This window comes from Pelobates fuscus, chromosome 5 (genome assembly GCF_036172605.1).
Source record: "Pelobates fuscus isolate aPelFus1 chromosome 5, aPelFus1.pri, whole genome shotgun sequence".
Taxonomy (NCBI): domain Eukaryota; kingdom Metazoa; phylum Chordata; class Amphibia; order Anura; family Pelobatidae; genus Pelobates; species Pelobates fuscus.
The window spans coordinates 129,896,183-130,018,078 of record NC_086321.1 but is presented as its reverse complement, the minus strand read 5'-3'; the positions used below and the strand labels follow the sequence as shown (position 1 = coordinate 130,018,078).

At 42.2% G+C, this 121,896-nt stretch overlaps 2 protein-coding genes across 2 annotated transcripts; both read right to left on the bottom strand.

Moving 5' to 3' along the window:
• Nucleotides 1-450: 450 nt before the first annotated feature.
• On the bottom strand, nucleotides 451-36,217 carry CCDC62 (coiled-coil domain containing 62). The gene is made up of 13 exons (XM_063454291.1): nucleotides 36,160-36,217; nucleotides 32,956-33,032; nucleotides 31,554-31,746; nucleotides 30,122-30,279; nucleotides 22,740-22,841; nucleotides 17,925-18,096; nucleotides 16,690-16,791; nucleotides 15,920-16,008; nucleotides 11,721-11,818; nucleotides 6,286-6,442; nucleotides 4,792-4,917; nucleotides 1,708-1,791; nucleotides 451-728 (listed from the first exon to the last, which is right to left on the bottom strand). Exons 2-12 carry the CDS (start codon nucleotides 32,989-32,991, stop codon nucleotides 1,717-1,719), a joined length of 1,308 nt encoding a protein of 435 aa, XP_063310361.1. The 5' UTR covers nucleotides 32,992-33,032; nucleotides 36,160-36,217; the 3' UTR covers nucleotides 451-728; nucleotides 1,708-1,716.
• A 21,894-nt stretch (nucleotides 36,218-58,111) lies between these two features.
• Nucleotides 58,112-75,638, bottom strand: DENR (density regulated re-initiation and release factor). Its single transcript, XM_063457000.1, has 8 exons — nucleotides 75,503-75,638; nucleotides 73,990-74,111; nucleotides 73,287-73,306; nucleotides 68,511-68,595; nucleotides 66,315-66,398; nucleotides 59,465-59,581; nucleotides 58,768-58,907; nucleotides 58,112-58,391 (listed from the first exon to the last, which is right to left on the bottom strand). Exons 2-8 carry the CDS (start codon nucleotides 74,102-74,104, stop codon nucleotides 58,347-58,349), a joined length of 606 nt encoding a protein of 201 aa, XP_063313070.1. The 5' UTR covers nucleotides 74,105-74,111; nucleotides 75,503-75,638; the 3' UTR covers nucleotides 58,112-58,346.
• Between the last annotated feature and the right edge of the window lie 46,258 nt (nucleotides 75,639-121,896).

Below are 121,896 nucleotides of genomic sequence, written 5' to 3'. Positions count from 1 at the left end.
AGCATTGAAAGGCAATATTTAAAGATATAGAACTCGCACTCTCATCATGCTTTACCAAAAATTAGTCATGCGTTATTTTGTGTATTTTAGTGTATGACTATTTATATATGTGATTCTTTATACACTAACTTACAATAACACCCGTTACTCTCACTGTAATAATATAGGATATGATAGATCTGAGGTTGGTGATGTGTGTCCTAGTAAAATGTAATGTCAATTTTGCGATTAGTTATCAATGACAAGTGGGGTTTATTTATTATACTAAGAGTAAAAGCAATTTGAAATCCAGTTGGAAAGATTGCAGACCAACAGAGCTGATCTTGAGAATAATTTTTAAAGTGGCTTAGTCCATCTATTAAATTTCAATTATATATATATATATATATATATATATATATATATATATATATATATATATATATAAAAAAGCATTTCTGTGACAACGCTATTTTAAAACAGCAGTCTCTTGTAAATTTAGTGTGGTAGGGTGTTTGAAAGTTAAAAATAACAAACAACAACAAAAACTAAATCAGAATTGTTAAACTTTAAAAAGTATATCTGGAGTGCAACACATAGTAAAGTTAGTCTATCTGCTGGAACAAGTCCGTCTGTTAGAACAAGCCTTGTACTAAGTCCTGCAGAATTGGATTCCTCAAAATATCTGTCTGCAAGTGGACAGCCCAGCGCCCAGTGCCACAATATCATCACATATAAATGTAGCAGCCCTGTGAAAAGAGTAGCAAAACACATCAAATAGTATGTTCCAGGTATTATTATTATTATAAATTTGAAAAGCTTTATTGTTCCTGATAACATAAGCTTTAACACTTTATGATCAGGAAGGATTTTCAAGTCCTCCAAAGAACAGTCTGCAAACTGATTTCAGTTATGGGAACACTTGTTTATTTATATTACCTTAAAAGAGAGAAACGTTATGATAAGTAATTGTTTTAGCTATCACAGTGTTTAGACGGTTTATTTATACACCGTTAAAGGGATACTGTAAGCACCAAAACAACTTTAGCTTAATTAAACAATTGTGGTGTATAGATCATTCTCCTGAAGTCTCACTGTCTGATGCTCTGCTATTTAGAAGTTAAATCACTTTGTTTTTGCAGCCCTAGCCGCACCTCACCTGGCTGTGACTCTCACGGCCTCCATGAAAAAAAACAAAACATTTCACTTATACACCACAGTGTGTTTACTTTAGAAGCTTGTAGCCCCTGTTCTGTTAATTGAACTTTAATCACATACAGGAGGCTACTGTATGCTCTAGCTAACACCATGATCACAGCAAATCTTTCTATATCTGTTTTTATCACTAGTGAGGCCTTACAGTAATTGCTGAATGGAGATTTCACAAGGCATTGAGAGGTCACAAGGAGGTCATTGTTTTATTTTTTTTGCTTTTTAATATATTTGAAGCTTTTACAACTAATTCTGTTATTTTTCACTAGGCTAAGTGGGGTAATATTTATTTTCACTTGCTACAAAAGATACTTTCTGATAAATGCAGAAATTACTTCCTTAACAGGGAAAACTAATTTTGTACAGTATGTAATCATTTAAGAATATTTACTGAATGCATTTACAATTATTGACTGTTACTTTTAATTTTTTTTTTTTTTACTTTTGTTAAGGTTTCAATAAGATGAACCTCCCATATCAATGTATATAAGTAAATGACATATCAAAAAATCTTACCACAATCTGTCAAGAAAATCCACTTGTATTTTCATTTCTGTTTAGTTTTAGCTGATGCGTTTCCTGTGAAGTCTCTATTGTGGGCTATAAAAAATGAAAAATGATGATATATGGTGTCGGAAAAAATTACTTTTATTTCAATATCCTTGTTTAGTACATGTTTACCTCAGAAATCCACACCACATGAAATTTTTTTTATAGAAAATAACATAGAAAAAACAGTCCTATTTTTAAGCGGCGCTGTCACCTGTCAAAGAAATAAAATCTTTATAAAATACTCATATTGATTGTGTTGGAATTGCACTGAAAATCAAACACAATGGAGAGATTTACTAAGACAGGGGTAGGCAACCTACGGCACTAGTGCCATGCACGGCACTCGAGGTGTCTTTGCACGGCACTCAAGGCTGCTAGAGCCAAACAGGCTCTGACCTATCAGGAGTCCCAGTAAAATTTCAGATATCTGCTAATCTGAAAAGGTAGTGAAGGACAATCCTCAATTTATGCATTGCAGCACGTAGAGGAAGTAATCTCAGATCACTTCCTCCCAGCACTTCTGAATAGGAATCCACACTGTAGTAGAGCAGCTCGCAGTTGCTGTTGCAGCTCCTATCCTTGACATTACCGTGGCCGGCCTAGTCCCCACTGGAAGCCACCCACACTGCTAGATATACACAGAAATGTAGAATAACCCTCCCCTCATACAAATAATACGGACAGCCCACACACAAACATGCACACAATCCGCACAAACGAAACACCACTAACAATCCATATACATGCACACAACCCCACATGCAATACCCCAAACAGCCCCCACACACTACCAAACACACACTGTGACATATCCATCCACACACATACACAATTCCACAAGCAGCCCCCATACACAGCCCACATTCATATGTATCATACACAATACCATAAACTACTCATGAACATATACAATATAATAGCTCGTATACGCAGGGCCGTCTTTAACGCAGGGCAAACTGGCCAGCTGCACCGTCAGCCCTGCTGGCCTCAACTATTTCTTACCCTCTGGCCGGTAATCCGCACACTAAGGAGGCCCACCGCGTTGCCCATGCGCAAAGGACCACCCGGTGGTCTTCTGTCAGCAGGGGCCCCGTCGCAGGCTGAGGCGCTTTAACAGCGCGAGCCGCCCCCTTGCTTTTTCGGCAGCAGGCCAGGAGGAAGTGACGACCGCGCATCATTTCCTCCCACAAAGAGAGGAGCGCGCAGGAAAAAAGAGTAGGCTGATTGGAGGGGGGCTGGCCGAGAGCTCTAGACTCCAACTCCCAACACCTTCAGCCACCAGCAGGAAAGGTAGGAAACTGGAGGGTGGGTTTTAAAGTGTATGTCTGTGTCAGTATGTCTGTTAGTATGTCTGTGTGTGTGTGTGTCATCTGTGTGTGTCAGTATGTCTTTGTGTGTGTCAGTATATCTGTGTGTGTCAGCATGTCTGTGTGTCAGTATGTGTCAGTATGTCTTTGTGTGTGTCAGTATGTCTGTGTGTGTCAGTATATCTGTGTGTGTCAGTATGTTTGTATGTCAGCATGTCTGTGTCTGTGTGTCAGTATGTCTGTGTGTGTGCGCATTTCAGTGTGTGTGTGTGTGTGTATATGTGCATACATCTCAGCATTCACACACTAACACTACACACAAATACACCCCTGCATTCAAATTTCAACACTACGTACAAACACGTGTCTGTGTTACACACCAAAATTATATGTAAATACACCCCTGCATTCAAAAACCAACACTACACAAATACATGCTTGCAATCACGCCAACACCACATACAAACATATTCCATACAAAAACCTGTTTACATTCAAACACACAAAAACTGCTTAGTGCTAAATACAGACCTGCAAACATGGTTAAATGGTAGAGCCCCAGCTGTCAATGCATTTCTGGAGTTGCACGACAGATGGGGATCTACCTTTTAATCACCCGTGCAACAGGGAGACCCCCAAAAATTCTTGCACCTCTCTACTTTAGGTCCGCCACTGTGTTGGGTTCAGGGGGCCCCAAGCAAATGCTTTGCCCAGGGTCCAGTCACTATTAAAGACGGCCCTGCTTATACGCACAAATACAACGATACAAAGCAATTACAGTAAAAATAACACAAGCAGAATACGGCAGCATACACCCCTCGATTAAAAAAAAAAAAAATAGGACCGGCACGCTACGGGACATCACAATCCTGTATCGGCACAGTGCTGCTAAAAGGTTGCCTTCCCCTGTACTAAGACATAGTAGGGACTTTTTTTTCTCAGTATATTTCCTACACCTGACACTTCTTGACACTGGGCGGAGCTACCACCGTCAAGACGAGTCAATACCCCAGCCTTCACCAGTGGCTGCAGGGAAATTGGCTATATCCATCTAAAGACTGGCTATATCTATCAATGCTGTACTCTTGCGCATGCGAGAAGCGCCAGGAGCAGACGAGAATCAGTCGGAAGAGGATGGAGGGAAAGGTTCAGGTAAGTAAAGCTCTGCTATGCCTGCAACCCTCTCTTCTCATGCCACCGGACCTCAGCGACAATGTCACCGTCAAAGGTCTTTATAAATTATGCAAAGTCCCTAAAGGGTGACAGTTCTGCTAAAATAGGGAGTGTGAACCTGTTGTTATATTTTATCCGTCTAGGTGTCACTTGGGAAGAGAAATACATAGCTTTACTAAACAATGTACTTTCTTCTTGCCCATTGGTTAATGAAACCGATTCATAAAAACACATGGGGTCATTGCAATGTAGTCCCATTACATTTACTCCCTACTGTTGTATAAAACAAAAATGTGTGAACCACAAAATGAGAACAGTAACTGTAAAATATAGTGACTAAATGTAGCTGGTAAAAAAAATAGAAGAAAAGCCTGCATTTTGGACGAAAATCTCAAACACGAATGGATAAACTGTGATGGGAAACATATTTAGGTCAGTTGGGCATATGCATAATTGAAGTGATAAAAATTTGAAAAACTTGCGTCTATATTTGTGACTCTGCCTTAAATTTAAAACAATAACAACCCACTGGGTTTTGGAATGTTCCCGTAAGTTATGTGTTACCTACCTGGACCTGCTCATTGTGATTTCTGGGGCTGTTATAAGGGGCTGGCAGCACCATGCTAAGCTCAAGATCAGCAACCATCTGACGAGATTCTGCTAGTAAACGGTGTAGTGTCGGGGAAGAGGACTTCTGCAACAGACAAGAAACAAGCAGTGTGAAATAGCCAATCAAACCACTGCAAAACAGAGCTTCATTCTCAGTTTACCTACTATAAAGCCAAACTCACTCATAATGCTAAAGAAAAAAAAAGAAAAAAAAAACACCTGCAGGGAGTACATGTAAAATTAATTACACGCAATTGTTTAGCATTTACATGCATGAATATGCAATGTATTAAAATTACAATAAATGATTTTTTTTTAGCTGTGTGACAGTCAATCTATAGGTATAACAAAATTAACTGAATGATTTATTTCTTATAATTTTTCCTTTTAAGCTGATGTAACAATCCAATACCACACAATATTATCAATACAAAATGTATTAAAGGGACACTATAGTCACCAGAACAACTACAGCTTATTGAATTTGTTCTGGTGAGTAGAATCATACCCTTCAGGCTTTTTGCTGTAAACACCGTCTTTTCAGAGACAATGCAGTGTTTACATTACAGCCTAGTGATAACTTCACTGGCCACTCCTCAGATGACTGCTACAGCTGCTTCCTATCTCAGTCTTACCTAGTGTGTATCACAACATATCAGTATCTCCTCCCTGTGCATGCAGACACTGAACTTTCCTTACAGAGATTTAATGATTCAAATCATCTCTATGATGCTGATTGGCCAGGGCTGTGTTTGACTTCTGCTGGCTCTGCCACTGATCTGCCTCCTTCACAGTCTCAGCCAATCCTATGGGGAAGCATTGTGATTGGCTCAGAACAACACTTCTGATGATGTCAGCAGACAGCTTGCTATTCTAAGACAGACAGGGGCAGAGCCAGCAGCTTTAGGCTTGAATACAAGTAAGATTTTACTATATGTAAGGAAGCACGAGAGGGCAAGGGGGGCTAGATGGTGGTTTTAACACTCTAGGGTCAGAAATATATGTTTGTGTTCCTGACCCTATAATGCTCCTTTAAGTAAGTGAGAAAAGCAAGGCTGCTGCATGGACGAACGTAAATAAATCCAATGTGTCAATTCCGTATTACAGCTTACAGCACCTTATAACCAAATGTCGTATCAGCAATTCTGATGATGTCATCAAGGAGGCGGGGCAGGGGTGGGGCCGGCGCTGGAAATAAGGTGAGTTTTAATTCCTTTAAAGGGGCCTGAGGGGGGACAAGCCACCTAAATGGTGGGTTTAACACTATAGGGTCAGGAATACATGTTTGTGTTCCTGACCCTATAGTGTTCCTTTAAAACAAAAATGTAATGGTAAATTCACAAATGCCCAGGGCTATTTACAAAGCAGTTGATATGAACACACAAAGAATCATGGGCAAGACGTGTATGCAAAAGACACCCATAAGTAAATATTTGATTATGCATTTACTTACTTGGCTTCTGTGAAATACTGAGTCTTTGAGTGTTGATTGCGTTAATGGAAGCTTCAGTTCGGAAAGAAGATTGTCGTGAAGGTTCTGAGCATTTAATACGTTCCCATCTACCTCAGGAGTCCTCAGAGACGAGGAATTGAGATCTAATGAGCCATCACTAGAACAATAAGGCAAAGAAAAGTATCTATTAGGTTCACTGTTGAAAAAATAGCTATCAAGGATCTATATTATCATTATGAATTTGTCCTGTGATAGATTTCCACCTTTGATTAAAAAGGAAAAATACATTTTTATTTTTATTTACATATTGAACTATATGGCCCTGGAAAAGTGGAAGGTAGATTATGTAGCAGAAGGTAGATTATGTAGCAGAAGGTAGATTATGTAGCAGATAAATTGGTTTTCCTTGAGGCTTCAATTTTATATAAGCTCTATCAAGGGTAGAATGTACTCACAATAAAATAGTATTAAAGAAAATATGTAAAAAGCCAAACTACTCTTCTCCCTCAATTTCTGAGTAGCTACTTGTGGCAGTACCTGCCTTGTGTCACTAACACATTCATAAAGGAATAGATCACTCACCCTGGCTTCCCCTACCTTCCCTCCCTGAACTACACCAAGAGCGCTCTTCCCCATCATGCCTGCCAGCAGTTGCAGTGAGTCGGAGTATACCATCAGATCTTCAGCAGGACCTAGCTATAATTGTCCGGGAACTCCGGCTCGGTGGCGATAAGCATCACCTCCCGGGCAAGTTCCATTCTTGTTCTTTCATACTTCTACTCTGTCCAGCAGAGCGGTAATTGGAGAGAAAGTACAATGGACACTGTTGACCCATCGCTCCCTAAAAGCCAGGGGGAGCTTCCTTTTTTCCACTGCACTAGAGCTCCTGTAAAATGGCTTTTAATCCGGTGGCGTTTCCCCAAATCCTTATGGATCCAAATGCGCTTTTGAAGGAATGGGCGCTTGGACCAGACCTTTCACAATGGTGTATGACTTGTGGGCGTTCGGGGTTGTTTTGTCAATGTATCCGGGAGATAAATATTTTATCGAGAGTTCACTAAATAATCTCCCATACACAGAGACACCAGGGAGGGACTACCTATGTTCACAATGGAAACCCCCTGTCTGTGTATAAAAGATCTCCTTGTCCCAAAAAAGATTGTCGTTGTCCCAACATCAGGTGTCGTCTGATGTGTGGGGAAAACCCTTATCAGCTCTTTCTTCCAGCTTGAGGGATACTCCAGCAGAGATACCCAGCCAGGGTATAGTAGCTCCGCTACACTACTGATCCTTAAATTGTTATCTCTGTCTAGTCATCTATATCCTCTTTATATTTTTGGAAATATTACATTTGAAAGGAGAGTTCGGCAGGGATTCTAATGCTGCTATTTGAATATAAGTTTGTTCCCTGTATTCCTTCGAAGTCTTGAACACAGGCACCAATATGGTGGATGCCTGTGCGGAGATCCGCAAAATTTGCCTGAAAGGAAACAGCTAATTAAGTCAACACAATATCTAGATCTGATGCAGTTCTCTGACATTGGTGGAGCAGAATGAAGGAGAAGGATTTGCTGATGAAACTGTATTCAAGTAGGCAGCTGGCAAAATCCATCCCGAAAATAGTTGGTAAGAGTTGTTGATTATGGTCTGGAATAGTTTTTTGGGTTCTGTTTTCTGTTAGCCATTTGTATGGGAAATCTTGGAAAGTGTAAGGATACATACCCTTGCTCTACTGCACTCACCTGGTACCCTTACCTCCCCAAGTAGGTACCACATCAATTTAAGACCATCATATACCTTTTCCAGCATATCTGAAGCCAGTCACAGTATTTCCACCCATTTTGTGTAATTAAGCCCGACTCACTTCATGACATCATCATCACATCTGTCTGCACTCACATTTTGAGGGCATGGCTATCAAAGACACACCCCCAGGCTTATAAATACTTGAGCTTTACATCAGTTCAGTGCCCTGTTTTGATTTCTAGTTTGGTTATCCCTGACTGCATGTGTTCTGTACTCTGATTCCGAACTATTGATCTTGGCTTGTCTCGACCACCCTGTTCTCGGTATCCCTGAACTTGGCTTGTCTATCGATTTAGTCTCCTGTTATTTGACATTTATACCTCTTGTTGCATGTTAAGCTTGTCCACTCCTAGGTCTGGTAACAAATACTGCTATATACTATTTTTCCTTATTCTGTGTGTTGAGTTACCTATCCTGACAGATAGTTAAAGCGGCACTGTCATGGCCTAATTCCGTTTTTTTAACCCCCCCCCTCCTGACTCCACTACATCCAATTGTCCCCCTAGTCATCCCCAAATGCCCCTAAGCCCCCCATCTTAACTATTTTTGCATCTTTATTATGTGCCCGGTCCCAGGTCCTGGGCACCGCTTTCTTTGTGTAAGTAGATGAAGTCCCTGTGGGACACGTCATCTGCCCACACCAGATAGCGCTGTAAAAATTACCGCTCATGCCCAGTTAAACACCTGGGCATGCGAACAGGAATTTCATCTATTCATTAATACACCTAAAATGGGGGGAGGGGACCTACTGTGTCCCCCACCCATAAGCGGCGGATGGGGCCCTAAATGAAAATGGGGGAGACACGACCTATTGTCCTACCAACCGGCCCCCACCCATGAGCGGTGGGTGAGGGCCCTAAATGAAAATGGGGGGGGCGACCTATTGTCCCTCCCCCGGCACCCACCCATCAAATTCAAAGCAACCAATCACAGTGTTATGAGTCAAATTACACAGCATGGGAAAATTCCAAAGAACTTTCCCACGCTGGGTAAAATGACACAGAGCACTCTGATTGGTTGGATTTCAAGCCAACCAATCAGAGTGCTGTGACAGGTAAATAAAGAGACTTACCTGTCAGTCTCTTTATTTACCTGTCAGAGCACTCTGATTGGTTGGCTTGGAATCAACTAATAAGCGTGCTCCAAGTCAAATTGCAGGGCGTGGGTAGGCCTTTCCCGCCCTGCAGAGCTCAGTCTGTGCAGTGCCCTCGCTGGGTGAAGATGGATTACTTTTCTAGCGTCATGTTTTTTTTTCATTGAAACAGTTGCGATGGGTATTATGGATTTTTATTTGCCTTTTTTTGAGGCTGTAAAAAGAAGATTTTAGAAAAAAGAAGACATCAAATGGTAAGTTATTTTTTATTTACATGTATTTAGTTTTCTTGTCGTCCCCCCCTCACTATTTTTAGGTTGAGGGGGGTAGGTAGGTCTTTATTAAAAGAAATGTGGGTGGGAGAAGTGATTAGGGGCTTGGGGACCCCTAGTCACCTGGGGGATGGGGGGATTACATTTAGCCCCCACCCGTCGCCTATGGGTGGGGCTGGGTGGGGGAGGACAATAGGTACCCCCCCATAGTCATTAAGGGTCCCCATCCACCGCACATGGGTGGGGGCAGGGGGGAGGACAATAGCCCCCACTCGCGCAGGCTCTGGAAGGTGGACACTAGGGGGGCTTTTATAGCGATATATAGCGATATAGCGAGTAGGGGCAAATTAATTACTAATACTAAGTCATCTTTACTGATACCGTGGGAATTAGGGAGTTATCTACTAAACGGCTGTAAGATAAAGTCGTGTCTCAAATCGGATCGGAATTTAATTCATTCTAATGAAATTCTGATCCGAACAAAGTGCCGAATTGCCTCCTAACACAAATGGAGAAACTGTTCTCATTCTGTTAGGACAAAATTTGGTAGTTTCGCTGGCGTTCTGTCTAAATGACAGGACATTCGGGAATAATGACAGGAGGCATCGCGAGATCACGGAGGAAAGGTAAGAATTGTGGGAAAATTTCAGTGACAATAGGAAACGGAGCACACTTTGCTCCACCGCTGGTCATTGATGGTCAGGCGTAGGAAACCTCCATAAGACAAACAGCCCCTACAGGAAGAAATGAAGAACAGATTCTGACAGAGGGAGAGAAGAGGAATCCATTGGGAAAAGGTAAGTTCGGCATGACAGTGCTGCTTTAATTCTTTTGCTTGCCAAAGGAGTTTCATAATCATATCTTCTGCTGATGTAGGCTTTATTTTGCTCTCTATCTTACTATTCTGTATATTCTTGAAGACTGTGACGCAAGTCACCATCACTGGGAGCATAAGATGGACACTTCAGTTAGATTCCTGGATGACTCCTATGTTTAAGTCACCCTGTGCCCTTTGTAGGTGCAGGGTGTGTGTAATATAATTGTTTAGTGTTAAATGTTTGTGTGCTCTCCTCTCTTGTTAATGATTGGAATTAACTAGGTGGATTTGGCTGTGGAGGCTGTACAGTGCCACCTGTTGGTTGCAAGTATCTAGCAACAGTTGTATGCACTACCTGAATGGCAAGGAATGACAATTTGCATATTCAGGTAGATTTGCATATTGCTGTTTCTGCAGGCAGGAGAGATGATTTGTGTTTATTATTGTCTTCCCCACCCCTTTATAAATATGTTATTAGGTTATTATAATTGTATGTTTTCTGACATAGGTTGGTTATTTGTATTCTATTAAATTTGTCACAGCAAAGTTGATGTAATGAACATATGGGCCAGTCCCGATGTAAAAGTATTGCATGCTAGTTCCATTTGGAACTGTGTGTCCTGTGTGGATTTTTAGGGATTCCAGTGACAGAGTCTTCCGACCTCTTTGCTGGCTGCAGGATCCCTCTAGCCCTGGGATAAATCAAGAGACGCAGGTGCCTTTGTAAAGGCTATAGTTGAAATCACATTATAGGCAGTCCTCCGTATACCTGCCTGGAAGAAGAGCTGCAGCGGAATAGGCAGAGGGGGCGATACCTGCCTTGGAAAGAAAGACCTGCAGCCTAGACGGGTGAAAGAGCTCCTGAGAAACCCCAGTCAAGCTTCGGCGACTGGGGCAGAAACGTTCCAGGGTCCCTGCAAGCGGCTAGGAAGCGGACTGGGCAGTGGTACTCAGTCGGAGTATAGTAGCTCTGTCACAAAGACGTTCACTTAATCATTGGTCAGAAGGACTACATCTGATAACTACCCATGATGACTACAACTTATTGTAAGAAATTCAAATTGAATGAAAGAAGAGGACAATTGTTGCCAAAGATGACTTTTGAAAAAATGGTAAAAATATTTATCCTTTAAAAAAAATATTTCCAAGTTTCAGATCTGACCAGTCACTTGGCAGCACACAATGCAAGACTGTTAGACTGTCTAATTGTTGCCAACCAGAAACATTTATTAAAATAATAATAATAATAATAATAATAATAAAACCATCTGCAAACATATGAAAGATGTATGCTACAGATTTATTACGTACGTTTCACATTTGACTATGCTGTTACATCTTTAAATACCAGATATAAACACCATAAAATATATTATCTGTGAATGAAAGCTGAAAAGAATGAAATAGTGAATAACTGTATATTAAGAATTCTTCAGAAAGTGATTACCTTGTATCAGCTTTCTGTCCTAGATTCTGCATTAAATTCTGGGAGCTCTCCAAAGTCAGGTGGAGAAACTGTAGGTCATTGTGCTGTTTCATATAAACCTGAAGAACGAGCATAAGACACATTATGTCAGACAAAAATAGCAAACTATAAAGGTTACACTCAAATTAATTTGTAAGCTTATAAGAAGAGTTAATATGTTGGCAAAATAAAACGTTATTTAAAAGTGGTACCAACTACTAATATTATAATGTTTGCTTCTTTAACAGAAGGAAATAAGACTCAAAACAGGTAGTAACCACTATTTTTAATGTGTCATATAGCTAATGCATAAACGCAATGAAAAAAAGTATTAAAAAAAGTTGATTAACCCCTTAAGGACACATGACATGTCATGATTCCCTTTTATTCCAGAAGTTTGGTCCTTAAGGGGTTAAGCAGCTCTTTCACAGGCAAGCGGCAGAAGCAGACAGCAGACATCCCTTCCAGAATAGGAAGATCACTAACCACCTATTCTGGTCTATGGGGTCTGACCTTATATATTGCAAAATCCCTTTCCAGCAAATATCGGTAGTTATAAGTCACCGTGTGCAAGGACCTCATTGTATCATTACCTATACCATGAGGTAGGTTGCTATGGTGTTTAGAGTGTGAAAAGTTAAGCTGTTAGTTCTCTGCTAGTGACGTTTATTCTTTTCATTCCATTAATAAACTCTACTGAAGAAATTAGTGGAGTGGAGGTAAGTACATAATACACTACAGGCTTACCTCCACAACACTTCCATGTGCTGGTGCTGCCATCTTCCCAAGATCCCTATGCATCTTTTTCTAAAATGCTATACATGCATGCATGGGCAGTTGTTTCATGGTAACATATTTGTGCATTCACCCGTACAGGCCAGCAGACATGACATCATGGGGGTCGCAGTGATTTATATCATGTGCCAAGTTATGCCTGGAAAGCCACTCATATCATGTAGTTTAAGAAATCCCTGCCATTGTTCCTTCTTTCTTTCCTCCCTCTCCTTTCTTTTCTTCTCTTGTTCCTTCTCCGTCTTCTAACATGCCTCTTCTATTTTTGAGGTGTGGTTCTTATGTTCACACCTCCTGGACATGAATATCTGGGCTGAAATATGCTCTGTTTCAAATAGTTTCATGGCACGTAGGTAAATGTGACTAATTACTTATTTTTTTCTTGCTTAACATTGCTGTATTAAAAACTATTCAATAAATACTTTAATTACAAATAAACAAATAAATCATCGCACTGCAAGCATCATATATTCAAAGTGGTCCCTGTCAAGAAAGATTAGCTTTCATTCACAGATAATATATTTTCTGGTGTTAATATATTTATTGTACATTATTTAAAGGGACACTATAATCACCAAAACAACTTTAGCTTAATTAAGCACTTTCGGTGTATAGATCATACCCCTTCAGTCCCACTATTCAATTCTCTGCGATTTTGGAGTTAAAGCACTGTGTTTATGCAGCTTGCACACCTCCCTGCATGTGACGTACACTCCTTTCCTAAACACTTCATGTAAAGAAACATCTAATGTTTAAATTTCCTTTATTGCAAATTCTGGTTTCTTATTCTTAGGTCCTGCTATGTTAATAGCTTGCTAGACCCTGCAGGAACCTCCTGTATGTAATTAAAGTTCAATTTAAATAGCAGGAGATAAAAACTTTTGAAGTGAGTTACATCTGATTGAAAACCTATTTTGTTTTCATGCAGGCTGTGTCAGTTATGGCCAGGGGAGGTGCGGCTAAGGCTTCATAAACAGAAACAAAAGCGATTTAACTCCTAAAGAGAATTGAGCAGCGTAACTTCAGAGGCATGATCTATACACAAACATTGCTTCATTAAGCCAAAGTTGTTTTGGTGACTATAGTGTCCCTTTAAGAATCTCTGGTATACCCATGCTTTTACAAAAATTACTCCATGCTCCAAAGAACCTAAATACGACTATACAAATTAATGTTGTCTGATAAATCTGAACTAAAACCTGCTATAAAACCTCTAAACCAACTACCAACAAGGACTGGATGAAGCTTTTGGGGCAAATTCAATATTAGTCTGTGGATGCTTGAGCTTTTCAGTTTGGCTCATAATACTGGCCTAGATGTTTGAGGGCACGTGTCATGTTTTTGTTTTGTGGTTAATTTTGCAGCTATAATGATACACTTATAGACATGACATTTAGAAGCAATAAGTGGTAAACTCTGTTCTTTCTAGGGCAAATACATATTCCAGCATACTCTACATTGCCATGATATCTACATTAGTGATCAAAGTTACCTTTTTATGGCTACATGAGTAATCATGGTACTTTAGTGTAAGATCTCTAAATGGTCTCCCAGTAAACTTTCACATGGAATTCAAACAATATGACGTGCACAGACGTGGCCCAGTGGCATTGATGATGCTGTTAACTAAGGCCTGTTCTCAAACATGGTGTTTCTGAATGAATTGCACCTAAGCTGCATGCTACCAGAATGGTTTCAAACAGTAAAGTTCTCTTATTAACATACTTACAAATCATAGTGAATAAGGTAACAAGAAGGCCTCCCCTTGTGAACGAAAAATGTATTTGTGCAACATTAAGAAAACTGCTCGAGGGGTGCGGGGCCGGACCGCCGACGGGATCAGACACGCTCTGTCTGAGCTCCCGCTTAGGGGCCGGGAAAACGGCGCAAACTGGAGGCAGAATCCCCCCATCCACCCTCAACGGCACTCACAACGATCCCCAGATCCTGGGGTACGAGGGGATACCCGTCAAGATGCCAACAGTAACCCGATGAAGGCCGAGGCGTGAGGAGCTTGAGCCGGGACGAGACGGCCGCTCTCCCGGGTCTCCGGCCGGTGTCTGGCTCCCCCCCCCCCTTCTGGGGGGGTCATCCCGGTCTGCACACACGCAGCAACTCCTGTCATGGCATGACAAGCGGGGCCAGAAACTACCACCCTGCTCACTACCACTCCTCGGCGGTATTCCATAAAATGGCCGCCGCACGACAGCCACATGGGCGCCTACCGCAGGAGAAACCACGCGATACCACCGGATCAAAGCAGCAACCTGTGCACCTCAGGTACCAACATGCCCTTACTCCATCGGCTGATTTGCACCAACCCTGGCATAAACCGCTGATTACCCTTACAACCCTGCAAGTACCAAGTGACCATGGCACCCTGCCCAAGTTGAACCGCATTATTTTTAAAAAAAATTTAAGCATTATTCTCAAGGCTGGACTTGGACTATAACCCCCATAACTACCATCCGTGGACCAATACACATGGAACCTGTTTATTCTCCAGTTTCCCTCAGGGGCATCTCCTGCAGAAGTAATCCGTGATTATATATGTCATGTCACTATATATGTCTCTACATGTTCCTAGCCTAATAATTGCTGGCACTCTAACAGCCTCCCTTCCTAGCTGGTTTACCTAACACTAACTGACCCTGGGCCCTAGTGCAAATCTTGTGATGTCTCATGCATTGTTGTCATAGCTATACGTGTACCTCACAAGAGCTAAAAAGGAGAAAATACTTCAAAAGCGACATTAATGTATATATATGTATGTATTAACCAAGCTTAACAGAACCTGGAATGCTGGCAAGCAGCTAGATATAATGTGAATATTACCCAAGTCCTAGTGAATATATGTTCAACCAGTTTTCAGTTAACTTAGTTTAATTTTGTTACTAATAGTGCAACTCTTGATCACTTAACAAAATGTGTGCAATTATACTACTATGTCTAATGTGTAAACCTTCACTAGTCAGGCAATGTTTATTTGTCCCTAATCACCACTGAGCATGATGGAATCATAGTCAGATTATCGACCCACTCGTGCCCAACACAATAGACGTGCAAAGCAAGCATGTATTTACTAAGTTTAAAAGCTCAACACTGTTTCTAGCAAGTCTTATCTATCTACAAAAAATGTGCAGTTTCTCTTTGCCATGACCATGTATGCCGTTGAAATGCCTGTAACCGCTGTCGTGGCGCTACAGACTACTCTGTAATGTAATCTCATGAACAAGAAAAATAAAGAATTTAAAAAAACAAACAAAAAAAAAAAAAACTGCTCGAGCAAGATCATTGCTCACCATGATTAGTATATATTTGCACCAAAGTTATCTCTCACTGTATCCTGGGAACTTTAGGTGTTTTCACAGGTGTATAAACAATCCTACCTGTCGCAGGTTTTGAAGTTCAGCATCTGATCTATCTTGTTTTGATTTTGCCAACAGAATGAGTTGATCTTTCCGCTTCTCCCTCTCAGCTATAGCAAACACACAAGCAGAACATAAACTAAGATAGATATTAAAATAATATTCAAAGGTAACATATCTAATTCTCCATCACACGACGTGCTAATATGCAGATTACATATTGTAATGTCCTATGTACCAACCAAAGAGTTTTCAGTGCTAGAGTAACATAGGCAGTTCTATTCCAGAATTTTACCAAGATTATGTATTTACTAGTTAATCTTTGCTGGTGTTAATACAAACTTCTTCACAGACCAGTCTTTAGTTACTGTGAAATATATAATGTCTGGCTATGATCCCTGGAGTCAGGTTGCTATGCCAGCACAGAAATGGAACCTACCTCACAAAATGTGTCTCTCTACTAACGGTTTGGAAGATCTACCTGTATTGCTCTATGTGATCTGGTGCTAGACATCTTTTCCAAGTGCCTCTCACGCCCATGCTGCATCCTGAAACAGTGCTAAGAGGGAGTGATTTGATGAGGCATCTTCCAGTCTATTGCCTGAATACAGAACTCAGAGAGCAAGGGCTAAAGCTGTCTCTGCCACCACAGCACACAGAGGTGTCCTGCTCTCCCATTGGACACCAGATACAGTGCTCAATACCTCTCATTCTCTAAAATAAATCTCAATAGCAAAACTGAATCTGAAATAATGGATTTGGAAAAACTCTCATAGAATGACTTTACTCACCTGTAAAAGCCTGCTCGGCTTGCCAGTAGGTGATCTCCTGCTTAAGTCGAATGATTACCTCCCTCTGTTCATTATTTTCTACAGTCCTTTGGCTCAGAATATCTTAAACGACACAAATTATAGAAGGAAAACTATTAAATGTACAGTTTTAAAGCAACAATATAGTCTGCAGTGCTGTGAAAAGAAATAGTTGGTAGAATACATTTAGTGACACAGGAACGGCCTTTAAGAAGGATGGCACTCAATACATTTAAGAGACAATTAAAATTACTGGTATACTCCCATGTTCCAGCAACTGGGGCTAGATGTCTGTAGGCTTAACCCATGCTGTTTTTAAATAAATCTGAGCAAAAGAAAAAAGTTAGTTTATTATTGTATCAAACACTTTGTAATTGCAAACATTAACCAATTAAATACTGTATATTTCATAATATAATCTGTAAGTTTTCATGCTAATAATATAACTGAATAAAACATGCATGGTCATTTGGGAAAATAAGCAATTGTTAGTGTGCACCTAGAATGGAAGATGTTCATAACTGTCCAGTGCATGTAGTTGCATTATATATAGCAAAATGCAAAAATAGCTATGCAGAATTCCGTACTTTTATACTTTGCATGAAACATTGCAAACCTTTCCCATATTCATAATATTGAGGAGTTTAAACCTATTTTAATCAAGAGGATCAAATGGTAGTAGCATATTACCGGACCTTAAAGTGGCAGAGCTTTAAGCAATGCCTTGAGCAGGCGAAATATCAGCGTTAAGGAAACCAAGCCGAGGACAGGGATTCCAGAAAACACAGTATAGATAAGCCAAGCCAGGTCAAGAAGTACCAGAGATCAGAGTAGTCAGACAAGCCATGATAGATAACCAGGAAATCAGATACTCAGGAAAACTATTGAAATCATAAGAAAACCACAACAGGGCATTGAACAGATGAAAAGTATTTATAGGCATGAGGTCATGTCCTTAGAAAGCCACGCCCCCAAAAGGGGAGTGGTATTAGCAATGACATGATGATGACATGCAGTGGGTGTGGCTTCATGTCATAAAAGGGTGCTACAACATCTGGTGTCAGAAACACTGGTAAAGTTCTCTGAGGGTGAGTAGCTGCTTGGATGCTCACTTGGGCAGGCAGTGGCACCAGGTGAGTGGTGTAGTGCAAGGGTATGTATCTTTACAATGTCAAGAGCTCAAAAATGGTTTTACATTTTGGGGATGAAAGTCCTACCCTTCAATTTGTCAATTTCTCTCTTCAGTCCTTTCAACCTAGGCTTTAGCTCTTCCGCTTCCTTGATAGCAGATGCTTCCCCATTCCTGGTCTCTCGCAGTGATGCTTCCAAATCTTTAAACCGTGATGTAAACTCTTTAATGTGATTGGTAGCTTCAATAATGTCCTTATCCTAAAGGAAATATGATTTACTTAAAATGCATTAAACCCTGACAAAACTGAAATCCATTAAAGAATTGTACCCACCTATACCAATTTCAGTCTCTTCAGTGTCAGCCTCTTTGGTCAGTAAATTTAATATTTACTGAAATACCTTCATCACTGAACATACGTAACCAGATAACTTGCCACAAATCATTACCAGAGAAGCACAACTTGACAAAACACACACTATACAAATAATAATGTTAAATATTTACACATTACAACTTAGTAAAAGCAAATAACACTATTAATAACACGTAATCTAGTTGGATATGAAAGTATTAACATCATAGAACTAATGTCACCTTATGGATATTATTTTTCTAGATTAAAAATACATATTTTGTCCAATTTGTCCTCATAGCATATCATTTCTAATGCTTACAATGAACCTGTCATGGGTACAGTTAGTTGTGCTCTACTGAAAGAGCATAAAAACCTGCTTAAATGATGTTAACAAAAATGCTAGCAAATACATAGAGTTTGAGATATTTTTTTTTTTTTTTAATTCTTTATTTTATTGTGCATGAAGTGACAGTAGGCCTGCAGGGCCACAACAGCAACTGCAAGCTTTAATATAACAGTTTAGCATTTGAAAATGTGGCAGAATAAACAGCACTATATTTTTTTTTCCCAGAAAAGCATAGAAAAAAAAAACTGAATACGAACAGTGGTACATTAGTTTAAACAGGTTACGGCAATCTCAAAATTTGTTGGTCTCGTGTAAGAACAGTAAAAATGTGTTGTATCGATTCGCAGAACTATCTGTCGTTAAGACATTGCGCTATAAAGCCGAGGTTGGCAATACAAGAAGATAATATACAAGTAGGCATGTTAGGCACACTTCCAACTATAGGCTAACCTGTAGATTAACGCGGTGTTTGTGAGAGGCATAGCTTTGTCGATAGTGATGTAGGACAATTCATTTGCATAGTGTAGATTAGGTTTAAGTGTAGGGTTGTGCCATGCGCCCTTCTGTTTCTATGCACCGTGAGAGGCGTGTATCTTGCACCTATGAGGTGGGTGCGGGATTTCGCTTTGTGTGTATTTTGTCGCCTGAGTAGTGTATGGGAAGGCCTTGCGCCAATAGAAAGTGGGAGCATACTGACTCCGAGCTGTAATGCCCGCCAATAATGCCGCTGAAGCTCAAATTGAAGGAACAAGAGAGTATGGAAAATAAAAAATAAAGATAAAGGAAAATAACTGAAAAATAAAAGAAAAGAACATGCACATAAAACATTTTGAGTCATAGTACCCCTACAATAGTCTGTGTAATGTTGCGTTGTTGGGTACCTAGAGACGCTAGCCAGTTAGGTAGACAAGGGTAATGTCACTGCCACTGTTCTGGGCTGTGGGTTGCGTTCAATGGTGACAATGTCCCGGCTGGTGCACAATGCGTGGGCAGGAGCCCTGCGCTGTGTATTTGTCTCGTCGGCTCTAGCAGCTTCTGCCCATCAGGCGGGGAGGCCCAACCAGCGTAGGGGTAAGCTTTGTCGATGTGGTTAGAGAAAGTCCCGGTCTGGAACAGTGTGGGGGCGAAGTGGGCTTCGTGGGTGGGGGGCGGTGTGTCAATGGATGAGCTGGAAGAAGCAACTCAGGCGGCTCATTCAGGGGTCCCCTGTGCCTCCGGCTGTTCCAAGCAATCTTCTGGGGATAAATTCCGCTGCGCTGGCTGTGTCCCAGTTCGGTGGGTTGCCGGTAGCTTGTGATGTTCCTTGCTGTGTGAACGAGGTCGTGGGGAGACCTAGCTTTCCTAGTATCTCCGGTGCCTCTTGCATGTGTCGCGCTGTAATCGTGGTGTCGCCTTTAGTGATTAGCAAGGTATGAGCAGAGGCCCAGCGGTACTGGATGTGTTGAGCCCGCAGGAGGGATGTTAATGGGTGCAGGGAGCGTCTCCATGCTAGTGTCGCCCCAGAGAGGTCTGCATAGAATGAGATAGACATCTCCTCAAAGAGATAATTCTGGTGGTTTCTAGCCGCCGCTAGGACCGCTGATCTGTCCCTTAGGGTCTGGAATTGTATAATCACATCCCTTGTAGCTGCGATAGGGGCTTTGAGGGGCTTTGGTACCCGGAAAATGCTGTCTAGGGTCATGGCTTTGGCTGTCTTGGGAGTCAAGAGGGCCGTGAGGAGCCGCCTTGCGAGATGCGGTAGCTCAGTGTCAGGCAGATCGTCTTTAATGCCTCTTACCTTGAGGTGTGTGAGGCGGCGTTTGTCTTCAAAGTCAGCCATTTTTAGGTCGCTTTGAAGGAGTCGCTGTTTTACCTCTTGGATCTCAGTTTGCAGTCTTTGGATTTGGCTGGTATTTGTGTTGGAGGTTACTTCCACCACTCCCAGACGCCCTGTTAGGCCCTGCAGCGTGTCTTTAATTGAAGCCACCTCAGCCGAAATCTTATTGTGGTGTTCCGCCATGAGTTCTCTGATGGCCTCCATGCTCACCGGCGTGGGGGCTGCAGGCGGCGGTGGCTGTTGGGATTGTGCTGGCGGTGGATTATGTCTTGCCGGGTAAGGGCATTCCTCCTCTTCGTCCGACGTCTCGGCATAGAAGTCCGAGCACCCTCCGTGTAAAGACGCCATGTTGGTGCTCGAGGCTCCTCGGGCCTGCCACCACATTTCGTCGATGTTCATGCCCATCGAGGGCTTTTCGGGTCGGAGCTTTTTGCTTTTTCTCCCCATTGGGCTTACGGTACTGTGGTAGTCCCCCACGGGTGATGGTAACCCTGGAGAGGGGGTAATTAGCGGGTTTTCTCGATGTTTTGCTCGGAGCTCAGCCGGCATGCGACCGTTCTCCTCCGTAGCTAAGCGCCGCCCGAGTTTGAGATATTTCTATTTAAGAATATAGTTGCTCTTCTAGCTAATAATCATTTAAATTCTATGCTGAAGACTAAGTGATAAGGAAATCAGAAGAACTCTCTAAGAGGTTGTTCAGCTGCTTATTCTCAAAATATTTCCCCACCAGTAGTGAAAAACTCCAATAATGTCAGCTCTCAACCTAGAAAAATGTTTTGTGTATTCCTAGCCTCTATAGAACCTCCCTCACTCACGTCCCTCCCCACCTCCAGCGCCCCCGCATTTTGTCACCTACCTGAATCCACTTTTGCTCCCCCCCCCCCAATGTCGGAGCCTAATGCACAGGTGCAATGAGCCCCGCGATCGCATTAGGACAACCCCCTGGAACGCCCTGAATCAATGCTTTCCTATTGGGTTTTAGTGGATGCTGCATGTCCTCATGCATAGCGTGAGGACGTCCAGAATCAATTAGGCAACTGAAAGTCGCCTAATGACCGGGAAGAGCCTCTAGTGGCTGTCTGGTGCGGCATGATAAAATTCATTACAAATCATTTCTGAGAAGTCAAATATATGACCCCGCCCCCGAGACGATTTTAGCCAATCCAATGCTTTTACCCATTTTGATGATGTCGGACCCGCGCGGCGCTGGAAATAAGGTACGTTTTAAATAGGAGGGGGGGAGGGAAGACACCTATATGGTGGGATTAGCAACATAGGGTCAGAAATAAATTTTTGTGTTCCTGACCCTTTATTGATCCTTTAATTAAGAAGAACAAAAAAAACTAAACAAAAAAAAAACAGTTTGTGGGTACCTAACTAGATATAAAAATAAACATTTTATTAGTATCAAAAGCGGAGTCTAGATAAAGATATAGTAAGTATAATATAAAAACAAGAAGCATACTAAATAATTGCCCTTGTGATAATAAATGGCAACGTAAAGTAGAAACAATGTATCGAGCTCACAACTATTAGTGTGACAAAATAAAAATTATGTATTTAAAGCTGTTAAAGGGGCACTGTAGGCACCTGACCACTTCAGCCCATTGAAGTGATCTGGGTGCCAACTCCCATCACCCTTAACCCTGCAAGTGTAATTATTGCAGTTTTTATAAAGTGCAATAATTACTTTACAGGGTTAAGTCCTACTCTAGTGGCTGTCTACCAGACAGCCACTAGAGGGACTTCTGGCTTCTTAGATGACTATGCATGAGCACCTCCAGCGTCGCCGGAATCCCCATAGGAAAGCATTTAATAATGATTTCCAATTAGGAGGGACATCGGCACTGGATTCAGGTAAGTGTCTGAAGGGGTTTTAACCCCTTCAGCGACGTGGGATGGGGGCACTCCAAGATCCAGGAAAATGGGTTTGTTTTCCTGGCACTTGTGAATCCCTTTACGGTAGGCAACTGGTGTGTAGAAATTGGTGGTAAAGGGGGAGATTTCCTATGATTTCTCCTTTGATAAGGTAGATAAAGGGAGAACAGTAGAACAGTACTAAACCTAATGTGCCTTCGAGGGCACCTCTTAAAAAGGCTAAATCTAAACCCCCCAATATATACACACAGCATATCAGTCAAACGGTAACAATGAAGAATAAAGGAGCTCTAGTAAGCATTAAGATGAAGAGAGAGGGGAATAGGTAAATTGCACTGCCCATGTCAAAGTAGGCCAGCCAACCGATCAATAGGATGACTTTAAGTATAATCTATCCACGGGTTACAAATGTTGCAAAAGTTTTCAAAAACATCTAGATTTTACATTTTAGATGAAGAAAGAAAGGATATTAGTTTTTTGTTTGTTCTCACACAATACACATTACCTTGAGTTTTAGAAGAGTAGTTAGCTCCTCTTCTCTGGCCTGTAATCGTCCAATGCGAGATGAAAGTTCCACAACAGAATCATTCAGACACTGATTTTTTTCCTACGAGAAACATAGAAAGGATTATTAACAGGATTATTTTAAGATCCAAATAGCGAAACTGATATACTTTCTGTTTGGCTATTCTAGAGTTAAATTTGAAATTCACTTTGAATACTCCCTTTAGTAAATAACCCTGTTAGTGAATAAAATCATTAGTATGCGAATCAATCAACAGATCAATCAAAAAGATCACGTAAGCGATATTAAAGGACCACTATAGTGCCAGGAAAACATTTTTCCTGTCATCGGCTGAATGCCAAGAGCCGCGCGCGCATTCAGCCAGTCTCATAGGAAAGCATTCTCAATGCTTTCGTATGGACGCTGGCATCTTCTCACTGTGAAAATCACAGTGAGAAGTGTGGAAGCGCCTCTAGCGGCTGTCAATAAGACAGCCACTAGAGGCTGGATTAACCCATTTGTAAACATAGAATTTTCTCTGAAACTGCTATGTTTACAGCAGAAAGGGTTAATCCTAGATGGTCCTGGCACCCAGACCACTTTGTTCAGCTGAAGTGGTCTGGGTGCCTATAGTGGTCCTTTCATGTTTCACCGCATACAGCAGTGACACTTCTTGCAAGTCCCACTTCTACATAACAAATCACTTATCTTACATTTTGATTTGGTTGCTGTGTCAGCAAAATAAAGAACTTCAGAAATGATGCTGCTCTTTACCATAAAACATCTAAAAAACTTGCCTCACTACAGGAGATGTACTACACCAGATTGAAGAAGCCATTCCAGCTAACCGTGTCTCTGAGACTATTTATATTACTATTTGATATTTTAATTGTAAGTTCTAATGAAGTATATACTTTTTAAAGTTTATACTTTTATTTATTTTATATTTTTTTAACCATTAATGTTCCTGCATTCTACAACTAAGGGTGGTATGGTCCCTAACCATACTCTGCTGTTCAACTGAGCCAATTACTAGGCTCCAGGCTTGTGAATATTTTACCTATTTATATGAAAATATTTGTTACAAACGGTATCACACTCTATATACATCTCTTTCCTTGAGATACTGCATACTACTGCTGAATACACAAGAAAACTCCTAAACTACTCTCCATAAAGAAAAAGGGGCAGGTCGCCTAAACTGAACTATAGGCAAATAACTCCCAGAGCTAGGTCATAGCTCTGGATTATGTGAGTGTTTCAATTTATGTGTATATCATAGTTGTGCAAATAAGGGATTTGTTTTATGGCCAATAGTGCAAGGAGGCTTAAATACAATGCCCACATTTAAAACTACAAAAGAAAATGGCAGCAGAATGATGACGTGATCTGAGGAAGCCGTCCTAGGCGAAACGCGTCATCACGTCCGACGTCATCACACTACACATGTGACGGAATGTAGCCCCGCCTCCCGGAAGTACTCTCTGCACTACCGATCCTGGTGGAAGACCGTCTGTGCTAGCCAGCGGTCTGTGAAGTTGTATGCAGTAAGAAGGGTATCATTTTCTGTAGACTCAAGGGGACGTTGTTTATATGGTTTTGAATCTTTTAATTATGTTGGAATAAAGGCGTTTTTCATCATTCAAGCTGCCATCCTCCGATCTTTATCCACATTGAGTCCCAGTGGTGGACACAAGCCAGATAAGTGAGAGCAGACTTTATACTGCTCTCCTCTTGTGAGTCTGTTTCCTATTATTTTCTTCTGGTCATTTTTATATTTTGTATTATACAGTATTATGCTATGTTTATTTTTCTGTTTTTGCATGTCCTCATATACCTGTGGAAGAAATAGTGTGAGATTCCTATTTCTTTAGTAAGTGTTTGTAATATATTTTTATTTAAAACACTATTGCAATTTTTGCACACTATAATATTATATTGGTAATTTTTGGTTGCACAGTGCACTGTCACTTTCACTTGTAGCACTTATAATTATTAAAGTAATAGCGCACCTTTTATTTTTTTTATTTTTATTGGGTGTTTTTTTGAGCTGTTGCACTGAAAAAGTTGCTGCTTTATTGTTGTACATATATATTTTTAGTCACCATATTATAAGCGCCTGGTTTGCTTGATCCTCTTTTTTTATATATATATTATGTGTATATCACACTTGTGTACATAAGGGTACTGCACTATTTCTGTTTTTTTTTTTTTTTTCTATGAGTCTATGGGAGGGTAATAGAAGGAAGGTATCTAGGACCCAGAATCCTCCATAGTCTATACTCATTCACCTGCCCAATTAGCAACTGCTGAGGCTTTAATTAGCAGGTCTCAGAGCAGAAAGGAGTCAGATACAATCTGACCTGCAGAGAGAGCAGGTCTGGGCAGAACAGCATCAAACAAAGTGCTAAAGGTTGGTGAAACCAATGTTTATTTTTGATTTGTGTAGTTTATTACCCTGGTTAGTAAGGGACATTTCTTTATGTTTAGTTAGTGCTCAAATTTGAGCTAGGATTTTTTTGTAGATTTTCCTTTCTGTTGTGCTGCAGTTTTTGAACAAACTGATTCTCAGATGGCTACTAGAGGTGCTTCCTGGGCCAGTGCTGCACAGTGTGCTTGTGGAGACTGAACTTACCTCACAGAGATGCATTTATTGAATGCATCTCTAGGAGATGCATTCAATAAATGACTTGTGCTGGCTGTGCCCTTTATCTGCCTCCTTGACAGTCTCAGACAATCCTATGGTAAAGCATTGTGACTGGCTCAGAGAATCACTTCTGATGATGTCAGCCAAGGAGGTGGATTAGGGGCAGTGCTAGCAGCTGCAGACTTGAATACAAGTAAGATTTTACTAAATTTAAGGAGGCAAGGGAAGGGGGCTAGATGATGGTTTTAACACTATTGGTTCAGGAATACATGTTTAGGTTTCTGACCCTATAGTGTTCCTTTAACTTTTTACAAACTTTTTACAAACAATCTGCTACTATAGTGGCACAAAAATGTAAAAAGGGGGCATTCTTACAACTGTTTTTTGTTTTTTTTTATTATAAATCGGGAGCAACATATTTGCAAACTGAAAATGAAAAAAGAAACAAAATAGATAAGAAAATTAAGGTCACTAGCAGAAGAAAATTACTAAGTCACACCTGATGTCCACTCCTTGTCTTATGGTTTTTAAACTTAATTTCTGACTTATGATCATTAGGCTCATACAAAATAATGTCAATAAAATTCACAGAGAAAGGGTAAAAAAAAAAAAAAAAACTTATAGAGGTTTATTCACCAAACTGTAGTTTTTTGAAAACCAAATAGCAAAATTTAGGATAAAGTTCTTCTGTAGCTTAGTTAGATATTTTTTTCCAAATCAACCATTTTTGCCTAATTTCTGCAATTCGGTTTTCAATCCAATGGAACTAAAAAAAAGTAAATAGTCGGGTTACAAAATTAGAAAGAGGAAAGGAGATTTCACCCATGGCAAAGAAAAGTCAACAGAATAAAGATGTAGAATACCCTGTCTAAAGAGGTTGCTTCTGTACATATTTTTAACAGTCTAGATTTTCTTTTGCAAAAACAGATTTTTAGGGACATAATAGTTAAAGGGAAACTCCAATTTTCAATGCTTTCCTATGGGTAGCTCTAATGTGCATGCGCGGCAATGCCGCGCATGCGCATTAGGTCTCCCCGACCGGTGGGCGGGATCAGTCTCGCCTACCGGCCGATGTAATGCAGAGGAGGAGCGGCGGCGGTGGGAGTCCCACGTCGCTGCTACTCCCTCCGCCGCCGCTCCTCCTCCTCTGCATTACGTCGGCCGGTGGCCGAGAATGATCCCGCCCACCGGCCAGGTAGACCTAATGCACATGCGCGGCATTGCCACGCATGCACATTAGAGCTCCCCATAGGAAAGCATTGAAAATGCTCTTCAATGCTTTCTAGTAGACAGCCACTAGATGTGGAGTTAACCCTGCAAGGTAATTATTGCAGTTAATAAAAAAACTGCAATAATTACACTTGCAGGGTTAAGAGTAGCGGGAGTTGGCACCCAGACCACTCCAATGGGCAGAAGTGGTCTGGGTGCCTGGAGTTTCCCTTTAATATATGGGGTGATCTTTTATGGATCCAGGGAGAAATGTGACTGCCTTTTTAAGTCAAGAAGGCTTCCTCCTCCCCCCCCCCCCCCCCAATATGTGGTAAATTAGTTTTTCTTCCCTTCTTTTGGATCAACAGCAGCAAAACATGTGTGTGGGTGTGCGTATGTCTGAACATGTTGGAGTTCAGTACTAATTAATGAGTGTGAATTAAATTTGGAAGAATATATAATTTTTGTGATATCTGAGAACAATTAAGGGAAAGCTGGCATTTAATTAGTGCTATAATGTAAAGGCTTAATATTAATGTAAATATAATGTTTCCAATTATTTACAGTGAGGGAAAAAAGTATTTGATCCCCTGCTGATTTTGAATGTGTGCCCACTGCCAAAGAAATGATCAGTCTATAATTTTAATGGTAGGTGTATTTTAACAGTGAGAGACAGAATAACCCCACAAAAATCCAGAAAAATGGATGTCAAAAAGTTATAAATTGATTTGCATGTCAATGAGTGAAATAAGTATTTGATCCCCTATCAATCAGCAAGATTTCTGTCTCCTAGGTGTCTTTTATACGGGGAGTGTTCCAAATCTCTGCTCGTTACCTGTATAAAAGTTACCTGTCCACAGAAGCAATCAATCAGATTCCAAAATCTCCACCAGGGCCAAGACCAAAGAGCTGTCTAAGGATGTCAGGGACAAGATTGTAGACCTACACAAGGCTGGAATGGGGTACAAAACCATCACCAAGCAGCTTGGTGAGAAGGTGACAACAGTTGGTGCGATTATTTGCAAATGGAAGAAACACAAAATAACTGGCAGTCTCTCTCAGTCTGGTGCTTCATGCAAGATCTCACCTCGTGGAGTTTCATTGATCATGAGAATGGTGATGAATCAGCCCAGAACTACACAGGAGGATCTTGTTAATGATCTCAAGGCAGCTGGGACCATAGTCACCAAGAAAACAATTGTAACACAGTACGCCGTGAAGGACTGAAATCCTGCAGCGCCTGCAAGGTCCCCCTGCTCAAGAAAGCACATGTACAGGCCTGTCTGAGGAATGCCAATGCACATCTGAATGATTCAGAGGAGAACTGGGTAAAGGAGTTGTGGTCAGATGAGAGTCAGGCTCTTTGGCATCAACTCAACTCGCCATGTTTGGAAGAGGAGGAATGCTGCCTATGACCACAAGAACACCATCCTCATTGTCAAACATGGAGGTGGAAACATTATGCTTTGGGGGTGTTTCTCTTCTAAGGGGACAGGAGAACTGCACCGCATCAAAGGGATGATGGACGAGGCCATGTAACGTCAAACCTTAGGTGAGAACCTCCTTCCCTCAGCCAGGGAATTGAAAATGGGTTGTGGATGGGTATTCCAGCATGACAATGACCCAAAACACATAGCCAAGGCAACAAAGGAGTGTCTCAAGAAGAAGCACATTAAGGTCCTGGAGTGGCCTAGCCAGTCTCCAGACCTAAATTCCATAGAAAATTTGTCAAGGGAACTGAAGGTTTGAGTTGTCAAACACCAGCCTTGAAACCTTAATGACTTGGAGAGGATCTGCAAAGAGGAGTGGGACAAAATCCCTCCTGAGATGTGTGCAAACATCTGACCTCTATGATTGCCATCAAGGGTTTTGCCACCAAGTTGATGGGGTAAAATATTTTTTTTACTCATTGACATGCAAATCAATTTATAACTCACTATACTCTATACACTATATTAATTGTATTTATTTCCTTTTTTCCCCCCAATGAGTTGTGTTGGTAAAGTTAATTTAAGGTAAGCTTGTTTAAATATATCTCATCCCTCTGTTGGGTGTGTATTTAAATGAAAGAAACACTCGAACGTTCAAAATATATATAATAAATATACTTAATTTTTGTCAGTCCGTTTTTATTGAGGCATTGCTACATCGCCGGTCAAACGTGTGAAAGAATCATTGTGTGAGAAAAATATGGAGGCAGAATGTTATCTCATGGTCAAGTGCAAATAAAATGAAAGATACATGCTAATGCAAAACACCAAAACATAAATGTGATCTAAAAGAGAACTGCCTGGTGGCCATATTCTATTTCCATATTTCGATTTACATTTTAGAAAAGATACTTAATAATTCAGCTGACGATGGCCACAAAATCATTAATATCAAGACACTAGCTACAGCAAGGGGTCCCCATATGGACCCAGGTCTTAAACCAGCCTAATTATCAATATATTATGGAAAGGGGCATTTCATTTTCGTATGGAAATAATGTTCTTTACGAAAACATATGGATGCCTTGGAAAGGATCACTATTATGGTATGATCATAATTTAATTTAATGTTTCTCTCTATGCGATTACACTATAGTCAAGTTGATTACACTCTTTGGCACATCTTAATAATGAATCTCCAGTTGGCCTCTCGCAGCAACCCCCCATCATTGTTGTTGTTTTTGTAATGTCTAATGCTTTGTCCTTTTCTTTCTTTCATTTTGCCTTTCTACTATTTTCTCCCCCCCCCCTTCTTTCTTGTTAATTAGACAATATATTATGTTCTCAAGAAAAATCAAAGACTATTCTTTGTGATATGTATGTTTTTATTATATTAAAATTTATGTTAAATAAAAAATAAAAAAAAACTACAAAAAAACATGGATGCAGACTGGTATTTCATGCTCAGTCACACATGGAGCAATTAACCTCATTTTAAAAGTACAGTAAAGAAGTCAAGAATGCACTCGCATAACAAGTATAAGACATCAATTTGCAATCTAGTATAGTAGGAGCTAAATTAGAGTGACATATACTCTTTGTTTGAGGGAAAAACCAGGTAAGGTAAAAGGCCTAAGTTGGGTAACAAGGAGGTCCTAGATAAGACATTAAATATACTTATATTTAATGCTTAAGTGTTTCTTTAATTTTTATAGTACTGCTTCTTTCACCTTTTTTAAAATATGCAAAACGCATGTAAAATTCATCCTAACGGGTTATCTTGGACCCATCCAATACTTTTCCTTGATAAGCGTAGGAGCCATACTGCAGCACTGAATCCAATTCTCTATGAGAAGCACACAAACCATTCTTTATAAGGAAGAAACCTCTAGTGGCTGCTATTACTTACAAACGGAAACAGTGTTCTAACTCGCAAGCGGCAATGTTAATATTGGCAGCACTGCAGGGATAGGGGCCTCACACCATAACCACTACATTAAGATGTAGTGATTTTGCTGTGTAGAGTGCGCTCGAAGAAGCTTATTCTAAACCTCTCAGGTTTATTGGGTGGTTTGTACCATCCTGGGCACCTTTACCTCTAAATCCTGGCACTCACTGGCAGCTTTGAAAGACAGTTCCTGGAGTTGCTGTTGAGTACTCTCCAGATTCGTCCTCCGGTCCTGCTGTTGATTTTCCATCAGCTTTATCCGTTTGGTGAGGGATCTGATAATTTCATTCCTTTTCTGAAGCTCATCTAATGAAAATATATCAGTCAACGTTAAGACCTGACACTTTCAGATTCTCTTATCTATTTTGTTACAATTGATTTATTAAATTTATTTAATTTATTTAAATTTTCAGAACATGAGAATATTTTTTATAGTTCATACAACAATACACAAAGTGAAGAACATGTAAATTAGCATAAAGCACACATAAAAAATAAACTATAACTAAACAAAGTAACTAAAATTGATTGAACAGTCACAGATGAGAGAGACTGGGAAATGTGCCTATAGCAGCTCTGTTACCCAACCCCAACTTAGTATAAATAAATAAATAAAACACATTTCCTAGAGAGAAAATATTTAGGAGTTTTGGCTAAAATGTGGTTATTGGGCCTAAACTTTCAAATTCTCAATTTTCCACAATTCCTGGTTTAATGAGTAACCCTCTTAGAAATTTAATTATTTAAAGAATTTAAAGAATTATTTAAAGAATTTAAAGTTACATTCCAACCACCATAACCACTACCCTCTACAGCCTGTTTTTTGGCTATGGTGCCAAGAGTGCCTTGGTGCCATCCCAGAGTTAGTCATTAAATTGTTTTTGAGAATGGTTTCACAACTTACCTAGGGTAAGCTGGGTACCCACCACCTTCTCTGGTGATCAAAGTCCTTTGCACTGAGCTCCTTACAAGCGCTTCTGGGCGCCAAATGAGGAAGCAAACAGTGCCCAGTGGACCCCGGGTAAGTTGTCAAACTAGCTTAATACACTTGGGTGGCACCAGGGCATTCCTAGCACCACAAGCACTACAGCTTTCTTTAGTGATTATGGTGTGTTTCTTTAATAATTATTGTAACATATATTGGCAGAAAAGCATGGTAAATAAATTGGTGGAGAGAAATGAAAAACATTGAATGAGAGAGAAAAATTGGATGGACTGAGAAAAAAAAAAAGAAAAAATAATGACTGGGGATGAAAAATAAGCTGAATGGGCTTTGTATAGAAAGAGAAAAATGAAAAGCAGGGCACAAACATGACATGAGGAATGAAGGAATGAAAATGTTTGGTGGAAAATAAATATTGTCCCCACAGCTAGAATACAGAAAACTTTAGGAAAAGATACAATCGTTCACTGACTCTCCTGATGGCCATGTGACACTATTTTTGCATACAAATAATTTTCAAGTTTACTTGCCATCCACAGAGTTCCCAAAAGTCTAAGAAACGTGGAAGAATTGTGGTCCAAGTTTGTCATTTTCTCTGTACATACAGTGTGACATTTGCACTTTGTAGTAACCTTACTTTCAAGCCTGCTACATTTTTGTTCCAATTTGAGAATGTTCTGACGGTCATTTTCCCAAGCAAGTAGCTGACTCCGATGCACTGATACCATATCATTGAGCTCTTTGTCTCTGTCCTTCAGCTCTGCAATTAATAACTGCAATTCGTTCCTTTGCTTCTGAATTGTGGCGTTTTCCAGGTCTGTGCAGAGAAGCTGTAACAATCCATCATAAGTGAATGATGACTTTACTTGAAGAGGCTGTGCCATGTTTTTGTGCTTAGTGAAATTCATTATTCAACTATGTCTATATTTTTGTTTCTTCTGCTAAATGCGTGTAAACAATTTGAAAGCACAAAATAAAAATATAATTTGCATAATTACCATACAGGACTTTGTATTGCTTCTCAACACAGTCAAAGTTATTCACTAAACTAGGACTATGTGGGGAATAGCAACAAAATCATAATTTTATGCCAAATATATGAATTAGACACATTATCCAACTCTACAATTCTCCAATTTGCAAATTTCTACAATTGCACAGTTTATTTAACAGAATGAGTAGGTAATTTCATTATGGAATATGCCACTTAAAGAACAGATTTTTGTGATGGCATTGATTATCACTTCTTACTGCTTGTAATGCATGATTCGCACATGCCTCATATGAAAAATGATTAACCAAAAAAACAAAACAATATCTGATCTAAGTATAAATGAATATAGATCGAGACCTTTTGACTCATAATTTTGTCAAAATCTGGCATAAGGCATTAAAGAGTATTTTTATTAAAGGAGTTCTTCAAGCACCATAAACACTACAACATGTTGTGGAGGTTATGGCACCAGGAGTGCCCTTGCGCCCTCTCAGGGTATGCAGACAAATTGTTTGCAAACAGTTTGACACGTTACCTGGGATTTACTGGGTACCGGTCCATAGCCTACAGGAGAGTTGGAAGCCCCTGTACAGAGCTTCCATTAGCTCATCTGAGCTAAATCTTGCAAAAAAGAGGGGTTTCCTGGAGCTGGTAAACAGCACCAAGGGATGGGAGTGGGAATGACTACTTACTCTGCAAGGTCACCAGGGCACATCTAGCACCATAACCATTGCAGCCTGCACCAGTGCCCATTGGAAGCTAAGTAAGTTGTCAAATCATCCTATGGTGAGACAACACCAGGGCACTCCTGGCACCATAACCACTACAGTGGGTAATGGTTATATTGTTTGGACTGTTCCTTTAAGAGCAGACAGCCCTACATATGTAACACAATCCATACTGCAATGAGGGTTTTGGTTATCAACCTGTGATGTTTGCCCAAAAAAGAAAATGCCTTTGGTTATTAAGTTAAGTTTGGATAAAACTAATAATACATTGGAATGAAAACAGATGCACAAAATTTACATTAAATATATTTTCGTACCTTTGGCGAAGATCTTAGAGGTGATGATGAATTCATTGGTAATCTAGAATTTAGCTCTGTCAGCAGATAATTGGAACCTGTGGACAGAACATGTATTTTCTATATTAGTGCTGTATAAAGTAGATGTCTAAAATGAGACTATACAAGTAAATGTTACAACCCAAATGTAACCTGGTAAAAGGATATAAACAACATGCATCTTTGAAAACACTCTATAAACAGCCTGCCACCTCAATGCTGATCGGGATGAAGACACAAGCCACAACCTATCAGCAATTGCAGTCAGCATGATGGCTGTCTTGCTACTCAAATGACAGTAGTTTGGTTTTGGCAAAATCTGTATACTGGATAGTGTTAGGTTCTATTTCAAATATTTCATATAAAAACAGATCGCTGGCAACTAAAGTAGCATGCATAATACATACAAAAAGTTAACTGGCTCGGCTCGGCGCTATAAAGGTGAAGGAGACTTCATTAAATTCCACTTGCTCCTATTATATTATAAGCACACCAACCTTCTAGACTGGAAGCTCCTATAAAAGAAAGGACTCCGCATTCTATTTTCTTTTTGTGTACATAGATGAGCTATAACAAGCATATATTCACAGCTAGGTGGCAGCACTACTGCACAGACTACATTAAAATTACATTTGAGATGGAACATTGAAGCTATATCAGATAACATAAATTGTTACTAAAGCAAATATCAGATAATATAAATTTTATTAAAGAGTAGCAACCGTCAGGGGTCTTTCAGGGCATATTTTGCACAGACCACCGAAACTGACATATCCAAAGTGGGTCCGGTGGCTGCAGAGTTCCCAGAAGCTGAGTTTTACTTAACTCAAGTTGCCCCTTGCGGTTGCCACCATCTTCTTTCTGCCTACTATGGAGGATCCCACGAGATCCTCCATAGATAGAGCCTGAATCCCACAGTTGTCATTTGTGACGGCTGCCAGGACTGATTAAAAGTTGAAGGCGGACCTCTGTCTTTTGCCAACCTTGGGTTTTACCATAAGACATAGTTGTAGGAGAGTAGGGGATGCTTTCCAGCACTTGTGTTGAGTGGAGAAGGCTGCTCAAACAACCCAAACCAAAGTCTGACTTTTCCAGTCAAAAATGGGAGGAGGGAGTAATGCATCAGGTGTAGGTAAATGTGCAATGTGACAAGTAGACAATAAAACCGGTATATATAGTGTAGTATCCTAAGTGTTGGCTGAAGATAAAAAATAAAAAAAAAAATTAAAAAAAAATGAAATATACTTTCAGTGGTCCGGGAATATTGGAAAATTCACTAATTGTATTCGAAATCACTTACACATTAAAAAAAACATAAAAACAGATTAAACGGAGTAAATATAACACTAAGGCAGGGCTTGACAAATTTGCTTTGAATCTAGGAGGCAGCTAAAAAAGTTAAAAGCCAGGATTTTTTATAATCTTACAAAGCTTTATTTTTAACGACAAAATACAATTCTAAAAGGGACACTATAGTCCAGGATTCCAACAGATTAATGTAGTAGTTCTGGTGTCTATAGCCTGCAGCGCATGCTTAATAGCTTCCCAATACTTTGTTTATGGGAATGCATTGGATTGGCTGAGATAAGCAAGCACAGCGTGGATAGAAAAGTGTTACAGGTTCCTGGACACAAACCGTTTAAATTAGTGAATTTTCCAAGATACCAAGACCATCCTGATATTTCCTGAAGTTTAGACACCATTTTCCTTGGTGGGGGAAATGTACTACCTGTGTCCTGATTGAGCAAACCTATTATTTTGCTCTACACTAGATAGAATTGTAAGAACTTCTACAATGAACATATCTAAGAGTGTGGATTATATCACTTCACTCTATCAATTAGAAGCCACTGGTGTCTATTCTGTTTATTTTACATACCTGCCGGGCTATATCTCACTGGACCCAGAGATACACTGCATAATCTTAGGCGGGACTTAAACCACCCAGATACGAAGAAGTAGAGCTGTCAGCTAGACCTGTGCACTGTAAGTGTATCTCTTCTTTTTAATCCTCAACCAACACCCGGTATACTACACTATATACCTGTTTTACGGTCTCCTTGTCTCGCTGCATACTTACCCACACCAGAGGACTTTTTAATGCGCTACTTTGCCACTTGTGAACTTCCTATATGACAAAGTTATACTACTTTGTCTCATGGTATCTTTGGATTGCACTGGAAGCAGTCTTGATCAGAATTATATTGAGAATATATATTTATTAAATACTGAAAAGCAACAGATGCACTTTTAGCGGACAAATGTTACAATTCAGTCTTGACCTCAATACAATTTGGTGTTTAGAGTATAAACCTTATATAGTTACCCAAGGCACTTCACCAAAGGTAAATTGTTAACCATGCAATAGGGAATTGCAAATGTAAGGCCAAAATAGACTAGCTGGAATATAAATATAAACCTATTTACACAGATTGTTTTCTAAACACATTTATTTAAAGACACGTTATTGTGAGTATTATTGCTGTTGAGTTCTGTCTTACACTCAGTCACACCAGCAATATGAATCTCCTAGAAAAGATGAACATTACCATAGAAAAGAGGCCCAAAAGTAGGAACAGTCCCTTCTAAATAGGGACACTTGGGAGGTATGCACATGTTCACCCACAGTAATTGTACCCCCCTCTCATAAAATAATAAAAGAAGAGAGAGTCACTCATTGACAAAACTTCATAAGCTGTACTATCTGAAAAGGACAATACATTATAAAGATTATATTTTAAACCTCTACATCAGATTTAGGGGTAATGCATAATAAACGTGAATTCTACTTCTTCATTGTTGATTTTGCTGAAACACAAATAAAATGCTGGGGTGCTGAGCAGGCTGTAAGATCAGACCAGGCATTTTCTAATATGCACAAAGCAAAAAGCATGGAATTATTAAAATAAATAAACAGAACAAGTGTCAGGAGCCTGGATCCTCCCCTCTTGGTTGGTCCTGGTGTTTATGAAAGACACTATTAGCCATCACTGTGTGTGTCACTAGTTAGCTGTCTGTAGGTGGTATATAAATGGAGGTGGTGATGGTTAGATATACAAGGTGCTCAGATCTGTGGATCACTAGTACAGCTGCCGGGTGCTGCTGCCGGGTCTCTATGCTGTCTGTCTGCAGAGGGGAGAGATAGTAAGAGGGCAGTTTAATGAACCCGCACACAGCAGCACTCACCGCATTAAGTTTGACTCTCGGCCCGACCCGTATCCTATTCAAATAACGCCACTTAACGGCCAAATCCCGCGAGATCACCGCTGCCCGCAGCTCGCGAGATTTCCCCAGCGGCCGCCCCGGTGCTTCCTGGGTACAGGCAGTGGGTGACATGTATGCTTGCTGTGATAGGGATCTATGTTATAACTTCAGGACTTGATGGAGTGGGTTTAGAGTTAGCTACCAGGCAGGAAACAGAAGGGGCCATTTTTTTTGTCGATACCAGCCTTAAAGGGCCACTAGAGTCATCAGAACAACTTCACATCTAAATGAAGTTGTTATGGTGCAAGGAGACCCCAGGCGCTTCTTACCTTCAGGGTTTAAACCCCAAGTTGCCTCCAGTGCCAATCTCAGCTCCCCCCATGGTGGCATCTGGTTTTCCAAATTTCAGATACTCAGCCAGGTAGTGGCGCCAGTAAATGGCTGGAAGCGGTTAGCTGTCACCTGGCGGCACTACACGCTTCATGAAACAGAAATTTCTGAATCCAAATGCCGCTGAACAGGAGCTGAGATTGGCACTGGAGGCAACTTCAGGATTAAACCATTTGAGAACGGCACCAAAACATCCTTATTTAGATAACACATCCTTATTTAGATGACACTGTAGTGTTCCTTTCAGGAAGCAGAACATCGCTTAGCCCTAGAAGGTTATTCCCTAAAGCAGTGGTAGTCAACCTTTTTTTACCTACCGCCCACTAATGCATCTTTTTGGTTGAAAAAAATGTCCTTACCGCCCACCAGTTTTCGCGCAAATGCGGAATATTTTTTAGAAAGGAGGGTGTTTAACCCCTTAAGGACCAAACGTCTGGAATAAAAGGGAATCATGACATGTCACACATGTCATGTGTCCTTAAGGGGTTAAAAAAAAAAAAAAAAAATATGTACGTACATTTATCTTTTTATGTCTACTTAATGCAGGTTTATAAGGTTTTAATTTTATAAAGTTTAATGAGAAAACAATAAAGTAAATTGAAATTACCTTTACTAGTAATTAATGAGATCCTTGAGGTTGATGCTGCGAGACTAAATATTTGATATCTGGTTCTTTCAGTGATATTCAGACGACTTCTCTGTTTGCGCATAATATGATTTCTCATTTGTGCGTCAGCTCATCTCCCTCCTCAATTCCCCTCCCCACCTTTTTTTCCCTTTTGTCTATTTTTTAACCTTCCTTGTAGCAATGCCCAGTAGGAAGGCTGAGCTAGGTAGCCCACTATAACAGACAGGCACACATACAGACACACACACGACACACACACATACAGGCACACACACACACAAACGACACACATACATACATACACGCACACACACACACGACACATACATACACACACGACACATACATACACACACGACACACATACATACACACATACAAGACACATATACATACATGCACACACACAAGACATACATAGACACCCACACATGCAGACACACATATATACAGACACACACACATACAAAGATACACACACATTATATTTAAGTCACCCTCCTGTTTCCTACCTTTAAGGTGCAGGAGGGTGACTTATTTTTATTATTTCACTTTTGATAGGCTGTGTATTGCGTCATCGAAAGATAGCACTCCTCTGGTCATTTTTATTTTCAATGACTGTGTTTTTGTATGGCTTTTAAGGCTTCTGGTTATTATCTGTCCCAAAGTGCAGGCGGGCTTTTACTGCAGATGGAGGCACAGAGGTTATCTATGACAAATAAATGTTCTAAGATGTAATTTCTAGCAAAGCAGACATATCCAAGAGGTTTATATCAGAATGGCGTTGACAATATGGCTGGAATAATTCACATTTTTAGGTTGTGAAAACTTCTAGACGAGGCATGCGTTTGTGATTATTTCAAATGGAAATTCATTGGAATTTCTTAATTTAAAACAGAAACAGACATACACTCATACGACACACACACAGACATACAAGACACACACACACAAGACACACATACAGACACACAGACAGGCACACATACACACATACATACACACAAAGACACAGACAGGCACACATACATACACACAAAGACACAGACAGGCACACACACACACACACACAAGACACATACAAACAGGCACACATACAAACAGACACACACAGACATGCACACATATATACAGACAGACAGACACACACAAGACATACATACAAAGACACATACAGACAGACACACACACACAAGACATACAAAGACACACACACACAAGACATACCTACAAAGACACACACACACATTAGATTTAAGTCACCCTCCTGTTTCCTACCTTTAAGGTGCAGGAGGGTGACTTTCCCTGGGGTCCAGTGGTGGCTCAGGTGGATGGGAGTCAGAGTTCCCACTCTGACTCCCTCTGCTTCCTCCCGCGCGGCTCTCAGTTTTAGCTGGGAGGAGTGACCGGGGAATCACTTCCTCCCAGCTCTGTGATGTCATCACAGGGGGCCCGGTTGCGCTGTTAAAGCGCCCAGCGCTGACCGGGCCCCCTCATAATCCACATCCATCGGGTGGCCCTGACAGCATGGGCCACCCGATGGACCCCTCCATATGCGGCCCCGGCGGTTTGCCGCGCGGGCCGGGGCCGCAAATGGTCACGGCGGTACCCAGTCGCAGGAGTACCGCCGGCTCGCGCCCGCCCGGTCGTCAAAACCTGGAAATCCCTACCGCCCACCTGGAATCCTAAAACGCCCACTAGTGGGCGGTATGGACCAGGTTGACGACCCATGCCCTAAAGTGTGAATTTTATTAAAGGACACGGAGGCTCATATTATGCTTTATCTCTTTCTTTACCCGCCTTTCTGGTGCAACCTATACCGCGACTGGGGCCATTTGCGCATGCGCAGTTTGCAGCTGCGCATTGCGGCGGCCATATTGGGTGTGGCAAAGAGTTTGCCACGCTTTTTTCCCGACTTGCACTTCTCGTTTAGTGGTGGGCGCGAGCTGATTGGCTGCTTAACGTGTGGGACTGCCTGAAGGTGCTTCCCTGGAGCTATTGCTGAGGTAACACTCGGTAAGCTGCCAGCATTTTGTATTGTGCTTTGTCCTGTTAGCTTATTGCGCCTTGGTTTAACTTCCTCTCCCCAACACCCCTTCTGTGACGAATAGTTCATTTTCACTGCAGTCTCCTTGTTAGTGTGGTATACCTTATTGCTTATTACCCTAAGGAGTTCGAGGGTACTGTCCCTACCATTGCTAAGAGTGCCACTAGGCATCAGCTGGCCCCTGCTCCTAGACCCCCTACCCATCAGGGGGAGGAGGTAGCTTCCCTGGAGCAAGTGAATTCAGGAGAGTTCCACTCGCTCCAAGCCATTTGTAACAGATCCTTACCAGTCTCCTGACATCTGTATAATAATCAAAGGAAATTGTATTGTATATCCTCTGTTCGTTCCATTTCCACCGTTCGTATGGGTCCGCACGAATCCCCTGTGTAAAGTATGGGTGGCCGCCATTTCGGGACTTTGCACGTGTTCACGGCCATCTTGTGCATGACCAGCGTTGTTTGCCAGCCACCGTCTGGAACTAAAAACGGCTACGCAAACAGGCGAACACCGCTGAGACCTCCATAACACCAGGGATTCGTGCCAGAGCTACCGAACGCCCTGCTGTTCGGTAGACAGACTTAACAGACTATGGGGATTATAGCGACCACCGAGATTCGACTGGATGGCACGAATTTCATCCCTTTTCACCGTACGAACGGGGACCGACCGCAAGGCCAAAACTTATGGAACTATTTTCGGCTAGTTGGTCTGTGCGGTCGGTCAAAACTTTGAACCGTATAACTCCCGAACCATATGTCCGAATAGACTGAATTTTGGATATATTGTTCCCCTGGACAAGGGCTATCTGGGGATACCGGAAAGCTGTATCCCCTGTTTTTGGGGTACATCCAGAACTGGGGGAAATTACTGTACACGTTAATTATGTTAACTGTTTATCTGAGGGGAGGGGATGTGTGGGCTGTAACCTGTACATGATTGGTGATTTAATGCCTCCCCCTGAGTGTGTACTTTTTGTCTGTAACTGTAATAAAAAGCAGGCTGGATATTCCAGACCTCAGTTCTTCTTGACCCTTCAAAACGTAGCCTCGTCTCGTTCTTGGAAGGGGATTATTTGGGAATATTACTCTGCTCTGTTTCAGCTGAACCTGACTCTCTCTCTGGATATCGTGGATGGGATTATACCAGCTTTACTTCTCCACAGCAGCTTGCAGGGAAAAGGACGTCTCCAACGGCAGATACCCTCTCTCTACCTGGGTAGCCGTTACACCATTTATTCTGCAATGGGAGCGATGTCTGGCAGATTGTCCCACTCTATTATGGCGTTTAGTCCCAACACATCCAAAGGCCTCTGAGGATAAGCCGGTGGTCCCTAGGGGCTGTAAGGCTACAAAGAAGACCCACAATGTGGGCGAGCATACCTCAAAAATTCCAGAAAGGACGGACAGACGGCCCCCACGTAAAAGGCAAAAGTGGTGCGGACATGGAAGAGGCAAAAGCCCTCACAAATTCTTCTGACTCTGGTTCGGATTCTGAGGAGGTTTCGAACGAGTCTGATGAGATCAGCTCTATTGACTCGGAGACTTCATCTCCGGACCGCAGTTTGGCTATAAAAATGGCCATTTGTGCTAAAGAGATCACGGATGCTTCCACCATTCTCGACCCACAGGGTGAACCCCTGTTTGACCCCGATGCCTTACAGAACCCTAGGTCGGCCGAATGGTACCGGACCGATCACGTGGCCCAGTATATCGCTGCTAGAATTAGAAAACCTCCGGATATGGCTACAAGGAATAAACTTAGGGCAGAGTGCCCGCGCCCTACGGTCCCCGATATGGCCTCTGCCACATTGGAAGTAGATCCTAAAGTCGCCCAATTCCCGGGGAAATCAGCCTGGTGTAAAGATCTTACCTTGAGTGGGAGTCAACACGCAGATTTTAAAGCACCCTTTGCAATTTTATACCAGCCAAGGGGACTCAAGGCAGAAATCCCCAAGGCGGTGAAACAGTGCACTGGGGCTGATAACCAGTGCTTCCAGGAACGAGGTACAGGCAAGGAATATCCAAAGGTGTAGTCAGGGACGGAATCAATGGTCAGGACAGGCGGCAATCAGGCATAAACGAAGGACGAGCAGAGGATCAAGAACCAGGAGTCAGATTAACAGCTGACAACGAGACACCAACCAGGCAGGGTTTAAATAGAGAAACATCAGCCACTTATTAGGAACAGGTGTGCAGGGTCCAGACGGGGAGACACAAACAACAGGATACCAGGAACCATCCGAAAATTACCAAAGAAGTGTGTAGCCCAAAGTAAGGCTACTGACTGGTAAGTAGGAGACTCAGGTTCAAACCCAGCCAGGCCCAAGAACACAAATAATGCAGAAGGCACGATGACAATCGTGACAGCTGGAAAGCTAAAAAGGGGATCGATTACTCATTACATCATTGCCAAGACAATGTGCTTGACGCATTAGGCCCTAGTGCCAAAAATATTTACATGATCGAAGCAGCCTGATCTCAGTTGATCTCTTGGCCGTTAGGCCAACACTCTATTTGCTTAATTGGCAATGCTGAGAGGTGAAAAGCTATCCTAAACTTGTTAATATGACAATATCTGAGCCTGGACCACAGGCAAAAGGCCTCCTACTCGGAGACAATTTTGTGAAGGAATTGGACAAGGTACAAACAAACATGAAGAGAGTGTTCTCTCCAAAGGTTTTTGGTGGGGCCGGCAGACATTGGGGCTGTCTGTCCGGTCGTGGCTACCGAGGCTCCGCCACGCCTAGGTTCCAGCATGCGAAGACCAAGTCCCCTTCGCCTTTCTTCCCAGTCAGAGGCAGATCATGGCCGTTCCGAGGAACCAGGGGTACCACGTATGGCCAATGGTCTTATGGTAAGTGCTCTACCATTCCCTTCCCCCTTTGTATGTCATATGTGGGGGGCAGACTGCTCCATTTTGTTGAGGCCTGGCACAGACTAACATCAGATGTTTGGGTCCTCAATACCATTCTGGGTTATCATATAGAGTTTGTGCAACCCCCAGTTCAAACTTCAGTGCCGCACCAGATTGTGTTTTCCCAACAGGACAGGGACCTGGAACTGGAAGAAATCCACGTACTTTCCCTACAAGGGAAAGGTGCGATCTACCAAGTTCCGCCTTGCTCTCCCGGGTTTCTGAGCAACCTTTTTTTGGTGCCCAAAAAGGGCGGTGGGGTGAGGCCAGTTATCAACCTGCGCCCGTTCAACATATTTGTGCGGTACAACCACTTCAAAATGGAGGGAATCCACTGCCTTCGAGACCTCCTCAGGTTGGGGGAATTGGATGGTCAAACTTGACCTACAGGACGCCTATCTCACTATTCCGATTGCTGAGGAGTGTCAACACCTCCTTCAATTTCAATGGGACGAGATAACGTGGAGATTCCGGTTTCTCCCCTTTGGGCTGTCGACGGCTCCATGGTGCTTCACCAAGCTGCTGAAACCTGTAGTCGCCCTCCTGTGCAGCAGTAGTGTCCAAATGATGATATACTTAGACGATATACTGATCATGGCGCACAATACTCAACCAGCTCCGTCAACATCTCTCTTGGGAGTTGTCCCTCCTACAAAAGTTAGGATTCCTGATCAACTGGGAAAAGTCAGTACTAACCCCTTTCCAGTCCATGGAATTCTCGGATTCAACATAGACGCGGTATAGTCGCCCAGTGTTAACCTTACAAGAACTGGCCAGGATAATCGGTCTCCTCTCAGCCTCCATCCAGGCAATTTTCCAGGGGCCTCTTCATTACAGGGCTCTTCAAAGACTAAATGCCGCACACTTACGTTTGGGTCGCTCCTACTCTGACTCTGTTCCATTTGACTACACAGCCAATGAGGAAATCACCTGGTGGCTGCAACATATGGAAGCGTGGAACGGCAGAGTGATCTTCGGGACCGCCCCGGATTTTATCATAGAATCCAATGTAAGCACGCACAGTTGGGGAACGCGTTGTGGTCCTATCGGAAAAAGAGCTTCACCTTAACAGCCTGGAACTCATGGCGGGATTGTTCGCCCTAAAAAGCCTAAACGGTCTCACGACCAATTACTCCATTATTCTGCGAATGGACAATATATCGGCATTCAGCTACATCAACCATCTGGGGGGCACGAGATCTAAGATACTGACGGACCTAGCCACAGAATTCTGGCAATATGGCCTTAATCGCAATATATCAGTACAATCAGAATACATTCCAGGTCTGTCCAATACAATAGCGGATTTTAATTCCAGACATCTGCGAGACACCAGCGATTGGCGACTAAACCATGATTGCCGTGATGACACCTCAGATTGTTAGAGTGGCTCCAGCAGGGAACCTGTGTCATGCCAGACATTCCAAAATCAACTCTCGAATTACTGGTGGGAGCCTGGGCCCCTGGAACAAGACGATCCTACAGTCATGCCTGGAACTCATGGAGTCGTTGGTGCATGGAACAACAAGTGGATCCTGTATGTGCTCCTGTGAACTGCCTATTGCGTTTTCTTACAGGCCTATACGACCAAGGTCTGGCCTATTGCACTATTAATGTCTATAGATCAGCGATCTCTGCTGGCCATCATGGACTAGAGGGTTCCCCAGCGGGTAAACATCTTCTGGTGTGTCAACTGCTACATGGCATTAGATTAGCACAGCCACCTCAACCTCAATATAAGTCAGTATGGGATGTGAACCTGGCCACAGAATGCAGACCTCACGCTTAAACAGCTATCAGCAAAATTAACCATGGTCCTCTGTCTGATATCATGCAAACGGGTTTCAGATGTCCGAGCATGGGACATTGACGCACGCTCCTTCACCCCTACGGGAGTTTCCTTCAGTATTTCCAGATGTACTAAATCATCGATTTCTAGTCATCATTTCCTTACATCGTGGACCTCTGCTCAGTGGCTTGTCTCCGAGAATACGAAAAACGAACTCAGGCATTTCGAGACCCAGCACATCACGAGCTGTTACTAAACTACCTCATTACCCCGTATCTATGGTGACACTAGCCCGCTGGGTGAAATGGGTAATAGCTTCGACGCACATAGATTCCTCTGAATATGGCGCACATTCTACTAGAGGGGCCATGACTTCTAAAGTTTTTAACTTAGGATGTAAGCTTGAAGACCTTCTGCGAACAGCAGATTGGTCTCGTGAATCTACTTTCAAGGAGTATTATTTTCACCCTACAGAACATGTGTCATTGATGGTTATTTCACAGCTTTAAACCAGCATAATATGAGCCTTCGTGTCCTTTAATAAAATTACCAGATTTTACTAATTACATGATGTAAAGTCATGATTTTATAAACTACACGGAGGCGAATATTAGCCCTCCCGATATAGGTATGTTTTCAGTTACATTCTAGGTTTTTCTTCTCCCACCCTAGGTAAGTCCCAGGGATTGATATTTGATGTCTGGCTTGTTTTTTGTCAGTGGTTTAATTTATCTAAGTAGTATGTCAAGATTGTATTGCCTACTATATGCTTATTTTAGTCAAATATATTTAAATCATTCAGCCTAGTCTGTACTGTGGTAACATGGACGATGGTCTCTGGGACATATTTTACTATTTCCCAATGTCCCTTCCAGCTTGACACTTTGCTGATTACTACCATCAAGATCGGTTTTCCTTCACAGTTTCCAGCGGATGTGTTCCTAAAGATCCGTTCACGCGGAGGATATTGACGGTAAGGCGGTCTAATGTGTTGATCCAGTTACTTTAATTTAGTTTTTTTCGTTGAAGGTTGGCTTCGGCATCACCAATAAAGAGGAGTGGCTAAGGGTCACATGGGATGATATTGCGGGTACGGGAGAGAAAATACTGTCCTGGCCTGTTCCAGACCTGCAATTGTTCACTTACCGTTTTCTGAATTGTAATGCCGCCACAGTTCTGCCATTTCTTTTGTTGCTACACCTTTTTGCATTTGGGTGAACGGCATTAATTCATAAGATACATTTGTAGAGATTTGTTGTTTAAGCTCTGACATCATTGGTACGGTGACTGTTTTCCATTTCCTAGCCAGTAATAGCTCGGCAGCGGTGAGTATAAGATACATGGTCTTAGCGGCAACTTTTGGCAGACCCTTGGAGAAGATATACAGTAGGAATGTGCGGGGCTCTGGTGGCATGTGATGCTGTGTGCATTGGGTAATCATGTCACCTACGTCCTGCCAATAGTTTTGTAATGTGGGGCAGGTCCACCATAGATGTAGCATAGTGCCTACGTCTGAATGGCATCTCCAACATACATTACTCACATTGGGATAAAAGGTTGCCAACCTATGTGTGTTATTTCTAGATGTGTTGCCCAGGAGGAAAGTCGTATATGCTGACTGCCATTGCTCTGGTGTCACAGCCCCCCAAAGTTCTTTTTTCCAGGATTTTTGGAATGCCCATATGGTGTCCTCACTTAGTGTTGATGTGCATGTAACATGTTAAGCATTAAAACTGAAAATTAAACACATCAAACTTTGCAGTGTAGCTAGGGTTTCCCCCGCATCTATAACTCGTGGCCTGTGTGCCACTAGCATGAGGCTAGTACTCAAGTGTCCGCTGGCGTGTTGGCACGGTGCGCCCTTTTTGCTGGCTGTCTTCCATTCCGGCTGAAGAGTATAGGGTCTCTTAGGAGGTTTCGGGTTTGAGTCCACGTGATATCCCCATTGTCGGAGCAGATGAAGACCCTCTTCGGTCAATGCTGCTGGAACCGCTTTGCCCTCTGTCATAATAAGGAGTTTAGTGGAGAATCCCCATCTATATGGGATTTGTTGTTTTCTTAGAGTCTCCATGACTTCCCGGAAGGGTCTGCGGCGTCCCAGGGTCTCTGCAGATAAATCCGTGTATAGCAGGATGTCTTTGAATTTGTCCGGAAGATTCTTGCATAGTCTGTGTGATTTCAGTATGTCTTCCTTTATATGGAAAAAAGGCATTTTCACAAACACATCCCTGGCAGTGCTGGGTGGCAGATGTTGCGGTCGTGCCACGCGGTGTGCTCTGTCCATCAGGAGCATTGCTACTGGCAGCTCAGGGAACAATGTGTGGAATAAACCTGTTAGATAGGCAGCCAGGCCTTGGTGTGTCACATCCTCAGAGATCCCTCGTAAGCGTATGTTGCGCCGTTGGGACCTTTCCTCCAGATCCATTAGCTTAGTTTCACAGCGTGCCAGTTGTTGCTGGAGTTGCTCTACATGGTTTGCGAGATCATTGTTCACTGTTGTGAAGTCCTCCATCTTGTGCTCTATGTGTGATGTTCTAGAGCCCACATTGTGTAGGTCTTTTTTAATTTCGGCCATTGCCTCTGTCAATATGGTCTGTAGCTTATCAGCCATGGTGTCTAGCACTGTTTGGAAGACGTCTTTCATGAGTGGAGATGGTTCAGGCTGTGGTAGGCCTTGACCCTCATCGTGGCCATCTTGGGTCGGCGACGGAAAAGATTTTGCCGTTTCCGCTCTCGATGCAAAGAAGGCGATTTTGTCCTGGGATTCAGGGTTTTTCCGTGCTCAGTGTTGCGACATATCTTGTCTGATTGTTGCGAGGGTTAATATTTGTCTGCTTGCCTTGTACTTCACCGTTTAAGAGTCCCGAGATACGGAGCTTCACCGCTATCCATCCATCCGACTCGAGTTCCAGCCATGAGCCCCCCCCCTACGCACTCCCCAGCTTTTATATTTTAACCTCCATTTTGCCATTTCAATTTTTTTTTGCTACCAATCAGTTTAAAAAGTGACTCTGAAAGTTAATTTCATATATTAGGCAAATAAACTTTATTTTTTTTAAAGTGACTGTTTTCAGTTTGCCTTTATTGGGCTCTAAGTTTGTTATTCACTTTGGATCAATTTTTATTCCTAACAATTAGTTTGTTAATTGTGAGAAATGCAAAAGGTGCTTATTTGAAAGAAAGAAAACAAAAAACACAAAACAATAAGCCTTCCAGCTGGCATTGCCAAGTAGTCTAAAGGGAAAATGTTGTAGGTGACCAACTGAAAACCCTGTCACCATAATACAGATATACATTTTTGCTTTTATTCATTGACTACATTGCAAATCCAAAAGCTACTTGTTTGAATTCTAAAATTAAGTTATATATTTTTTTCCCAAATGATTAAGTTGCTGGACATTTACATAATGTAATTGATTGACTATCAAGGCAAATGCAAATATTACAAGTTTTAGAATAAAATGTTGTATTTCTTAAACTGTGTACTTTGTCTTTAAGAGATATTGCAAATTGTCAAGGTGTTAGAAATGAAACATATTGTTTTTCATAGATGTTTCTTTAAGCAATAACCTCAGTGCATATTAAGTTTACGCCATTTTGTCCCAGACGAATTACAATAACAACTAGAAAAGCTACAATTTATGGGGAAATTGTGTGACGTGTTCTTGCCTCCACCAGTAGTCTACAACTGGAGTGGGCGGAGTAACTATTATTTATTTATATAGCACATTTAATTGCAACGTTGTTGCCCAAAGTGCTTCACAGTTACATTAAAACATACATTTATAAAAACATTAGCAGGTGTACAAAGGGCCCTGTTTTGGACATCACTTGCTGCTCCAGCCTGGCACAGGTCAGAGTATTTTGGCGGTTGCCATCTTCAAACGGCCGTATTTTAAAAACTATACATCCTACAGCGAAGAGCTTTATATTATGAGAATCACAAGACCAAGACCTACATTTTGATGCATAGTATGTCTCTGAAGTATTAAAAATGAAGGCACAGTCCCTGTTTAGAAATTGCCCTTCAAGTTTGAGCTGGCTAGAGTGGAGTCTCAAAAAATGTCAATGGACGGCGTGAGTTGCAAACAAATGGTTATATTGTGAAAACTATCAGGACTATGGCTTAACCGTAGACATTTTTAGTGGCAGCAGGGATAGCTGAACGTGTTGATATAAGATTTGTGTAGGTGGGCCTGAAAATGAGGGAGTGTGGCAGTTTAGAAATCATGTCCTGATTTTTCAGCTTTGTCAGCTCCCACTCTAGTTTTGAAAATTTTGACATTCATTCCTATGGGACCAATTTCGCCACAAGAACGACGATATTCTGTGAACCATTCCACAAAGTAATAGCATTCCAATCGGGAACAATCCGCACGTTTCGGTATATTACTGTCTATGTAGTGTAAAAACTGTGGGAGGAGTTAGGGTGGTAAATTTGGCTATAATAAGAATAAAATATATGTGAGATAACATTAAGTGGTCTTGCTATGCAAGAACACTTAATAATGCATAAACAAGCTTCAAGGCTATCCTATGACTCTTTCAGTACACAAAATACTGTGGTAACCCTAAGTAGATAAGGATGTTTAGTAGTGATGTCGCGAACACAAAATTTTCGATTCGCGAACGGCGAACGCGAACTTCCGCAAATGTTCGCGAACCGGTCGAACCGCTATAGACTTCAATGGGCAGGCAAATTTTAAAACCCACAGGGACTCTTTCTGGCCACAATAGTGATGGAAAAGTTGTTTCAAGGGGACGAACACCTGGACTGTGGCATGCCGGAGGGGGATCCATGGCAAATTACACAGTTGATGCAGAGTCTGGTTTTAATCCATAAAGGGCATAAATCACCTAACATTCCTAAATCACAATGGATATGGATTGACACCTGACATATGACATATTGACACCTTGACATATGGATTGACACCTGTCCTCAGAGACCCTGATACACACTGACAGAGAGCAGAATAGGGACTGTTCCCCCTACATAGGGTCACTTGGCAGATATGGATTGACACCTATCCTAAGGATCCCTGATACACACTGACACAGAGCAGAATAGGAACTGTTCCCCCTACATAGGGTCACTTGGCAGATATGGATTGACACCTATCCTAAGGATCCCTGATACACACTGACACAGAGCAGAATAGGGACTGTTCCCCCTACATAGGGTCACTTGGCAGATATGGATTGACACCTTTCCTCAGGGACCCTGATACACACTGGGGGGGACCTACTTTCCACCCCTCGCCCCCACCCCTGCGTGGTGGGTGGGGGCCATAAAAATAATGAGGGGAGGACCTACTGTCCTCCCCCGGGCCCCCACCCCTGCGCGGTGGGTGGGGGCCATAAATCACAATGGGGGAGGACCTACTGTCCTCCCCCCGCCCCCACCCCTGCTCAGTGGGTGGGGGCCATAAAAATAATGAGGGGGGTACCTACTGTCCTCCCCCTGGCCCCCACCCCTGCGCGGTGGGTGGGGGCCATAAATCACAATGGGGGGGGGCCTACTGGGACCCTAGTCACCCACCCTAAAAAAGTTACCCCCTACTTACCCCCCTCACCCTAAAAAATAGTGAAGGGGGAATAAAATAACTAACCTGTAAAGAAAAATTCAACTTACCATTTTACGTCTTCTTTTTTCTAAAATCTTCTTTTTTCAGCCCCAAAAAAGGCCAAATAGGGGGGCGGGGCTTGGACGCCATCCTGGACGGTCGCAGGCAGATTAGGATCCTGCCTAAATCTATGAAAAAAGACTTCCAAAGGGGGTAAAACACCCCAAAACCTCGCTAAACAATCATGAACAACCTCAACCTGCACTGCGGGAACAACCTCGGGGAGGATTACATCCCCTCCACCCGTGCAAGAGAACAGCTGCGACATCCACCTTTTTGCAGCCTGGTGCCGACCCGGCGGGAGATGCGGCCGGTCTCTACGTCGGGGGCGACCTGGACACTCAGCCCAGCGGTCATCGCCCCGTACTCCCCCCCTCTGGGCCGGTGGGGAATATCCCGGCCTCCACCAGACGACTAATCACCTCAGCAAAGCAATCAGACGACAACAGGGACAAAGCCACACACGTGGCCTTCCCTAAAATGGCCGCCGACAAACCTGCACAATCTAACCTGCACCACAGCAACTGGGCAGCAAGCTTCTTGCTAAACTTCGACAATATGTGCCGGCGGTATTGGAGAGGCTGGGAGGAACGGCGAAAGCCACATGAGACGCCCGCACCTATGGAGCTACCCCTAGACAGAGCTCCACTCCATCGAGGCTCCCCCTCCTGCAAAGATTCAAGCACAAACCCACAGCCCACACTCTGGGAAACAGAAGCGTAACAATGTGGAGGTGCGCAGGGCTCCATCCAGCATTAGCAACCGCCAAACACCCCAGCCGCAAGTACCTAGCCCACACAGGCAGAGAGCAGGCAAGACTTCACTGCATAAACGCCCAATACAGAGACTGCAACACAGGTCGACTCCAGGAGGTAAATCGGCTCACAGAGCTCCCCCGCAGAGACCCCCTTTCAAAAGAGGAATCCAACAGCCCCACAGGGAGACGTATAGCCCAGGCTACAACACCAAACAGAGATCCCTGACACCACCAGGTACCAGCCTTCATGCTGCACGAAAAGCCGACCTGGGTTGGAGAGGGAGAGCGATGGAGGGATATGGAGCTCACGGAGATCCCTCCCATCATGTAAGCCTTAAAGCTGGACTAGAAAAGGACTGCTCGGGGTGGCCTACCAGAGGCATTGGTTGAGACCCTGACCCTGCCTAACTGCCGACCCCAAACGGACACCAGCACAAGTATATCTGTCGACCACCCTTAATGTTTCTCACATAAATGTCTCTTTCTTTTGTGTTACTCTTGCTATAATTTCATTTAAAGGACAAAGCAGCTTTATGCTATAGTTTGCGTATTTCACTCACATGCGTATACTACCTCACAATTGTTAGTAGTTGCTTTATGTTTATTTTTTGAAAAACCACAGTCAGATATGAACCATTTTGTTTCAGCTCAAAGTTCATAAGCAAAACTTATAATGGATCAGTCTGAAATCTACTGTCTAGCAGCGTAGTTCTTGCATTAATACACTTTTCATGTATAGCATGATAATGAAGCATGATATAATAATCAAAATGTGCTGTTTAATTGCGTGCCATTTTGTTCTACTATCTAAGAACATGTATAGATAGCAGCAAAAATTGCCTAAGCCTATATGAAAGCTTAAACTGGCTAGCTCGGTGACTTGCTGCCCCCTGGTGGTCAATATTAAGCAGTGTGGAGAAATCTGCACCTGACACTGTCAAATAAGCCTGAAACTTAAAAACTGTATCATACTTATTCAAATAGCATGTATAGCTCAGTTATAAAGTTTTATTAACATGTACTTAACTTGATATACCTAAAAACTCAAACGTGCTGTTTACTTTACCACGACTTAGTATATCATTATTGTTTAACCTTTTTTACTAAAAATGTATGCATACTTATCGTGCCACAATACTGCTACCCAGTGGTGTATCCTGGTTTTGTGCTGCCCTAGGCAGGGCAAAACTCAGGCGCCCCCCCTCCCCCCGCGCCACCCCCACCCAACCTTTCCCCCCGCCCCGCATTCTAAATACACACACATTCACTGACAGATACGCATACACTAGCTAACAGAAACACACACACACTAACAGACTCACTCACACTCAGTAACAGACAAACACACTCACTAGCAGACACACACACACTCACTAACATACACACACACACACACACACTCACAGGCAAACACACACTAACAGACACAAACACTAACAGACACACACACTAACAGACACACACACTAACACACACACACACTAACACACACACTAACAGACACAGACACACTAACAGACACACACTATCCCATTACCCACATTAACACATTTTTTTTTTTTTAATAAATGTATTTTTAACACATTTTTTTTATTTATAACACATTTTTTTACATTTATTTTTAACACATTTTTTTTTATTTAACACCCCCCCACCCCCAGCCTCCTTACCTTTGGGAATGCTGGGGAGGGGGGGTCTCTTCCTCCCTGGTGGTCCAGTGGCTGCTGGGCGATCGGGCGGCTCAGCCTGGCGGGCGGGCGGCCGGCCGGCCGGCTTTCTGGGAGCACTTCCCCTGAGCTGTCTGCTCAGCTCCCTCGCGCGCCTCAGAGTGAGGCTGGGAGCCGGAATATGACGTCATATTCCGGCTCCGCCTCCCAGCCTCACTCTGCGGCTGGCGAGGGAGCTGAGCAGACAGCTCAGGGGAAGTGCTCCCTTGCCGGCCGCCCGCCCGCCAGCCAGGCAGGCAGTGCCGCCCGATCGCCCAGCAGCCCATCCGGCATGTCTGTTAGCCGCAAGGCTAACAAGACATTTGCCTTGGGCATTTGGGGGGCGGCTTTTTTTGCCGCCCCCTGGAAAATGCCGCCCAAGGCAAATGCCTTGTTTGCCTCGCGGCTAATACGCCCCTGCTGCTACCATATGTTTATGTAACTCGAGCCTGTCAAAGCTGTTGTGGCGACACAGGCACTGTTGTACATCCCTGCATACCAAAAATAAAGAATTAAAAAAAAAAAAAAGGCCAAATAAAAAGCCATAAGAACCAACGCAATTTAAAAAAAAAAAAAAAAGAGCGCAAAAAAAAATTATCCATCTTCACCCATGGAGGGCTCCGCGCAGACTGAGCTCTGCAGGGCGGGGGAAGGCTTATAAAGCCTTGCCACGCCCTGCAATTAGGCTAAGAACACTTTGATTGGCTGGTTTAAGCCAATCAGAGTGCTCTTTGTCATTTTACACAGCGTGGGAAAATTCCAAAGAACTTTCCCACGCTGTGTAAAATGACACAGAGCACTCTGATTGGTTAGATTCCAAGCCCACCAATCACAGTGCTCTGTGTCATTTTATTCCTAAATTGTTTGGAATAACGTGCTTTAAATCGATCAGGTAGTGTAAGGGTTATGCCCGCTTCACAGTGACAGACCAAACACCCCGTTTAACGCACCGCAAACAGTCCATTTGCACAACCGCAAACTCCCCATTTGCACAAGGTTGGATACCAAGCTAGCCATGTCCCGTTCCTTGTCCTCACTGATGTCATTGAAGGTCTCTTCCTCCACCCAGCCACGTACAACACCAAGGGTCCCCGAAAGGTGACAACAAGCCCCCTGGGACGCCTGCTGTGTTTGGTCTTCCACCTCCTCAAAGCCACCTTCCTCCTCTGACTCCTCTTCTTCAGACTCCTCTCTCTGCGTTATTATAAGGTGTGTTAAAGGGACACTCCAGGCACCCAGACCACTTCTGCTCATTGGAGTGGTCTGGGTGCCAACTCCCACTACCCTTAACCCTGCAACTGTAAATATTGCAGTTTTTCATAAACTGCAATATTTACATTGCAGGGTTAACTCCACCTCTAGTGGCTGTCTATTAGACAGCCACTAGAGGTCACTTCCTGGGTTCTAGCACAGGTTTCCTGTGCTAGAGCGTCGCTGGACGTCCTCACGCTGTGTGAGGACCTCCAGCGTCGCTCAAAACCCCATTGGAAAGCATTGAAATGATTTTTCAATGCTTTCCTATGGGGAGACGTAATGCGCATGCGCGGCATTTCCGCGCATGCGCATTAGGTCTCCTCGGCCGGTGAGCGAGATTAGTCTCGCCCACCGGCCGACGTAATCACTAGGAGGAGCGTCGCGGAGGCGGAGACAGCGGCGAGGGACATCGCCGCTGTCCCAGGTAAGTGACTGAAGGGGTTTTCACCCCATCAGTAACCGGGGATTGGTGGGTGGGAGGGAGAGGGACCCTCCAGTGCCAGAAAAACGGATCGTTTTTCTGGCACTGGAGTTTCCCTTTAAGTAGTACTATTCCTATCAGTTTAATCCCTGTTACGTCCCCTATCAGGGGACGTGTATATGGCATCGATTTTAGGAACCGGGAGATGGAAAAAGATGCTTGGTCGGTCCTCCTACTTCAAATTTGATTTGATACCCACCCAAATGTCTTGCTTGACCAATCCTCACCTCTTCTGTGCATCTCCATTCCATAGCTTTTATTGCAGTCCTGTTTTGACCCTATCATCTCTGTCTTCCACAGTCAGAGTTTTAAAATACCACTTCTATCAAACCTGAACAGTGCTCAGGGTCCATTCCGCCCCACCCCAAGTTCCTTACTACATTTATAGATAGAATCCCACACACAACTTTAGATAATTCCAAATAGCAGCTGCAAACACTACCAATAATGAGCACAATCCACCTTCTTAACCCCTAACACTCAGTCCTCCTCCTTACTTCTGCTCATTCTTCTTTCCTCTAATTACCTACCCACACATTTCCCTCACCCTTCAAACATGCAACCGTAACCCCAATTCTGAAAAAGCCCAACCTTGATCCAACCTCCCCATCCAACTACCGCCCTATCTTGCTACTGCATTTCCCTCTAAGATCCTCGAGAGAGTTTTGTACGCCAGATTGACAGACTTTCTCGAATCCAACTCTCTGCTTGACCCCCTTCAGTCTGGTTTCCGCGCTGGTCACTCTGCTGTGTCGAAACTGCTGTGACCAAAGTATCCAACGATTTAATTGCTGCTAAATCTCACGGCCAATACTCTATCCTAATCCTCCTTGATCTTTCTGCCGCATTTGACACTGTTGATCATCAACAGCTTCTTCACATTCTTCATAACTTTGGTCTACGGAATACTGCTCTCTCCTGGTGCTCCTCCTACCTCTCCCAGCGCTCTTTCAGTGTTTCTTTCTCTGGTTCCGCCTCTTCTCCCCAACCCCTCTCTGTCGGCGTCCCCCAAGGTTCTGTCCTCGGCCCCCTATTGTTCTCTATCTATACCGCCTCCCTTGGTAAACTCATCAGCTCCTTTGGTGTCCAATATCATTTATATGCAGATGACACGCAAATCTACCTGTCCTCCCCTGATCTCTCTCCGCCCACCTTGACTCGTGTTTCTGACTGCCTCTCTGCTATTTCCAACTGGATGGCTGCTCACTTCCTTAAACTCAACCTGCCCAAAACACTTCTAGTTCTTCCTCCCTCAAGTGCTGCTACTCCTGTTGTCTCCATCCAAGTCAACGGCGCTACTATTACCTCCACCTCGCAGGCTCGCTGCCTAGGGGTTCTTTTCGATTCTGACCTCTCTTTTACTCCCCATGTCCAATCGATAGTCAAATCCTGTCGCTTTCAACTCAAGAACATAGCGCGCATCCGCCCATATCTAATGCCAGACGCGGCTAAGATACTGGTTCATGCTGTTGTTCTCTCTCGCCTCGACTACTGCAATCCCCTTCTCACCGGTCTTACATGTTCCCAGCTTGCACCGCTGCAATCTATAATGAATGCGGCTGCGAGGCTTATTTTCCTGTCCGGTCGCACCTCCCACGCCTCCACGCTCTGTCAGTCCCTGCATTGGCTTCCAGTTAGATATAGGGCCCAATTCAAAATTCTGGCGCTTGCTTACAAATCCCTACATAATGCTGCTCCAACATACCTATCCTCCCTCATACACAAGTATGTCCCGTCGAGACCCCTGCGCTCATCCCAAGACCTACGCCTATCCTCTGCCCGGATCCCCACCTCTGACGCTCGCCTTCTGCAGATATGAGTGGTGGCACTGGGCAAGTGGGCACAGTATACGCTGTGAGCCTGACACACATGCTGGCAGGCAGGCAACTGCAATTAGATTACACAGGAGAAAAAAAAAAAAAAAAAAAGCAGACTGACGTTCTAGCCCTAAAAAGGGCTTTTTGGGGGTGCTGTCCATACAGCAGAGATCAGATGAGTCCTTCAGGACTGTAGTAGACAATGAATACACTAGCCTAGCTATCGATTTCCCAATTAAATCAGCAGCAGCTACACTGTCCTTCCTCTCACTAAGAATACAGCTTCCGAATGAATCTAAAATGGATGCTGTCCAGGAGGTGGGAGGGTCTGGGAGGGAGGGTCTGCTGCTGATTGGCTGGAATGTGTCTGCTAACTGTGAGGTACAGGGTCAAAGTTTACTCAATGATGACGAATAGGGGGCGGACCGAACATCGCATATGTTCGCCCGCCGTGGCGAACGCGAACAAGCTATGTTCGCCAGGAACTATTCGAGACATCTCTAGTTATGGTGCTTGGAGTGTTTCTAGAGTGAACCAATCCTGGTCAGACAGTCTTTGTGTCTTATATACAGGTTAGGTTGCTTATCACATGTGCCATATGTAAAGCAGTTTTTAAAGGGACTCTATAGGCACCCAGACGACTTAATCTCATTGAAGCAGTTGGTTGCACTGTTGCACAGAGAAACTGCAATGTTTATATTGCAGGGTGACGATTGCCTCTAGTGTCTGTCTACTAGACAGCCATTAGATGCACTTCCTGCTGTTTCTGGGAGTTTGTCTTCTCTGTTTGCATGATGACATTAAGAGTTTTAATGGGACACTCCAGGCACCCAGACCACTTCTGCCCATTGGAGTGGTCTGGGTGCCAACTCCCACTACTCTTAACCCTGCAACTGTAATTATTGCAGTATTTTATAAACTGCAATAATTACCTTGCAGGGTTAACTCCACCTCTAGTGGCTTTCTACTAGACAGCCACTAGAGGGCACTTCCTGGTTCCTAGCACAGGAAACCTGTGCTAGAGCTTTGCTGGACGTCCTCACGCTGCGTGAGGACCTCCAGCGTCGCTCATTTCCCCATAGGAAAGCATTTTCAATGCATTTTCAATGCTTTCCTATGGGGAGCACTAATGCGCAGCATTGCCGCGCATGCGCATTAGGTCTCCTCGGCCGGTGGGCAGGATCAGTCTCGCCCACCGGCCGATGGAGTCAAAAGGAGGAGCGGCGCGGAGGAGGAAGCAGCGACGAGGGACATCGTTGCTGCCTCAGGTAAGTTACTGAAGGGGTTTTCACTCCTTCAGCAACTGGGGATTGGGGGGTGGGAGGGAGAGGGAACCTGCAGTGCCAGCAAAATTGATTGTTTTCCTGGCACTGGAGTTTCCCTTTAAAATCCCTAATAGGAAAGCACGGATTCAATGCTTTCCAAAGAGGAAGGCCTGTGACGTGCGTTAGGGTCCCCCTTTGACGTCAAAGATTGAGCCAGTGCTGGAATAAGATAATTTGTTTTAAACGCATTGAGTGTTGCAAGGGATGGTGCAGAGTAACACTCTAGTGTTCGGAATACTGCTTTGTATTCTCAACATTATTGTGTTCCTTTAAATGGTAATCAGCAAACGGGAACTCACAAAGTGTTAGCAAGCTCAAAGTTGGTGTATGTACAGCCATGAGGATGTGTATAGTCCTGCACTTCAGGTCACATTTCCTTTTTAGAAAGCGCAGGATAAAGCTAAAATCTAATTTGAAGGTTTATTTCATGAGCCTTGTTAACTACAGGGAACACAGGGAACCAGCACAGTTTCCTGGTACTGTATGTTCATTAACACCTATAGACAATTAGTGAGGTATTATGTGCAAACTGTTTATGTCCAAGTTCCTGCAAATCTCTACCTATATTTAAATAGCCCTAATTCTCAGATGTCTCCTACTCCAAGAGCATGAATCTTCTACAATCTACCAATCTGGTGGGATTATCCCTTGAAGTTTCTCAGGCCAGGTGGGATGAGGGCATGACCAGCAGTTCATTCATTTCTTTTGCATCTTTCTGCCCTGTGGTGTAACCATAGGCGTGCAGGAAGGCAATAAGTAAAAACAACTGAAAACTGCAGGTGCAGAAAAACTCCTCTCAAATTATGTCTTCGAAATGTGTCTTTGACATGGGAAGGAGCAGGGACCATTTTTGGTTCGCCATATTGACCTAGCACTGGTCTAGCCCTGATGCAGCCATATTCTGGAACTTTTTCACCTTCATAGATGTGGGATCCTTGGTTCCTACTTTCTACCATTCCTTGATCTTCAACGGATAGTCATATTAAGCATGTGCCGTTGTTGGAAGAAGACCCGTGTTGTAGTTCTTTGAGACTTAACTGTTAGGGTTATTCACAGGTGAATAACCCTGTATGTGCTTATTCATTAGAGTACTCTATCACTGAACATTTTCAGTTTTTTGTTTAACCTTGTACCATTTTGAAATAAAAAAAATTTTATTGACGTGCCTAGCCATACCTAACAAAATACAAGACAAACCAATAATGACCAAATTAATTTTATTACTCTAAACACATATTTTGCAGTCGCATGAGGAAACTTGGTTACTTAGCATTTAAAAATAAAAACAAAAAGTAGCTTTTCTACAGTAGTGAAAATGCAATTGGAAAGGTGGTACATTTTGACCGAGCCGGACATACATTGTTCTCTGAATCCTCCCTGGCTTTGGCTACGTAGACTAAAACATTAGGTCTTTAAATACAGGCACAATGTTGTATCACTTCTTTACTTCCCCAAGGTCATCAATGCTATCGTCATCAACCTGTAAGAGTAAGACAGATTTAGCTGTTAGCTTGTACAGTAGGCGGCTAACAAATTAGCTATAAATCTCAGAACCCCCTGGTGTGTCTATAAAGTAACGATGTGCAGAAATGTATGTGATAAGTGTAGCCCAGCAATAGCATGTTAAAAGAGCATCATGATTGATTGCTTGGAGGTTGAAACAGTATTACAAATTCAGGAAATTCAAAATGCATATATTTTTTTAAATTATGTTAGATATTTGAAATGTTTAATTTTTCTAGATAATATAATGTAATAATTAGTTACAGAGTATTACACTCAGCATAGCAAGTAAAACACTACTTTTACAAATTGCGTTTTGTGTTAAACATTTTCGTTTATCCATAATCTCTTACTTCTGGCCATTTTTCCTGTATAACATCAATAATATCATCTGTAAAGTCTCCCTGAATTATTATTTCATCCTCTCCTGTTACTGAGGCACCACAGGAGAATTTCTGAGCAAAGAATCTTTGTGCTTCCTTGAGTTCAATTTCTGGAGGAAAAAAAAAAGTGAAAAACATACCCACCAGAAATGCAACAAACTTATAACATGAGATAAATTAACGGATTTATTAGCTAACAGACATGGCACTGGGATGGAAAGGAGAACAGTGGCTAGGTCACAGCAGAGAATATTTTTCAAAATAGGAGAATGGCAATCCTACCACCCGTGAATTAATATAGTTTTCTAGTCCCTAAGAGCTAACAAACATCAAACAATGAGGAGCATATTGTCCTATACTAATGAATTAAGTTAGTTGCCACTTTTGGGATATTAGTGTTTGATGGTCATAACTTAACTATATGAATGAGAACGGAGAATCTGTATAGTTTCATATTGTCCAGCATTCAGGATTGATAGCAATAAACTACTACTTCTATTTTCATTTGGCATACATTGATTACTTGGGACAGCAGGATAAGGTTCCTAAACCAGAGCAACCATGCCACAAAAATGATGTTTGAAAGACATGCAGTTTTAGTACACAACCCCATTAGAGATCTGAACAAAAAAATAAATCAGATGAGCACAGCAAAAATGAAACTTACCAAATGTCGCAAGACCACAGACTCTAGTAACATATTTCTTTTTTGCTCTAGGTATTTTGGCTATTGTAACCTTTTGTGGTACAGTCTTCTTTTTCTGTTTAATTTGACCACGTCCACCTGCAGAAATGGAAAGGATTGAGGGGAAACTCTTAATATAAATAAAACAAGTCAGCCTTATTTAAGTTTTATCAACCAACTCAACAATAAAGGAATTGAGAATTACAAACATTTGTGTGTGTTTTTTTTTGCCGTTGTGGATATTCCGGTTTCTGCCCAAGTGGCTTAGTCATTATTAACCCTTTCCCAATGTTAGGACATTCCATGCTGTTCTCCACAGAATGAGCTTTAACTCCATTTGGACAGCATGGAACGTTCTAACTTTTCAGTGAGAGCAGGGTTAAATTATTACCTAGGGCTCCCCTCCATCACCTGGGAGTGTAAATCTGGCTTTGACTAGCGTACGCCGCAGATCCATTCTTATGAAAATTGACCCACAACCGACCAATATAGCCAGTACAGAGCCTAGCCCAGCTGCAGAAGGTCTCCTATTTGGAGAGACTTTAATTAAATACATAAGTAAATATGTGAAAAAGTGTCATCTTTAGATAAGGCACAAACCTCTCTAAAGAAGGGTTTTAGCACAAAAGGTTTTCGGAAGGGCTGGAAGAGGTCGTAACTGCTCAAATCAGTAGTAGCTGGGGAATGGGACCATATGTCCAAAATTCTCATTGTTATTGCAGAGGCTAGATACTCTTGACATTCATTTTCAATGTACATTGAATCCACTAGCAAGTCATGGTTTCATCATAAACCACAAAAAAATAATAAATTACAAAATAAAACCAAAATCGATTTTAACACTTTCACAAGAGATAGAATTTCTCAGATTTATAGTGAATTCCAACTTGGCATCTCTCAATGTGGAAACTGAAAACTATTTGGAAAAAGATCAGATCAGTTCTAAAACAAACAGCTTGTTTCCATCACATCTCTAGTGCAGATTGTAAACCTATTATTGTCCTTGATTTAAGCTATTTTTCCGGCCCCTCTACATTACTGTGCCCTCCAAAGATTAAAAGTTGAACATCTATGCAATGTTCTTCATTATTCAGACTAAAATTCGCCATTACTCCACATACAAGAGTCAATCTCTTCTGGTGGCTAGGTCCCGTACAAACATGGAACAGAAAGGCCATTTTCACACCTTTCGCAAATCTAGTAATAGAGTCCGACAAGTAGTTTTGATTGTAGAGGCCTTGTGTAAAAAAAAAAATCCACGGGAGGCAGATGGTCTCCAGAAGAGACCTGCATGTAAACTGCTTAGAACTCATGGCTGGATTTTTCTATCTACGCGGTTTTGCAAAAGAAGAGTCTTGTGTCTTCTTCAAAATGGGCAATACGTGAACTGCTTAGGAGGAACAAAATCCAAACAACAAGTGGACATTGCCAACGAATTTTGTCCCTTTTGCTTCGATCAGGACATTGATTTAGAATAGAGTAGAATCTTTTTAAAACTATATGGTATATGAATTCCAGATTTTTAGTGGATTACACAATTGGATATTGGATTGTACCATTTTTCTATGTTTATTTTCTCTTTGGAAATATTGAATTGGAACAGGTATTTTTTATTGAAAGTTTCATCTCAGTGTCAGAAATATTAATGGGGGTGTTAAAGTGTTTCAATACCCATATTTCACCCCTCCTCCCTATATATTCTTTCTCCATTTGTAATGACCTTGTTTGTTCACATATTGAAAAGCGATAATAAAACTAAATGGCAAGACCACGGTTCAATTGAATGTTCCGAGTTCCTATTCAAAGTAGAAAATATGAAACTGTTCCAGCATTGAGGGACATAGGAGTTTGGAAGCCTGGGGGGGAGGGGGAGGGGTGCTGAGATATGCTGTACTAGAGACTTAACTTAATAATTGTTTTCAGCCTTTAGCAGGCTCTCAATTCTTTTATTCCTCTAATGTAAATCATTTATACATACTTGTTGAAACCATGCTGCAAAACCAGTATTATTAATCAAAATGTTCCAGATTTTACTCTATCCATGCACACTGTGCTGTCTACACCTGTGTCTATATTTGAATCAAAAAATTCCAATAACTTGAGAGGTTATGACTTGACTAATACAATATATGTAAATATCCTACCCTTTTCATGTCAAACAGGCATTTACATATCAATTTAAAGGCGCTTCTATGAAAATGTAAAATATATATATACACACACATATATATATATATATATATATATATATATATATATATATATATATATATAAAAAGTCCAATCACTATAACCACTACACCTTGCTGTAGCAACGATTATGCCAGGAGTGCCCTTGATTGCCCTTTTATTCACACCTCTTCTACCCTTCAGTCTTACCCTTTTCATAGTTGTGCATGCTGATCCGATCATGTTTCTATATGTTATGGACTGTGCACTGATCTTTTAGCCCCTTTTTATTTTTTTCCTTCTCCAATAGATAAAGCAGTAGCTTTTTTAAATGCAAAATTAAATATTTAGCAAAAATGCATTTAATAAGAATTGAAATCCTCAAGTTTCAATATGCATAATTAGCAATTTATTTGGTGCACTTTGCAGTCTGTGAAGTACAGATAGACACAGAAACAAAACAATAAAATAGCCACAAGCCTTTGGTAATACACGCCTATATCAATACAATATTAGCATAAAGAAAAGCTTTCAACAAAGCCTTCAGAAACCAATGTGAATACTTGAAATGGTCACAATGTAGGGGTTTTAATTAACACCCACCAAATAGATAGGACTAACATGCAGTTGAGCTAATTTTCTTCTGTGAAATATGGCCTTGGTAATGTAAACAGGCTTGTCATATATACTACCCAAAAGCTGGTAGTGGCACGGAGCATTCTAGACATAAAGCAATTTTTTTCAGAATGTTTTCTAGAGCCATGTAGTGTTTTTATGCAAAAGAACAAAGACAACAAGGTTGATAAAACACACAAATTGAATCTACACGGATATGTTTTCAGATGCACTACCACAGCCTTTCCTCCTCAGGAATCTGGTTTTCCCACGGTCATAAACTGCACACTAGGCTAGTAATGGTGTTCTAGTCCTGAATGGTTTTATCACTGACAGCATATGTGTCTCACACATTCACATAACTCTTAAGACTGCTATAGACTATAAGCACATCTATATACCAAGATTGTAAAGCATTCACCTAATCTAGAACTATCCATAACTTTTCTCCAGGTCTCTACTAGTCACCATTAATCCAAAAACAATTTAATTACTCATACAGAGCTCAAACCTACTAGCTATCGAGATTAACAGAGAGGATTACTCTGATTACTGAGAAACAGCGGATCCCCACCCACCCATGCTCTTTTACATATAACACCTACAGGGTGATTAGTGAGCTAATGGCACACACCTGCTAGGCAATGTAAACTATCACTTGCAAGGATTTTTAATATGTTTTCATATCCCCCATATGTTGGAAACATATGTTTATTAAGTCTGCAAATAAAAAATCCAATATAGAAATCTACATGCCTGCATTTACCTCGCTCTTCGATATTTGCTCCAGGTAAGTCTATGTTGCAAGATCTTCCACCAAACATAGTATACGAAAGAAGTGAAATAAAAATATTGGGGGAGATTTATCTGTTCTAAAAAGTGATCTAACTAAAAGTAAGCAATCACTATAGAAAACAGTGGAACCTGAAGTTATCACATTTCGGCAAACCTCTCCCAATGAAATGTGCGCCTTTGCTGTGCTTGGACTGCACTGGAAACAAATTTAAAAAGCATTGCATTCTCCCCTGGGCACCTCATAATTTTTCTTCCAGCAACAGAGGGATAAAGCAGCAACATCGGCAGCGGTTAAAGACCGCACACCGTAGATGTTTGAATCAATGTCGCTCTCATTCTTTGCAGACCTATCAGGTGGCACATTAGCCTGGTGGAGGTCCCTCAAACCATTCACATCTCTCTTCATGAAACATGGCATACAGTATCGATGGAGACTAACCTGCTCCCTAACTGTCTTGAACGGGGAAGACAAACACAAAGTATTCAGCCTGCAAGGAGCGCAGAGCCTACTGCCTACCCTGGGACTCTACCAAATAACTTTGCAAACCGCAGAAACTCAAAAAAAATCACTGGACCACCGCACAGATGGAACCTGGAGAAGGTTACAGCCTTCGTACCACGACAGCCCAGACAAGGCTCATTTCCCACAGCCACCACCAGAAGCCTACACAGTGAACTACAACTGCGGCCCACCGCTGGTTCCCGTTGCTCACAAGCCTTCTTATTGTTTAGCGCCTTTCTTTCTTTCAGATATTGTTCCTCTACTGTTAACGCTTAAAGGCCTAACCTAGCTCCCATGATACAACCTGTATGGTTATCTACCCGTACCGACAAAAAACATCCCTACCTTTAGTATATCTAAGTAACCTTCAGCCATATACATACACCTTGGGTCAGACAGTGTATGAAAACCAGCAGTCTCTGAAGTCTTTCCCACTTCTGTGCAGGAAGTGAAAAATCACAGAGACTATTGGTTTTCAAACTCTGTAGAACACAAGGTGTATGTATATAGCTGAAAGTTACTTTAATATAAGGGTAGGGATCTGGATCTGTTTTCCATTTATTATTTTACTTAAACTTAATTAAAAAAAACAAAAACAAAACATACTTACAGTAAATTTCCTTTTCCTTAATATTAGAGGCAGTGCAACACTAGGGCTATCATCTTCTCTTGCAGTAAAATAGACAGACATGACTGTATGAGAAAAACCTTAAGATTAAGTCTCTCCTCTTCCTCCCCTTCTAAAAACCCCTTCTGTCATTTACCTAGGCCCAGCGCTGATGTCCCTTGGCGCTGACTCTGGGTTGCCTTTGCTCCTCCCCCGCCGGAGACCTAATGCGCATGTGCGGCAATGGCCACATTCGCTTTAGGATTATACAATGCTTTCCGAAGGGGGTTTTGGCTGATGCAGGACGCCCCCATGAATAGCGTGAAGATGTCTAGCGTCAGTTAGGCAACCAAAAATCACCTGAAACAGCCCGAAAGTCTCTCTAGTGGCTGTCTGTTCAGAGAAGTCTCTTCCCGTTAACGCTTATTTCTAAAAGACAGTATTAAGTGCCATTCATGGGTTACAGGTAAGAGCCACATTTCTTATCGCAACAAAAGATGTTGGAAACTTGAATGGAACCAAGACAGGAAAGAGGAAATCTCAGCTTTCTTATATTCTCCCACTGCTTCTTTCAAACAAATATAACCGGATGCACAGTTAAGGTATCTGGACTTGTGCAGACATTTTGCTTTCTCTACAGGTTTCTCAGAGGGTTCAGGATTAGACATACTATAAAAGAAAAGAAAGAAACATACCTAACTAAACATGGGACAAGAGGCCTAAAACAAAAGTAAAAGATAGGTCTCTGCATGTGCTGAAGGACTGGTGAACGCAAATCTACAACACAGCTCAACTGGACCTGACTGCCAGGTAGTTGTGTCTGGGTATATAAAGTCTCCAAGGGCTTCTTTTTTGAAATTGGTGCAAAAGCGTCGCAATTGCAACGAGCATGCCGCAATCTCTTGGTTATATACATCGTGACCAGAACATGCATTCCATCTGAAGAGCCTCCCAGCTGTGTCCATGTCACCTGCCATGTACCGATATGGACAGGCAGAAGTAATAAGAAAACAAAAAAAAGTGAGTCCGGACTACCAATCCTGCCGAAGGCAGGCAGAAAACTGGGGCATTTGGGGATCTTTATGGCAAAAAGGGGAGAAAGAAAAGGGACTTAATCTTTAAGAGCTTTATTTTCGTACAGTTCTGCCTGCCTATTATGCTGCAAGCGAAAGGATTTCCATAGTTTTGCTCTGTCTCCAATCTGGGGGAGGAACAATAAAACAATTTCCTTTCCAAACCCGACAAAATGATTATATTAGAAAATAATTTTGAGATGGCATTTGTCCTTGAAGTATAGTGACAGAAAAACATAAATACACTTTAGATGGCAGACAATCTCACTAATAGGAAAACTCAGGATGATTCCACATTTCATATATTTGCTAATAAGACAAGAAAGATAATGCATCTTCTGCGTAAAAACCCAATGGCAGAGCATAAAATATTTGATACAATCATAACTTTCATATCTGAAGAAAGAAATTTGAATGTAATTATTTCAGATGACTTAAAGGTAGGCAGATAATGTAATAGAGCAGCAGGAAATGCTAGCAGAATGCTTGGTTGTATAGGGAGAGGTATTAGCAGTAGAAAGAGGGAAGTGATCATGCCATTGTACAGAACACTGGTGAGACCTCACTTGGAGTATTGGACAGAGTACTGGATACTTTGGAGTAAAGAGAAGGACTACTAAACTAGTTAATTGATTGCAGGAAAAAAAAAACACTTACCAGGAAAGGTTAAAGGGTTATGTATAAGTTGGAAGATAGGGACTAGGCAGGGGGGAGGGATATAAAACATTTAAATACATAAAGGGAATCAACACAGTAAAGGATGAGACTATATTTGAAAGAAGAAAAACTACCACAACAAGAGGACATAGAATTATATTAGAGGGGCAAAGGTTTAAAAATAATATCAGGAAGTATTACTTTACTGAGAGGGTGCTGGATGCATGGAATAGATCTCCAGCTGAAGTGGTAGAGGTTAACACAGTGAAGGAGTTTAGGCATGGGATATGAATAAGGCTGTCCTAGATATAAGATCTGGCCAGGGACTAATGAAAGTATTAAAAAAATCAGACAGACTAGATGGGTCGAATGGTACTTATAGGCCACCACAGTCAATGCTTCTATATTCCTCACCTCTTTTTTGTTTTTTCTTTTCCTCTTCTTCACCAGCTGTGCCAGGTCCCTCTCCACTACCAGCTTCTTGCTTAGGAGAATTTCCTTATAAAAAAAAAAAAAAATCACATACAAAGTAAACAGTGGGGGAAAAAACAAACATTCTACAATAGAGGCTTTTTGCCACAATTATTTAATTGAGAAACAGCATTAAAATGTTCCAGTTTTTGGCACAATCAATGTCTGCAGGACAAAAGATAGTGTTAAAGTGCACTGTTACTCCCCCCCACCCCTTTCTGAAAAATGAGTTTCATAAAGATCGAATCTTTATGCAATACCCATTTTGACTGTTGGAATTTCACTGAAATTGCAACCCTGTCAAGAGATATACTCCAAGAAACTAGAGACTTCTTGGTTCTGTATATTTCGTCCTCCTGACACTTCTGGACGCTGGGTGGAGCAACTGCTGTCTAGAAGATGACAGCTGCAGGGAATTGGCTCTTTCCATAGAGGATTCCTCGATCTTGCAGGATCCTGTATAGACCTCAATGTGAGAGGGTGACTGACGTCTGTTCCGGACGCTTCTGAAGAGGATCCACCTAAAGAAGATGGCCGCGCCCGTGAGGCACAGATTCAGGAAAGTAGAATAAAAATGCATAAATAGTGCAAAATAAAAAACTCTGCCAAGTAAAAATGTGTATAAAAATAATGTAATCCGGGGCGGGGCCTGGCTGCTGAGCTGAATGGATGCCTGTAGACACAGCTCCTGCTCTCACTGGCAAATAAAGCGACAAAATCACCAAACTACAGCGAGTACTCAACTCACAAGGGCCACTGAGCTACTGGTGACACCCGGGCAAATCAACTGGCACTAAACATGCCACAATTGCAGCGAGAAACGCCCGAGTACCGTATGCGGCCTACAAGCATGTCCGGCGCGGATGAGACGGCCGCTCCTCTGACGCCATTCTCGACTGGACACTCGATATTGGGCCCTTGTTCCCCCCCCCTTTGGACCGGCGGGGGTCATCCCGGTCCCCATCGATAAGCAGCAGGTTCACACTCACACCCTAACAGCCTGCAAAGACACAGGCCCAACACAACGCGGGCCTAGCATGCACGCCACGACACGAATGGCGCAAACAGATGCAGGCCATGGCGACGACATGATCGAGCGCTCCCTCCGACGCATAGACAAGGCATTCCAGTGCCTCTGGCAGCAATTGGAGCAGCGTATGGCACTGCAAGCACCGAGGCCTACGCGGGAGGTGAGAGAATCCGAGATGAAAAGGCCGAGCAAGCCCCGCTCGGGCAGACCCAAGCCTGGAGCACACACCACCCAGGCTCCCTGCCTACCTGGGCCGAAGGCCAAGAGGGGTAAACCCCCACAGCATCGTCCACGACGCCGGAGAACCGCCTGCCGCTGGTGGGCGTTGCAATATCGGGGTCCTCCGTAGCACCCATAAAGGGGAAGACCCGGCTGCACTGCATGCCAGAGTCTGTTGAATACAGATGCAGACCTTCCATGAGGCCTGGGGCTGGAGCGGGAGCCGTCGCGGCCCACAAAACACCTACATGATCATCACGCAAGACCACAGAGTGGATTACCTCATACAGCACACCAGTGGCATAGGGTGAGAGATCGCAGCCCAAACCAATAGCATTAGAAATACAAACATGTATTACTAACGCTATAGCGTACTTCTACCGGTCTACATTTGTCTCCCCCACATAAGGTTTTGAAAGGTGAGCATTGCTGCTCTCCACACTGCCGCTCTACCTCTTTGGACGAGATCAATGTTGATGATCTCAGCCAATCAAACACATCCCCACAGGGAAGCATTGGGTAGATAGTGCACATGTGCAGCAAAACAATTAACATTTAATATATAACAGAATTAAACTTGGTTACAGCAGAGGACATTCATCTAGTGTCTGTCAGGAAGACAGCACTAGAAGTGTTAAACCTGCAATGGAAACATTGCCATTCCCACAAAACAGCAATGTTTTACACTGCAGACTTTAAAAGACAAGGGCACTGCACTCAGACCATGTCATTGTGATTTAGTGGTTTGGATGTCTTTAACTCATTAAGGGAAGAAAGGACAAGTGCACTTTTACAGCAAACACTCACAATAGTATATATATATATATATATATATATATATATATATATATATATATATTAAAAAAAACATAAAACATTTAGTGTCTCACCTAATGTAAGTTTTGCAAATTCGTTTGGAAAGTTCTTCTCTAACCACTGTCTGCACTTTGTGACATCAGGCATATATTCACAGTACTAGGGATGTTAAAAACATAAATCAATCAATATACAGTATTTTGTATTGTGATTACAATTTTTAAATAAAAGACACTGCAAGAAACAAGACAAATTAAAAGAACATTATAGGGTCATGAACACAAACATGCATTCCTGGCCCTATAGAGTGAAAAACACCATCTAACCCGCCTTGCCTCTCTAAATATCGTTTAGATTACTTGTATTCAAGTCTGCAGCTGCTGCCTCTGCCTGCTTACAGCTGACATCATCAGAAGTGATTCACAATACTTTCTCATAGGATTGGCTGAGACTGTCAAAGAGGCAGATCAGGGGCATAGCCAGCCCCTGTCAAATCCACTGAATCAATCTCTATCTCACCTATGCAGAGGGTGGAGACACTGAATGGCAGTACTGCCCCAGGGAATAATTCTAATAATTCTAATAACACCTATGCAGAGGGTGGAGACACTGAATGGCAGTACTGCCCCAGGGAATGATAACCAGTTGAGTTATCATTAGGCTGTAATGTAAAAACTGAATTTTCTCTGAAAAGACAGGGTTTACTGCAAAACGCCTGAAGGTAATGATTATACTCACCAGAACAAAACTGTAGTTGTTTTGGCTACTATAGTGTCCCTTTAACCCCTTAAGGACCAAACTTCTGGAATAAAAGTGAATAATGACATGTCACACATGTCATGTGTCCTTAAGGGGTTAAGCTCTTGCATAGGTTACGGCTGAAGGGAAGATGAGTGTTTTGCTATTGCTGCTCACGGTTGCTTAACCCCTTAAGGACCGGACTTTTTTTGCGATGTTGTACATTTGCGACCAGGCATCTTTTTGACACTTTTGTGGTGTTTGTGTTTAGCTGTAATTTTCCGCTCTCTCATTTACTGTTCCCATACAAATTATATATTGTTTTTTTCAGGACAAAATGGGCTTTCTTTACATACCATTATTTATATAATCTCATGTAATTTAATTTTAAAAAAAATGAAAAAATATGATGAAAAATTGAAAAAAAATTTATGTGAAAAATCTTTTACTCATCTACAAAAGCGAATGAAAAAAAACTGCTAAATAGATTCAAAATGTTGTCCTGAGTTCAAAAATACCCAGTGTTTACATGCTTTTTGCTATTTTTTTGCATGTTATAGGGCTATAAGTACAAGTAGGATATTGCGGTTTCAAAACATACATTTTTAAAATGTATCAATAGTGACATTGTAACACTATTATCTGTCATAAATTGCTAAATAACACCCCACATGTACATATTTTTTTTTAAAGTAGACAACCCAGGGTATTCAATATGGGGTATGTCCAGACTTTTTTAGTAGCCACTTAGTCGCAAACACTGGCCAAAGTTAGCGTTCATATTTGTTTGTGTGTGAAAAAAGGAAAAAACTAAATTGAACGCTAATTTTGGCCAGTGTTTGTGACTAAGTGGTTACTAAAAAAGACTGGACATACCCCATATGCAATACCTTGGGTTGTCTTCTTTTGCAAATGGTATGCCATCATGGGGGTAATTCTCATTCCTGGGCTACCATACGCTCTCAAAGGCAACGTAACCAACCTGGCCATTTTCAATGTAAAAATATTTGACCCATATATTTGACCCTGTAACTTTCAAAAACGCTATAAAACCTGTACATGGGGGGTCCTGTTCTACTCAGGAGACTTTGCTGAACACAAATATTAGTGTTTCAAAACTGGAAAATGTATCACAACAATTATATCATCAGTAAAAGTGCTGTTTGTGTGTGAAAAATGCAAAAAAAAGTCACTTTCACTGACAATATCATCGCTGTGATATGTTTTACTGTTTTGAATCACTAATATTTGTGTTCAGCGAAGTCTCCCGAGTAAAACAGTACCCCCCATGTACAGGTTTTAGGGTGTCGTAGAACGTTACAGGGTAAAATACAGTGATAGCAAATTAAATTCTCTGGAATTTCGGCCTGGGTTGGCAGGCAGGTTCCCCTTATTGCAATCAATAAAATAACTTAATTATGTAAAAATATTACATAAATACGCACGTAGAATTTAAATATATATACATATTTATATATTTGAAGTCTACGTGTATATTTATATAATTATTTATGTAATTTTGTATATGGACATATGAATAGTTCGCATTCTTTTTATTTATTTATATATACATAGATATATATACAATTTCATTCTAACTGTATTTTGATATAAATATATATATATATATATATTAATATCAAAATACAGTTAGAATAAAATTTCGTATAGATATATAATTTATTTTTATTATTATTTTTAATTTAATTTAAATTATTTATTATTCGTATTTTATAATATATATATACACACAATATATATAGTTATTATATATATATATATATATATATATATATATACACACACACACGTGTGTAAATTAATTATAAGTGTATTTTTATATTAATATATGTACATATTGATAAAAATACACTTAGCATGACATTATATATGATATATAGACATATATTATATAGGTATAATATATGTCTATATATCATATATATATATATACACATATATAATAATATTTTTTTTTATTAACTTTCACTTTAATTTTTTTTTTTGATTTTACAGTTGCAGGGAGACTGCCTGTCAGCACAGACAGTCCCCCTGCAGGCAGAGACTAGGACACCTATTGTGACCATGTGGTCGCCCTGTTGGGCGATCACATGGCCACAGGGGTCCTAAACCGCCATGGGGAGACTGTCTGGGCTGCAGGCAGTCTCCCCACACCGGGAGCACCGCCGATCGCCGCCGGGGGAACGACGGCAATCGGGTAAGTACATTGGACGGTTCAGGACCGTCACCGGTCGGCAACGCAAAAATGCCGATGACGGTCCTGAACCGCCCTCCGTCCTTAAGGGGTTAAAATGGCAGACATATGTACAAATGAAAAGCCTGCCACTTGACTATGTACTCACTCCACTCTTTGTCCAAACATTTGTACAGCATACCCATACTGTACTAGTCCCTCTATCCATGGGAGAAGTCTAAGCCACAGTCACATATTTGCATCTGACAGCTTATTTAAAAAAAATATGAATGATGCCATCAGTAAAATATTAGGCTTGTGTATTAAATGTTTACTCAAGCCTCGATGGCTACTTCTAATTTTAAAAATTGTCATAGAGGAAGGAATCTGTATGTGCAACGCTTCAGCTTGAAAAGTTGTACAAACAGAGTAATATGCACTTTTGTGCCAAGGCTAGTAACACCCTGGCACACGTGACATAGGCAGCACGGAAGAGTTACATTTTTTGCAAACATTATGTCATCTTCTACCCTTGCAGTCAACACTCTTGCAAATCAATCAGAAAGACAGTGTATACATTGTTAATGACTATTGTATCTGGAAAAGCCTAATTTTAGTGGAATATCAACATAGGCGCACTGTATCCCATTATCAGCAACCATCTGTCCTGTATTCCAATGTCACGCTCTGTTTGCTGATCCAAGTATACCATTTAAAAAGGCTAATTGAGCATTAGAAAACCATTTTACAATTAATTAAACACCGTTTAAAACGGCTGAGGTTATTAAAGAAGCAATAAAACTGGCCTTTATTGGACTAGTTCAGTGTCTGGGGCATTAGCAATTCTAATGCAAAGGGAAAAGGAGCCTTGGAGGGTGGTGATTTAAATAAATTAAATTGCATATGAGATTGGGAGGGTTTCCAATTGTGTGGGAGATAGTGGAGCCAAGAGCTTCTCTCTTGCAGGCAGAAGCAGTTATATCTGTACCCAGCTTGGAATGCGCCCTGACAAACAGATGTAATTTATGCACAGAATTTACATTAGGCAGCCTGGAACAGACTTCTGCAACTCCCTCCCCAGCACAGTATTACTATCTCGGGATGTGAAATGTTTCAAGCTGAAACAATGCCCATCCAGACTACTACCACCATGACTACTTTAAAAAGAAGAAGTGGCTATAGTGGTTGGAGTAATCCCTTAAAGCAGGGGTCCTCAAACTCCAGCCCCCCAGATGTTGCTGAACTACAACTCCCATGATTCTCTGGCTATCTATGTAATTCAAAGAATCATGGGAGTTGTAGTTCAGCAACATCTGGGGGGCCAGAGTTTGAGGACCCCTGCCTTAAAGGGACACTATAGTCACCCAGACCACTTCAGCTCAATAAAGTGGTCTGGGTGCCAGGTCCCTCAGGTTTTAACCCTTCAGATGTAAACATAGCAGGGTTAATCCAACCTCTAGTGGCTGAGAAATGCTTTCCTATGGACGGACTGAATGCACGCGGGGCATTCGGGAGCTAATGAGTTTATTTTCTTGACACTAGTGATCCTTTAAAATATGACATTGTCAATTACTATTTCTTATTCAAGCTCATTTCACGTATGTTTTCATGAAAAATAAGGACATTTCTGAGTGACCTAAAAGTTTTGACCATCAGTGTAGTTAGAATTAAAGAGACCCATGATAACTGCATGCTTACCTAGCACACAGGTGTAACAGTAAATAATCTGGGCCCAAAGATGTCAACTAAGGAATGTGAGTTTGATAGAGCAGGCCCTCTTTAATCTGCATTTTTATGTTATCAATTACTTGATATATAAACAAACTAAATAATTGCAAGTATATATGGTACAGTATAAATTGTTAAAAATGTGTTACTGTATTGTGAAGACAGTCAAACAGTCTTCAAATGTTCTTACCTCAGTTGGCAATGAACACACTGTAGAGAAGGGGGGAAAAAAAGGTTTAAGATGTAATAAAACATTGCATTAACACTTTCAGGTACATCACCCAGTGACTAAGCAATGGTACACAAACTACTACAATAACTACACAAGCCTTTCTTTCAAAAATGGACCACCAGCAACATTTCTGTAACATTTATCTAAATAGACAGCTTTTATTTGAGCTATACATATAGATTTCTACTACTGTGTAACAGTCCAAACCAAGATATGTTGACTTCTGTAAACTGGATTGTGAAAAAACCTTGTATCTCAGAAACAGATTCTAGTATCTCACTGTAACACATGCAGCATAATTAAGCAGTGACATAAACCCTTTTGAAGAAACGAGGGAAATGTTCCTGCTTGCTGGCATTTTACTTCTGAAGCTGTGCCCCTTAAGGGGTTAAAGGGACGCTATAGTCACCAGAACCACTACAGCTTATTAATGATCTCAGCCAAGGAGGCACAGTGGGAACAGTGCTGCGATTCAGAATAAACATATTTTCTTCGTTAAGCACAACAGTCATATAAATCCATTGCAGGCACTATGCAAATGTAGTGCAGTAAAGCAAGCATGCAGACTTCAGACAGGTAATACATTCACTAATATTTTTTTCCATCTGAGGGTATGTGAACAAACAAACAATCTGTATGCTATGCTGGTAAGAATACTTGCCTCCACAATATAAAACTTTTAGTGGATAATCACCGACATCCACTTTAGGAATTTTCAGGTCTCCTTTGAAATCTGATGGTGTTGCCTCTGAATTCTCAGTAGCTGTACTGGCCATATCTGAGCTGTAAGGAGGTAAAGTGACATGTACGGCATTAACAATACTTCCTCAGGAATAAAAATATATTCCTTAATCTCCCTGCATTTACTGCAGAACATGAACGTTATAACGTAATGCAATAAGGATGCAAGCGTTAACTACCCATTATTGAACAGGCAGTGTAATCTCCTTATTAAAAACAGGTCTGCCAAACCTGAATACAAATGGATACCCTGCAGTCCTGGCAGCCAGGCATTGTAATAAATAAAATGAAAAGAGATCCAAGGTCTCGCTTACTTTGTCTTACCAATATCCTGTACTGTCTTACACTGAGCTAGGATTTAGGGAGATAGTGGAACCATTGCCAGTTTAAGATTACTGTGTTACCATATGAAGAGCAAGCAATCACTGAGCAGGACAGACCCTGAATTAGGAACTACAGCCTTGTATGGTGTGCTTTGTTATTATGAGCCTGGCTTCCCATGGTACAATCTGTTTACACGATGTGAACAGTGGCGCCATGACACTGCAAGGCCTGGCCATATTGGGCTTCACGCAGAGCTCTGGGTGCCGTGATACTGCCAGGCCTGGGTATACTGGGCTTCACACACAGAGCTCTGGGTGCAGTGACACTGCCAGGCCTGGCCATATTGGGCTTCACACAGAGCTCTGGGTGCCATGACACTGCCAGGCCTGGCTATACTGGGCTTCACACAGAGCTCTGGGTGCCATGACACTGCCAGGCCTGGCTATAGTGGGCTTCACACAGAGCTCTGGGTGCCATGATACTGTCAGGCCTGGCCATATTGGGCTTCACACAGTGCTCTGGGTGCCATGATACTGCCAGGTATGGCTATACTGGGCTTCACACAGAGCTCTGGGTGCCATGATACTACCAGGCCTGGCCATACTGGGCTTCACACAAAGCTCTGGGTGCCATGACACTGCCAGGCCTGGCCATTTTGGGCTTCACACAGAGCTCTGGGTGCCATGACACTACCAGGCCTGGCTATACTGGGCTTCACACAGAGCTCTGGGTGCCATGACACTGCCAGGCCTGGCCATATTGGGCTTCACACAGAGCTCTGGGTGCCATGACACTACCAGGCCTGGCCATATTGAGCTATTGGGCTTTACACACAGAGCTCTGGGTGCCATGACACTGCCAGGCCTGGCTATACTGGGCTTCACACAGAGCTCTGGGTGCCAGGCCTGGCCATACTGGGCGTCACACTGAGCTCTGGGTGCCATGATACTGCCAGGCCTGGCCATACACAGAGCTCTGGGTGCCATGACACTGCCAGGCCTGGCCATATTGGGCTATTGGGTTTTACACACAGAGCTCTGGGTGCCCGGCTCCCTCCTGCCCACGCCCCTCCAGCCATGGCTATTCCTTCCTGCAAAGCGGTGCATTACCCAAGCAGCTTGAAGCCACCCTCACTCCGGAGCTCAGACGCCCTCTCTCATGCAGGGTTCAGCTCTCTCCCCACGCTGGGGAAGCCGTCAAAACGCTTCCACTGTCTGCGCTAGCGCTACTTCCGCCGCCGTAACCCACGCGGCCTCCGGTTTAAAGCGTAACTTCCGGTTTATCCACCGCGCCATCTTGGTACACCCCGAGTGGCAGGCCTCGGTGGTGGGTAGTGTGGCGTCATGGTGACAAAGAGATGTTAAAATAAGAATTATTAAAGCCTCAACGTGTACAGGCAGCAGGCTAACCAGCGAGTCTGTGTGGCTGAGCATAGTGGAGGTTGTGGTCTGCTCCAATTGTATTCTGAGATAATGCACCCCTGGTGAAATATGTCTGGGTTATTGCAACATATTTGTATGGGTGTTATTTTTGTTTTTATGTGAGACGTAAAATTAAGAAATAATATGGGGGAAGACCTAGGGCTTGTGTTCACTTTTCACGAGATGCTCTGTTTCTGTTTTTTGCAAAAAAAGGGAATGCGGTATATTAGGGATTTGCATTAATGTTGTAATTCTCAAAATCCATAAATTGAAGAACACGATCCAAACACTGCACCCACACAACAAATAGACTACTTAAAGGGACACTCCAGGCACCCAGACCACTTCAGCTAATTGAAGTGGTCAGTGTACTGTGCCGCAGTTCCAGAGAAATGCAATGTTTACATTGCAGCTCTAAGTCTGCTATCTCTGGCTGTCTATCAGACAGACACTAGAGTGCTTCTGGAATCCAAACCGACCTTTGGTCCAGCATCAGCTTTTCCCCATAGGAAAGCATTGAATAATGCTTTCGTATGGGCAGGTCTAATGCGCACATGCGGCCATTGCTACGCATGTGCATTAGGTCTCCGTTGGCGGGGGAGGAGCCTGACTCAGCCCCAGGGACATTGGCGCTGGATTCAGGTAAGTAGCTGAAGGGGTTTTAACCCCTTTAGAGACATGGTCGGGGGAGGCACTGCAGATCCTGCAGAGCCAGGAAAACGGGTTTGTTTTCCTGGCACTGGAGAGTCCCTTTAATGCGAAGCATTCCTTGCTGTGCTTGTTTATTGAATAAAATATATTACATAAAACAACGCAACCCCAAATTACAGCAAAGACAAAAATACATATAAGGTCCTGATATCGGGTAGAAGGTGGGGAACAAAAGTAAAAACTTACATAAACACGTTTCTTGTCTGGGTGAGGACGCTTTATCAACGTTAAAAAAAAATAACACCCACCATGCTTTAAAAGGCTAGATGAGAGTGGATGCTCCGTCCCTGGCAAATTGAAAGGGAAATATATAACACATATATAACAATTTCCTGTTCTTTTTAGTAGCCACTTAGTCACAAACCCTGTCCAAAATTAGCGCTTATATTTTTTTTACATTTTTCACACATAAACTGCCATTTCACTGATGATATTATCAGTATAATACATTTTACTGCTCTAAAATACTCATATTTGTGTAGAGTAATGTCTCAGGAGTACAACAGTACCCCTCAAGTATAGGTGTTATGGTGATTTGAAAAGTTACAGGGTCAAACTTAAAATTTGCCAATTTCTGTTTTTGTAAATTGCTACTGACCAGGTTGGCTATGTTGCCTTTGAGACAGTATGGCAGCCCAGAAATGAAAATTAACCCCACCATGACATACCATTTGAAAAAGTTGACAACCCAGGGTATTCAAAATTGGTTATGTCCAGTCTTTTGTAGTAGCCACTTAGGCACAAACGCTTGCCAAAGTTAGCGTTGATATTTGTTTTTTGCATTTTTTCACACAAAAACTGCACTTTTATTGGTGATTTCATCGTCGTGATAAGTTTTACTGGTTTAAAACACTCATATTTGTGTTCATCATATTTGTGTCTCCCGATTATGACCATACTTCCCATGTACAGGTTTTATGGTGTTCTGGAAAGTTACAGGGTCAATAGATCTATACATGCACAAGGTGGTGGACTTAGGGCTCAAATACAGAGGCTCCACGTTTTACGACTACCACAAGTCGGTGGTCCACACACAAGGCAGCAGCTCATCTGGCCCAGTTTAATATCCGGATAGATTAGAGTCAGATGGACACAGAGCTGTTGTGCCGACATTTTGCTGGCTTGAGGCCCCTGTCTTGCGCAGTATGCAATTCCACTTCGCACTCCACCGACTTGTACCCCTGCAAAGTCTCCTCTCCCCATCCCACCTTAAGCTCAACCACTCGGCAAGACAGTTGTCAGAGGGATAACCTTGGCAGAACCATAGTGTGCAACAATTTTAATGCTGATGCATGCAGTCAGGGCCGGCCTTAGGCATTTGGGCGCCCTGTGCAAAAAATCTTCACAGCGCCCCCCTTCCCGTCCCCCCCTCCCCCACTCCTTACCCCTTCCCACACACCCTGTCACACACACACATGCAGACAGTCCCACACACGCGCAGACAGTCACACACACGCGCAGACAGTCACACACACACGCGCAGACAGTCTCACACACAGGCAGACAGCCACACACACACAGTCAGACACACACACTCACTAACAGACAAACACACTCACAGACACACACTAACAGACACACACTAACAGACACACACTAACATACATACACACACACACTAACAGACACACACTAACATACACAGACACACACTAACATACACACACACACACACTAACAGACACAGGCACACACTAACATACACAGACACACACTAACATACACACACACACACTAACAGACACAGACACACACTAACATACACACACACTAACATACACACTAACAGACACACACACTCACCCACATTAACACATTTTTTTAAATTTATTTAGACACCCCTCCCAGCCTCCTTACCTTTGGGAATGCTGGGGGGGTCATCTTTTTTCCCTGGTGGTCCAGTGGCTGCTGGGCGGTCGGGCGGCGCTGCTAGGCTGTCTGCTGAGCGGCTGGCGAGGGAGCACTCCCCCTGAGCTGTCTGCTCAGCTCCCTCGCGCGCCGCACAGTGAGGCTGGGAGGCGGAGCCGGAATATGACGTCATATTCCGGCTCCCAGTCTCACTCTGCGGCGCGTGAGGGAGCTGAGCATACAGCTCAGGGGGAGTGCTCCCTCGCCAGCCGCCCGCCAGCGCCGCCCGACCGCCCAGCAGCCCGGCATGTCTGTTAGCCGCAAGGCTAACAAGACATTTGCCTTGGGCATTTGGGGGCGGCTTTTTTTGCCGCCCCCTGGAAAATGCCGCCCAAGGCAAATGTCTTGTTAGCCTTGCGGCTAACAGACATGCCGGGTGAGCTATGCGGCAGCAGGGCGCCCCCTGCACCATGGCGCCCTGTGCGGCCGCACAGCTCGCACACCCCTAAGGCCGGCCCTGCATGCAGTTACAGCGCATGGAGGCTGTTGCATGTTTGCTCTATTTGTTTTAGAGCCCACACAAAATCTATGTGTCCCCTGCCAAGCGTTTTCTAACAAAAATGACTAACAGGTTAATATTGACGTATTGGTATATCACCTACGCACTTACCCCTCCATTCACTTAGTGGGATTTCTGGTGTCAGGGCACTTTAGAATGCCCAAACCTTTTGTCCGCCTCCAATGATCCTCCCATTCACCGAATCCCCGTTCTCTACCTGGTGTACAAATCCCATTGGGGTGGCTGTTAACAAATCTTCCAATAAAAAATGTTTAATCATAGATCTCTCCGCTCCTCATTCCTCACACAACCCCAGCATAAATTCACTCATAACCGCCGAAGAGTTTTCCCTCCAATATGCCACTCTAGATAATTCTACTAGCAGGCAGTCACGCATGGCTGAGTAAAACAGACATTTCAAATGCATTCATACTTCTACCTATCCATCCGTCACTATGGCATATCCATGGCGTTAAGTGGAAGGAAAAATATAACTTTGCAACTGACTTACATTCGGTTCAAGGAGCAGCCCAAAACTGTTCAACATCTTCGTAGAAACCCTCTGCTGGCTGCTCCTAAACGTCGTCAGGTGTCCATCAATTATACACTACTTGGACGACTTCTTATTGAAACAGGCTCTCACACACCAAGAAGCATCCTTAGTACCACAGCCCTCTTTACATCCCTAGGTGTCCCTTTGTCCCCCGACAAAACACTAGGCCCCACTACCAAACTGGTTTTCCTGGGTATATCACTATTAACCTCTGTTATCCTTTTAAGCAAGCCTCCCCCACGAGAAATTGACCCGCATCAGAGAAAAACTAGATCTATTTCTTCGGAATGATACCTGCATGCGAAAAGGTCTCCAATCTTTATTGGGATCCCTGAATTTCACCATGCGTATCATCCCACAGGGCAGGGGCGTACCTAGAGCATTTGGCACCCGGGGTTGGTCCTATTTTTGGCACCCCCCACGCCCAACTTTAAATATAAAAATAACCAAAACATTTTTCTATGCATTTAGCACTAAGCAGTGTTTGTGTGTTTGAATGTATGCATGTTTTTGTATGTGAGTGAATGTAGCGGTGTGTTTGTATGTAGTGTTGGCATTTGAATGCAAGCATGCATTTGTGTGTTGTGTGGTATTTGAATGCAGCCCTTTTCTTATTTTCATTTGTTTAGTAGATAAATCCCTTATTTGTTATCCTTATGTGGGATTGCAATATTTAAGGACACCAAATAAGGGAGCTATCTACTAAACACATACACAGAGATACACAGAGATACACACAACCACACACATAATCACAGATATACACACTCACAGACCCACACACATACAATCACAGACACACAATCACATACACACACAAACATTATATACATACACACATTTAATAATTAAGAGGTCCACCTAGCCTCCCTACCTTGCTCTAGAAGGGCTGGAGTGGATCCTCAGTCCCTGGTGGTCAGTGGTTGCTGCTGGGATCTCTGTGCTCTTCCTGCACAGGTCCATCGCACGCCCTGTAATGACGCCGAGGCCGCAATGACATCATATCCTGGCTGCCGGCTCACTGCCGACATAGTCAGATGCACACAGTCACTCACACACAGTTACAGGCAGACAGTCAAATCTCCGTGCAGGTTTCCTGCTCCTGCTCCCAGCCCCTGCGTGCGTGAGCTGTGTCGGCTACCCGGCACCCCTGCTGCTATGGCACCCGGTGCAGCCACACAGCTCACTGAACCCCAAGCCTGGCCAGCCCGGGTGGTACCCCCCTACCTGATAGCACCCGGGGCTATCTGAGTGCACTAGAGGGTACAATCTCTTGACTTTTGTGTTTACCAACCTCAAAACCAGTCCGGATGTAGATCTCCATCTAGGTAGGAGAAGGGATAAACCGGTGGCCTGCGCAGGATGTGGTTCCAGGCCATTGGACAACTGCAGTCTTTGCAAAAGGTGCTTAACACGGATTGCTGGAGAATCTGAGTTTCAACAATCTCCACAAGCTTCTACCTCTGCTCGGGATATTGCTTCATGGATTAAGCAAGCAGTGCCTGAGGGAATAGCAGAATCACACAGAGGTAAGCACCTCAGATGTGAATCAACACAATTAGATTGTGAATCATCAGAAGAAGAATTCAGGAGAAATTCAGGGTCCCTAGAACTAGAGCTTATATATTCTAGTGAAGATTAATATTCTTGCCCTCTAGATTCTAAGGTTATAAAGCGTCTAATTACCCCGGTCAGAAGAATGCTGGAATTACCAGATGAGGTTCCAGAAACCTCAGCTGCGGACAGACATTTTGGAGATCTCAGCAGAAAGAAACCGTAATTTCCGGTGCATAGATCTATTAAAGATCTTATACGTAACTAATGGAATACTCCTGAAAAAAGATTCACCCTTCGAAGCAGACTTCCTAAACTATATCCTATACGACAAGAAAATTCTAAGTTGTGGACTTCCAACCCAACGGTGCTACCATCAGCTCCACCACTCAGGCTCACTGCCTAGGTGTTCTCTTTGACTCCAAACTCCATGCCTCATGTTCAGTCTATCACCAAATCCTGTCTTTTCCATCTCAAAAACATTGCACGCATCCGACCCTACTTAACGCCAGGTGCGACTAAGATGCTGGTCATTCCATTGTCCTTTCTCTCCTTGACTACTGTAATCCGCTTCTCAGTGGTCATACATGCTCCCAACTTGCGCTGTTACAGTCCATAATAAATGCTTCGGCGAGGCTAATCTTCCTGTCCGCCCGCACCTCCCACGCCTCACCTTTCTGTCAGTCTTGCTTTCAAATCTCTAGATAATGCTGCTCCCACCTATCTATCCTCACTAATACACAAGTAATTCCCGTCTGCTGAAGACTTATGTCTATCTTCTGTCCGTACTCCCACCTCTGATGCCTGCCTTCAAGACTTCTCCAGGGCTGTGCCGTTCCTGTGGAACTCACTTCCCTCCTCCATTAGATGCTCACCCAATCGCCACTCCTTCAAAAAATTATTAAAAAACAACTTTTTCATAAAAGCGTATCAATTAAACTGTTAACTCCTGACTGATTTCTCTCTTGAGACTGTCATTAGTCTAATACTATCCTTACCTTTTGTGTCATTTTACCCCACTCCCTCTAGCATGTAAGCTCATTGAGCAGGGCCCTCAACCCCTCTATTCCTGTGTGTCCCACATGTCTGTTCGTCCACCCACTGTAAAGTTAGCAAGGTGTCAAAAAGCTCTATCCTCCCTATCGATTGTAATGCATCCTTAAGGGACCAAATGGAAAAAAGAATAGATGCAGACATCAAGTGGCAGCTGGAATAGGATGTCATCCAGCAGTTTCTATTTCTGCCATGTCCATAGTTTTAAGATCATGGATTCTGGACATGAAAGAGGACTTAGACAAAAGAGTCAGAAGACACCATATTGCAGATTCATTGAGAGATGTCAGATTAGCCAGTGAATGGCTCTTGAAAGTTCCCATGGACATGATAAAGGTCATGTCAAAGCTTATGGCCTTCTCACTAGCAGCCAGAAGAGCCTTATGGGTAAGATCCTGGGGAGCTGATATTGCCTCAAACATAATCTTGTTCTGTACCCTTTTCAGGAGAGGTGTTGTTTGGAAAACCCTTGCAGGGATCCATCAAGAAGGCACTAGATGTCAAACAAGTATTACTTCCACAAGATAGAAGACCACTACAGGACCGTTGTTCTTACAGGAAACACCCTTCTTATAGAGAGAGCAAGGCATACTACAGGCAATACTACAGACCATCTTCTTGGAGAAGTGGTCAGTTCTGCAAGTTAACTAGAGGTAAGACTGCTTCTTTTTCCTTTAGTTCTAATAAAAATTCTGAAGGTTACTACGCCAAGACTCCTTTGGTGGGAGCAAGACTTATTATTTTCCAAAGGGTCTGGGCAGAGATCCCAGACATGTGGGTAAGATCAATAATTACTGATGGCTATTCACTGGAATTCATGCATATTCCCCACTCAAGATTTGTAAATACAGGTCTACCCTTGAATCCTCAAAAAAAGAAGGCGTTACTTCATTACACTGAAGATCTTCTACAACAGAAGGTGATTGTAGCTGTACCAGAACAGGAGAGATTTCGAGGTTTCTATTCCCTTCTCTTCCTGGTGATGAAGCCAGAAGGAAAATTAAGACCCTCTACCGGCTCAACCTACATCTGAAAAAAAAAGTTCCGATTGGAATCTCTTCGATCTATTGTACGTGTGGTTCTTCAGGGAGACTGGCTAATATTAGTGGATCTCAGAGATGCGTACTTTCATATCCCAATAGCTCGACCTCACCAGAGATTCCTCAGATTTTGCATAGAGAAACAACATTTCCAATTTCAAGCATCGCCATACGGAATCTGCAGAGCGCCAAGGACCTTCACGAAGGTACTGGTCACCGATATTGCCTTACTCAGAAGGAAAGGAGTGGCAATGTTCCTTTATCTCGATTATATTTTGATAGTCACTCCAGAATACGAGACTTTATTGAGACATTGCTCAATAGCACTGCAGAGTCTATATCATTTTGGCTGATTGTTCAATTACAAGAAAAGCCAACTACTTCCTTCCAGGGAATTAGTGTTCCTAGGAGCCAACAACAACACCATATTAGCAGTGGTTTCTCTGGTCCACTTAAGAAAATTTTAATCCTCTCTCACAAAATTTCAAGCCAGAACCTCAGCCTCCGCAAGGAAGTTCATGAGGATGATAGGTTCCCTTTCCTCCACATCTTGTCAGATAGGCTCAGTGGAATATCCGTCCATTGCAGAGATACTTTCTAGAGAAATTCCATGGCAGCTCTCATGAATGGGAAAAGAAGATATTCATCCCAGGGAATATAAAGAGGACCCTCAATTTGTTGCTTGCTTGGGACAACCTTTATAGGGGATTCCCTGTAAAGGAGATAGCCTGGATAATAATTACAACAGACGCCAGTCAAGATGGATGGGGAGCTCATTTGGAAGACCACTTCGTTCAGGCAATATGGCCCCATCACACTCGTCATCTCCCCTTGAATATAAGAGAATTGAGAGCAGCTTTTCTGTCTCTCCTACATTTCCAACCCCTTATTCAGAAACATTGGCTAAAAATAAGAATAGACAACAAGGTGGCAATGACATACATCAATCATCAGGGAGGTACCAGGAGTTGTGCCCTGATGAAAGAAATACAACCGATTATGAATTGGGCACAGAAGAATGTCGCAAGCCTTTGTGAAATATATCTACCGGGAAAGGAGAATACAGTCGCAGATTTCCTGAACAGACATCAGGTGAGGAAGACAGAACGGCAATATTACAAGCATGTCTTCCAGCAACTGGTCCAGAAGTGGGGTCTCTCCAACTCCCCCCCCCCCTAAGTGGATCGAATGACCACAGCTCAGAATTCCCATCTTCCATGCTTCATGTCAAGTAGATTTTATCTAAAGGCCTTGGCACAAGAGACTCTCTCAGCAAGATGGCCATTTCATCTGGCATATGTATTCCCCCAATTCTACTCATCCATGCACTTTTGAGGAGAATCTCCAGGGAACAGTGGAAGATAATAGCCATTGTGACAAACGCCGCTTTCCACAGACGTTTGCCACGGACTCCTGGAGGAGTGTGGAAGCTGGACTCCTGCCCACCGACTATGGGCCAGGTCAGTGGCTGTAAAGACCCATATTTTATTCCCCCTGGTTCCCCTGGTTCGGCACTTAACATTTATGCGCAAAGAACCGAGACTTCAGGGGGACTTAGCCGCGAATGCCTTGGAACTATTTTCGGCATGAAGACTTCGCGGTTACCGGTCGTTCCCCAGCAGCACTTAGCCGTGATTCTATGAAATTATTTTCAGCATGGGACCATGTGTGCAGTCGGTCAAATTATGACTTCCAGGAAATTCCTGAACCCCTGAACCGATCTGGGTGATTTTTGGATATGTTGGTCACCAAGGTCAGGGCTATCAGGGGATGTAATATTTGTGGGGATTTTGTGTGTTTTAAGGTATTTTGGGGGTTTTGTAAAAATGTGTGTTTTTTGTGCCTGGAGATAATTGAGTTTAGTACAGTGCTTGACTCAATTATCGCCCAGGCATAGGGGAGGGATTGACCTATTTTGTATGGGAAGGTCCTGGACCTGAGAGCTAATGTAATCGTGTATATGTTTTTACTGTAGTCTACTCTCAGGTCCAGGGGGGAGTGCCCCTTGCATGGGGAACTGCAAATATGGCCAGTTGTTTGACGAGCCTAATGATAGATAAGCCATGGGAAATTCCAATATCCAGGAATCTTCTGTCTCAAGGGCCTTTAGTCCATCCAGAACCTCACAAACGATGTCTTCATGTCTATCTCTTGAAAGGCAAACCTTACAGGATCAGGGAATTCCAGAAGAGGTGATTTAAACTTTACTATTTTCCAGGAAAATGTCTACTTCCTCCATATACACCCTGTTCCAAATTATTATGCAAATTATATTTTTCTCATTTACCTAAATAATTGATGTAAATAACAGTCAGCATAATTCTCATGTTATCAACTATTACGAGTACAATTCAAATTTTATTGAACAAACCTCCTAATGATAACAGTATTTTTTTTTAACATAAAAAACTTACAATGCACTGTTCCAAATTATTACGCACAGTAAGTTTCAAAACACTTTATAGGTTGTAAAGAACTGAACATTGTCATTTGTTGTGTTTGCAGCATATTTACTGAAATCAAAAGCTATTTCCATCAAACTTATAACAACATTTTAACTTTTTAAACATTTTAACAGGTCACGTTACATTTTAACATAGGACCCCTTATTTGATAGCAGCTTCACAAGTCTTGCATCCATTGAATTTGTGAGTTTTTGGACAGTTTCTGCTTGAATTTGTCTGCAAGGTGTCAGAATAGCCTCCCAGAGCTGCTGTTTGGATGTAAACTGCCTCCCACCCTCATAGATCTTTTGCTTGAGCATGCTCCAAAAGTTCTCAATAGGATTGAGGTCAGGGGAGGATGGAGGCCACACCATGACTTTCTCTCCTTTTTTCCCCATTGCAGCCATTGATGCAGAGGTAATCTTTGCAGCATGAGATGGTGCATTGTCATGCATGAAGATGATTTTATTACGGAAAGCATAGTTCTTCCTTCTGTACCAGGGAAGAAAGTGGTCAGTCAGAAACTCCACATACTTTGCAGAGGTCATCTTTACACCTTCGGGGACCCTAAAGGGACCGACCAGCTCTCTTCCCATGACCAAAACATGACTCCACCACAGCCTTGCTGACGTCGCAGCCTTGGTGGAACAGGGTGGCCGTCCACCAACCATCCACTACTCCATCCATCTGGACCATACAGGGTTGCACGGCACTCATCAGTGAACAGGACTGTTTGAAAATTAGTCTTCATGTATTTTTCTGCCCAATGCAGCCGTTTCAGGCCCTGGGGAGATAGCGCAGCTAAGCGGACAAGGGCACATGTAAGAATGTGGGGATAGATGCATGGGATTGGTTGGGAAAGAGTGTGTGGGTGGGATTATGTTCTGTGTAAGTTAGTGTGGGGGAGGTCTTACCTCAGTGCCACTTGGGATTCGGGCCAGTGAACAGCTTCCCTCCCGCCCGCCCTATTAGTATATTTAGTCACAGCTAGCCGGGGGTATGTCCTGTATGTCCTTGCCAATTGAGTTTGAGGGGTTACGTTTAAGTATATGGAATGAGATGAACAAGTTTTAAGGTCTCAACCTCCCCTGCTTCAAACGGTTAACATTAGGTTACCTGAGGTGTCATGCCCATCGAGCGTGGATAAGGTTGGCTGATGGCGGGCATTGGAAAGATTTGATTTTTATGACGAGGGGGGAGGTGAGAGGAAGTGGTGATTAGGAACCACTGTATGTTTGTTGGCAAGGACGGTTGTGTCACTGTATAACACTATGTGTGGAGTCATATATGTATATATGTTAATTTATGCCTATTTATGTCTAATGTTTTTGGTTACATAAAAAGAAGAGATTTAATAAATAAAGTTATGTATGTGTTATGCAGTAATTTAGTTTGTGATAATAAATGCTGTGGCCTGTTTCATCCATACTAAGTGGTCTGTCGTTATTGGGGGGTTGAATGGGGTTAGTTTTGTTCTAGGCTGCACGCAATTCCCCACTACGTACATACACGCCTCTACCAGATCCATTGCCACTTCATGGGCTGCATAGTCTTGAGTTTCACCAGAGAGCATCTGCAAAGCGGCTAATTGGTCTTCTTTAAAAACATTTAGACAACATTATCGGTTGGACATTTCTTCAGCTCCTGATTCTCAATTTGGCCTCTCGGTCTTAAATTCTTGTAATTTCAAAATAATTTAATAAAGATTTCTGGGCATGTATTCCCTCCCTGTATTTTCTACTGCTTGGTTATTTCCCATAAGTTAAATACTGCCATGATTAGCCAGGAATAAGGAAAATCTATTCATACTTACATACGTAATTTTCTTTTCCTGGCTATTTTTCATGGCAGCAGTTGGCTTCCCACCATTATGTTAATTCGGATCAGCTTGTTACTAGACTGGGGAAATGAGGATACTGGGATCTCTTTATACCTAAGGTTAATTGACTATTAAAATTATTTAATTGGTATTCCTGTCCTATTGCCAGCAGGGAGGAGCTAACCCATAAGTTAAATGCCGCCATGAATAATAGCCAGGAAAATAAAATTATGGTAAGTATGAATACATTTTCCTTAATAACTTCTAAACATTAATTGACATCCTAGAAATATTATGCATTTTAACAATCAGGACTAATTAGTGAATCTATTTTGAGTCAGTTTTCTTTTGTTGCACTTGGTGTGTAGAAATTGCTACATGTAAAACTGAGAAAAAAAGTGTTTTTATTATTTTTCCATTTTTAAAAATATTTTATTCTTATTCAATATTGCATTATGTATACATATAACGTTTTAGAAGAAAGTCCTATTTCTCCTTTAAAAAATTGTATATAATATTTATGGGTGCTCTTAAACAGAAAGGGAGAAATTGTGGTAGAATGAACACATGGTATAAGTTCCAAAAAGCCCTTGATCACAAATGCATCACACCTCAAAAAAGCCTTGGTCCTTAAGAGGGAAGGACGGAGGTAATTGTCCAAGTTCCCGAACCAAACAGGGAGGATTTCAGAAGGTTGTCTGGTTGCTTCTCATCTGCCTGAATTTCATTGATTTTTGTTTTGCGGGGCACTTGTGGGTACAGGACCTCCTCATTTAAAGAGGGCTCTCTGGCTGCTCTGGGCCCTTTTGTGGTTTCTAAATCCTTTAGTGTGTTTGTTATGTTTGTGTTCCAGATCTGGGTTGTTCATTGACCTGTTTCAATCCGTAATCCTGACCTTGGCCTGTTTGACTAGGTTTGCTGTTCCGGTACCAGCCGTTTTTTTGTCCTGTACACAGTTTTATTTATTTTCCAATTTTTTTGTTACTCTCAGGCCTAAATTATTTTCTAGTTTAGTCCTGTTATTTCTTGGTTCCTGCAATATGTTAAGCCCAACCACTCTTAGGTCCGGTAACACGCCTATTCCGTCTTTCATTCTTTGACTTGTAAGGACTGCTGCCTCTCATCTTGCTCAGGGTCCTCTGACCAATCCTGACATTACCTTACCCACCTAATCCTACTGCTCACTCTAACCCAACTCCTTATATTTTTAAATTTATATTTTTATTTATTAAAATATTTAAGAAGACAAAATGTTATTGCTTCCAAGACAATGCCTATTTTATATTGTGTTCTCAATTATTTATATAATTTAAATAGGGGATCTCTTACTAACTCTAAAACTTTATGGCTAAGATATCTGTATGGTTAGCCCTGCGAAATTCTATGTTTTAAGATGTTATAGTGGTAAATAGGGGAACTGGCTGTAATTACAGTGTCATTACATCCTAGAGGTGTTAAAATCTAGTATAGTTAGGCCTAAGGCATACCTGTGCAATAATCATGCTGTCTAATCAGCATCTTGATATGCCACACCTGTGAGGTGGATGGATTATCTCAGCAAAGCAGAAGTGCTCACTATACAGATTTAGACAGATTTGTGAACAATATTTGAGAGAAATAGGCCTTTTGTGTACATAGAAAAAGTCTTAGATCTTTGAGTTCAGCTCATGAAAAAATGGGGCAAAAACAAAAGTGTTAAGTTTATAATTTTGTTCAGTGTATGTGTGTATATATATTTATATCCACTTTCTCATCCCTCCTAGGTATCACAAATTCTGCGCCGCCGACCCCCCAATGTTAATAGCCAAGGTCTAGACAAATCTCAGGCGCCAAGTTGCCATGGCGACTAGAAATTTTGCCCTGGCGTTTTACCTAAAGTGGCCGCTGGGCAAACAATGGAGCTGGCCGGCTGCCCACCCGCTCAGGGAGCATTGTAGCCAATCGCCCTGGGAGCATGGAGGCGGCCGGCTCAAGTAGCTGTGTAGCTGGCCACCCGAGGGAGCACAGAGGTGGCCAGTCCAGGGAGCTTTATAGCTGCCTGCCGGTGAGGTGTATGGAGGCGGCAGGCTGGGGCAGTGTGCGAGGGAGCAGTCTTCCTGCAGCTCATTTCTGCTCCCTCGCGCTGTGTAATGATGCTGGGAGCCGGAATATGACATCATTCCGACCCCGGCATCACTGCAGGCAGTGCGAGGGAGCAGAGAGGAGCTGCAGGAAGACTGCTCCCTCGCATGCAGGAATATCAGCCCCACTGCACCTGAGGGAAAGTCCACTCAGCTCTCCCAAATGTAGGGAGGCTGGGTGGATTAGAATTAAAAATATACATGTGTGAGTGTTAGAGAAAGTGTGTGTGTGCGTATGTCTCTGTGTGTATGTGTCTGTCTGTGTGTGTGTATGTCTGTGTGTGTCTCTGTCAATGAGTGTCTGTATGTCTTTCAGTGTGTGTGTATGTCTGTCAGTCGGTGTGTGTGTGCGTGTGTATGTCTGTCAGAGATTGTGTATCTGTTTAGGTACCTGCCCCCCTCCGATCACATGATTGGTATTTTTACTTACCTTTTCCCCCACCCTGTGCTGGTTTCGCTATTGCTTGTCCCGCCTCCATAGCTGAGATCCTAATGATCTCAGCTAAGCCAATGCTTTCCCATTGGAAAGCGTAGGGTGGATATTACGCATGTTCTCTATGGGTAACATTCAGCGCCTCCATGTAGAGCACTGACACAGGACTCTAGTGGCCGTCTGAGTGACTGTCACTAGAGGTCTTAGTAGGCAGCAATGTACACGCTGCCTTTTCTGTGAAAAGGCAGCGTTTACATTGAAAAGGCTACAGAGACAGGCTATAGGCATAAGAACATAGTGTCCCTTAAAAAAACTGTCTCTTAACTTTATTTAGCTGGCTCCTAGATTCCAAACAAATTTGTCAAGCCATGTAATACCCTATAACCATTTCTCCCCTTAAATGTTAATAGCCTACAACCCATTCTCCCCACCCCCCAAATGTTAATAGGTTGTAGGCTATTAACATGGGGGAGAGGGGGTTTGAGGGCCCTGCTCAATGAGCTTACATGCTAGAGTGAGTGGGGTATAGTGACACAAAGGGTAAAAGTAGGGGTAATAAAATAGGTTGCTAGAAAAGTATTCACTGGGAACTTAGTAGGTTATTTTTGATAGTTGCAGGAGAGGAGTCATGGGGGTGGGGGGAGGGGGAAGGAAATCTGCTAAAAGTTTAAATTATATGCTTTCCTGAAGAAGTGTGTTTTCAAAGATTTTTTGAAGGAGTGGAGACTGGGTGAAAGTGTAACGGTATATATATATATATAATATCAAATGTTACAACTCTCTTACTATTTTAAATGCAATGGATGGCCAGAAAATATAAGCTGTAGTTTACCAACACGGAAGGGTGGGGGATGGAGGGTAGTAAAGTGTGAGATTCCTGATACATATATTCTCAACCAATGCTATATGGTAGATGGGTGCGGTACATAGATGCAGTATATATATATATATATATATATATATATATATATATAAAAATAGATACATCCCCTGCACTCACGCTTGAAAGACAGTCCAATGCCGGGCGCACCACCAGAGCTCCAAGATATGTAGAAACAAAAGGGAAGGCTGCTCTCCGGACTTTTAAAACAAGACAATGATTGTTTTGCTGTCCTATTTTTGACCCTGAGGAAGGTCCCGAACGGGGACCGAAACTTTGGTCGTTTTTAATGATATTTGAATAAACTTTTTTGTTTTAAAAGTTAAAGTTAAAAACAAAAAAGTTTATTCAAATATCATTAAAAACGACCAACGTTTCGGTCCCCGTTCGGGACCTTCCTCAGGGTAAAAATAGGACAGCAAGACAATGATTGTCTTGCTGTCCTATTTTTGACCCTGAGAAAGGTCCCGAACGGGGACCGAAACGTTGGTCGTTTTTAATGATATTTGAATAAACTTTTTTGTTTTAAAAGTCCGGAGAGCAGCCTTCCCTTTTGTTTCTATATATATAATCTCAACCACTAGATGGCAGATGGATGTTGAGCAATTTTATAAATTAGTTGACTGTTAATAAACACTCCAAACACCGTAACCACTACTTAATTTTTTTTTTTTTTATGGAAAACTTGCCTTATAGGGACACTTTACTGCCCAGATGGGCAAAATATGAGAAATCACTATTTAATAGATATATCCCCAATTCATACAGGTATGTTTTCATTGGGGGTATATCTTAATAGAGCTTGCAAAAGCTGCAGTTCTTATGACCTCCCTACTTCATGAGTTGGCAATGGTCATTATAGTGTGCCTTCCCTGGAGAGCCTACTTACATTAAAGGAACACTATAGTTACCTAAATTACTTTAGCTAAATAAAGCAGTTTTAGTGTATAGATCATTCCCCTGCAATTTCACTGCCCAATTCACTGTCATTTAGGAGTTCCCCTGGCTATGATTGACAGAGCCTGCATGAAAAAAAAAAAAAAAAAAAAACTGGTTTCACTTTCAAACAGATGTAATTTACCTTAAATAATCATATCTCAATCTCTAAATTGAACTTTAATCACATACAGGGGGCTCTTGCAGGGTCTAGCAAGCTATTAACATAGCAGGGGATAAGAAAATCTTAATTAAACAGAACTTGCAATTAAGAAAGCCTAAATAGGGCTCTCTTTACAGGAAGTGTTTATGGAAGGCTGTGCAAGTCACATGCAGGGAGGTGTGACTAGGGTTCATAAACAAAGGGATTTAACTCCTAAATGGCAGATGATTGAGCAGTGAGGCTGCAGGGGCATGTTCTATACACCAAAACTGCTTAATTAAGCTAAAGTTGTTCAGGTGACTATAGTGTCCCTTTAAGATGTTAGTTTGTTTTAAAGCATCTTTGTGACTTTTTTTTATATTTCCCTGCAATCTGTTTTTTTCTTTTGTTTTTTCCCTCCCCTTCTATTTCTGGTGTTATTGATTATTATTTTGGTCTAAATGCTGATTGTGTATAAGTACATGGATATACTGCTTGAATTAGAAGTATGACCCTGCCATAATATATTATTGTTTAAATTATTAGAGTTTTTTGGGTTACTATTTGGAGTATATTATTTCTGATTTCTTTAATATGACCACTAGAGGGAGTGGTTCATTACTGATCTGTTCTGCACCTTTTCCTTGGAAGATTCATAAGTCTGGTCTTTTTGTGTGCTACCTCATACTAAAGTTAACAAAAAAAAAAAAAAAACAGAATTAGCACAGGCAAAATGTCAAAATAATACATAGCATGCGATACTGAACACTAATGAAAGTTGAAAAACATTTCTGGGTCATGATTCTTTAATTAGCAGATACTGTGTAGACCTTGCATGACCACCACACTCAATAACTTAAAGAGACTGAACTCACACCCAACAGCTATATGATAGGATTACACTTGCAGCTTGAAGATTACTAGCAGCTAACTGGTTGGGTACAGGGGTCGCTTCAAGGAGAGAGAGAGGCTAAAGTCAAAGATAAGTATTAGCATATTTCAAAATACTCTGCTTTCCTTCCAGAAGACCTGGGACCCGTGGATAGAATATGGCCCTCTATTGACAAATACAAATTTTTGAAAAAATCACGAACGACATAAGGGTTCATTGAGTTCATTAACGCTTGTTACATTGTGTCAAATACCAATGTTAAAACTGTACCGTTAACATGTTGCAACAAAAATAAAGAATGTAAAAAAAAAAAAAGAATATGGCCCTAATTAATCAAAACACATCGTAGGCAACATAGATTTTGCCTTCGTATCCACAGTGGCTGACTATTTCCTTTAACTTTTCCTCTTTCTTTATCTCTTCGTTTCTCTTAAAGTATGTCAGACTGGGACTGTTGTCCCCATCTAAGAGAGTGAAGTAGCATTCACATATGCATTGACACAAGGTATTTTCTACAGTCCTCTGTTTTTTGACAGGACATATCTTCATGATAATATCGATCATGGGGAACCCTGGATTTCTGGTTGCCTATCATACCACTACCTGTCCCCTGTTCTCGGTTGCGGGCTAGATATCCAGAGTGACACCTATCTTATCTGGATTGGCACTATGGCACCTATCTTAACTGCATTGGCAATGTAGCGCGTATGGTTGAATAGGACTTTAGCACTGTGGAAGTAGAGAGTCCAGCCAAGGTACTACTAGTAGAGTGCACTCTAACTCCACTTGTTTCCAAGGGGTCTTTAAATGCTGGATATGCCAGTTCACAAGTCTAAACAGGTGGGCTGTCGCATAATACGTTGTTAATGAGGGGAAACCTACATGGAAACCTGCCATGACTATTTTATTTGTCATATTATTCTAGAATATTTATTGTGTATCTCACTTTTCTATCTACCGCAGAGTCATCAGGAATCTTTTTGATTACAGGACCACTGTTCCTATGGACCTACCTTGCCGGCTATGTTAGACACTCACACAGTCTATTTTCCCTTTAACAATCATAAAAAACTTGATTCTTCAGGAAAGCATATCAAATAAACTGTTAATAGATTCACCCCCTCCCCCCACCTTGGTAACCCACATTCTTCTACTACAACTGTCACCCAAAAAATCTAAGCCTTCATTGAAAACAATACTAGCAACCTTCATTTCTACCCTATCCTTACCTTTTGTGTCACTGTACCCCACTCCCTCTAGAATGCAGCACCCAATCACCCTAATACAGTGACAAAACTAAAGTAGAAAGAGCCCTGCTGCAAGAATTTGTTTAGGCCCCTCTATCGCACTGTGGCCAAAATGTAGATGCCTATCTGTCATGCAACTCCAACAATGCTTTGACAGCCTGGACTCTACCATTTTTCCATGCTTGTAGGGTTGTATTTAGTACTGAGCTGTTTGTGTGTTTGAATATAAGCATGCTTATGTACAAAGTGTGTTTGTGTGCTGTTGGTGTTTGAATGCAAACATGCATTTATGTGTAGTGTTGGTTTTTGAATGTAATGTTGACGTTTCAATGCTGGAGTGTTTTTGTATGTGAGGTTGAAGTTTAAATGCAGGGGTGTAATATTGTTGACATTTGAATGCTAAGATGTATGCACATATACACATGCACATATACACATACACTGCCACACACACTGCGATACATATACACACTATACGCACACAGATACACAGACACACACACTAAAACACATGCAGATACACAGATATACACACTGACACATAGACACACATGCAGATATATATATACAAACAATGACACGCATGCAGATACAGACACACTGACTGACACAGATACAGACACACCGATACACATACAGACAACCAGAGACACAAACTGACACACACTGACAGCAATCAGATACACACACATATACACATACTGACAATATACAGATAAACACACTCACATACATAGATACACACTATGACAACACACACATACGCAGATACAGACACACCAATACACATACAGTCAAACAGATACACAACCTGACACACATGTAGATACAAGAATACACAGATACAAACACTGACAAACATTCAGATACTCAGACACACAGATACACACACTGACATACATACAGATACACACACTGACAGTGGGTAACTTGACTAGTTACCTCCACTAACTTTCCTCTCAGCTAGACTGGAATCTTGTGTGATTATAGCTCGTGTTCCCCCAATAACTAGGCGAGACATAGTTCTGGGAGTCATCTGGTTTATTTGGGCAAGACACACTGAATTTATACACAGACCCCCAGCATTGGGTCTCCATACAAAGTATTACAAACCCCTCCCAGGCGCTACTGTGTCTGGGAGATAATTGATTTAAAGACCAGTAACTTATCTCTTAGTTACAGGGAACCATACAGGAAATACCCCCCCCCCCTCCAAATCAGTGTGTATGCCAGTCAGTAGGTATGTCAGTTTATGTGTCTGTGTCAGTATTGTGGAGTATTGATCATTATTTAATGTGTAGTTTGCAATATATGTGTATTATATGGTATGGTGCATATATATATATATATATATATATATATATATATATATATATAAATATCTAATATGAATGTACATTTAGCTGTATACAATAGGTGTATTTTCATATTGCAGGCCCTTTTGCTTAGATAAAGTTAACATTTCAATGACATCCCACAAGGTTAAAATTAAATTAGAACAAACACATGTGTTGTCAGTCAAATGTATACAAAACTCGTTGTAAGCTTATTACAGGCAAGAGCCTTCTAGAGAATATTCCAAAAACACATGTGCTGTCAGTTAAATGTATACAAAAACACTTCGTAAGCTAACTACAAGCTCGAGCCATTTAGGGAATATCCCAAACTTAGATATGCAATACATTACATCATGTAACAAGTTAGAAAACCTTTTTGGGAAAATCACACAGGTGGGGGCTGCTTTATGGAGGACAAAATGGCTATTTAACTGAAGGAGAAAGGATAGGACGTTGTCATTCTTTAACATTCATTCACTCAGGCATACATTCATTCATTCAACCATTATTCCATTCTCACTTGCACGCAGAGCATCATACACAAGGACATATGCTGTCACTAATACTTTGGTAAGATTGATTATTTACTGACTATTTTTGCATTCTGTTACATTCATCCAATACACTTTTATCTTATATTTATTTGAGTCATTGTTTCATTTATTACAATATTTTACAGTGCCTTTTGGGTCTTCAGACACTGAATCATTTTAGTGGTAATTATCATCTAGAATGGTTAAAGAAAACAGTATTTATAAGTAATTTGGAAACGGAAGGGTCTACTCCGTATACAGCTATAGATTGCATAAGACACGCTAAGCTTAGAATGACCCGGAGTGACCTTTTGTCGGTAAAGGTCCACATCATACCTGAAGCGAGCCATAACTATCAAAATTGAAGTATCACCGAAACCGACAAGTATGTCTGTCAGTGTTTGTGCCAGTATGTCAGTGTATGTGTGTGTGTGTGTGCCAGTATGTCTGTCAGTGTGTGCATCTGTGTATGTGACACCCATCAATTTACACAGGAACCCCATATATCCTAGGATAGCCCGGATCTGAGCGCCCATGTTGTCCAAATAGTGTTCAGATCTGTTAAGTGGAAGGGAATCGCCATCGGGGTAAAGTTCTGACCGGCCGGCACAAGGTGGTAGCCAAAAACTGTTCCATAGAAAAAGGAACAGCCCCCGTTCAACTTTCAGGGGTTCCTGTGCGAGCACCAATGAACGCTCTTAGGGAGCGAATGCTCCCCTTAGTCTGTGGTATATTTCTCCTGAAGCACCCCCTCCTAGCTTGTCTGGGAGCGGAGCAGGCAGCAATTGTTCTAAAACGAATTGCATACTTACAATGGTAATGGGTGCTAAGGCACTCCTGGCACCATAACCACTACAGCACAATATAGTGTTTATGGTGCTTGGAGTGTTCCTTTAAATTATGCATTCATTCTATAAACTCTTCATCTGGTCACATGACTTCCGAGATGTAATATAATGTATATGTGACGAAACCAACCTCGCCACTGGGCATTGGAGAAGCCTGTTTGCCCGCCTCCTACCTGCTGACTATGGCCCCTTGAAAATTGGTACGTTTAGAGAACTATATTTGGGCATATTGTATTTTATTGTGCGACTGCTGGCCCTTTAAGCACAGTGAATGGTATTTTATTGTACTGCTGGCCCTTTAAGAACTGTCTGGGGACATATTGAGACTTTGGGTAACAATACCCTTTAAGACTATGGCCCCTGAAAAGTATGAACTTTTATTGTGTGTGTATGGCCCTTTAAGAACCGTCTGGGGACATATTGTGACTTTGCTGAACAATGCCCCTTTAAGACTATGTCCCCAGACCTGTAAAATAACTTGTTCCTGGCTTTCCCACACTTGGTTCAGTAAATAGGGCTTACTGAACCAAGTACCACACAGGCAGACCACCCAGAAGTTAAAGTGTGCAGGCAATTTACCTCCCAGGCTGTGAGGTTACTGCAGGTTAATTGCACGTGGCGGCGGCCATCTTTGTTCAGTCGAATGCGGTCAGCGGTGTATGCTAAAGATTCTGTGGAACTAAAATCGGCTACACATTTTACAGGTGTCTGATCAACTGTCTTTTGTAGGCATTTCTTAAGACAGGGTAACACACAACAAACAAGATGATTATCGTTATTAAAATGGCCACACCTATTTGGGCCAGAGCACCTTGCTATCCAGACATCCATCCAAACCATCTTTCCCATGGATCTGTGGCCCCAGAATTCTGTTTCAGCTCATTGGACAAACTCTTTAACTTTTCTATTGCCAACGTTACCTTACCATTAGGGCCTGTATTATCTGGGATATAGGTACAGCATGTCATGGTGTCTGGGAGTATTTTACATACTCCCCCTTTCTCCGCCAGAATCATGTCTAAGGTCATTCTATTCTGGAAGGTCATCTGGGAAGTAGCTTGTAATTGTTCCGCCAAACCCTGGAGGGTATCTCTTGTATAATTTACAAAACGTTGTTGGTTATAATAGATGTAATTAATCCAATTTAAATTTGTATTGGCCGTGATGATTGGAAAAATAGATTCAAACCCTGCGGACACTTCATCTCTTGCTTTAAATTCATTCGGCACCCTCCTTGGCACTCCTATGGCATCTATATAAATATTGGGATCAAAACTGCCTTTTACAGGAGTACCTCTCTTTATTCTAGAGTATTGGTGTGACGTACCTGGGGTATCTTGGTGTCCGTCAGAGATTATGTGAATAGGCATAATTACCTTAGCCAGAGCACATTCTCCCCACCATACGGCTTCCAATCTGGTTCTAATCTGCATATCCCCACAGATCCAATATATGTCTCCATGGCATCTTACATCTTGCTGGATTAAGGCGGGTGGAATTGGGCTATATGTGGCACAGTACTTACCAGTGAAATTACCAAAGAATTGGCCTACCCCATCATATATACCGTAACAAGTGTAGTTTCCTGGATATATGGTGATACCTTTATCTGGCTTAACATCTTTAAGGATAATTGGGTATTCCTTTGTCCATGATTCACATTCCGTCTGGTCAGTTTTAAGTATAGTATAGAGACTTAGGAAACACATCTCTATCTCCGGAGGTATGTTCAAAGGGACAGTACCTAAGTGAGGCCTTGCTCCTCCACAGACATAGAAGTTAGATCTGTTGTGTTTGTTAGTGTTATATTTCATCCACTCAAGCCATAAGTTAGTTTCAGAGAAACCCGTCTCTACAGCCATAGTGTCCTCATACGTGGGGTTAGCTATAGCTATCATGTCTTTTAGAGTTTTGATGTGTGGCTTAAGGGGATTAATAGTCATGTGCGTGGCACCTACCCATTCAAGTGAGTCATACATATCCCGTAAGTAAAAGGTCCCCTGTTTATTGTATGAACCTCCTCTCTTCCAGTACATTCCCATTACATATTGCCCAGCATCTCCAGGACTGGGATGTTCTATGTTTAAAGCTAGTTTCATAGGTGTCGCCACCGCCTGGTTTCCTGAACGTAATTCTTTTCAGTAAGGACTCCCTATTTTTATCTAATCTGTCTAAGGCACTTTGTGGTCTATAGCCCCAGGCTGGCCCTGTATTCCAATCTGCTGCCTTCCATGAACTACACTCATATCCTGTCATGGAGTAACACTTCCGGGTTCGGCACTCAGCTGTGAGGAGCCGGACCCCGCCCCCCTCTGACACAGCTCTGACTGTATTTAAGGAGACTGTGCCAGAGGGAGGGTGCTTGATGATTGATTGTGTGAGCTGCCTCCGCGAGACCGCGGGCTCCATAGGCTCAGCTACTGGGATCTACTTCCAACGGACTTGCCTCTCCACAAGCTCAGACAAGCCGTCCCAGCCTTTGAGCAAATGCAAGGATCGCTGCATGCCATAAAGGATTACTGGAGAACGGATACTTTGCTACTTTACAAGTGGACCATATCTCTGAACTATTGGAGGAGTACCCATATTAACCATAAGTATATCTTTCAGCTATTTGTCTACAAAATCATTTATTAATGAACTAATGCTTGCTTACTCAAACCTTCATTGCTACAAGTTACTAATCTCATGAAGGACAACTCCCATCATGTTTATTCACTATGAACTGTTTCTTGCTTTGCAAATACATTCAGTGCTTCAAGTTACTAATCTCATGAAGGACAACTCCCATCATGCTTATTCACTATGAACTGTTTCTTGCTTTGCAAATACATTCAGTGCTTCAATCTACTAATTACATGAAGGACAACTCCCATCATGCTTATTCACTATGAACTGTTCTTGCTTTGCAAATATTCTTAACTTGATTATTGTTCCTATTGAAGATTATTCTCATGAACTTAAAGAATGTTACTTAATGGATCTCTGAAGAATGACTTAATAATGAACTTTGTGTTGTTGATTACTTGCACTTCTTCTTGGATTATTGCCTAAATGCAATTCATTTAAGTTTAACACTTATTAAAACTTCGGTTGAATCAAGTTACCAGTGATTCTCTCTTTTCTTAAAGCTACAGTATTGATACTTAAGGATTCTCCATTTCTTCACTATTGTAATTAGGGAGTTTACAAGCTGCAGTTGAGTTCCAATCCAAATCACCCCAAGTAGCGTAACATATCCCCAGTAGTCATCAGTCACACATATTTATGGGTCCTTGATGTTAGGTATATCTTTGTACACTGTTGACGACAATGACGGTGGAAATGTACAATTTACGACATCACAATAATCACGTGTGTGACATGTCATGATTCCATTTTATTCCAGAAGTTTGGTCCTTAAGGGGTTAAAGCTTGGGAAAGAGCAGTCACATAATTGACCATAGTGTCTGATTGCAGTTGGAGTTGTTGAGGAAAGTAACAACCTAACCTAGGGGCTGAACCAAACAAAATCTCATAGGGGGACAGGTTAAACGTCCCTCTTGGTGTATCTAACACTAAACAGAGCTATGGGGAGACTCTCTGGCCAGGGCAGGTTAGTTTCTTGGGCCATCTTAAGCATTCTGGCTTTTAAGGTGCCATTCATGCGTTCTACCTTACCACTACTCTGTGGGTGATAGGGTGTGTGGAATGCAAGGGTCACCCCCAGTGCTGCCCAGACTTCCTTAGTCACTAGTGCTGTAAAAGCCGGGCCCTGGTCACTTTCAATCTCTTCAGGAACTCCATATCTACAGACAATTTCAGTGAGCAACCGCTTGGCAGTGGTCTTGGCAGTCATATTAGTAACCGGGAAAGCTTCTGGCCATCCTTAGAACATGTGGGTAATCTGAGAGTGAAAAAGAAATATATGGTTATACACTCACATTTGGCAGAGCTAAATACAGAGCTCTGCTGTTTTAGCGCGTAGACAGAATAATACCCGTCCTAGGATATATGTGAAGGAGTCAGCGTCTTGATGGTCTCAAATAGAAAAAACAGACAGGAATATCCACATAGTGTAGTAAGTACCAATATTAGTATGGGTGATAAGTGAATAAAAGGTATCGTACTCACATTTACCAGAGCGTACCTCGCTCTAGTTAGTAGCGCATAGGTGGTATGATCCCCACCAAGGAATATAGATGAAAACCAGGAACAAAATATAATATGGAGATCTCAGAGTAATAAAAAGTAATAAAAGGTATATTAAAACTATTTATTAACATATATAGATAAAAAGCAAGATGCATAAAATACTCTATGAGAAAGTCCATATAAAATCCACTTTACGCGTTTCACCTATGGAGGCTTCTTCAGAAGTGTGGATAGAGTCCTGGTAATGTCCAAATATATAGCAGATGTAATAAAAACAATTGGTGACATGTGGTAGGAAAATTAGTTTACTTACTGTGTCCTAATTTCGCGCGCGCTGTCAAACCGGAAGTGACGCGGCGCCATAATTCCCAGTGGTTTCAAGGAAGTGAGTTTACTCTAACCACCGGTGGAACGCACGCGTCATACCGGAAATGACGCGGCGTGGCCGGCCGGTGGTATTCTGTGCGTTCCAGCGTGGAACGCATATCGGAGACGGGCCAATCAGGGGCTGTAGCTGGCCACTGTAGATAATGCCAGGTTAATGTCCATGGGCAAATAGAGTATAAATGTTCGAATCTGGCAGGCATTATACCAATATACAGACACAATACAAAGTGAAAGAACAATAACATAGACCTTATCAATAAAAGGTATATGTGCATTAACAACTACAATAATGTGAGTTTATATACATATAAAGGGTACATAAAATTGCACATAAAATATGGGTAAAATCAAAGTAAGTGACTCCACTCCATAAATGGTGTCTGCATGTATACACAAACATAGATATCCATATTAGTAAGTAATATATATTGGATTTATGAGCCACATAAATAATAAGAGGCTTTGATCAAAATGCAATGTGATAGGTATAAGAAAACAAAATAGTTAAAAATAATTACTGGTAAAAAATTGATAAATATTTAGTATTTAATAAGATATACATCAAGGTTAAAAAAAGAAAAGAAGGGAGTATAATTGGTGTAATTAATATGAGTGGGTGTATACAGACTCTATGTTTATATATACATGTGTATACAGTATCAAAATATATATATATAAAAATATATAAAAAAGGGGAAATATTAAAAAAAGGAGGAGAAAAAGGGGGGAGAATGGGACTAAAAAGATTATTTTTAAATTAAAATAGAATAAATACAGGAAGAACGGCAATGAATATTCAAAAAGAAAAAGAAAAATATATAGAGCAAACATAGGTCAATATTATAGAAAATTATAAAAAATTAAAGAGATCAAAATCTATATTTAAGCCGTTCGGATGCAACGTATCAATTTTGAACACCCATTCCATCTCCTTTTGACCTATTTTTTTAATAAAATCACCTCCTCTCCAATGGTTTTTTATTGTGGCAATTCCTGTGAATGTGAGAAATTTGGGGTCACTATTATGTTTACAAAAGTGGGCAGACACTGAATGTTTCTCATATTTCTTTTCAATGTTTCTACAGTGTTCTGCTATACGTATTTTTAAAGGTCTAATGGTACGACCAATATATTGGAGGCCGCACGGGCACTCTAGCAAGTAAATAACATTCTTGCTTTCATAAGTAATAGTTTCTTTGATATTATAGATCTTATTGTTGTTGTTTGATTTAAAAGTCGACCTTTTCTCTGTTGGTTTAGTTTTTTTGCAAGCTATGCAGCTATTGCATTTAAAGAAACCATTGGCGAGGGGTAAAGAGTCCTTTGTGTGTTTGCTTACTACTTGATCTTTGGTGTAATTGTTCGTCAAATGCATTTTTAAATTTGGGGCACCTCTAAAAACAATACGTGGTTTATTTGGGATTATGTCTTTTAGAATGGGGTCTTCTTTTAAAAGGTGCCAATGTTTGTTCATTATCCTTTTTAAATGTTTGTTTTTATCATTATAGTCTAATACTATCGGTAGATTAACTTGATTTTTTTGGTTAGGTTTTATTTTATGTATAAGCTCTTTTTGATTAATCTCCAATGTTTGCTGTATGGTGGACTCTATTTGTTCTTTATTATAGCCTTTATTTGTTAAGCAATTTTTAATCTTATTCGCCTGTTCTAAAAACACTTTATTATCCGAACAATTTCTCCTGAGTCTAGTAATTTGGCTCTTTGGGATGCTATTGAGCCAAACTTTATTATGGCAGCTTTTTGTATTAATATAATTGTTAACGTGCACATCTTTAAAATGAGTTTTAGTGTGAATAGCGCCATCTTTAATATAAATGTTAAGATCCAAATATGTGATCTCCTTACCATTAATTTCTGAAGTTAAAATGATACCCTCTTGATTCGAATTTAAAAAATGGATAAAATCATGTGCTTCCTTTAGAGTACCCTTCCAAATAAAAATAAGATCATCTATGTATCTAGAGTAGGATACTAGATTCGACGTCCAGCCATGCCCACTCCAAATAAATCTGTCTTCCCACTTTAGATTTATTTGGAGTGGGCATGGCTGGACGTCGAATCTAGTATCCTACTCTAGATACATAGATGATCTTATTTTTATTTGGAAGGGTACTCTAAAGGAAGCACATGATTTTATCCATTTTTTACATTCGAATCAAGAGGGTATCATTTTAACTTCAGAAATTAATGGTAAGGAGATCACATATTTGGATCTTAACATTTATATTAAAGATGGCGCTATTCACACTAAAACTCATTTTAAAGATGTGCACGTTAACAATTATATTAATACAAAAAGCTGCCATAATAAAGTTTGGCTCAATAGCATCCCAAAGAGCCAAATTACTAGACTCAGGAGAAATTGTTCGGATAATAAAGTGTTTTTAGAACAGGCGAATAAGATTAAAAATTGCTTAACAAATAAAGGCTATAATAAAGAACAAATAAAGTCCACCATACAGCAAACATTGGAGATTAATCAAAAAGAGCTTATACATAAAATAAAACCTAACCAAAAAAATCAAGTTAATCTACCGATAGTATTAGACTATAATGATAAAAACAAACATTTAAAAAGGATAATGAACAAACATTGGCACCTTTTAAAAGAAGACCCCACTCTAAAAGACATAATCCCAAATAAACCACGTATTGTTTTTAGAGGTGCCCCAAATTTAAAAATGCATTTGACGAACAATTACACCAAAGATCAAGTAGTAAGCAAACACACAAAGGACTCTTTACCCCTCGCCAATGGTTTCTTTAAATGCAATAGCTGCATAGCTTGCAAAAAAACTAAACCAACAGAGAAAAGAAGGTCGACTTTTAAATCAAACAACAACAATAAGATCTATAATATCAAAGAAACTATTACTTGTGAAAGCAAGAATGTTATTTACTTGCTAGAGTGCCCGTGCGGCCTCCAATATATTGGTCGTACCATTAGACCTTTAAAAATACGTATAGCAGAACACTGTAGAAACATTGAAAAGAAATATGAGAAACATTCAGTGTCTGCCCACTTTTGTAAACATAATAGTGACCCCAAATTTCTCACATTCACAGGAATTGCCACAATAAAAAACCACTGGAGAGGAGGTGATTTTATTAAAAAAATAGGTCAAAAGGAGATGGAATGGGTGTTCAAAATTGATACGTTGCATCCGAACGGCTTAAATATAGATTTTGATCTCTTTAATTTTTTATAAATTTTTTATAATTTTCTATAATATTGACCTATGTTTGCTCTATATATTTTTCTTTTTCTTTTTGAATATTCATTGCCGTTCTTCCTGTATTTATTCTATTTTAATTTAAAAATTTAAAAATAATCTTTTTAGTCCCATTCTCCCCCCTTTTTCTCCTCCTTTTTTTAATATTTCCCCTTTTTTATATATTTTTATATATATATATTTTGATACTGTATACACATGTATATATAAACATAGAGTCTGTATACACCCACTCATATTAATTACACCAATTATACTCCCTTCTTTTCTTTTTTTAACCTTGATGTATATCTTATTAAATACTAAATATTTATCAATTTTTTACCAGTAATTATTTTTAACTATTTTGTTTTCTTATACCTATCACATTGCATTTTGATCAAAGCCTCTTATTATTTATGTGGCTCATAAATCCAATATATATTACTTACTAATATGGATATCTATGTTTGTGTATACATGCAGACACCATTTATGGAGTGGAGTCACTTACTTTGATTTTACCCATATTTTATGTGCAATTTTATGTACCCTTTATATGTATATAAACTCACATTATTGTAGTTGTTAATGCACATATACCTTTTATTGATAAGGTCTATGTTATTGTTCTTTCACTTTGTATTGTGTCTGTATATTGGTATAATGCCTGCCAGATTCGAACATTTATACTCTATTTGCCCATGGACATTAACCTGGCATTATCTACAGTGGCCAGCTACAGCCCCTGATTGGCCCGTCTCCGATATGCGTTCCACGCTGGAACGCACAGAATACCACCGGCCGGCCACGCCGCGTCATTTCCGGTATGACGCGTGCGTTCCACCGGTGGTTAGAGTAAACTCACTTCCTTGAAACCACTGGGAATTATGGCGCCGCGTCACTTCCGGTTTGACAGCGCGCGCGAAATTAGGACACAGTAAGTAAACTAATTTTCCTACCACATGTCACCAATTGTTTTTATTACATCTGCTATATATTTGGACATTACCAGGACTCTATCCACACTTCTGAAGAAGCCTCCATAGGTGAAACGCGTAAAGTGGATTTTATATGGACTTTCTCATAGAGTATTTTATGCATCTTGCTTTTTATCTATATATGTTAATAAATAGTTTTAATATACCTTTTATTACTTTTTATTACTCTGAGATCTCCATATTATATTTTGTTCCTGGTTTTCGTCTATATTCCTTGGTGGGGATCATACCACCTATGCGCTACTAACTAGAGCGAGGTACGCTCTGGTAAATGTGAGTACGATACCTTTTATTCACTTATCACCCATACTAATATTGGTACTTACTACACTATGTGGATATTCCTGTCTGTTTTTTCTATTTGAGACCATCAAGACGCTGACTCCTTCACATATATCCTAGGACGGGTATTATTCTGTCTACGCGCTAAAACAGCAGAGCTCTGTATTTAGCTCTGCCAAATGTGAGTGTATAACCATATATTTCTTTTTCACTCTCAGATTACCCACAGGGTTACACTATTATTTTGTATATTTCTCTTTTTTTTTAGGTATACCGTTGAAATTGTAAGGCCAAAAGGACTTGAGTACGTTTGTCCGTATCATAATAAGGGCGCGGTTTTCTTTTATTGTTGTTCACTATTGTTCTCTCATAAGGTAGGGAATCCTTGTGCTGATCACTGCTGCCCATCTAATATCACCTGTTACACTATAGTGAGCGCCTATATTCTGTTTGTTTTGCATCCTTAGAACATGTCCACCATAACTAGGGCATATTCATACCGGCCACTCTTTGGCATCTGAATGTGGTTAATTTGGACTCTCTGGAATGGGTAGTGTGGCTTCACCAGATGTTTGGGGAAAACTTTCTCCAATTTTCCCGGATTGCACTTGGCACAGATAGCACAAGACTTACAGTAGGTTTTAGTCAGAGTGGTAATACCTGGTGCTTCGAAATATTTAGCAATTAAAGAGTTCATGAGGGTCTTAGACAAGTGCGCTGCTCTGTGGGCCCACTGAACCACAGCCGGATACATACTTTTAGGTAGACAAAATTTGAGATTGCTAGTAGACACTCCATCCTGTAAGGTCGCTCCTTTCTGTTTCCAGCTTTGCTTTTCTTCAGGACTTACAGCTGCTTGCTGTTCTTTCAAAAACCTGAGGTCCGTAGGTAAGGTTTGCATGGTAAAGTTAGGAATTTCCTCACCGGACACTCTTCTGTCCACTTCCCTTGATTGACATGCAGCATCTTTGGCGGCTTGGTCAGCTTTATGATTGCCACACTTTTCTTCCGTCTTCCATGGGCTTTTACTTTCAGTATGGCCCCTTCTTCAGGAAGGAGTAAAGCATCCATCAGTTCCTTGATAGCTGTATCATGTTTAACTGGTGTACCGGTTGCTGTCAGAAAACCTCTTGTCTTCCATATCAGTCCAAAGTCGTGTGCTACGCCCAGGGCATATCGTGAATCAGTGTAAATATTAACACGCTTCCCTTCAAACATTTAGCATGCTACAGTGAGGGCTTTTAGCTCTGCTTCTTGAGCAGACTGTCAGGATCGGGACAGGGATCCAACACGCAGAGTACAAACAGGTGGTAGGTACGTATACCGGACCTTAGAATGGCCGGACTTAACGTAAGGAGTAAGTAGAGAATGGTCTAGGAACAAGCCGAGGTCGAGGGAACGAGAGGACAGGTAAGCGAGAGACAAGCCGAGTCAAAGGGTAACAGAGATAAACAGGGTAGTACAAACAAGCCGGGTCAGAACCAAAGAGACAACTAGAATACAAGAGCACTGAGTGACTAGACAGGCTAGAACCACGACAGGGCAATGAGCAGATGCCGAAAGCCTTACTTTATACCTTGATTCTAGAGGGTAATCACGCCCCCGACGAGTCCTGATTAGTGCTCGGGACTTGACTGACAGGTCGACCCGGGTTGGCGTCATGACGTCGACTACTGAGCGTCGCGTCATATAAGGAAGTGGATCCCTCGCGGTCGGCTTGTAAATGGCCGAGAGGACCGCGAGGAACGGAAGAAACAACCCCTCTGGGAGGATAAACCTCCTCTGAGGTAGAGACTACAGGTACCCTGACAGTACCCCCCCTCTCAGAAATGCCCACCGGGCGGAAGGAACCGGGACGAGATGGAAAACGGGAGTGAAAAGCCCTGCGGAGGCGAGGAGCATGTACATCCTCCTGAGGTACCCAAGTCCTCTCCTCAGGACCATATCCTTTCCAGTCAATAAGATATTGTAACTTCCCCCGGGAGATTCGAGAATCGATGATGGAGTTGATTTCATACTCCTCCTGACCCTCAACCTGAACAGAGCGAGGAGAGGATATAGTGGAGGAAAATCTGTTACAGACTAGCGGTTTCAGTAAGGAAACATGAAAGGAGTTAGGAATGCGTAAGGCAGCTGGAAGAGCTAGGCGATACGCAACTGGGTTAATTCGAGTCAGAACCCTGTAAGGGCCAATGTAACGAGGAGCGAATTTCATAGAAGGAACCTTTAAACTAATGTTTCTTGTACTCAACCATACCCTATCACCTGGAACAAAAACCGGAGCCGCCCTTCTGTGCTTATCAGCGTGTTTCTTGAACAACATGGAATTATGTAGGAGAATTTGTCGAGTCTGATCCCACAACTTCCTCAAATTGGCAACATGAACATCAACCGACGGTACCCCTTGGGAAGGAGAAACCGAGGGAAGAATGGAAGGATGAAAGCCATAATTCATGAAGAAGGGGCTGGAACGAGTAGAATCACAAACGAGATTATTGTGTGCAAACTCCGCCCAAGGAATCAAACCGACCCAATCGTCCTGGTGTTCAGAAACAAAACAACGCAAATATTGTTCAATCTTTTGATTGGTACGTTCAGCAGCTCCGTTAGACTGAGGGTGATAGGCAGAAGAAAAATTCAATTTTATGCCTAGTTGAGAACAGAAGGATCTCCAAAAACGTGAAACAAATTGGGAACCTCTATCGGAAACAATTTCGGAAGGTATCCCATGTAAGCGAAAAATCTCTCTCGCGAATATCTCCGCCAATTCAGGAGAAGTCGGGAGTTTAGTTAAGGGCACGAAATGAGCCATCTTAGTAAACCTATCAACCACCGTGAGGATCACAGTCTGTTTTTTAGAAACAGGCAAATCTACAATGAAGTCCATAGCCAAACAGGACCATGGTCTCTCTGGAATGTTCAAGGGATGTAACAAACCACATGGAAGCGTATGAGGTTGCTTAGTCTTCATACAGACCTCACATGCTCCGATGAAATCCCTAATATCCTTCCGTAAAGAAGGCCACCAGAAATCTTTAGAGATCAAGGAACATGTCTTGCGAATACCCGGATGCCCAGCCGCCTTACTGTTGTGAAAACACTGTAAGAGTTCCAGTTGGAGTTCAGGGGGAACGAAATGCCTTGACCCAGGAGTCTGTCTAGGCGCCAGATGCTGCAACTTCATGATCTGACCAAGCAACGGAGAGTGAATCTTGAGACTCGTGTTGGTGATAATATTGCACCTGGGTACTATAGAAGACAAAACCGGCTCAGATATCGCAGAAGGTTCATATTGGCGAGACAAAGCATCGGCTTTAGAATTCTTAGAACCAGGTCTATAAGTGAGCACGTAATTGAAATGCGTGAGGAATAAAGACCAACGAGCTTGCCTGGAGGACAAGCGCTTGGCCTCCCCAATATAGGACAAGTTCTTGTGGTCTGTCAAAATAGTAACAGGATGTAAGGTGCCCTCCAATAAATGTCTCCACTCCTTTAAAGCCATGATAACTGCTAGTAGTTCCCTGTCACCAATGTCATATCTGCTCTCAGGACCTGATAGTTTCTTGGGAAAAAAAACCACATGGATGTAAGGGCTTATCCACACCTAACCTTTGGGACAGGATAGCACCTATACCTGTCTCTGAGGCGTCTACCTCGAGTAGGAAAGGCAGAGTCGTATCAGGGTGAACTAAAATTGGTGCCGAAGCAAACAGTTCCTTGAGTGTTTTGAAGGCACGAAGGGCTTCAGTAGACCAGTTCTTAGTGTCAGACCCCTGTCTGGTCATATTGGTAATAGGAGCTATAATTGAAGAGTATCCCTTAATGAAGCGCCTATAATAGTTGGAGAATCCAATAAACCTCTGAATGGCCTTGAGGCCCCTGGGTAAAGGCCAATCTAAAATGGACTGGAGCTTATCCGGGTCCATCTTAAACCCTTCCCCAGAAATCACATAACCAAGAAAGTTTATCTGGGATTGGTCAAAGCTGCATTTCTCCAATTTGCAGTACAGGCCATGTTGAAGAAGCTTGCGCAATACCCTTCTGACTTGTCTGTGGTGAGTCTCAATCTCTCTAGAGTGTATAAGTATATCATCCAGATATACAATAACGCAGTCATGTTGAAATTCCCTAAGAACTTCATTGATCAGGTCCTGAAATACTGCCGGTGCATTACAGAGACCAAAAGGCATTACTGTGTATTCATAGTGCCCATAACGGGTATTGAACGCCGTCATCCACTCGTGTCCCTGCTGAATTCTCACCAAGTTATACGCCCCTCTGAGATCTAACTTGGTGAAAATCTTGGAGCCTTTTAGACGATCAAAGAGCTCGGTAATCAAAGGAATTGGGTAGGCATTTCTAATGGTTATTTTGTTGAAACCTCGATAATCAATGCAAGGTCTTAGTGTACCATCCTTCTTCTTAACAAAAAAAAACCCAGCCCCGGCAGGAGAGGAGGATCTCCTAATGAATCCTTTTTCAAGGTTCTCACGAATATACTCCTCTAAGACTAAGTTCTCTTTAGTGGACAAAGGATATACATTACCCCTGGGGGGCATAGTACCAGGTAGTAGATTAATCTTACAATCAAAAGACCTGTGTGGAGGTAAAGTATCAGCATTCTTTTTGTCAAATACTGCCTTTAAATCCAGGTACAGGGGCGGTATTTGTACCTCTGTAGAGTAGGTAGAATTAATCGGTGTGTTAACTGCGCAAAGCGGTGACACTGTCCGTAAGCACCTGTCCTGACAACCCTGACCCCATGAGACTATCTCCCCTAGTTCCCAATCAATAATAGGGTTATGTTTTTTTAACCAAGGATACCCCAGGACTATGGGAACAGAAGGAGACGAAATAAGCAATAAAGATATGTCCTCCTCGTGTAAGATACCAACAGTTAATTTAACGGGTATGGTTTCACGAAAAATAACAGGCTCAACTAAAGGTCTACCATCTATGGCCTCAACGGCCAAGGGTGTCTCCCTTAACTGGGATGGGATAGCGTGTTTGGTAACAAAAACTTGGTCGATAAAGCTCTCAGCAGCTCCGGAATCTATCAATGCCATAGTTTCTAGTACTCCCTTCTCCCAAGTTAAAGAAACGGGTAGCAGAAGCCTGTGATCTTTATAATTATGATTAGAGGACAAAATAGAAACACCCAAGGCCTGTCCTCTAGAGAAACTTAGGTGCGAGCGTTTCCCGAGCGATTAGGACAATTTAGGCGTAAATGACCTCTGACTCCACAGTACATACACAACCCCTCCCTTCTCCTGTACTGTCTCTCCTCTTCTGAGAGGCGAGTATTGCCTATCTGCATAGGTTCTGGAAAAAGTGAGGTTGTGGATTCAGAACTTTGAAATGAAGGAGCTAGTTTAAAGGAAGGTCTACGGTTTCTCTCTCGAGTGTTCTGCCTCTCTCTTAAACGTTCATCAATGCGAGAAATAAAAGAAATTAAATCCTCCAAATTTTCAGGAAGCTCTCTAGTAGCAACCTCGTCAAGGATTATGTCTGATAACCCGTTTAAAAATACATCTATATAAGCCTGTTCATTCCACTTAACTTCTGCCGCCAAGGACCTGAACTCTAGTGCATAATCCACAAGTGTTCGGTTATCTTGTCTAAGGCGCAACAGTAATCTAGCTGCATTGACCTTTCTACCTGGAGGGTCAAAAGTTCTTCTGAAAGCAGCTACAAAGGCATTATAATTATATACTAACGGATTATCATTTTCCCACAATGGATTGGCCCATCTCAGAGCTTTCTCAACAAGTAATGTGATAATAAATCCAACCTTCGCCCTATCTGTAGGATAGGAGCGGGGTTGTAATTCGAAATGGATACCTATTTGGTTTAAGAAACCACGACACTTCTCTGGAGAACCACCATAACGTACAGGTGGAGTAATACGGGAAGCACCTACAGTGGCTACCTCTAGACCTGAACTCACAGGGGAGATAGAAGTATTACGCATCTCTTCTGGTTGATTACTAGAACGAGATAGTAACGCCTGTAGTGCTAGAGCCATCTGGTCCATTCTGTGATCCATGGCGTCGAACCTAGAGTCAGAAGGACCAACCTGAGTGTTTGTACCTGCAGGATCCATTGGCCCTGTCGTAATGTCAGGATCGGGACAGGGATCCAACACGCAGAGTACAAACAGGTGGTAGGTACGTATACCGGACCTTAGAATGGCCGGACTTAACGTAAGGAGTAAGTAGAGAATGGTCTAGGAACAAGCCGAGGTCGAGGGAACGAGAGGACAGGTAAGCGAGAGACAAGCCGAGTCAAAGGGTAACAGAGATAAACAGGGTAGTACAAACAAGCCGGGTCAGAACCAAAGAGACAACTAGAATACAAGAGCACTGAGTGACTAGAAAGGCTAGAACCACGACAGGGCAATGAGCAGATGCCGAAAGCCTTACTTTATACCTTGATTCTAGAGGGTAATCACGCCCCCGATGAGTCCTGATTAGTGCTCGGGACTTGACTGACAGGTCGACCCGGGTTGGCGTCATGACGTCGACTACTGAGCGTCGCGTCATATAAGGAAGTGGATCCCTCGCGGTCGGCTTGTAAATGGCCGAGAGGACCGCGAGGAACGGAAGAAACAACCCCTCTGGGAGGATAAACGTCTAAGTCTCTCACCTCCTCTGAGGTAGAGACTACAGGTACCCTGACACAGACATAGACGGGGTAAGTGGGGATGCTTGAAGTACCTGATCCACTGTGGTCATGGCAAATCCAGTGTGGTATCTTCCTTGTTCATCTGCAAATCTGGAGCCATCCACAAACAGTGTGCAGTCAGGATCTGTCAAAGCCGTTTCATGTACTGTAGGAAGATGGGTTGTTTCCATCTTCATCTGTTCAAAACAGTCATGGGGGACATCTGGGTCAGGATCTATGGAAGGGGCATCTTCACATATTTCTGTGTGATGTTGCGGGTAACCAGTAGTCTTACAATTCACAGTTCACTTGGTAACACCTTCTGTGGAGAGTTGGTCTTGATCTGTTGTACTCCATGCTTTGGCTAATGGACCAAGTACCTTCCATGAGATATCTGGAGATTTAGTAATAGAGATATGAGGAACTGCCATCTCCCAATGGTGGTACCTAAACAGGAAACATCAATATTAGAGAGGAAAGAGGTGTCCGGCAGGTCTAGTTCTCTAAGCACGCTACGGGCTGCACCTTTGTCAACTAAGAAGGTGGCTGGGCAGCCTTTCACAGGTAGGACCACTGTAGCTAGGGACCCCCCTTTATCCCCTGTAAATACTGCCATGACAGGGGCATTGGACACAGGTTTGCCTGTTACCTATTGGACAAGATCAATATGAGACTGGTCTGGACCAGGGTATGGACGTGTAGATGCAGCTGCGTAGTAAGATTGTTGAGCATGCTGCGCAGGACGTCGGTGTCTAGGCACAGGATGGTTAGCGGGCAGATAATTGGCAGAGGCTAGGTCATCAGGAAAATAATTAGCATAGTAAGCATAATGAGAACCAGGTGTTGGAAAACCTAGCGCCTGGGTAGGAGGATAACCGGCCACAGGATATGGTGGCCGTAGAGCATGTGTTCGCTGCTTAGGTGCTAGAAGAGCTGGACAATCGTTCTTAAAATGACCTAGTTGCTGACAGTGAAAACAAGTTCTAATCTGTGGGGCCTAAGACAGTAAAGGGCCTGGAGGCGTGGGAATAGGGTACCCACCAGGGGCAGGCTGAATTGCAGGGTTATATATTGAAAACATTAAAGGATTGGATTTCTTGTGCTGGGGCAAGTGGACCGACTCCAGGCCTTTAGCGACCAGGAGGAGAGTATCCAGGGTAATAATCCTGAACTTGGGGCGGGACAGGACCAGGCCTTTCCTTATGGGTTCTTTAAGGCCTGCAACGAAAGCAGCTGACAGCATCTGGGTGTGGGCCTTATTACAAGTATTGAAACTCAGATCAGAGAAGGTTTGAGTTTGCTTTTGGATCAACAGCAAAAAAACAAATGTGAGGAAGGCTGAACTTGATGGACGCAAGTTTCTTTTCAGCTATGTAACTATGTAACTATGTAACCTAGAATGAAATCTCTCAACCGTTTCTGCTCTTTCTTGAACAATATCATTAATAGAAGTAGCTTGATCAGCTAATTTATCTTGAGCCCATGCACGGAGTTGTTCACAAAATGTGATACCAGACTGAAAATCTGTGTCAGTAGTGAGACGGGCATCATCAAAGCTCTTTTCCATTATGGGCCAGTAGGCATCCCGTGCTTTAATTTCACACAGACTAAAAAAATCGCGCCATGCAGCAGAGTATGTTTTATGGATCTGAACAATCTGACGGAAAAAGGGCATGGGCTGTTTCTCTGGGTCTGGAAGTGAATTTATCAGGGTTGCAGCTTGGGATGGGTTAAAGGTAACATACATTAAAGGGGCTCTCTCCAGATCAGGCTGGGCACTGCAGGGGCCTGCTAGGGGAATGCGAGGGATATTATTTGGGGTCAGTGGTGGCTGTCCCCCCTGGACGCTACCAGCATCAGGGGGAATGGGAATTGTTTGGCTGTGTAAACTAGCTATATCAGAGAGAATGGAAACTGGAACTGCTGTAGCACTGGCCTCAGGGGGAGTAACTGATTTAGCAACCTGGAGTGAATCAAGTTGTAAGGCAGTGGTATGGACTGATGCTGCAGGGGAGGTAGCAGGATGATGGCCTGATGCTGCAGGGGAGGTAGCAGGATGATGGCCTGATGCTGCAGGATCAGTGGAGCCAACAGTCATAATAGGGAAAGATACACTGGGGGCAGCCATGATAGGGGCGGGAATGGAAGAGGATATAGGGGTGAGGGAGGAAGTGACCAAAGGGATGAGGGGGAAGTGACCACCATGGAAGGCATGGGTGGGGCAGATACAGGAAATGATGACAATGAAAGGGCAGACGTGGAAGAATCTGAAGGAGAGGTAAGGGCGGACGTGACAGGAATAAGGGAAAGGAATTGGGCGGGGACAGAAGCAACAGGAGCTGGAAGAGAGGGTGTAGTGACAGGGATGGTCAAGAGAGGAGGAGGAATGGAAACAGGAAGGGAAGGCGTGACCGGGACTTGGAGTGGAGGAGGAATGGGGGCTGGAAAATAATAGGAGCCGGGTGTCCCAAGGACAGGGTCCAGGGGGCAGGGGCTGGAGAGGGAGTGCCAACAGGTATGGGCTGTGTGGGGGCTCCAGAGGCTGGGCTAGCCACCTTCCCTTTGTGCCAGGCTCCATCATAAGGAGGATGGTGTTAAATGTCCGCAACAGATTCGACAAAAAAACCTTTTTCATGATACACATAGACTTTCTGCCCCTCTAGGTCTATCTCCTCCTCAATCCACCCCTCCTTCTTAATCCCTTTAGCCACCCTATACCAAGCGTCTGCGGCCTTCATTAACCCATTATCTATAAATATCCAGTTTTTATCATTTAAAAGTTTTTCTCCAGTCTTCTGCCTGCAATCTGCCAATGGGGGACATGGTAATACCACATATTTTAACAATTTTCTCCAATTTGCCTACAGCTAATTCCCCATCTCTTTACTTCACAAGGTCACAGGCTAACCGACTGTTACAAACTGCTATTTGTAACTGGCCCTTTTAAATGATAAATTGCCCTGCTTCCCTGGATTGTGGAGAAGCCTATTTGCCAGCCTCCTCCCGCATGACTATGGCCCTGGGAGATTGGGCCCTTTAACCCCTTAAGGACACATGACGTGCCTGACACGTCATGATTCCCTTTTATTCCAGAAGTTTGGTCCTTAAGGGGTTAAAAACAGTATTTGGCCATACCAGAGGGTATGTCACTCATTCTGGCCCTTTAAATACTGTGGGGGAGGATTGGTATTTTTTATATGGCACTTCGGATGCAGTCAAAGGGCCGAAGTTGTCGAAGTCGTCGAAGTGGCCGCCATTCGACAATGGAACACGTGGCGGCGGCCATTTTAATTTAGTCGAACGCGGTCAGCGGTGTATGCTAAACAATCTATGGAACTAAAATCGGCTACGCAAATACACGAACACCGCTGACCCTTACCGTCGCCTCTACTTCGCCGCTTCGGTTAAAGTCGAAGTACGTTCGACAATTCGAACACCCTGTTACAATGTGCTATTTGCACGAACAGACCCGTTCGTGCATTCGAAGGGGACTTAGCTGTTTTTCTACAGAAAATTGACCGACCGCACAGCCCAAATCTATGGAACTGTTTTGGGCAGGAAAATGTGCTTGCGGTCGGTCATAAAGGACTTCCACCTAACTTTTTATACACTGGAGGGATTTGTATGATTTTTGAGAGTGTTTATGTTTAAAGTATCCTGAGTTAAAATTTTATGGAGATTGGATGTATAGTTTTAAAGTTACAAGGTATGTGTACAAACTGTATTTTTACTGTCTGTGATAATTATGTTAATCCCTTGTGTAACATAATTATATCACAGGCAGAGGGGAGGATTTTGTGTGTAATTGCTGGGAGTGTTTTCAATAATGAACGTGTATGATTGGTTGTTTTGTAACACCCTGTGGGTGGTCCTATCTAAGGGGATCCTGCATAAAAGAAGGTTCTTTTGGTGCCAATAAAACAGAATGACTTGATCCTCTAACTTGCAGCCTTAACTCATGTTTGTAGGGGACAGCTATAATCACTACAGGGATTGCTATGCTCTTCATACTCCCTTAGCTACTGAGCTCTTGTAAGAGCTCTTGTTCCTGATCCTGCTTCGCTCTACAGAAGGAAGAGGTTTACCTACTGGAGCCTGGTCGTAGGTCCAGGGCGCAGAGCAGACGGCGAGACACCAGCCCAGCAGCGGTGGTTCGTGGAGTCTGCAGTACTTATGGTGGCTACGCAGTAGTTATGGTGTCTACGATGCTGATGGTCCTTTGGTGAGCGCTGGGAGCATCCTTTTCTATGGTCCAACTTCCAGCCAGCCTGGAGGCAACCATAACACCGACCTCGGGAGGGGCTAACATTTGTTTGACCCATTTACACACTACACGAGTGTTACTTGATAGAGAGAAACAGGAAAAATAAATGTCAAACTCTTCCCTGAACAAAGAGAGAGAGAGGGAGAGGTAGAGATTGAGGGAGAGAGAGTGAGTGAGAGACTGAGAGATGGAGAGGGAGAGATTGAGGGAGAGAGAGTGAGTGAGAGACTGAGAGATGGAGAGGGAGAGATTGAGGGAGAGAGAGTGAGTGAGAGACTGAGGGAGGGAGAGGGAGAGATTGAGGGAGAGAGAGTGAGTGAGAGACTGAGGGAGGGAGAGGGAGAGATTGAGGGAGAGAGAGTGAGTGATAGACTGAGGGAGAGAGAGGGAGAGCTTGAGGGAGAGAGAGTGAGTGATAGACTGAGGGAGAGGGAGAGATTGAGGGAGAGAGAGTGAGTGATAGACTGAGGGAGAGAGAGGGAGAGGGAGAGCTTGAGGGAGAGAGAGTGAGTGATAGACTGAGGGAGAGGGAGAGATTGAGGGAGAGAGAGTGAGTGATAGACTGAGGGAGAGGGAGAGCTTGAGGGAGAGAGAGTGAGTGATAGACTGAGGGAGAGAGAGGGAGAGGGAGAGATTGAGGGAGAGAGAGGGAGAGGGAGAGATTGAGGGAGAGAGAGTGAGTGAGAGACTGAGAGAGAGAGAGTGAGTGGGAAAGGGAAAGGTTGAGGGAGAGAGTAAGTGAGAGACTGAGGGAGAGAGAGACTGAGGGAGAGAAAGTGAGAGGGAGAGATTGAGGGTGAGAGTGAGAGGGAGACTGAGAGAGTGAGTGAGAGAGTAAAAGGGAGAGAGAGACTGAGGGAGAGAGAGTGAGTGAGAGGGAGAGAGAGACTGAGAGAGAGTGAGAGTGAGAGATTGAGGGAGAGAGAGTGAGACTGAGAGAAAGAGAGTGAGAGGGAGACAGAGAGGAAGATTACAGGAGTTATAGACAAAGGAAAACGTGCACACAAGTTTCCCATGCACTTCTCAGCATAGCACAAAAATTCCAGCTGCACAGTCACCAAGGGAAGGAGGAAGGGGTGGAAGGGGGCTGGGGAGAGAAGCAGATTCGCAAGCACAAAGTTTTTAACCATGTGATTGCCTAAGCACAGCTCTCCTTAGGACAAAAGATAGAAGAGGAGAGTGACAAGACATAGTCTTCTAGGTTTACAATTAACATATATTGTACCCAAAAAGACATATACAGGTAAAAGCACAATATACAGATGTAATTAAATCACAAATTCCTTAAAATAAATGCCGGCTTATAATAAACTCACACACAAACACTCAATCACATATACAATAACTTTTTTTTAAACTCTTCACCGAGCATACTAAAACAACAGACGCCAGGTTTTTTACCAAACCTAGCTAAAACAAAACACGCTAGCTTTTTTACCAAAGCTTAGCTAAAACAACACACGCTAGCTTCTTTACCAAAGCTTAGCTAAAACAACACACGCTAGCTCCTTTACCAAAGCTTAGCTAAAACAAAAACACGCTAGCTTCTTTACCAAAGCTTAGCTAAAACAAAACACGCTAGCTTCTTTACCAAAGCTTAGCTAAAACAAAACACTCTTAATAGGTTTATGCCACAGTGTTAAGCAATCAGTAAAACAGATTCTCAAGCAGACACTTTCACACAAGACTCACACTCAAGAGGCAGATAGACAATCAACAGGTTCTTTAAAGAGACACCGGGCAATACATTTACCTGTTATTTGAAGCTTGAAGGCGGCCGGAAGTGGACACAGAGGGAGACTAGTCACGAAGACAGGAAATACAGGCAAATTGCTAATAAGCAGTTATTACCGTATTTTAGGAGGTGATCAGGCTCCCTGGCCAAGTCTTCGGCTTTCCACTCCCCGGCCCTGTTTCCGGCCGTCCGTTCATGCAGAATCCCGGTGCCCCACGTTGGGCGCCAAATGTTTTAGATCAAATCAAGCGTTTGATTATTTGTCTATCTACTCCTTTCTGAATTGATTGTGCGCATGTCTTCTAGAAGTAAATAACACCGGACACATTGCAGGTTTATGAAGAACTCCAGAGTGGCCTTTATTCCAAGAGGTGGGAGCCCCTTTTAAAGCAGAAATACATCCTGTACAGAGTCACAGTTAACAAAGTATACATTCAACAATTGGTTAACAGTCTAAGGGGTCTTATTTAAACCCACCCTACAGGATGTAATGTCATCATTACAGAGTTCTCCCACCCACATTCCAGCTCCATCTTGGTTACACGATGGGAGGGGGAGTAAGTAGTTACTGAACAGAGAGGGGCTGAAGGGGAAACAGTTACTTTAACAGCGATTTTCCATTTTGTTACACGCGGACATAGCTGTTAGTTGCACAAAGGAAGTGGGGGAGGAGTTAGTAAAGGAAGCTGTTCTTTTTTTTTATATAAATTCTTTATTTATAAAGATTGAACTTTTTTTGGGGGGGGGTAGGGGTACAGAAGAGAAAGGGGGTGTAGACATTTACGGGTTGGTTCATACAGCATTTGCATTGGCCTTTCTTGTTGTTCTAAATTCAATACATCTAGTTACATCGTTCTCCTTGGGCGTTTGCGTTATGTGTTTATTTGCCCAATACTTCTTTTGTGTTCCGTATCGTATTTCTGTTGTCTACTGGTTGGGGTGGGATACAGAAAGAAAAGGGGGAGGGGAATAGGATACCCTGATGTTTTGCCCTTTTGTCGTTGCTTTGGTGTCGTATCCTCTTACTGGATTTTGAGTCAGGTTTGTCTGGTACCTTTTGGTTATGTGAGTTTGCAGGAAGTTGGTTTGGGTTGTTGGGTTGTAGCACTTCTCTTTGGTGTCTGTGGGTGTGGAAGGATGTGGGTTGGGGGGTGTGTGTCTGATGTTTGTTTGTCTCTGCGTCGGTTGTGGACTTGTGTAGCATTTTGGAAGGTATGTGTGTAGTCGTCTTTGTTGTTGGTTAGTCGTATATGTGGGTGTTGGCTTGTGTTGGAGTTTCGATCCGGAGTGTGTTGTGATATCATTGTGCGTCTCTTGGGGTGGGCCGTTTTGCCCTGATCCCCCTTGGTTAGTGGGTGGCTGTTTGTCATGTGCACTGAGTGGTCTTTTCCATGAGTTCAACTTTTCCCCCTTTTGTTTGCGTGGACCTGAGGTGAGTTTGCCCTTTGTTTTTGTCTTTGTGGTTTCGGGTGTCAGTTGTTATCAATTAGTCACCCTCGGTGGGGAAGCTGTTCTTTTAACACAGGAATTTGTTACACGAGGCTTGCTCGATGGGAAGGGGGGATGGTAGCCAGATGGGAGGAATTTACTGAGGAAATAGTTACTGAGCACACATGTACAGAGTAAAAAAATTAATTTTATCCATTCAAGTATTTTGTCCATAACAGGTTACATGTTAAAGCTCAACACAAGTTTATTAGTTAGTGGTATTCCAGAGTTCCCTACAGTGAGCTAAGAGCGAAACTTAAAATGAAAAAAACTAAAGAACAATGCAGTGATGGACCAAGTTTTACTGAGAAGAAATTGAAAAAAACAAAACAAAAAAAAAAAACCATAATATCCAAATATTAAGAAAAGGAGAGGACAGAAAAAGAGTACAGGCTTATGTGGAGACCCCCTCCAAGCTGTGTTGAAGGGCCTCAGACAAGCATGCTCGGCGAGCGTAACCAGACACCCAAAAAAAAACAAGTTGGTCTAAGAGCTGCTGTGGTTTAGTGACTCTGGGCAACCAGAGGCAAATAAACTCATAAATGTTCATGCGGGCTGTCAGCTACACAAAATCTTTGGGATCTCCAGGGTGCAAGTCTACCGTATGTCCCCCCTCCCAAATCAGTCCCATCTCTCCATCAGAGCAGTCCATGAAACAGTGGGCACTCAGAGGCAGCTAAGTCCACTGGGCCCCCCCTCACTTAGAGTCCACAGACTGCCCCCTGCACCTCCACTGGTCTTCCAGAGCGTCTGTAAAGCGTATGTCGCAATATGTCTCAACCAGCACCGGCCACACACTTGGCACACATGTGCATCTCTCGCGGGCAACGGCACCAGGGGCTACCAATGCTGGGCCCCCTCGTACTCGGGCTGTCTTTGTTTTTTGATCAGATGGAACTAGAACTATGCATACTTTACTGAATTTTCCTCTACTTTACCAGTTATGCCTTTTTAAGCTATATGTGCTATTTAGAGACTGTTGACATATTACTGGCATGAAAGCACAACACAAAGCATTGCCTGCTAAAAAATAAAGATATGTGCATTTCTTGTAGAAATGTATTTATAAATATATTTAGTGGGTGAGACAGAATGTTTAAATGGAAGATAAAAATACAAATGGCCTTTCTGCTATACCAAGTAATGAATATTAAATGGTTTTCTTCAAAGAAAGGAAGAACTCTATTTTTGTGTCTGGGAAGACAGAACCACAATATAACTATACTACACTGACAATGATTATGCTACTTCTCTCCTATACTTACTAATATTGAAACTGAGAACTGACTCACTTGGGTCTATTTTAAAAGAAATCTTCAAGGGGTAGCACTTAATCCTGTTACATAACCATAACATTTGTTTCAAATATGCGTTGCAGAGATAAAACATAAATGTATGCTAAGAATGAAATTTTAAGTATAAATTACCATTCAGGAATTATAATAATACTCACATTTTATTTTTCTTCTGGTTGTACATATTTTACAGAAATATTGGAGTGGCTATATTTTAAAGACGGCTTGGTGTTTCTTATCTTAAAATATTGTAGGCAGGTTTTGAAATATTTGCACTAAAGCGTAAACTTCACTTTTGTCATAAAACAAGGTGTGACAAAAAATGAAAATTTTAAAATTCCCTTCTAAAAGGTGTTTAGCAAGAAGCTGACATCTTTTTTGGTACTACAGTTTCTAAAAAATGCCACCAGAATGAAAAATAATGTCTGCACGTACACAAAGCTTGTGTGTGCATTTTACCTATTCATTTTCTATAGCAGTTGACCACTGAACTCATGGGTGTACTGTAGGGGGTAAGGAAGGACAGATTAATCTCCAGATTGTATTGGAAGATGAAAGAAGACATGGTGGTTTAGCTGTGAATTAAAAGGTAAAGCAATTTCCACTATATCAGTATTCCACTTACTGTTAACCACAAAAGAAAAACTTTCA

Excerpts from the sequence above, each read along its gene's own strand:
- CCDC62 (XM_063454291.1), bottom strand. The coding sequence starts at position 32,991 with ATGAATTCATCATCACCTCTAAGATCTTCGCCAAAG. Across the intron at positions 22,842-30,121 it reads GTGAGTGCCAGGATTTAGAG|GAAAAAAATCAGTGTCTGAA; the intron begins GTAAAGGTGCCC and ends TGTTTCTCGTAG. Across the intron at positions 1,792-4,791 it reads ATCACAATGAGCAGGTCCAG|CCCACAATAGAGACTTCACA; the intron begins GTAGGTAACACA and ends CATTTTTTATAG.
- DENR (XM_063457000.1), bottom strand. The coding sequence starts at position 74,104 with ATGGCCAGTACAGCTACTGAGAATTCAGAGGCAACACCATCAGATTTC. Across the intron at positions 59,582-66,314 it reads AAAGAAAAAACAAAAAAGAG|GTGGACGTGGTCAAATTAAA; the intron begins GTGAGGAATATA and ends CCATTTCTGCAG. Across the intron at positions 58,392-58,767 it reads TACAGGAAAAATGGCCAGAA|GTTGATGACGATAGCATTGA; the intron begins GTAAGAGATTAT and ends TTACTCTTACAG.